The sequence below is a fragment of the Phodopus roborovskii genome, unplaced genomic scaffold (assembly GCF_943737965.1).
Source record: "Phodopus roborovskii unplaced genomic scaffold, PHOROB, whole genome shotgun sequence".
Classification (NCBI taxonomy): domain Eukaryota; kingdom Metazoa; phylum Chordata; class Mammalia; order Rodentia; family Cricetidae; genus Phodopus; species Phodopus roborovskii.
The window spans coordinates 50,217,235-50,361,413 of NW_026126433.1; the positions used below are offsets into that span (position 1 = coordinate 50,217,235).

The 144,179-nt window shown below is 40.3% G+C and overlaps 3 protein-coding genes across 7 annotated transcripts; 1 reads left to right on the forward strand and 2 right to left on the reverse strand.

Annotated features, from left to right (window-relative positions):
* Positions 1–217: 217 nt before the first annotated feature.
* Nvl (nuclear VCP like) lies at positions 218–38,763 on the reverse strand. Of its 3 annotated transcripts, none has more exons than XM_051186456.1 (23): positions 38,616–38,763; positions 37,471–37,544; positions 36,302–36,354; positions 36,121–36,217; positions 34,791–34,848; positions 33,462–33,734; positions 31,414–31,546; positions 31,145–31,221; positions 30,266–30,400; positions 27,671–27,772; positions 23,286–23,403; positions 20,756–20,900; positions 18,348–18,597; positions 16,494–16,712; positions 15,748–15,852; positions 13,928–13,990; positions 10,013–10,132; positions 7,336–7,435; positions 6,172–6,278; positions 5,891–5,967; positions 4,115–4,206; positions 2,850–2,920; positions 218–752 (listed from the first exon to the last, which is right to left on the reverse strand). In XM_051186456.1, the coding sequence occupies exons 1-23, from the start codon at positions 38,670–38,672 to the stop codon at positions 708–710; spliced, it is 2,571 nt and encodes an 856-aa protein (XP_051042413.1). In that variant the 5' UTR covers positions 38,673–38,763; the 3' UTR covers positions 218–707. The 3 variants fall into 3 exon arrangements, with proteins under 3 accessions (XP_051042413.1, XP_051042414.1, XP_051042415.1); XM_051186457.1 differs by having other exon boundaries at positions 36,302–36,349; positions 38,616–38,691; XM_051186458.1 differs by lacking the exons at positions 36,121–36,217; positions 36,302–36,354; positions 37,471–37,544; positions 38,616–38,763 and having other exon boundaries at positions 33,462–33,688.
* Positions 38,764–48,095: 9,332 nt separating this feature from the next.
* Positions 48,096–60,984, forward strand: Cnih4 (cornichon family AMPA receptor auxiliary protein 4). Its single transcript, XM_051186459.1, has 5 exons — positions 48,096–48,254; positions 50,867–50,935; positions 53,510–53,622; positions 57,799–57,939; positions 60,786–60,984. The coding sequence occupies exons 1-5, from the start codon at positions 48,186–48,188 to the stop codon at positions 60,811–60,813; spliced, it is 420 nt and encodes a 139-aa protein (XP_051042416.1). The 5' UTR covers positions 48,096–48,185; the 3' UTR covers positions 60,814–60,984.
* Positions 60,985–67,477: 6,493 nt separating this feature from the next.
* Positions 67,478–108,808, reverse strand: Wdr26 (WD repeat domain 26). Of its 3 annotated transcripts, XR_007834643.1 has the most exons (15): positions 107,922–108,390; positions 106,044–106,143; positions 105,839–105,943; positions 100,361–100,497; positions 98,510–98,607; positions 97,241–97,397; positions 91,608–91,746; positions 84,583–84,723; positions 80,808–80,927; positions 78,906–79,051; positions 78,357–78,435; positions 77,269–77,398; positions 75,588–75,773; positions 70,578–72,048; positions 67,478–68,805 (listed from the first exon to the last, which is right to left on the reverse strand). XR_007834643.1 is itself a non-coding variant. In XM_051186472.1 (14 exons), the coding sequence occupies exons 1-14, from the start codon at positions 108,275–108,277 to the stop codon at positions 72,023–72,025; spliced, it is 1,920 nt and encodes a 639-aa protein (XP_051042429.1). In that variant the 5' UTR covers positions 108,278–108,808; the 3' UTR covers positions 67,478–72,022. The 3 variants fall into 3 exon arrangements, 2 of the variants coding, with proteins under 2 accessions (XP_051042429.1, XP_051042428.1); XM_051186472.1 differs by having other exon boundaries at positions 67,478–72,048; positions 107,922–108,808; XM_051186471.1 differs by having other exon boundaries at positions 67,478–72,048; positions 105,887–105,943; positions 107,922–108,389.
* Between the last annotated feature and the right edge of the window lie 35,371 nt (positions 108,809–144,179).

Sequence of the window (144,179 nt, forward strand, 5' to 3'; positions counted from 1 at the left end):
TCCAAAAAGCTGGATATGGGGGCACACACCTTTAATCCCAGCACCCGGGAGGCAGAAGCAGGTGGATCTTTGGGAGTCTGAGGCCAGCCTATGTTAAATAGTAAGTTCCAGGCCAGTCAGGGATACATAGAAACTGTCTCCAAAACAAAAACAAAAACCCAACAACAAAAACTTTTGGAAACTATAAGGGAACTAGAAGACTTAACACACTGGAATAGCTAATTCTAGACCACATCTTTTTATTTTAAATGACATCAGAACAGCTGAAAAAGATGGACTGGAACTTGATAATTAAGTAGTAACAATGTGTTGGCGTTTTTGATGGTTGGTTATGTAAAAACTATTCTGGTTTACAGGAAACCATACATCTGGGGTGATAGGATATAAGGTGACCATTTCTCAGGGAAACAATTTTTTGTAACTTTAATGTATGGTCAAGACAGTTCAAAATAAACTTTTATTTGAATATTTGAATAAGGCTTTACTTTATCAGTCCTTTTTTTCCTTTTTCTTAAAGAGGAGGTATGGAGCTTTCCTACAAAGCTGACCAGACAGGAGACATCTTCTTCAGTTGTGCCTCAATAATTTGAAAATAAAACGCTTACAATGAGGTCATCTGCATCTGGCTGAAAGTAGACCCTTCAGAGCAAGTGTGATTCTTGGTGGGTTCCATCTGCTAGACACCTCCATGCCAGGTAAGGTAGATGTTACTGACTGAGGGATCTCTGCAGAGCTTCATACATCATTTGATCCTGTGAGGATAGAAAATACCACATAGTGTTGACCAATCAGTTATGGGATGGGAGTTGTAACTGGCAAGCTCTTATAGTGAAGCCTTAACCCCTAGGACCTTAGAGTGTGGTTGTCCCTGGAGACAGGGTTTCTACAGATGTGATTGAGGTAGTGAAGGTGGACCTTGGTCCTAACAGAGGGCACAGACAGAAGGACATGTGAAGGCAGGACAAAAACCTTACAATGTGAGGACAGAACTCTGACAAGACAACATCTGGATCCAGAACAGTGAGAAAACACAATCTCTACTGTTTAAGGTGCCCATCTGTGGCCCTTGGTTACAGCAGCCCTGGGGGTTGGACCTAATGACTCTGCCTTGCTCCTTCCTGCATCTGGAGTCTGCACATGCTCCTTTAGAGGATACGCTACGATTTCCATCAATGTCCAGGGAAGTTAGCAAACCAGGTCAAGAGATGTCTGCACCTGTAAAACTACCCCGAATCCGGATAGAAACAGGAAACAAAAGTAAAGGGTTCTAAAGTGTCCTAACATTCCAAGAAACTGTCAGAATAACTCCCAATGTGACAGCTCCACTGTTTCCGTTACAATACATGAGAGTTCTAGCATCTCACATCCTCACTTCCCGCTGTGGTCAATCTTTCAGAGTTCTGTCAATCCAGCAGAGTATGTAGTGAAAGATCACTGTTGCCATGGTGACCTTTTCAGTGTTAGATGACAATGACATTCCCACCCATTTATCCCAAAGAAAAACTTAAAATGTGTTCTGGTTTATTTATTTCTAGCTATTTAGACTCTATCCTAGGACCAGCAAGATGGTTCAGAAGAAGAAAGCATTTACTGCAAGCTCCAACAACCTGAGTTCAATCCTTAGACTCGACATTACAGAAAGAGAGAACTCTCAAGCCATCCTCTAATTTTTGCTTAAATGCTGTGGTACAGCTACAGCCCCCACCCCATCAATGTAAAAAAATAAAAGAGAAGTCTATTTTGAAAAGCCAATTGTGATAGCTAGGTGTGATGGCTCATGCCTTACAATCTCAACACTCCAGAGAATCATCATGAACTCAAGGCAGCCTGGGCTAGAGTAAAACCCTGTCTCAAAAAACAAAGGCAGACTGAAAATGTAGCTCATTTGGCAGATTGGTTGCCTGGTATACACAAAGCCTTGGTTCCAACTCTACCACCATATAAAGCCAAGTGTGGTAGCATATGTCTATGTCATCACTGTGAGGTAGAGACAGGAGGTTCAGAAATTCAAAGCTATCCTCAGCTAGACAGTAAGTCTGAGATCAGCCTGGGCTGTCTCAAACAAAGAACACACAAAACCAAAACAAACAACATCAAAAACCCTGAGTAAACAAAGCAAGCTAATTGCACTAAATTTTTCTTTTGGATAGATAAAATGGTCATTAAGTGTTAAAAATATGTAATACTTAGTCCAGGAAGATGACTCAGTGGATGAAGGCAGTTGCTGCTAAGCCTGGTGACCTGAGTTGTAATGCCTAGACCCCACGTGGTGGGAACAAACTGGCTCCATCATGTAGGCATGAGTTCATGGGCAGATGCACACACACAAAATAAATGTGAAAAACAAAATATATAAAACTTTACAGAGGGAAAAAAAGAATTTCTGTTTCCTTCTCCTTCCTATAAACAATGTTTGCATATACATTTTTCTTCTGGAAATATAGGCAAAACTACAATTAATTATTTGACCCTTTAACATGAATAGCATATAGAAACACATACCTATACTTAGCATATTATAGACACAATTCCTATGCTTTTTATTTAGTAATAAATTTGGGAGATGTTTTATGGTCTTTCAAGTGGTTATACCATTTTGTATGAACATTTAAAGTTTTGGCTTATTATTATGTGTGCTAGTGAAGAGGAATCTTATGGCACACGTTTCCTGTCACTTGGAAGACAGAAGCAAGAGGCTCAGGAGATTGCGGCTAGCTTAGGCTATATAAAAATACTATCTCTCAATTAAAAAAAAATAAATAAAATAAAATAAACTAACAAAATTTCTGGGTTCCTTTCACTGATGTAATTTCCCATCGCTTTTCTAGACACTGATGAATGTTTCTCACCTTTACTGATATAGATGGTTTTACTTTCCTGAAAGCTTCTTCAAAATGCTTATGGCTGACTTTGAGCTCACCTGTGGAGGAAATGTATAAAAAAACACCTCAATATAGTCCAGCAACTTGAAAGACAGGAAAATTGAGATGGGTGATCATATGGAACCTATTGAAGTGCATTTACATACAAGCATCTCCAACCCTGCCTTACTGAGAATCTCTCCATTCATTTGGGGAAACAGGACTGTTGGAGTTATTCTGTTTCTCAGGAATGCTGGGATGGAAGAAAAATAGTTCAGGCAAGCTGTGCATGATGCACACACAGAAATGACTAAAGTGGTCTCAGATAGAATTAATAAGAGAGTATAAGAAGAGATGGACAATAGAACTAGAAATAACCAGGAACCTGTATTACTATAATACAAATTCACACTACTGAGTAACAAAGGCTAGAAGTTCTCAAAGAAAAGAATGTGAAGGATAAATATATCTGGGTTGTACTTTTAAGGCGAGGTGATAAAATAGCCAAATACATATATACAAATAACAGGGGACCAGGGGACCAGTACATACTTGAAGTTCCAATGAGACTACATCTCTACAGTACAAAGCACCTCAGATAACCTACACAAAGTAAAGGCTACTTCTGTACTTGGCAGAGCTGGAATACAGGTCAAAAGTGAATCTTTTCTGGTCACACATACCCCATCAAAAATACTACTACGTGAAGTAAACAACAAACATGTTGAAAAGGCCCCATATCATCCATAAAGAAATACATGTCTTTGACATTCTGGCTTTTGTAATATTGGGAGAAGAATCCTGAGCCTTGCAGTGTTAAGAAAAATCTCCATCACTGAGTGATAAAAGTGGCCATCTGATTTTATATTTCAAAGGAAAAATCATGATATATGGAAAAGTATATATTTCTTAATCTTTCAATTTAGGTTGAATTTCAACAGGCAAGCAGAGTTTACCTTAGCAAAAGAATTATGATCTTCCAAACTGTTAAGTAGCAAACTCATGATAATGGCAGTGACAGAAAACATTTGCCTTCATCTAATCACTTGTGTATACTAAAAAAATACAATGCTGCTTATTACAGAGATACTAAATAACAAATATTGTGTCAACAAGAATTTACATAATATTCCACAACAGTTTCTAAAGGTCTCACCAAACAGTCAACTTTATTACACATTGTTTTAAAAATTCTAGAAAACAGTCTCTTCCAGAACAATACAGATCTGGGACAGATCCCAATGGCCTCATACCTGCTCCAACTGTACTACTCTTCTGTCCTGTTATTTCTTGTCTCAGGGCACAGAGAGAAGCTTCTCGTACCAAAGCAGAGAGGTCTGCACCCCTGGAAAAAAAGAAGTGTCCTTATGTATTCTTAGGAATTCTAAAAGCCAAGAAGGATGTTCAATTATAATAGACTTAATGAGGAAAAAGAGCAATGAATGAAGGTGGGACAAACTCCGAGCTTTCAGCTTTCACTCAAAAGAACATTAACCTTCAGAAAAAAGGGATTTGTGGAAGGTGTGTTACAATGAGAAATAAAAATGTCCTTCTTCTTAGCCACAGATACTAGTGTAGATACAAACCATCTATCCAGAGGCTAGGGTATGATGACGTGAGTTCAATTCCTGGAAACCACATTTAAAAAAAAAAAAGGGGAAAGGAAAGGAAAAAGAAAAGAAAAAGAAGCCCAGTCAAACACAGACAGGCAGATCCTTGGAGTTCACTGATGAGTCAACCTAGTCTAACAGGCAGGAGCTCTAGGATTTAAAATAAGAAGAAGATCAAAACCAAAACCCATTCTGTCTCAAAAAACAGGGTTGCTTCTGAAGCACAACACCTAAGCACCTAAAGTGGTTTGTCCTCTGATCTCCACAGGCACCTGCACACATCTGGATGAATATGTGGGAGCATGCGCACGCGCGTGCGCGCGCACACACACACACAAACACATCCCACATACAAAACTGAATGGACAGACTCACACTCCAAAGTTTCATTGTGTAATTATTGCAAGTAATAAACATTATTACTTGGAATAAGTAATAATAGGCTTGGCCAGCATAGTCCTGAAAGGTTAGTGAAGCAACAGTGTTGACTGGGGCTTTCCTATACTCAGCTTTATCACAATCCACAAAGGTTTTTAAAGAAAGAATATGAATTTTGGAACTAAGACCTCATTTCCAGGTATTCAATAATCAAGTGTCTATGTTACCATTCAAGACCAACTCTTGAGCCAGATGTTGGTAGTGGTGGCACACGCCTTTAACCCCAACACTCGGAAAGCAGAGGCAGGTGAATCTCTGAGTTTGAGGCTGTCCTGATCTACAGAGAGAGCTCAGAACAGGCCCCAAAGCTACAGAGAAACCCTGTCTTTGGGAGGGGGAAACTATCTCTTGGAAGTAAGTTTGCTCTGCTGAATAACAGCTCTGAAGCCCTCAACAATGAAAATACTGACACACTTACCTTACTGTTTTGTGGCAAATCCAGTATTATTTGGCTTTGCTCTTGAGGCAAATACCAAGTACCAAAGGTGTTAAGGACAAACAGGGCTTTAAAATAACAGAGTGGCTGGAGGGAGGGTCTCAGCTGAACCCTAACAAGAATACACAAAAGCTCAAGGCAGAAGCAGTCATGCTGCTGTTGCAGTCTCCATGTGTACATGTATGCAGGGAACAGGCAGCCCAGCAGACTAACCTCTGCTGTGCAAATGTCCCAAAGGAATATACTATCCAGTGAGAAATACAGCTTTACATATGTTAAAAGTAGAATTAATAGTGAAGGATGACAAAGTGGTCAGGGAAGCTTGAGTGCTAATAGCAACGTCTATGTCAGGAATTCAGCATCCAAATGGGTGGGCAGGCTGTCCTCTGAGAAGGAAGCAAGAACCAGTCAGGAACTAGGTAAGGTGCTACACAGAAAACCTTACTAGCTTTTCCAACAACCTAAGAAATGGGCATATTTTCCTTTCCTGCTGATGAAGAAACTATACTCCAGAGGGTTAAGAGACCAGAGACTTCAATACTCACGTATAGCAATTACAACGAAGGTCATTGGCAATTGCTTCCAAATTTACATCTTCATCCAGTGGTGGCTTGGTGCCATTCTGAATAAGAAAGAAATGCTTGTTTTGTTTGAGGCATTCACCCACATGAAGAGGCTCACAACTTTGAGTTACCCCAGTCCCAAGCATCTGATTCCTTCTGACATTGTTGGGCAACAGCTTGCATGTAGTGCATATAAATTCATGCAGATACACATACACATAAAACAAGACAAAAATATCTTTAAAGTAATTTCTTTTACTTACTTTTGTGATAGTCTTTAATATGGCAACACGGTCTGCTGGGGGTGGCAAACCTACAAAGAGTGTTTTGTCCAGCCGGCCTGGGCGAAGAATGGCAGGGTCAATGATATCTGGAGAAGAGAGAAAAACAGAAATAAATTAAATGGAACAGTTTTTTTTTTTTTTTTTTTAATGTAATTAGTAAAAGACAGTTCCTTTAGAAAAAAAGCTGAAAATTGTGGTCAATTTGATATTATTAATGTCAAATGCTCTGGGGCTGGGACAATGCTTAATTGGTTAAGTGTTTACTATGCAAGAATTAGGACCTAAGTTCGAATCCCCAGAAATCACACAAGAATCAAAGTAAGGCAGCAACTGCCTTTAATATCAGCACTGGGAAGGCAGAGGTAAGAGGAGGCATAATGAGTTTCTAGTTTAGTGAGAAATCCTATCTCAAAAAACAAGGTGAAGACTAAGGAAGATACCCTATGTTGTCCTCCACATATATGCATGTACACCCACATACAGATTTCATATCCCCCCCCCCCACACAAATCAAAGGCTACTATTTACCAAAATACATCCAACTATCTCATGTTTCTTTGTGTTCCTGGATCTTAGTAGCTACTGCACAGTGCTAAGCTTCTTACTGTTGCTAACTATAAAATTTCCTGCCTTCTCCACCTCCGAACATCTCTCCAGTCCTAGCTTTCTTATGCAGCCTTTATCCACCTGCCTAGGGAAGTTGCCACTCATGTCAATTAACAATCAAGACAATCTCTTACAGACATGGCCAAAGAGTAATCTCATCTGAGCAACTAATTAATCAAGTAAAGTTCCCTCTACCCAGGTGACTCTAGGTTGTGTTCAGCTGGCAATAGAAACAACCAGCACAAAACTCAATATAGAAAAAACAATTTCAGAAGAGTCAGAAAATGCTTTTTTTTTTAATTTAAAGAGATTTATTATTATTTTATATATATAGTGTTTTGCCTGCAAATGTGCATAACACATCTGCAGTAGATCCCTGGGACTGGAGTTACACACAGCCGTGTGCTGTCCTGTGGGTGAGTGTTCTGAACTGTGGAGCCATCTCTTCAGCCCCAAAGATTTTACTGCAGCATACACAAAAGCTGTTTAAAGTTTTATTTCTCTTTATGAACTCATTTTTGTAGTGTTCTTTCTCACCTGGCCTATTAGTGGCAGCCAAAATAAAAACTTGCTGACGTGATTCCAAACCATCCATCTCCGTAAGCAGCTGATTCACCACACGAACACTAGCACCTGTCTACAAAACAAACAAAATCTAGTTCCATCACCTTCAACATAAAGAAAGCAGTCTCCTTCCTCCACATTCCCCTCTGTACATTTACTAACTTGAATGAAAGCTTTTATTGAAGAAAGATTACAGTGACTGAACAGTAGCATGAATCCAGAAGTGTCAGGTACTCAGAGGCAAAGGCAAGAGGATCACATAAATCTAGGACTATGAGGTCACTGTGAGCAACAAAGAGACTAATTTTAGAAATGTAATATAAAGAGAGAAGGAGGAATAAAGTGTGGATGGGAGGAGGAAGTGATGAAGGAAATAAGGAAGAAGGCAGGCAGATGGGGCACCAATGACTACTTAAAGAGTCACTCACTATGCATAGATACTGTGCAAAACACAGTGTCAGTGGATTCCCAGCAGAGCTGATAGTATGTAGTTGGAGTGAAAAAACTGAAGCTATGAAGAGGTTAACGAAGAGGTTAATTGTCTACAGTCCTAGTTCTACTTAAGAGAAAAGATGAAACTCACACCTGAACTTCCATTTAGGCATATCCAAACTCAGCTTCTAAGCTATAGGTTTCTGCCTATGTTGTGTCCCACATCTTTCAATGAAATAGATGCAGGAATATTGAGTACATTAACATTTCTAGCTTTTTCTTGAAGCAAAAGGTATGAAGTGTGGCTATTCAGGGCAACACCCAAGAGAATGGTTCAGGAAGTAAGTATAGGTTTACAGAGATATGGAAACATGGCAATAGAATACATAAACAGTGAAGGAAATGAGAAAGTGGTAGTATGGATCTTTAATTATTAATTGCTTTTCTTCAACGTAGACACAGCAATGTGCTTAAACCCAATGATTCTTTTAAAAGAATGCATTTATAGAGACGTATTACTTTCTGGTGACATTGTACTAATAATTAAGACATTAATAGACTCATAATCTAGACTCAATAACACCAAGGATTACTAAATTTTAGCCAGGTGGTGGTGCCTTTAATCCTAGCACTCAAGAGGCAAACTCTGTGAGTTTGAGGTCAGCCTGAGCTACATAGCTGTCTGAATTAGAGTTCCAACACCCACATAAAAAGCTGAGTGTGGGACTTGCTAACCGTGACCTAGCTCCAGGTGCAGTAAGAGACCACATGTCAAAAGGAGTGTGTGAAAGAGTGATGAAGCAGGACACATGACATCCTCCTCTGGCCTCTGAACACAAATACACATACATAGGCATGCACACCTGCATACAAGCAGCATACATCACACACATATATCACACACGTACACATCCATTCAAAAACAAAATTTAAAAATTATCCTCCTTAGCCAAGGGAAAAACTACAGAGAATCAATAAAGGATGATAGACTATAATAATAAGCTAAAATTACAATACTCTACAACAAAAAAAAGAGTAAGTAATAAGTCTGAAGAACAGATGTTAGGCTGAACTAGAAAAGGGACTAATTTTACTCCTTATAAAAAGCTCTACTCAAGAAACATTCCAGGGGGTGCTGGAGAGATGGCTCAGAGGTTAAGAGCCCTGGCTGTTCTTCCAGAGGTTCTGAGTTCAATTCCCAGCAACCACATGGTGGCTCACAACCATCTGTAATGAAATCTGGTGCCCTCTTCTGGCCTGCAGGCAAACATGCAGAGAGAACGCTGTGTACACAATAAATAAACCTTAAAAAAAAAAAAAAAAAACAAAACATTCCAGGGAGCCTGGACAGATAGCTCAGCTTTTCTGGAGGACCTGAGTTCAATTCCTAGCACCCACACAACTCTGTTAATTCCAGTTCCATGAGATCTCATATTTTCACACCAATGCACATAAAATGAAGATAAATTATTTAAAAAAAAAAAAAAAAAGAAAGAAAGAAAAAGAAACATTTCAGGAGTAAAAAGGTCAAAGCATGTCTGATACTATCAAGTAAGTTATTGATGACAAAAGACAAATTTACCAAAAATGGTCAACCTTCCCAGAAATCAAGAACATGTACACAAAATGTTTTGTTAATCAAACTGATAATAAATAAATAAATAAATAAATAAAGGGTTCAGCCTATTCTTAGGTTGAAAAGGTACAGAAAATGGTCAATTTAACACATTGTTCTTGGTTATTATATAACTGACATATTCTTTGAAATATGTTGTAGTACTTAACTATATTTCAGTATCTAAGTCTAACGTATATACATCTTCAGTCATGATTCGTATTTCCCAAATTCTAGCCCACATTATTTGTATGTGTGCACAAACATAACAGATACAAATGTCTGAGAAAGTTCTATTTGTAAAAGAAACACCTAGAAGAAATATAAATGCCTTAAACAAGGCATTATCAAGTAAGTAAATCCTGCTATAGCTGGATTGTGGAATAGTATACAACAGGTAAAAGTAAAGTCATCAAGATAACATATCCATACTCATACATGAAGCAGAAGTGTAAACTTCTTATATAAACTTATTATAGAAAGAATTTTAAACTGACACATGGAGCATGCAGTGTTAGTACCAGCAACTTGTAGGGAGAGTAATTAGGTGAAAGTAATAATATGACTTATATGAATTTTTACATAAAACACTTCGATACTTACTTCACGGTCTGATCTTCGAGGACATAAAGCATCCACTTCATCAAAAAATATCACACAGGGTGCTGAGTTCTTGGCCCGTTGAAAAACCTGTCGCACGGCACGTTCACTTTCTCCAACATACTAAACACGTGCAGAAAGTAGATGAAATGGGGAGATGGTTCAATTGTGGGGCTGAGTACCAAGTGACAGTAAGAGTAGGTTTACGTCATGTAGATGTTGTGTATTTATATATCTAGGAATATTAAACAACAATTAAAGAAAAAGATGCCATGGATTTTTAAGAGAAAGCAAGCAGAGGAAGAGGCACATGGGAGTGGTTGGATAGTGGAAAGGGATCAAATGTAATTATATTTTAATTAAAAAAAAAATTTTTTTTTTTTTGGTTTATTTTGTTTGTTTTTTGAGACAGGGTTTCTCTGTATTGCTCTGGAGCTTATCCTGGAACCAGCTCTGTAGACCAGGCTGGTCTTGACTCACAGAAATCCACTGCCTCTGCCTCCTGAGTGCTGGGATTAAAGGAGTGTGCCACCAATGCCCTCCTAAAAATTTTAAGTCGAGTCCTAAAAAGTACTAGATTAAACCATATGCAATTGCTAGTATTAAATCATTTTGACATATAAAAATAGGCAGTTGTCCTAGACATGGTGGCATTCCCCTATAATCTCAGTATTTGGGAAGGTGAGACAGGGTGGTCACCAGTTTCAAATCAGCCTGGACTATAAAGCAAAGCCCTCTCTTAAAGACAGCTTCGGGGCAGAGGAAGCACACACCTTTAATACCAGCACTGTTGAGGCAGAGGCAGCTGGGTCTCTGTGACTTCAAGGCCAGCATGGTCTACAAAGCCAGAGCTACACAGAAAGAAACCCTATCTCAAAAAAACAAAACAAAACAAACTAACAAAAAGACATATGTAATCAAATCAGCTGTCTTTATTTATAAAATGAAGACTATATAGAATATAAAATGTCTAGTTAAAAAAGAAATCCCAAAATTCTATTGTAGTCTAAAACCAATTTCCTATTTCTAATATAGTAAAATACCCAGGATAATTGTTACTTATCCAATAGTATTTTGAAAAAACACAAATCAAATTAATGTCAACTCCCATCTATAAACAAATATTCTTATTAAAATAAGAAAAAAATTTATATAGCAACCGTAGAGTCGGGTGAACACACTAGGCATCTCATAAATTCACAATGGCTTACTCCATGTTAAAAATCTAAATTTAAATATAAACATTAAGTTCAGCCAAGGAAACATAGCAATACATAAGTAGTACTGAATAAAAAGACAATTTACATATAAGGAAAAGGGTTACTTTTTAGCTGAACATAAAAAATTCTCTGAGAGGGCTGAGAGTATAGTTCAAGTAGTACCACATTTGCCCATCATTACAAAAAAGAACAGGAGTTTCCATAATGAACACTAAGATCCAGCAGGTTTGGGATGGGGAGATGAACAACTTGCTGTGCAAGCACAGCATCTGAGGGACCCACATGAAAAGATCAGCATGGCAGCTAGAATTTATAATCCCAACACTAGAAGGGTGGGTCAAGGAGGGTCCTTGGGGTTTGCTGATTAGCCAATCTGGACCAACAGGAAAGTTACAGTCCATTCAGAAACCCTGTCTCAATAAAACAAGGTAGACAAAAACTGAGGAACAACATCCAAGGTGTACTCTAGCTTCTCCACACATCTAGACATCTGTGTACCCCTACACTCTACTGTTTTGTAGATATTTAATTTTCTCATTTATTTTCTGTATGGAGGGAGGCAGCATGTCACAGCATGCATATGGAGGTCAGAGGACAACTTGTGGGAATTCGTTCTTCCATCCTATGGGTTCTAAGAACTGAACTCAGATCTTCAGGATTAATTAACCTTGGCTGATTTTACCTGAGTCAATTTTTGCGGGCCCCAGATGGATATTTTTAAAGAAAAGTTATCAGGGCTAGGGAGATAAAATGTCAAGACAAGAATGGAGACTTGAGAGTCCTGGTAGCCGAGGCCTGCACAAGAAGTATGGAGCAGAGTCACCACCTGACTACAGTCAAGCAAATCTACCAGTGACCAGGACTCAAGAGTGTCTTTAGTCCTCTCACTGCTCCTTTGTTGGGAGTAAAGGACCCCAGGCAGCTGACTAGAACAAACACTGAAGAAGATCAAAGTACATTCTAAGAAAGAGACTGAGGACAAGGTTAAGGAGGAACTGCAGAAAGCTTCAAATGTATTGTTCTCTCCTTCAAACTAGGTGACAATGAAAAATTCGAGTACATACTCTACAACTTCTTATATTCCTCAACTATTTCATACTAATTTAAAAAATTTGTCTTCAAAGTATTTTACTTTTGCTTTAATTTAATGTATCTATTAGCATCTATTCTGAGCATAGCACCTAAATCCTAGCTTAGTACAATATAAAGGCTCTTGAGTATTTGGCTATAACCTGTTCCAACTCCACTGCCTACCAATCTACTTCCTTCAAGGCTCATTTATAATACACCCCTCCCTTTAAAAAGGATTAACCAACTAAATAAGAAAGCTACACGAGCATATAAAAAGCCTTAGAAAAGTCAGATACACCAGGAGAGAGAGAGAGAGAAGAGCTGAGCATTTCTATCCCTAACACTGGAAAACTATGAAAAGACTGGGGTAGCTAATGAGAGAGAGCAGACAGCTTGCTCAGATCTGATCCTTTGACCCTTGGCACCCAAAGAGCTTTGTTTGAACACATAGCATGAATATAATGTTAGTCTTCATTGTCAACTTGACTGGATTTGGAATCATCTAGGAGTTTGAGGAGAGCATACCTTTGAAGATGTCTGAGGGTTTTTCCAGAGAAAACTGAGTGGAGAAGCTCCACAAGAAAGAGCAGCACCATCTCATGGTGCAGAATCTAGACTGTTTCTACCATGCTGTCTACATCACAACAATGAGAATAAACCTTTCCTCATGCTTTTTCTGTTACTTTGTCAGGTCTAGAGCCACACCGCCCAGAACATACCTATTTCATTTGTTAGTCTGTCAGAATGACAAGAAAACAAACTAACACAATCGATTTTTTCTTGTTTTGCTTAAATAGGTCACAAAGACTGAATAACCTTTTTAACTATACATATGGATGGCAGGAAATAAGAAATTCAGTGTCTTAAGTTTGATATATGTGCAGAAGACACAGCATTTCAGTAATTTCTTTGTTCTAAAGTACTTTTAATTTATATATAGCTCACCAAGCCACACAACATGAATTCAAACCTCAATCTTACTCCAACTGACAAACCTGTCAGTTACAAAACTTCTCTACACTAAGCATTCCTTAACTGAATTGCACCACAAAGGAGAAATAACTCAGAGCTGGGAGAAAGCTCAGTTAATAAGTACTTCCACACACACATGAGAACTGAAGTTCAATTCCTAGCACCCACTAAAAAAGTTGGGCACTATGGAGGCAGAGAAGGCACATTTCTGGGGTTCATAGGCTAGTAGTATAGTCTCCTAAGGCCCATGTCCAATAAGAAACCTTGCCTCAAAACACAAGGTGGACAGCTCCACCCATGGCCTCCATATATGTTCATGTACATGTAGACACACACACATACACACTTTACAAGGATGTTCAAGAATAAATATATTTGAATATATATTGTCTGATAGATAGCACAAATACATTTCAAAGTTAATACCTAGTAATCTTTTCCATTTTTAAAGGTGCAGAAACTCAAGTTCATATATTAATACTTATTCAAGAAAGCATTTACAAACCCTATGTTACAGCAAGCTCAATCTTCCATCTCTACAACAGCGACTGTAAAAATGTCACTACTATCCAAAGAGCTGAGCACACTGAGTCCTATAATCCAACTCATCTTGGTTTATCTTAATTAAAATAATGGCTGCTGCCACACAACTTACCATATTTAATAATTCAGGACCTTTGACAGATATGAAATTCAGTCCAGACTCATTTGCCACAGCCTAGCCAGAAGAAACAAAAAAGATACAAATAAGAGAAATAGGAAAAAAAACCCTTTTGTACTTACTGAATTGTCAAATATTGAAAGAAACTTTAAGCCAGATGTGGCAGCATGTACACACCATTAATCCCAGCGATCAGGAGGCAGAGGCAGGCAACACCATCGTGAGTTGAAGGCCAATCTGGTCTATACAATGAGTTCCAGGTCAGCTATTTTAAATGGCCACTGCAAATTTCAGGTGTAAGATAAAACCTTTAGAAAGCCACCTTGATACACTTTAAAAACATGCATTTTGTTCACTGAAAAATGATTTAGGACTATATTCTAATAGAATTAACAGTGAACACAAGAGTATGTAATGTAATGGGATTTCTGAGTCAAGGTCTCACGAGGCCTTTGCTGGCCTCAAAGTCACTATGCAACAGAAGATAACCTTAAACTCCTGATCCTCTGCATCTAACGCTCAAGTACAGGGATTACTGGCATGTACAACCATATCCATAATCATAAACTACAAAATATCTCTATGGCAAAATACAATACAGGCATTAAAAACCTTTTAAATTTCATTCAAGTTTACTTATGTCTACATATGCATGTGTGTGGTGTGCACATGCTTTACAGCACTCTTTTGAACTCAGAAGACAACTCTGAGAAGACAGTCCTTTCCTTCAACAATGTGGGTCCTGGGATTTAGCCTAGGCTATCAGGTTTGATGACAAGTGCCTTAACCCGCTTGCTGGCCATCTCTTCAGCCCCAAGTATACAGGGGCTGGGTAGATGGCTCATTGGTTAAAAGCACTGGCTGCTTTTCCAGAGGACCTGGGATTCCCACCACCCACAAAGCAGTGGGTGTAACCCTCTGTAACTCCAGTTTCAGGGTTTCTGATGCTTTCTCTTGACATCTCTGACCCCAGGCATACATACAATACAGATGATATTTTAAAAAACAATCTAGAGAGATAGTGGAATACTTGAGAATGTAAGCCACCAGAGGCACATTCTGGAAAGATTTATCTTGTTCCCAGTCTCTTCCTGGCTTTTCCTCTCTGTTTCCTAGCTGCTATGAGGTAAGCTACTTTGCTGTGTTACCCTTCTTCCATGATGTTCTGTCACTACAGGCATAGAAACATGGAGCCGCCAAAAACTATGAGCCAAAATACGATGCATCACCTTTAAGTTGTTTAGGCATTTGATAACATCAACAAAAGCTCATAAACAAATTATCTTGCAATTATTATATCTTGATATGTATAAAATAAAAATACCTGGGACCCACTACAAAATAAAACATTTTTCCTCTTCTGGTAATTTGTATTTCCTATTACAGAAAGTTTTTTTTTAATATTGTTAAGAATATAGTGAAAATACTCAAGTTATAATAATTAAACAAAAGCAAGAAATAAGATCAACTACAAACTAAAGTTATATAATAATACTTGGACAGTACAAAGATTAGAATGGTCCCTGAGCAAAAATGACTAGTGATTTCTTAAAATGTTCCATAACCTTTTTCCATAACCTGTTTCCATAACCTTGTGCCATGATGGTGGCACAACCAATTAAAACCATTTTGTTCTAAAGAAGGAGGAACAATAATAGAAAATTTTATTGGAAAAAAGCCCAAAAAACAAAAAGTTTTGCTAAAATACATTTCAAACAGAAAGTATACAAAGGGTTTATTTCATGATATTTTAAGTCTTTATTATCCTACTGAAGACAAGAAGCACAATGCATGCAATTGAACTTATACCATACCTTTGCTAGCAGAGTTTTCCCACATCCAGGAGGACCAGCTAGTAGGATGCCAGCTGGAGCCACCAAACCAAGGGTTCTGAACTGGTCTGGGTTTCGTACTGGTGCCTAGAAGAAACAATGCCAATAGCAATCCATGATAGGTGTCTTACATTGCATGTTCAAATGTATCTCATCCATATACTCACTAAACCCTGACCATGAGGCCTTAAAATGGGAGTGCCTGGCTGACCCTTGTTTCAGATATCAGGTACAAGGGGACAAACAGGAAAGGATCTCTCTTTTTTTCTTTCTTGAAACAGAGTCACACTGTGTAGTCCTGGTTTGTTTTTCTTAAACTCACTATAGCCAAACATAACCAAAATAATGCGTATGACATCAAGAGAATGACATCTCATTGTTGGGACAGTTAGACTTAAAAAAGATGACAACCAAGACTGAATTTCCTATTATAATATTTGAATTATAATTCAGTAAAGCTATATTTTTAAAAGATGTATTTGGGGGCAACAGAGATGGCTCAATGGTTAAGAGTACTTATCACTCTTGTAGAGAACCTAAATTAATTTCCCAGGACCCACAAAAGGTAGATCTCTGTGAGTTCAAGGCCAGCCTGGTCTACACAGCGAGTATCAGGACAGGCTCCAAAACAATAGAGAGAAACCCTGTCTCAAAAACAAAACAAAACAAAACAAAAAAAATCTTAACTCATGACCAATGTCAATGACACAGACAGCTGACATACCTACCAATATTGCCATTATGAGCTCTTCTCTAATATCTTCTAGGGCACCAATATCAGCCCATGTCACATTAGGGACAGTTACAAAGCCTTCTCTTTTGGCAGAAGGCTGGACTTCCGCTAGAGCAACAATGAAATCTTTTAATTCAATGCATAGTCCTTGCATCTGTTCCTCTGAGAGGGGATCCTGGTCTCTTAGCAACCTCAATAGCCTTTGCAAGTCATCCTTTAAAACAACAGTTAAAAGGAAAAAGTATGAATAACAAAGTTACATGTAATTTAAATAATTATGCCAAGATTCCCTAAGTTATAGTCAATTTAATGAACTTCTATGTATTGTGATAATTCCTCCCTCCTTTACCCAAGATATATTCATTTCATTCTAAGTAGATCCTGTATTTAGTTAAATAAAGATAAATCCATTATAATCAAGACATATAAATATAATTTCTAAGCCAATATTAGTGGTCCATGCCACTCAAAATCATCCTCAGCTAATATATAAGTTTGGAGGCCAGCATAGTTAGAGAGGGGAGAGAGAAGACAGATTGATTTGATATTAAAGATGTTTCTAAATCTTCAACTATGGTTAGATAATGCAAACATAGTCAGTTGGCCAATAACCATTTTATCAATTCCATTTCATTTCTAAATATTCATAAAGTATCTGACTTAAGAAAAGTTAAGTTACTCTGGCGACAATATAAATTCATTATAAGGCTCTCTAATGCCTTATCAATCAAATACACAGTAGGAACCTTTCCTAGTCCCATAAATCTTGAACTGCAAATTTCTTGCTTTGTGAAGAGCATTAAGGAACAGAAACAAACCTCCATCTTCACGCCCCATTCCCGAGACAAGGTTTCTCTGTGTAGCCATGGAACTTGATCTGTAGACCAGGCTGGCCTTGAAATAATAGATATCTACCTGCCTCTACCTCCCAAGTGCTGGGATTAAATTTGTGCACCACCACTGCTTGACAAATTTTTAAAATTAATTAATTCATGTGGATAGGTGTTCTGTGCTTACATGTGAGTGTATGTACCATGTGTTATGTTTGGTGCCTGAAGAGGCCAGTAGAGGGTATTGGATCTTCAGGGACTAAAGTTATGGCTAGTTGAGAGTTGCCATATGAGTTCTGGGATTTGAACCCAGATCCTCTGAAAGAGCTCTTTAACAGTGAGCCATCTCTTTAGTCTGTTTTATCTCTTTATTCATTCTATAACCAACATTTACACATATTTATGATGCTGATATATTTACCATGTGCTTTGTACTAGGAAAGGTAATACTAGTAACTAAGATAAATTTAAAAATACCTGTGTTTGACTCAGCCAAATTATTAAAGTAGGTAAGATTATGTAGCAAACTGCTGCCTTTAAAATCACCACACTGGGGCTGAAGAGATGGCTTAACACTGACTACTATTCCTAGACTCAAGTTCAATTGTTCCCTGTACCCACATGGCAACTCACAACTGTCTGTAACTCCAGTCCCAGGGGAGCAGAAGCTCTCTTCTGATTTCCATGGACAACAGGCACACACACTTGCATACATACACATGGCGGTAAAACACTCATACACATTAACTGGAAATTGAGAAATTTAAGTATTTTTAGCATTTTTGCATACTTTTACAGATTAGAAAACCTGCCTTTATGCAGGGCAGTGGTGATGAACACCTTTAATTCCAGTACTTGGGAAGCAGAGCCAGACAGATCTCTGTGAGTCGTAGGACAGCCAGGGCTATTACACAGAGCAACCCATGGGAGTTGTGGGGGAGGGACAGAGGGAGACATGGGGTGGGGGTGAGGGTAGGAGGGGTGGAGGGGAGAGCGAGAGAGCACACGTGTGCTTGTACCTGTGTTTCAGAAGTGGGCTCAGCCCCCAGCCTCTCCTCCTGGGTTCCTTTAGGGGGCAGACCTTCCATCTCAGGACTCTTCTGGTGCTGTTGCTGTTGCTTCATCAAGACCCTATTGACTGCACACATGGCTGCCTCTCGGCAAAGTGCCATCAGATCAGCACCAACAAAGCCCGGCGTTAGGTGTGCTAAGTGGCAAAAATTAAAAGTTTCTGGAAGTCTCAGTTTTCGGCACAAAGTTCGAAGTATTCTGTAAAATGACAGTTTAAAAAAATTAGACTCATAGTCTAATAGTAAAAGTAAATTCCTAACTATATTTATTTGAAAGCTCATACTACATTAACCCCTACTGAAGGTATTATAATGAATAAAAGATGAAACAAATTATTCACTCAATAAATGCCTAGACACTACTACATGCCCAACTTTATTCCAGAAAAGCTTATGCTAAATATGGGAACTATGTGATGTGTTATAAGAAATATAAGTACAGCTATTTTTTTAATCCACTTTTAAGTGTGTTTCAATACTGTAGAGGAAATAGTTTATGGGGATACCAGGATTACAGATATTGTCCTGGCTAATTCTGATCCCTCAGCTCAAAAGATCTTCTGGCTCAGTTCTCTGAGTAGAAGAGACAGCAGTGTAGGTACACAACAGCTCTCTATTCATGTATGTTAGAAACTTATAAAACAAAACTTGGGATTTGGGGGTACATGAAGAGTTGGCTCAGTGGTTTAAAGCCCTTCCTGCCCTTGCAGAGGACCTGGGTTTGATTGCCAGCATCCACTAGCAACTCAAAACTGTCTGTAACTCTACTTTTCAGGAGCTCTGATACCCTCTTCCAATCCATGGGCACCAGGCATGCATGTGGTGCATAGACATACACACAGGTAAAAATACTTATTTATATATATTAAATAAATCTTTAAAAGAAAAGATTTTTAAGGAAAGATAAACTAACATGTTACCTTAAAACTTCATTTCTAGGGCTTAGGCAAAGTTCAGTGAAAAAGAAAGCACTCGTGTAGTATGGTACAAGACTCTTGAGTACAAACCCCAGCACAGCACTAAAATTTTTTTCTGTGTCAAGACACTGTGCTAGGTTACAGTAATTCACTCGTCACAAGTCTTAAAGATAAAGAATTATTACTATTTTACACACAAAGAAAGCTACCTTTTTAATCATCACTCCTATGTAAAGCTAAAGCTTGGCATGAGAACACTAAGAAGCAGAACTGGGATTACTTCCTGAGATTACAGATGTGGCCCACTGCATTAAATCACAGCTGTGAAATTACAGGTGAGGACCACTGCATTGAATCATAGCTGTGAGATTACAGGTGTGGGCCACTTCGCTGAGCTGCTCTACACATCATAAATAAATATGAGTAACACGAATTATTATTTTGCTGGAGACATAAAAGTGTTAGCAAACAAACTGACAATAAGCTGTCTGAAGAATACATATGAACATAAGCATTATCTATACAAATAACTATGAAGTCAACATCTTAGAAACTGTTGAATAGTAATTATTTTTAGAAGAATGAACTGACATCTAACACTGGGAAGAAGGAAAGGGGCAAAGACCTATGGCTGAACCTACTACACACAGTGCTTTCTGACCACAATCTCTACCTTCCCCTCTTCCCTTCCCTCTAAGACAATGGTTTCCTTTCATTATTTATTACTAGCTAAAAACTACTAAAAGTAGCTAGTGATTATTTTAATATCGCAACTACCACAAAAACATTATAAATGTGATAGTTTACAGCATTAATTCACTATATTTCTACTTTACAACCTCTTCTTAAGACATTATGGCTATCAGTTTTATTTTTGGCTCTTTGCTTTTTCCCCACCAGTCATTAGGTATTGTTCATCAGCATCTTTTTTAATGAGACCCACAGACTCAGGCAGACAAGTTCAATGGTACTCAGATTTAACTAGTATTTGGATCAGATGGCATCACACTACTCCACAAGTACAGACCCTGTCCCTTAGCTGGAGACCCAACTAAAACACATACTCCATTGATAGTATCAGACAAATAGCAATCAACAAACACAATGACTACTGAACAACCTAAAATAATGTCCTATTGATGACTGAGTTGTTCTGTTAAGCACTGCTTTTATTTCCTTTCTCAATCAGTTTTAGAGAGAGAAAACAGGAAGAGAGACTGGAAATATAGCTCATTGGTAGGTTGCTTGCCAACACATTTGAAGCCCTTAGTTCAATTCCCAAATCCAGGGGGAAAACTAGAACAATGAGAAAGACAAGAGATAGAGTACATTAGAGTTGAACAAATACTACATAGTATTTCTTTCTTACTATTTATTTTTAAAACCCTTTGCTAAGCTCACATAGTGGTATATAAACAACATCATTCTATAAGAATATACCTTTCTCTGGAAGCCTCATCTGGGATACCCAGGCATATTTCTCGGTCAAACCTTCCTGCACGTCTTAGAGCAGGATCCAACGAGTCTGGGCGGTTAGTAGCTCCAACAACTAGCACTCGAGCTGTAGCTGCCACATTATTCAGATCTAGTGAAAACCAGACATGAAAGAGAACAAACCATCTGACATTTGAGGACAACAGTGTTTACAAAAACCATTAAAAGGTTAGAGAATTTGTGTACTTTGATATATACTTTAAACCAATTTTTGTCTAATACAGTAAATGTGTGAAGAAGCTAAAGACTGACTTTCTTACACAATTCGCAGTCTAGTGAGGAATATGAAGTGTATAATTAAGGAAACATGGTGTAAGACATGTTTCAAGAAGTTTGGTAACAATCAGGATAAGCCCAGCACTGTAAAGAGCAAGGGAGGGGATGATGGAGGCTTCATAGAAACAAACCCTGCAGGAATGCCAGACAGCAAGCATCGTTTCATAAGCAGAGCCATGTTCTACAGAGAACAGCAGCATGAGCGAAGCACACAGGTGCACATGCAAGGTACACCCAGACATTGTGAGCGGTCCAGCAAGGGGATGAGGAAGTCAGCAATGCTGTCTCACGAGGATGGTGTAGGACCAGATAGTGGCTTAAATTTTATCTTTCACAAATATTCTATCAGCTTTATCTTTTGTAAGTATTCTGTCAGCTGAACCAGAATTAAATAGGAGAGAGTCTGGTTTATCCTGGTATTCAAATGCTAAATACATTATAAATAATGGTTCTAGTATTCGATAAGCAAGAATCTCTGAAAAGCTTTTCTCAGAATGTAGGCCTCAAAAACATGGCATAAAAAAAAAGATGAAAATGAAGCAGCATAGGGTACTGGGGGTGTAATTCAATGGTAGAGAGCTTGCAGAGCACATGCCGAGACCCAGGTTCAATCCCTGGCATTGCACAAAAAAAAGGTAAACTACACCAAGTAATTTACAATTTGGCACCATAAGAAACTCGTAATAATGGAGTGGTGGTGGCACATGCGTTTAATTCCAGTACTTGGGGGACAGAGACAGGTGAATCTCTGTGCGTTTGAGGCCAGCCTGTTCTACAGAACAAGTTCCAGAACAGGCTCCAAAGTTACACAGAAACCTTATCTTGAAAACCCCCCCCCCAAAAAAAAAAACCAAAAAACTATGTTATATAATATTTTAAATTAACTTTCCTTTTGTATATTTTGTTTTGAGACAGGGTCTCACTATGGAAGACCAGGCTGGGCCTGAAATTCACTACATAACCTAGCCCAGCCTACAACTTATGCAATTATCCTTGTCCCAGCTTTCTATGTGCTTGGATAATAGATTACAGGAATATGACACCAAAACATGCACTATTTCTTTTCTTATTTTTGCTTGTTTGTTTTCGTGACATAACCCTGGCTGCACTGTTGAATTCACTATACAGCCCATGTTGGCCTCAAACTCTATATCGAAACATTGGTAGACATGCTTAAATCTGCAGATTTAAGTAAACTTAAGACTATTATTAATAGTTAAAAAAAAAAAAGCAGTGAACATAGGGTTAGAGAGATGACTCAGCAGTTAAGAGTGCATACTGTTCTTCAGAGACCCCAGTTTGGTTTCAAATGCTTAGGCCTGGGGGCTCAAAATGATCTGTAAGTGTAAGAGATCATATAGCCTCCTCAGGCAATGCAAACCCCCCCACATACTTAAAATAATGTTTTGTGGGAGGGGGATAAAAACGGGGATTTACTTTGTACCTCTAGATGTCCTAAGATTCATTATGTAGACCAGGTTGACCTTGAACTCACAGAGATTGGCCTACCTCTGACTCCTGAGTTGTTGGGGTTAAAGGCACCCACCACCATACTAGGTCAAAAGTAACAGTATTTCTCTAAGACATTAATATAAATGCATTAAAAAGCTAAAATGTTATATTTTAACATTTCTCTCTCAATGATATCCTTAAGGAACAACAGTAGGTACCCTGAAATTGTAGATAGACAGCAAAAGCAAAACAGTATTAGTATATACATATTTAATTACTACAGAGTTGGGGAGACAGTTTAGGTTCAAAAGTGTTTGGTACATAAGCATGAGGTCCTGAGTTCAATTCCCAGAACACACATTAAAAAAAAAAAAGAGGCACCTACTATGGCACATTTGTAATCCCAGTGCTGAGGAGGTGGGGACAGGCATATCCCTGGGGCTCACAGGCTGGCCAGCCTATCCTATTTGTCAGGCACCAAGCCAATTCAACTAATGATGGCTCCTAAATAATATCATCTGGACTCTCTTGTCATATACACTTGTATATACTCCTGGCACACACATGCGCACCCACAGATATGCATAGACACACATAGTGCAAAACAATTTGAAACAACTGGCAAATCTTTTACAAAAAAGACCCTATTTTGTGAGATTCACTATTTAAATGGTCACACACACTCATATGACTTGCACTATTTTAAGAAACATATTATCTTAAAACAAATTCATTATTTTAAACTGACCATCCATGCAGGTTAGAAGCTGGGCAACAATTCTTCGTTCCATATCTTTTGAAGCAACTTCTCTTTTGGGGGTAATAGCATCAATTTCATCAATGAAAACAATACAGGGTGCATTTGACTAGAAATAAAAATACCATAAAGATATGACTATACAATAAATTCTCTATATTAGTGCATAATGTTTATGTATTCTTTAGAAATGTAAAGCTCAAGGATCAGTCAGCAAAGAATAAAAATGGAGAAGGCAGTTCACAAAAATGCTTCTGCTTTCTATGTCCCAAGAGAACCAAGATGCTTAAAAAAACAGAATGCACCATGGTTTCTGAAGTATCTTCTGACATTCTTCTGTAAGTTAAAGATATCTGTATGCTACAGAATATAAACAGTATAGTTAAAAGCTTTAAACGAAGCGTAGTGGCACATGTTAACAATTCTGGCACTTGGAAAGATCAAGAACTTCTAGTTCCAAGCCAAGCTGGCTAAATGAGATCCCATTTCACAAAACCAAAGTAAAAACAAATTTCAAACTAGAAAATCCAACTTTGTTCTAATGATAGAGGAATTTTTCTCAAACATAAACGTCAGAATTTGGCTGGATGGTGTTGTAGCACTCAAAGGAAGATCTCTGTGAGTTTGAGGTCAGCCTAGTATACAAATCGAGTTCTAGGACAGCCAGTGTTATACAGAGAAACAAAATCCAAATTTTTCAATCAGCTTATAAGCAGGCCTTAAGCAGCACCACAGGTGGTTTTTTTTTTTCTATAAAATTTACCATTTTAACTACTTGTAAGTATAATTCAGTGGCATTAACATGTTTACACTGTGTGTAATCATTACCATGCACCTTCACAAATTTTCCATTATTTTATACTGAAACTATAAATGGCTTTTATGTGAGAGATTGAGACAGAAAGACAGACAGACAGACAGAGTTAGTTCTGAGGTGTTAAGCATCAACCCCCCCACTACACACATACAAGATAAACACTCCACCACTGAGCTATACCCTCAGCCCCAGAGGCTTTTTTTGGCAAAGACTACACTGAATAAGGGAAGATAATGAAGTTTCAATATTCCAGTTAACACGTGATCAGCTCTTTGTGGGGTTTTTCTGTTGTTTTTGTCTCAGGTTTTTAAAATTCATGTTATTTAAAAAAAAAAAATTAAAGTGTCTTGTCTGTATGCATGTATATATCCCACGTGGGCGCTGGTATATCAAAGGCAAGAAGATGGTGGAGGATGCCCTGGAACTGGAGCTACAGATGGTAAAACCATCATGTGGGTGCTACGCTCCAAATGCTGGTCCAGAGCTGTTACACGGAGAAACTGTCTCAAAAATCAAAACAGGAAATTAAATATACCAGACCCTCAAGTTTAGACAGAATGCATATATTTAAAAAAAAATAAGTAAACACCAGACACTTATTATAATCAAATCACTGAGGCATAAAGTAGTGAATTGTGTTTGCCAGGGACTGGGGGAGGGTGGGAGAGGGACTTCCTGTGTATCAGCTACAGAGTTTCAAGTTCTAGAGGTAGGTAATGATGACTGTTATACAAATGTTAAGTATAGGGTTGTCTCTGTGAGTAAGGAAGACTATTTGCCATGAAGAAGAACCAGAGTTCCCAGGGAATTACATGGTAGAGAGAACTGGTTCCCCTAAGTTGTTCCCCAACTTCTACACACCTTAGCACATGTTTGTAACACCCCATCCCTATAAATAAATGTAACGGGAACTTTAAAGAAAAAACTGAAATGCTTATTAATGCCACTTAGTGATACATTTTAAAATGATAAAAGGGGCAAAACAGTGGTTAATGCTGGTCATCCCAGCACTGACTAAGGCAGGAGGATTGCTATGAGTTTGAGGGCAGCCTGGAACATAAACTGAGACTCTAACTCAACAATGACAAAGAGGCTAACAGAGTAAATTTTATAAAACATCAATTTTAAGACACACACACACACACACACACACACACACACAGAGTAATAAGGATTAGGTGAAAAACAAAAACTGAGGCTTACAACCTCAATCATACGTAAGTCACTCCAGTCAAAATAGAGACATTTATTGTGCCAAAAGTCACACAAGATCACCTCAAAATGACTTCCCTACTGGCTCTCTTCCCCAATCTTTCTCATGACAATGTTTGCAAAGATCAGTTATAAAAGTAAAAGTTCACAGCATAGGTCTCAAGAAAGTAAGCCTGTTATTTTTTGTCAGTGACCTGGAAAACTAAATGGGAAAGAATAAATGATGATAATCAGAACTTAGCCTAAGGAGGGCATTGATTTTAGAAAAGAACTACCTTGCTTGACAAGATTCCGTTACTCACTTGGATTAGAGAAGTGACAGAGAACTTATTCAGCACCTGCACCAACATTTTACTTGCTCAGTACTAGTTTACAGAGAGACTCAACAGAGAATGAATGGCCTAAACATGCCATTTACCTTTGTATCCATACCTGCCATTGTGTTTACCATAGGCATAAAATTTTCCATGGTGGTCTGAATGAGAATGCCCCCCCCACCCATATACAATGGGCTCATTTGAATACTTGGCTCCCAGTTGATGAATTGTTTTGGAAAGATTAGGAGGCGTGGCCTTGTTGGAAGAGGTGTGTCACAAGTAGTGAACTTTGAAGTAACAAAAGCCTCAATCATTGAGTAAGCCTTGCCTGCCTCATGCTTGTAGATGTAAGCTCTCAACTCCTGTGCGAACACCATGCCTGTCTATCTGCTGCCATACTTCCTGCCATGATGGTCATGGATTGACTCTCACTCTGAGACTGCAAACCCCAAATAAACTATTTCTTCTATAAGTTGCATTGGCCATGGTGTCTTGTCACAGCAATAGAACAGTAACGAAGACAAATAACTATGTGTATCATTTATACACATTTTAGAAAATGTACACCACTGTCATTTTCACACTTTCTCTGGATCTTCCTTGTATTCTGCATGCCATTTCACTGTCAGTCTGCACAACAATTCCCAGCAGCTAGCCTCTGCTTTTTCCCCAGCCTAAAAACATTTCTCTTTCTGGGCATGGTGACACAGCACAGCAAGGCAGGCTCTGTTAAGTTTCAAGTCAGCCTGATCTGCATAGTGTGTTCTAGGCTAGCTAGGGCTATACAGTGAGATGCTTCCAAAAACTAATGAATTTTTCTTATGATTTATATTATTATTTATTACAAACATTACTTATTATTATTGCCATTAAAATACATTTCTCTCCTAATTTCGCATCAGCTTCTAGTAGTTACAATGGTTATGTTTATGAGACATTATATATTTTAAAATTAAATCCAGTGTGGTAGAACACAACTGTTATTTGAACACCTGGGTGGGAGCAGGAGTTCAAAGTCATCCACAGTTACAAGAAGTCTGAGTCAGACTGGGTTACTTAAGACTCTGTCTGAAAGGATTAGGAAGGGAAGGACACATAACATAAAAAATTTTTCATCACTTTTTAGTTTTAGTCACAGTGGTGATTCATGTCTGCCCATATACACATGTCATGATTTACAGGACTCCTGCTCAACTAGACACAATGTTAAAGGTTTTATAAGAAGTCTTTCAACAGGGCATGGTGGTGATAGCTTAAGCACAGCATTTGGGAGGCTGAGGTGGTAAAGTTGCTTGGCCAAGAATTAAAGGCCAGGCTAGACAACATGGCAACACACCATGTGAAAGAATATGAATCTTCTGATTTAAACACTCAGAAACTCCATCAGAGTTAGGTATTGTCATCATCCCATGTTACTATCAGGATCAGGGTAGAATGGATAGGTCTCTTCTTCAACATGCTATGTGATGAAACCGAATTAGTCTTCAATTTTTGGATGAGAGTAGAGACATTTAAACACCATACAAAGTTGAAGATATATCTTCAACTGGCTCCAAATATCCTCTTATAAATTTTAGTAAAAGAAATTGTAGTTAGGTATATTGCTGTCTCTGGCAAGTGAAATTCCTTTTCACACCTCTAATCACATAAACAACATTTATCCTTGAGTTTTGAAGTGCTTATATAATCCTAAGTATGATAATTCTCATGTGTTTGTAAGTTGTTTAGTCAAACATAAGTTGGAGAAACAAAGTGAATGAAGTATCATAAGGACAAGATGTTTTGAACATTTGACTCCCAGGTGCAACAGCCCAAAATCCATTATCTTTATGTCTGACTCCCTATGAAACAGATGATTACTTACTAAGAATCTGTATCATCAAATCCTCTAAAAATTTCTACCACTGAACATCTTTACAAAAGGAAAGTAGTGAATGGGATTAAAAAAAAAAAAATACTAGCATCAGAAAAATCCAATCTCTAAGAACACTTGCAGCATGTGACGTGGGCATAGGCAACAGGTGACTCACCACAGCTTGGTCAAACAATTCTCTGAGCTTTTGCTCAGACTCTCCAGAAACTCCTGACACAATCTCTGGTGCAGCCACTTTCAGAATTGGCAAATCAAGTTCCTGTGTACAAATACAGAAAAGAAGACCAAAGACTAAACACAATTTAACTTCCCTGCATTTTTCTTAGGTAATCTGCCCCATCAAGATTAGTTTTCTGTTGTTGTTTTCTGCCACGAGTGCCCCCAGGTCCTCTGGAACTGGGATTATGGATAATTCTGAGCTGCCATGTGGATGCTGAGAATTTACCCAGGTCCTCTGGAAGAACAGTTAAAATGGCTCTTAACCCCTGAGCCATCTCTTTAGTCCCTTAGGTTTTTTTTTTTTTAATAAGGTTTAAAAAAAATGTTTATTATTTTTGTGTGTCCAGGCATGTATGTATGTGTGCAGGCATATGTGTGCAGACATGTGTGTGCCAATGTGCACACGTGGAGGTCAGAGGACCACTTGTAAAGGTTGATGCTCTCCTTCCACCTGTTTCTGGTTTCAGCACAGGGTCATCAGATGTGGTGGAAAGCACCTTCACCTCTGGAACCATCTTTGGGGCCTCTACAATTCCCCAAGGAATTTCATCTTTGTGTGTGGGCACAATGACAAACACTACTCTAAAGTTTAGAGCACCCATGTGGCAGCTCACAACTATCTGTCTGTAACTCCAATCCAGGGGATCCACACCCTCTTCTGACTTCCATGAACGCCAGACATGCACACGGTGCACAGACATACATACAGGCAAAACACTCACAAATATAATCCAATAAATAAATCTAAACAAACAAACAAAAAGTCACCTAGGCAGTGGTGGCACACACCTATAGTCCCAGCACTCAGGAGGTAGAATTTGAGGCCAGCCTGGTTTAGAGTCCTCGGACAGCCAGGGCTACACAGAGACACCTTGTCTCAAAAAAATGAAGTATATGGATTTAACTACCAATAAGTGTAGATTATACCACTAAAGCTTTGAGTTCAAGGCTACCTGGGCTAAGAAAGTGAGACCCTATCTTTTTAAAAGAAACCTTGGGATTTACCCAAACACATAAATAAATGCAAACACTATGTTCCAAGGTCTGCTATGCAGTGCCCATGAAATAAATTTACTTATTTGGTTTTTTGAGACAGGGTTTCTATGTGTAATTTTGGAGCCTGTCCTGGAACTAGCTCTGTAGACCAGACTGGGCTCAAACTCACAGTGTTGCCTCCAGAGTGCTGAGATTAAAAGCATGCGCCATGACCACCCAGCTAAAATAAATTTAATTTTAAAAAGACAAACCAAGTTCCCTTTAAAAAGTGAGAGCTTGCTCTATTAATAATTAGAATAACATGCTATTCTGCTAGCTGAAGCTCCTTAGATTACTTTGCATTTTACTATGAAGTTTCTGAAAAATTTGATAGGACAAAATTAGGATTGCTAGCTTTTTATTTTGCAAAATAAATGTATTTTTGTGGGTACAGAGGTAGATGTAGTTGATACAAGGAAGAACTATACAAAGTTTAAAGCCTTGCAATCCTACCTTAGTCCCACAAATACTGAAATTTCAGGTGTGTATTACCATGCCTAAGTGATCTTTTCAAACTATTTTAGAAGGCATTTTAACAATGAAAATTTTAAATAAATTTAACTCCAAGAAAAAAATAATACTTTTTCATATTTTGGTGCTTTAGAAAAGGTTTGTTTATTATGTATTCAGTGTTCTGCCTGCATGTATACCTGTACTACAGAGGAGGGCACCAGATCTCATTGTACATGGCTATGGACCACCATGTAGTTGCTGAAAATTGAACTCAGGATCTCTGGAAGAGCAACCTATGCTCTTAACCTCTGAGCCATCTCTCTCCAGCCCCTTTAAGAACTAACATAAAGGGAAAAGAAGTAACTAAAATATAAACTAAATGTTTGGAAAGAGTTTTTACAGTTACGCCATTTTGCTTCCCATCCAATTTTTGTCATAGCACAATAATTATATTCATTAAGAAAACAGCAAAAGGGATGGTGGTGGCAGACACCTTTAATCTCAGCACTTGGGAAGCAGAGGCAGACAAAGTTCTCTATATGAGTTAGAGACCACCTTGGTCTACAGAGAGAATTCCAAGACAGTAAGGGCTGTTAACACAGAGAAGACTTGCCTCAAATGAACAAGCAAAAAACCCAGCAAAAGTAGCATCATAAAAAAAAGGTAAATAAAATAAAGCTGGGACTGGTGCTGGTTCAATCTGTAAAGTGCTTACAGCATGAAAACCTGAGTTTAGAACTACAACACTGATGTAAGAGCCAGGCAGTGGAGCTCCACATCTGATGTAATCCAGCATGATCCCTGGAGTTTGCTGGCCAGCCAACCTAGCCAAATTAAGTATGATCAAGTTCAATGAGAAACCCTATCTTAAAACAACAACAAAAAGACAATGAGGAAGCAGATATGAGAGGAAGAAAGAGGAAGAGGAGGAGGAAGGGAAATTTCTAATGATCAAATTTGCTTCCTAAAAAGACACCAGGTCTAATTGGAACTGACCAAAGAGAAAAATAAACAGTAACAACAAAAAATCAAAATCCAGCCTTACCCCAGCAATTGCATGTGCAAGTAATGTCTTCCCACAGCCTGGTGGCCCATGCAATAAAACTCCACGAGGTGGCACGACACCAAGGTGGTGGTATACTTCTGGGTGACGCATGTGTATAAGCATCTTGCAGACTTCCTGTCAAGGAGTAAGCATAAAAGTTATTTTCTTTACCTCAGGTCAAAAAGAGTCAAAGTATACTGTAATGTCTTATTGTTTTGGAACACCAGACAGAATATAGGCGTTAGACTTTAACTTGAGATTGAATCCCAGCTTTGGTATATTGTGTAAATCACTTCAATTATACCTCCATGTTTCTATTGCCTAAGCTGTAAAAATATCTACCTCATAAAACAATGAAAAGTAACTAACAGAGTGACTGTATTAGAGGGGGTACTAAAAACCAGTAGCCATTACATTAACACTGTCATAACAGTCTAACTTATAAAGTATGCACTTTATACACACTAGAACTAAAAACATGAAAAACAGGAAGTTTTTCTCGTGGCACCCTCAAGGATCAGGTTTGCCTATCTCACCTTTCCAGTCTTCTTTTGTATACTCATTTCACACTAAAAACCAAAGATGTAGTGCTGGAGAGATGACCCAGTGGTTAAGAGCACTGGCTGCTCTTGTAGACCTGGGTTTGTTTTCTAGCACCACACAGTGAGTGGCTCACAATTGTCTGTAACACCAGTTGCAGGGAATCTGGCACTCCCTTCTAGCCTCTGAGGGGACCAGGCATGCAAACGGAGCACAGACATACATGCAAGCACCTATATACATAAAATTTTTTAATTTAAATGAAAAACAGGCTTTGTTTGTATAAATGTTTAACAATATACCCATTTCATGCAACAACATTTCTCAAGTGGCACTAACTTTTAACGTTGCATCATTGCCTCCAACATCTTCAAACTTTACACTGGAAATCTGCAACTCTATACTCCTTGCTTTAGCTGGTAAAAAGCAAAAGAGGTGGACAGATTAGTGATTCCATACAAACATATACTTAAAGCTCCATTAGGTAAAAAAATGTTTTCAACTAGGTATTTTCACACACAAATACTTTTGAAGCAAAGCAACTCAAACCAGTAAGCCCTCCCTCAAAGCAGACACACCACGGCCATCTACTACTACCCACAGCTCACCTTTCTTCTGCAGAATAGCTTCTACTTCTCCATCTACTTCTTGAAGATCCTCTGTCTTTCTTTTGTTTCCTTTGCCCTTTGGCCTACCTTTCCTTTTCTTATCACTTTCCAGAAGAGAAGAATCTTTTAAATACTGGGGAGAAAATACAAATTTATGTATGTTGTACTTCAAATTACAATGCTAACAGATGGTTTTTCAAAGGCAGTAACACACACACACATTTGTGCTGTAGCACTCCTAATTATTGCCAATCTCTTTGCTCAAGGATGCTGTCATCTTTCAGAAACCTAAAAGCACAGCTTAAATCTTAACATTTGATAACTTTCTTTCCAGGCTCTGCCAGTTGACCAATTAAACTTAATCTTGTCTGAAAGACTTAATGCAGATAAATATCAGGTTCTTAACCAATTATAATAATGTTCTTCATAGATGAATATTTACAGCTTAAAGCAAAGATATTTGGGGAAAGGCCCATTAGTAACATAAAAGGAAAACTTACACCCCCAAGACTTTTGGGATGAAACTGGAAGGACCAAAAGTTAAGAGCATTCTTAGATATACAGCAATTTTAAGATTGGACTAGGCTACACACACACACACACACACACACACAGAGCTGTGTGTAATAACGTGGTCAATAATGCCTGTGCTGGGGAGTCAAAGATAAGCAGATCCCTGGAGCTTGCTGGCCAGCCAGCTAGAGGAATCAGAAAGCCCCAGATTTAGTGAGAGACTTTGAGATCACCACTGCCACCCTGACCCACGTGAGTGAGTGAGTGAGTGAGTGAGTGAGTGAGTGAGTGAGTGTATGTGTGTGCATGTGGTATTTGTATTTTAGAAAGGGATTCTCTAGGTAGCCCCAGCTGCCCTAGAACTCATCCACAAACCAGGATGGCTTGAACTGAGGCATGCATCACCACTGCCTAGCTAACTTTTCCTTCTCAAAAAAGAGGTAGACAGCAACTGAGGAGGACATTTGATATTAATCTCTGGTATATAACCCCATGCATGCATCTACACACATATGCACGCAGGTAGGCACACAGGTACAAAAGTGAGAAAGACTTAGAAAATAGCAGGTACATCACAATTTAACTATCCACGGTGTGAAAGGTTCTCTAAAAAGATTACAAAAGAAAGGGCTGCAAAGAAGTCTGGAGAAAGTGTTCTAGCTAGAAAGCTCAGGTGCTAAGATCCCAAGTGAGAGGGACCTTAGTGCTCTAGAAACAGCAAGAACTTGCTGTCACTGAGGAACAGCAGGGAAGTGGGAAGACAAACAATGACATCAAGAAACAGCAGGGTAAACAAATCATACAGGATGTGTGGCTTTTGATTTGAGACTGAATGAAGGCACTAAAGGATTATAAATAGTAGGATGGTATTGTGGTTTGGGTATGAAGTATCCCATAGTTCATTGTTAAAAATCTGGTCCCTGGGTGAAGACGGGATCATGAGGGTACTAGCTTCATCAATGAACTGATCCATTTGAGTTCACAGCCGAACAGTTATTAGGTGTAACCAAACTGGAAGGAAGGGGTCACTAGAGAATGGTGGATGTCACTGACACAAATTCTGAATTGTGTCCCCTTCTGCACTGCTTCCTGGTTCAATGAGGTGAGTAGCTCAGCTCTGCTAAGCTCTCCTCTCCATGCTGTTACACCTCACCTCAGAACTAGAAGCAATGCTAACTCAGCTGAATAGGTCCTGCTTCCTTGAAACTATTTCTCAGCATTTCTCACAGTAATTAAGTCTGACACAAATGGCAGTGACCCAACTTCATGAAAAGATTCTCTCTACATGAAAAATAGTATAGAATAACAAGACACAAATTACACCTGGAAATCTATTCAATGGCTAAAGCAGTAAAGATTGTGGACTAGGATAATGACAGAAGCAGGAAAAAAAATTATGGAGTTTTCTGTATATTTCAAAGTATTTCTGATCTTTTTTTTTTCCCCAAAATTAACATGAAAGTATTTGCTTGATACTACATTCAATGAAAAGGTTGTGATATACTCCAACACATGGAATTAAACTCTAAAAATACCTGTATCTCAGAGTCTGGCTGCTTATAACTGCTTTGGTCATTGGACAGGTCCAAGCGAAGACTTTCTTTCTTTCCACCTGGGGTTTTGTCAATAAACCATCCTCCCTCAGATGCACTGGCAGGGGTCTTCAATGGCATGGAGCCTGTTTTAGAAGCCAGCAATGGTGTTGAAGTGGTGGATTCTCTCTGTTCCAACTTTGGAGTGTTTGAAATTGAGTCAGAGTTTCCTTTCCGATACAAAGATAGCAGGGAACTGTTCATGTGATTTGCTGACTGGCAGAAACATGATTTTAGTCTAAGTTACTCATGCAGTACTAAAGCTCCAGTACCTAACTAAAAAACTTTGTTTATTTTACTTTAAACAACTTCTTTCACAACATTTATAGTCAGAATACACAGGCATTAGCTAGTTCCCAAACAAGCTTTTACTATCCAAAACTATTATAAACACTCTAGGATAACAGAGAACCAGGGCAATTCATAATTGATGGGTAAATAAAACCAAGAAGTATGAAGCAGACTTGCAATTAATGAGTCATCAACTCAATGCTGGGTCAAATATAATGGAGTACTATAATCACTTTGATAATAAATTCAAAGCCTCATTTACCAAAGAGGGAAAAACTAAGAAGCAACCGATAAGTAATAACTTGGCACACTGTTACTGTATCTTTTTAGTTAGGTCTGTCATCAGTAATGCTATCTCCCTGACAGAAAGTATGGCCACTTATGTAGCCCTGGCTAGCCTGGAACATGCTATGTAGAACAGGCTGGCCTTGTACTCAAACATCTGCCTACATGGGCCTCCCAAGTGCTGAGATTAAAGGTGACACAGACCTGCTGACTTTCTTTTTTTTATTATTACTTCCCTTAATATTCTAATCTACCTTTAATTATCCCTCCTTTTTCTTTATATAACTAATCATACAAACATAAGTACTGGAAGGATGATTAAAGCATTGATGGTTTTTATAGGAAGCATTCAATTATGTACAGATAAATATGGACAAGGTACTTCATTCTATTTTTGACTTTTCTTCTAAGAGAAGTTCAAAATGAGTAAGGAAAAAAAATGGGGCTGGGGTGAAGGCTCAGCAGTTAATAGCACTGGCTACTCTTGCAAAGCAGCCAGGTCCAGTTCCCAGGACCTACATGGTGGCTCACAACTCCAGTTTAGGTATCCAACACCCTCTTATGACCTCAGGCATCAGACATGCATATGGTGCACATATATACATGCAGGTAAAACAGCCATATACATGAATGAAAAGAAATGAATCTTAAAAGAAAGAAAGAAATCAAAGTAGGTTCTTTGAATGTTTAGCTTACCTGAGGATCTGGATAATCTTCCATGTTTGAATCATCATCAGAATAGCTTTCAGTGTACCTAAGGATTTAAAGAAAGAGAAATAGTTAAAAAGTTTTAAAGCCTTTCTCTGATAAGCTAAAAAAAAAAAAAAAAATTACTATTCCAAATAAGTCAATATATTCAGGCAAGACATGATGAGTCCAAGGGCTGGCTGAGGGAGTGGGGTGGGGGATGATGTCATACACCTTTAATCCCAGCACTGAAGAGGCAGAGGCAGGTGGATTTCTTGTGAGTTCCAGGCCAGCCTGGTCTACATAGTGAGTTCAGGACAGCAAGGTTGACAACAGAGAAACCCTTTCTCGGGAAGACAAAAAAAACCCAACAACAACAAAAAAAGAGTCTAAAGGAGAGGGGCAGAGATGGCTCAGCAGTTAAGAGCACTTGCTACTCTTCCAGAAGACCAAGTTTGGCTTCTAATACAATGACCTCTAATTCCAGCTCACAAGGGATATGATGCCTTCTTCTGGCTCCCAGACACACGTACATATGGCATCCACTAACACAGGAACACTTACTTATATAAATAATTTAAAATAAAAGAAGACAAAACTCATGTCAGTGTATCACTCAACCGTCACCAGAGAAGTTTCTTTGTATAGTAGTAGATGAGAATGAACACAGAGACCTACAACTGGACCACGTGCAGGCTTTGGAGCACTTAGTTTTAAATGAGATATCTTCACCAAAACCCTCCCCTCAAGGCTCAGGGAACAATGCAGAAGAGGAGGCAGAAAGATTGCAAGAGGCAGATGGGGTGGATGACTCCAAGTACACAGTCTTCCAGAAACAACAGGACTGACACACCTATGAGCTCACAGAAGACACTATAGCATCATGCACAACACCTGCATTGGTTCAAACTGGACAAAATCCCACCACTGAAAAGGGAAGTGGGCATGAGAACTGAATTCCAATTGAAAGCTACTATGAAAGGAAGTGTCACTGGTGAGATTAACCACACTCCAAAGAAAGCTCCACATTTGGGAGGAATTAGTTGGCTAACAAAACAAACTCAAAGTTTCTTTGTGGTCTTTTTGGTTCTGGCATTTATTTATTTATTTATATCTTACTAGTTTTGGTTTTTTGGTTTGTTTGGTTTTTTTTTGGTTTTGTTTTTTTTGCTTGAGAGGGAGGGAAAAAACCCACAAAGTTGGGTGGGTAGGGATGTGGGGAGAATCTAGGAGGAACTGGGGGAAAGGAAAAACACAATCAAAATATATTGTATTAAATTTTTTAAATTAGCCAGGTGGTGGCTTTTAATCCCAGCATTTGGAACTTTGTAATACTTACTCATCTTCTTCATCTTGTCTTGCTCTTTTTGCCAGATGTTCATCTTCTAATTCTTTAAGATCCTTAAGTTCTTTCTCACTACTAATTATGCTAAATACTGCAACAAATAAGATAAAATGTCATGAATTAAAACAATTATTTGCATAAATGTGTAATTCTGCTCAAATAGTAAAAGACTCACCTTTTTCTACCTGAATCCTAAAAGCATTTCTTTTTCTTCGGCCATAATCTACACTGGGAAGAAAATGGTTTTTTTAGCATAGTTTTCACAAATATTTTCCACTAAACTTGCAATGTTATATTGGTAAACTATCATGTGTCACTCAGGGAACAAAATGGGGCCCCTTGTTTCAAATTCAAGTGCTGTGAAATAATTCTTTTTACAGTGTAAAAATTTGTCAATGGGATTGGTTTAATACAGAGCTGACTGGCTGGTAGCCAGACAGGAAGTATAAGTGGTACAACTAAACTAAGGATGCTGGGAAGAGGGGCGGAGTCAGGAGAGTCACAGAGGGAGCAAGAAATGGTGTAGGACAATCCACGTGGCAAGATAGATTAATAAAAATGGGTTAATTTAAGTTGTAAGAGTTAATTAGTAATAAGCCTGAGCTAGTGGCAGAGCATTTACTATTAATATTAAGCTTACACGAAATGTAATTTTTAAAAAATTTCAGTAAGGTAAATGGGGCTAGGCTGACAGCACAGTAGATAAAGTTCTTGCTGTCCAAGTATTAGAACCAGAGTCAGAATCTCCAAGATACACACAAAGGTATGTACAGGGAGGTAAAGCAGAGACAGGAATCCCAGAAAATGGCAGGCCAGGTAGCCTGAAGTATAAAAGCAAGAGACCTTGGAGCTAGAGAGGTGGCTCAACAGTTAATAGCATTGTCTGCTCTTCCACAGGATCCAGGTTCAATTTCCAGCATCCACATGGCAGCTCACAACTATCTGTAACTCCAGTTCCAGGGGATCTGACACCACATACCTGGTGCTTGAAACCACATAGGTGGTACAGTCTGAGAGCTGAGGAAGAACATGGTTGATGGTTTTAATTTTCTGCAGAAATGGGAGTAATAGAGCAATATCTCTATCTCCTGATCTCCTGGCCAATGGAAGAGATAATAAAAGAAAGGAGACATTTCCTGCAGTAAAAGGAATAAACACTGAATATAGTGATTATAGATGTTTGTATAACTGATTTGGGAGTCAGGCTTATGAATTGGTAAGATAATACCAGCAGCCATTGACATCAATTGAAAAATTAAGCAAGATGGAATATTTAAAATGGGGAGGGGAGAAGTAAAAAAAAAAAAAAAAAAAAGGCAAGGATTCAGAAGTAAATTTCTGTACCTGTACATTCTTTGCAAGTCAGATGCTAAGACAGCGGTGTCCACATATTTGCCACATCTATTACTGGTGAGGTACTAAAAGAGAAAATATGACAAATGTTTACTTAAGAGATTTCAAACAGTAAATTAAGAGGTTGAGTTATTCAAACACATACTTTTATGTAAATTCTTTAGGAATAAAGTATACCACAAAATACAAAAGCATATCACAAACAAAATTGCCACATTTGTAATTGGACTTTTTGTTGTTTGTTTTTGTTTTTCAAGACAAGGTTTCTCTGTGTAGCCCTGCCTGTCCTGGAACTCAGAGATCTACCTACCTGCCTCTTGAGTGCTGGTATTAAAGGTGTGTGCCACCACTGCCCGGTTTGGAAAATTTAATTAAATACTTAGCCCCTACAAATCAGTATCTTTGAGGTAGTGAGGGCTTACTACACATCCCATGTTCTGAAACACACACGAATGTAGCAGCAAATGTTTGACATCTGTCACTCACAAAGCTATCCGGAAGTTGAATATGAAGAATTAAAGATAGCCTGGTGGTGGTGGTGGTGCAGAGACAAGCAGATCTCAGGGTTCAAGGCCAGCCTGGATTGGACTACAGAGGAGTTCCAGGGCAGCCAAAGCCACACAGAGAAACCCTGTCTAGAAAACAAACAACAACAACAACAAAATGAAAACAAATACAAACGCCTTTTGGGGCGTGGTGGCAGAGCCTTTAACCTAGTATTGGAAAAGCAGAGGCAGGTAGACATTAGGGTTAGCCTGGTGCACCTACATAGCGAATTCCAGGCCAGGCAGGGCTAAGCACGCTGCACGACGCTATCTCAATGAAACCCAACGATAATAAAACCTCTCCCTCCCTTTAACTCGTGCTGCTGACTGCATCACTGAAGGCTTCCACTCACAGTGCTCCCCAGTTAGGAAAAGACGACCCTGGCAAAGCACCCCCGAGGGCCCTGGAAGAAAACCCCTGTCCTGGATTGAGGAGATCGTAATCCTGCCCTCGACGGGGAGAGCAGGCCGGTTTTGGCCTCCACGGTGGAAACATCCACAGATCATGCCCGAGCTCAGCCGCGACCTGAGTCGCCAGGCCGGGAGGCCGCGGGGAAAATGGAGACGCAGTGTCCCGAGATACACACGCACCTGAACGACCCGCTGCTTCAGCTTCCCGTCTACGAACACCGCAGGCCTGGGCTTCATGCTGCCGGTGCCAGCCCCGGGTACCTCAAGTTACCAGGAAAGCCTACGGCAGGCGCCTTCCCCGCCGCACCGGAAGCGCTGCGCACGCGTGCGCTCGCGGCATCGGAAGCGCCCCCACTTCCCCCGCCTCCGCACCGAAGCTCTGGGAATGAATAGGAAGGACTTCTCTGCTAAGGAGAAAGAGAAGCTCTGGAAGTGCGCTCGAGTTTCTAATCCGGTTCTTTTTCAGGACTGTCCAACGAGGCCTAAGCGGCAAGGCCCGCTCTGAAAACATTCAACTTTATCGGTTCCCTACTGAGCAAACGGACAAGCACGCCAGCCTCTGCGGCTGCGCAGACTCTCACAAGCAAGTAGTAAACTTGATGTTAAGTCAGGCATAGCGGCACAAGCTTGTAATTTCAATACTCGAGAAGTTTCTGAGAGTTCAAAGGCAGCAGGGCCAAGTAGCAAGACGCTATCTCAAAACAAAAATGTTTGGGTTTGTCACATTCCGGCTGGAAACCGCAACATGTTCGTGGTGTGTGTGTGTGTGTGTGTGTGTGTGTGTGTGTGTGTGTGTGTCTGTGTGTCTCTGTGTGTCTGTCTGTCTGTCTGTGTGTCTGTGTGTTTTGTTTTGAGATGGCGGTCTCTGTGATAGTGTGACAGTTTAGAACTCAGTCTGCAGCCTGAGGCGTTTTGTCCTTAAGAGACATCTTTTCAGGCAAAATCAAGATTCGTGACTTTGTTGCAGGAAAGAATTTCAGGAAGAACTAATATGAAGCAGAATTGGAGTTTAATGAAAGATTCCTATAACAGTCTTAAGCTCGTGGATAATAGATACTTAGGAGAAGAACAAGATAAAACTCTTGAGTGTGGGTTTCTTGGCCTTTTCAGGGAGAGTTGAGCATAAGAGTTTTTGCAGTGGGTATATGTAGGAGCCTCTGAGTTGTTATTGGTGCTAGTTTTGGGGTAAATGGTTACAATACGTTTTAAATGGTTGTTAGGAAAGTTGGATTTATGAAGGGCATGAGGGAGAAGTGCTGAGACTACAGAATGGGTTGTCAGTTACTTTTCTATTATAAAACACGACCAAGGCAATTTATAGAAGGGTTTATTTGGGCAGGGCGGTGCTGGCCCATTCCTTTAATCCCAGCACTCGGGTTGCAGAGGCAGGCGGATCTCTGTGAGTTCGAGACCAGCCTGGTCTACAAAAGCTACTTCCAGGACAGCCTCCAAAACCACAGAGAAACGCTGTCTCGAAAAACCAAGAAAAAAAAGGGGGGGGGGTTATTTGATGGTGGAGCCGAGGGTAGCAGGCAGTCAGCTGTTGGGGCAATAGCTGAGTGCACACATCTCTAACCATAAACAGAGAGCCAAGAGCTAACTCAAATTGGTAGGGCTCTTTTGAAACCTCAAAGTGTACCCCCAGTGACACACTTCAGTAAGGCCACATAGCCCTCCCCAAACAACCACCAACTGGAGACAAGTATTCAAATGCCCAAGGCTGTGAGGAACATCTATTCAAACCACATTTACTACGCCTGGCAGTCTTTATTTTTCAGTTCTGCATACCAAACCCGTAAACCTCATACATGATAGTCAGTCATTCCACCAATTGAGCTGCATCAAATGAACTATATTCCTAACTCCAAATCTCATTCTTCTTAATAATAGAAAAATATTCCTTTGTATACGTATATATTTTAATCCATTCATGTCTTGGTGGTTTTCTATGTTGGTTCTATGTTGGTTCCATAACTTGACTGTTGGGAATAGTGTTGTAATAAAATAAAGGTGTATGTAGGTATCTCTTTCATGTACTGACAGTAATTCATTTGGTGTATACCAAGGAGTGGGTCAACTAGACCATAGGATATAGTTCTATTTTTAGGAATCTTCCTACTGTCTTCCATAGGATCTGTAGTAGTTTATATTCCCATAAATAGTACATAAGGGTTCATTTCTCTCCAAATTCTTGCCAGCATTTGTTGCTAATTATTTGTAATAGCCTTCCTGACTAGAGTAAAATGGAATCTCAGCCAAGAAATGCTTCAGGTTATTCCTTCTGTATGCTATAAATATGTATTGGTCTTATTGATTAATTAAAAAAAGCTGTTTGGCTTACAGAGCAAGGCAGGATAAAGTTTGTCAGGAGACAGACTGGGAGGAAGAAGGGCAGATTTGGGGAGACACCAGCCAGCCCCAAGGGAAGCAAGATGCTAGGACAGGTAAAGCCACTAGCCTCATAGTTAATACATACATTCATAGAAATGGGTTAATTTAAATGTAACAGCTAGTTAATAAGCCTGAGCTGTCAGTCAAGCATTTGTAATTAATATAAGCCTATGAGTGATTATTTGGGAACTGGTCGGTGGGAGAGAAATGTCTACAAAGAAGTTATTTGCATTTCCCTGTGTCACACTGCTTTCAATAGCAGGTATATAATTTTACATTGCCAACAACATGTATAAGAATTTCAATTACTCAAGGGGAAAACCTGGGCTCATTTTGTAATCCCAGCATTCAGGAGACTAAGCTAACAGGATTGCTGCAAGTTTTAGGCTAGCCTATGCCACTTAATAAGTTCCAGGCCATTCCTGACTATACTGTGAGACCCAGCCACAACAACAATCTTGAATAACAAGTATTTAATGTCTTTATCAACATGTAATTTTCTGTCTTTTTGATAATAGCCATTTTAATAGATGCATCACTTCATTATAGATTTGATTTACATTTTTTAGTGGTGAGTAATATTGAAAGTACTCATATGCTTATTGGCCATTTGTATAACCTTGTGGAGATGTCCCTAAGTTCTTTCTCCATTGACTTTTTTTTTTTTTTTTTTTTTTTTTTTGTCCTTTTTTTTTGTTTGTTTGTTTTGTTGTTGGGGTTTTTTTTTTTCTTTTTCTTTCTTTCTTTCTTTTTTTTTTTTTTTTTTTTGAGACAGGGTTACTCTGTATAACAGCCCTTGCTGTCCTGGAATTTGCTTTGTAGACCAGGCTAGCCTCAAACTCACAGAGATCCAACTGCCTCCCAAGTGCTGGGATTAACGGGATATGTTACTGTGCTCTGCTTTCATTGGCATTTGTTAATTCAGTTTGCTGGGTAATTGCTGTGTTGCACTTTAGGAATTTTTGTATGTTTGAGATATTAATCTTTGATGAAATATAAGATCCAAAAATATTGTCTCTCCAAAAATACTGACTTTTGCTTTGTTGAAGTGCCTTTGGTGTTGGTTTTTGAGATAGGGTCTCTCTATTGTGTTGCTCTAGCTGTACTAGAACTCCTATGTAGACCAAGCTGGCCTCAGACTCACAGAGATGCTGAGATTAAAGGCATGACCTGCTATATCCCACTCTTTTTCCTTTTTCTTTCCTTTTCTGTGTTTTTCTTTTTGCTGTTGTTTTCAGAGGGCACCTTGCTACTTGGCCCAGTTGTCTCTGAACTCTAAGCTTCCTTGCCTCAGCTTTCTGAATATTGGAATTATAAGCTTGTGCCACTGTGTCTGGCTTAGCAACACACACACACACACACACACACACACACACACACACACACACACCTGTTCATTTGTTTAATGCATGTATGTATGAGTGTAGATGTTCAAGCACTGTGGTATGCATATGGAGGTCAGAGGATAACTAAAAGGACTAGACTCTCTCACCACGTAGCTTCCAGGGTCATATAAGGGGTCCTGTGGTAATAAGACCCACTGCAAAACAAACACACAAATGACACAACAGAAAGAAAAGTATGTAGTGTTCTGCCTGCATGCCAGAAGAGGATACCAGATCTCATTATAAATGACTGAGTCATGGTGTGGTTGATGGGAATTGAACTCAGCACCTCTGGAAAGACAGCTGGTGCTCTTAGCCTCTGAACCATCTTTCTAGCCCTCCTTGTTTTCTTTTTAGTTGTTGAAAACTGCACATTTTGATATCGTGTAGCAATTCCTTTCATCTGTTTCATTGTTGCTACTTGTAGTTGTCATTTGTTAGTTACTCTTCTGAACCAATTTCTGAAGCAGGTTTTTTTTTTTTTTTTGGCCATGAGCTGTCTCTCTCTCTCTCCCTCTCCCCCTCCCCCTCCCCCTCTCCCTCTCCCTCTCTCTCTCTTTCTCTCTCTCTCTCTCCCTCCCTCCCCCTCCCTGCCTTCCTCCCTCCCTCATTTCTCTGGCCTTCTCCCAGTTTCAGTCTGTTTCTCTCTCCCCCATCTCTCTCCTTCTTTTTCTCTTTTTGAGCCAAGGTTTTATAATGTATCCCTGGCTGGCTGGCATGATTGCACAGAGATCCACCTGCCTCTAATCTTGAATGCTGTGTGTCAGCACACCTGGTCTCAGGTGTTTTTCTTCTTGGGGAAAAAAAAAAAAAAAGAAAATTTAGGTTTAGTTATTCTTTGTGTATGAGCAATACTTCATTGAGACAATGTATAGCTATGTGGCCCTGGCTGGCCTAGAATTCACTCTGTAGACCAGAATGGTTTTGAATTTATAGAAAAGCACCTGCCTATTCCTCCCGAGTGCTAGAATTAAAGGCATGCACCACCATACTTGGCCTGCTGACTTTTTATATTGATCATTTCCTTCTCATAAATTTTGATTTCCCATAGTTTTGACATTACAGCCATGCTTTCAGTTTTTAGGTGGAATAAGAGACAAAATTCATCATAATGAGAAATGGTAATTTAATAATTGTGGTTGATTATGGTGTGGGATTTTACATTTTCTCGGGATAAAAAGGGATATAAAGAATACAGAATAGGTCCAGTGTGGTGATGAATGTAACCCCAGAACTCAGGAGGCAGAAGCAGGCCCTGAGTTCTATGTCAGTCAGGGCTACACAGTGAGATCCTGTTTCAAACAAAGAATAAAGAAACTTCAGGGTTTTCTGTCCCATCTTGGGGAATGTATGTGAGATGAGGTGTATGTGGGTTGTTTCTGTTTAATTTTTAAAAAGGACTTTATTTTACTTGTTATTTGTGTAAGTATGTGTGTGTATGTAGAGTGTGTTGGATCGGGTGGTTGTGTACCTCCTGACATAGGCCCAAACTATGGGCCTCTGCAAGAATGAGTGGTCTTTGACACTGGGCTATCTCTCCAGCCAGCCAGTTCAGTTACTAAATACATTTATTTATTTGTGTGTGTACTGTATGTGTCTGTATGTCCAGTGGCACACATGCAGAGTCAGAGGACCTCTGGAGATGTTGGTTCTCTCCTTCCATCATGTAACTTCTGAGGACTGATCTCAGATGAGTTCAAGCTTATGGGTAAGTGCCTTTACCCAGTTAGTCATCTTGCCAGCTCAGGCAGGTCTTATTTTGTTTATTTTTATTTTTAAAATTAATTTTTATTTCGTGTATATGGTATTTTGCCATATATATGCCAGCTCATAAATAATGACACAGAAACTTATTAATAATTATGAAGAGTTAGCCTTAGCTTATGTTTTTTTCCCCAACTAGCCCTTATAACTTAAATTAACCTGTTTTTATTAATCCACGTTTTACTACGTGGCTTGGGGTTACCTCTCTTCTGTACCATATGTCTGACTTGTTCTACATCTTCTTGGCATTTCTTTCATGCACTTAGATTCATTCCGAGTTCTTTTTGCTCAGAAGTCCTGCCTATTCCCTACCACCTAGCTATTGGCCATTCAGCTGTTTATTAAACCAATCAGAAGGCACCTTGAAAGAACATATTTACAGTGTAAGCAAACATCCCACATTATAGTTACAGTTTTCTTTAGTTATTCTAGAAAGTAAATTAGGTATAAACCTCTGGACTCACCAAGAGTGGATAGGCAAGAATTTGCCAAATACAAATGGACTGGACATTGTGAATATAATTGTTTGTATTGTATAGTTTTATTATGTTAGAGTTAAAACCTTTCCTTTTTAATTAGACAAAAGGCAACTTCTGGGACTGGAGAGATGGCTCAGAAGTTAAGAGTACTGGCTGCTCTTCCAGGTGTTCTGAGTTCAATTCCCAGCAACAGCACGGTGGCTCACAGCCATCTATAATCAGATGTGTGTGCAGGGATACATACAGGCAAAACACTGCATACATAATAAATAAATAAACCTTAAAAAGGAGGGGGGGCGCCTTCTGATTGGCTTAATAAAGAGTTGAGACAGACTTTGAAGACTCCCCATGGAAGGCCTCACCATCCCTGGGGAGCAGAAAGGGGATGGGCTGGGGTTTGGTGGGGGTGCTAGGGAAGGATGGGAGGGTGAGGGAACTGGGATTGACATGTAAAACAACCTTGTTTCAAATTTAAATTTTAAAAAAGGGGAAAAAATAAAGAGCTGAATTATTAGCTAGGTGGGAGAGTATGGGCAGGACTTCTGGGCAAAGAGGAACTCTAGGTTAGAATCTAGTTGCACAAGAGACACCATTGAGACAAGAAACAAATCGCACAATACAGAGGAGAGGTAACCAAGCCATATGACAGAAAATAGTTTAATAGAAACAGATTAATTTAAGTTATCAGAGCTAGTTGGGAAAAGGCCTAAGCTAAGGCCAAGCTTTCATAATTAATATAGTCTCCGTGTTGTTATTTGTGAACTGACAACCCAAAGAAAAGTCCAACTACAGCCTGAATGTATGTGTGTGAACCATGCATGCATTGTTCCCAAATGCCAGAAGTAATCAAACCCCCTGGAACTGGACTTACCAGACACTTGTTAGCCACCATGTGGGAGCTGGCAATTCAACTCTGGTCCTCTAGAAGAACAGAAAATGTACTTAAGCACTGAGGTATCTTTTCAGCCCCCGAGTTTGTTTGTTTGGGTGTTTTTTGTTTTGTTGTTTTGTTTTGTTTTTTTTTTTTTTCAAAACAGGGTTTCTCTGTGTAACCACCCTGGCTGTTTTGGAACTCTCTGTAGACCAGGCTGGCTTCATAGACACAGAGATCTGCCTGTCTCTGCTTCCCAAATGCTGGGACTACAGGTGTGTGCCACTACCACCTAGCTCCCAGGTTTATTTTTAATTTCATCTCTTCTGATAATCATTTGTAACCAATTTGTTAAGCACTAGCTATTTACTGTGGAGGTGCTAGGAATACAAAAACCGACAAAATATGCTGCCTTTTATCATACTTCGTGGAATGATTGGCTAAGCATGCTTATTTGACTGCCTTTGACTTTTTTTTTTTTGTTTGTTTGTTTGTATTGTGTTTTGTTTTTTGAGACAGGGTTTCTCTGTATTGCTTTGGAACCTGTCCTGGAACTAGCTCTGTAGATCAGGCTGGCCTGGAACTCACAGAGATTCGCCTGCCTCTACCTCCTGAGTGCTGGGACTAAAGGCATGCACCCAACAATGCCCGCTTTGCCTTTGACTTCTTAAAACTTTTCTTTCTTTAATTTTTTTTTAAAGAGTGTGGGTGTTTTGCCTGCAAATATGTATGGGCACCATATGCATGTAGTACCTTCAGAGACCAGAAAAAGGCATTGGATCCCCTGGAACTGGAGTTACAGATGGTTGTGAGCCTCCATGTGGGTGCTGGAAATGGAACTCAGGTCCTTTGGAAGAGCAGCCAGCGCTCTTAAACACTGAGGCATCGCTCCAGGGCTCCCCCCCCCCCCCCCCCGTTTGTTTTGTTTTGTTTTTCTTCTTAAACAGAACAAGCATATACTGTCATGGGCCTTTGTGATCCCTTGCAACCTTCCAACACTTACTGTTTTCATTTCTGTGTGAGTTCCTCAGCTTGGTCTCTGCTGGTGTTCAGGTGTTTCACCATGCCCTTCAAAGTGCTTAGAACTACTTTTAATTGATATAGTTTACTTCCTGCCTTCCCCACAGACACACTTTCCATGCAAGGTACAGGCTTATTCACTTGTATCTCTAAGACTTAGGACAGTGCTTCACATACAGTAACTGACTTACACAGACAGTTGATTAGATAAAGGCATGTACAAGGTACAGTGGGAACATAGTAATAATCTGGTACATAAATCTTAACTGTACTTCTAACTTTAACCTATGAACCATTAATGAATCTTTACATTTATGATGTCAGGCAAATCCTAGTTTGTTTTGCCTTCATTATAATTCTCTTATGTAGTCTCTCTCTTAAATGATCTTCTTACTTTGTTTTCCTTTTACACATTTTAATGCACCAAAGAGCCCTAACAGTATATATATATATATATATATATATATATATATATATATTTAACTTTTAAGATTTCTTTATTATGTACACACACACACACACACACACACACACACACACACACCAGAAGAAGGCACCAGATCTCATTCTCATGATAAATGGTTGTGAGTCCCCACATGGTTCCTGGGACTAGAACTCAGGACCTCTGGAAGAGCAACCAAGTGCTCTTAACCTCTGAGTCATCTCTCCAACTCAGACAGTATATTTTTAAATGTAAATCTGATCAAGGTAATTTTTCTCTTAAAACTCTCTGGTAGTTTCTCAGAATAAAAGTTATATAGGCTGAGAAGATGGCAGAAAGTAAAGGAGCTTGCTGCCAAGCTGACAAAATGAGTTCAGTCCCAAGATCCTGCATGGTAGAGGGACTGAACTAACTCCTACATCTGCATATATTCATATGTACACTAAATAAATGCAAAACATTACAAAAAGTTAATATCTGCCTCCAAGGCCCATGTGACCTTGCCCTGATTGCCTTTGACTTCTTGGTTTTTTTGATTTTGTTTTTGTTTTTGTTTTTTTAAGATTCATTTATTATGTCAGGCAGTGATAGCACAAGCCTTTAGTCCCAGCACTCTGGAGGAAGCACTTGGGAGGCAGAGGCAGGATGAGTAAGTGAATGACTGCTGTGATTGGCTTCTAAAGGCTTGTCACTCGAAGTTCTTTTTTAGTATTTAGTTGCTACCTTATTGCCTTATCACCCACAAGAGTACTTGTTTGCTCTGTTCATTACTGTACAACAGCTCTTGATCTACAACAGAAATGTAGTCAGAGCTATTTACTAAGAGAATGAATGGTTGAATAAAACACAGATTCCGTAAAGATCTCAAAATCCAGAGAGGAGAAAGCTTGCAGTAACCAACAATAGGCAAGCAACTGGGCAAGCTCTTGAGCCAGGAGTGGTAAGGTTGGATTTGTGTTTGAGATGAAAAGTTATGGAATGCAAGTGAGTAGAGAGCAAATACTAAAGCAGCCCTGTATGGAGGCGCATGCCTCGTCTTCCAACACTGGGGAGACCCAAGTTAGAGGCCAGCCTGGGCTACAGAGTGAGATCTTACCACCAAAAAAAAAAAAAAAATCCCCTCCACACACACCATCACCAACAACAATGGTAGACAAGGAAGGATGGATATAAAGGGAAAGAAAAATTTCGTACACAGTGAGTAACTCCTTTTAAATTAACAGCAGTCTCACTAAGGTTGAGGCCAGCAGCCTCTTGCACTCACCGGGCACTAGTGAACTCCATTTCCCATCATGCATCGCGCCGGGAGGAGACTTTCCTGGACCACAACTCCCGGCATGCCGCCTGTCCCGGCGGCGCGGCCCGGAGCTGGTTTGACGGGCGGAGCGGCGGCGGAGGATGGAGGCGGTGGTGTTCCTCTTCTCGCTCCTCGACTGTTGTGCGCTCATCTTCCTCTCTGTCTACTTTGTATCCTTGCTGGAGGCGGATCGGGGCCGCCTCTAATCCCTAGGGCTGCCGCCAGGGCAATGAGCGGAGGGTGGGCCCGGCAAGTGCTGCCAGGTGTGGGGTGAGGGGGCGGCGGCGCGGGCCTGGGTCGCGAGCGGAGGAGCCGCGCTGTGCCTTTGGCGGGCCTGAGCCAGCTTCCCCTGACCGTCTCTCCTCCGCCTGCCCTCGCCCACCGGTGCCCCCGGGAGAGCGAGGCGATCCGGGGCGGGTGCTGGCAAGCGGAAGGTTTTGCCGCCTTCTCTCGTCCCCGGCAGCACCCTTGCCCCTTTGTCCTCGCGGGTGTCTGCGCTTCTGGGGAGTCCCCACACCCAGGAGATGACTCACTCCAAGAACCAGCGATGTGCTTCCTTCACATGCGGTTCTTTAAAGGTTTCTTTTCTTTCTTCTTCTTCTTTTTTTTTTTTTTTTTTTAAGGAGTTACTTCAGAAGCATCCACGAAGTGTTTTTGATTGCCTTCAGCAGTGGGAGATCTGTAAATTTAGTAACTACTTGTGACTTAGTCCCTAGTTTCTAAACTTAAAAAAAAAAAATCTTATTCGTGTTAAAATTCAATATTTTCCAGACCTGCAAATGGTGTTCAGCAACCTAGCACTGTAGTTGTGTGGCTCAGCTCTCCAGTTCTTGGGAGAGAATAGTCTTTATTGTACCAGGGTTGCACAGTCCAGTTTTAGGTGATTAAAGACGACTAGAAAAGTGCATTAGGACCTTTGCATGTTACTCCTTTTCCTTAGAAAACACATCCCCTTTTCTGCTCAAATTTAACCTTTTGTTTGGCACTGTGCAACTTTAGGGTAGCTGCACAGAGTATATTTTCCACGTGGTTGTGAACTGACTGTTTTAATAGAAAGGGACAACATTTGGAATGAGGAATTCTTGCTCATCACTCTCTGCCTGCTTCGATTTTCTTTAGGATTGGGGATGTTTGTTTCCTAGATACACATAATGAGAACTTGTGTTAAACATCCATCAGTGACTGCCCTATTGCAATTATTTAGTGTCAGTTTTTACTTTGATGACTTATAATGAAAAGAGCCCTGTGTTTTATTACCTTTGAGGAACTGACTAAAAGGGTAACATCTCTTGCCTACGTTCTGGTGACCAGTGTTTAGCTTGTGATATAAGGAACCAGAGTTGTTTGGCAGCCTAAAATGCAGTGCGTTTTTATTATTAATTTTGCAGTTTGGAAGACTAGATTTGATCATCTAAAATAGTTTTGGTCTACCAGCTCATGTATGCATTGACTGGAATGTTTAACATTGGTTACACATTCAGGGTACATTTTTGGTGAAGACTTAACACATTACTGTGTTGTAGGATAGGTGCAGTAAATAGCTTTCAGAGAAAAGTTGGAAAGTGGTCAGAATAGACTTCATGCAGACTATAGGAGGAGTGTGTGGAATCTGAGTAGCAAAGAAACCTACAGGGGAAAGAGAACAGATATTTGCAGTCACTGGCAAGAGCAAGGTGCAGGGGCAGGCATGTTCATTTCTGGGTGATGGTTACAGAGCACCAGGAATACTTGATTGCTTTAGGCTGTAGCAAGAGATCAAGTTGGAAGGAAGAATTAGATAAAAGAGGAAGACAGTAGTGAGTCACTGCAAACTTTTGATGTAAAGTGGCTTTAGGTCAAGGGTACACAATATTTGTTAGAAATAAGTTGCAGGGGTATAGCTCAGTGGTAGAGCACTTCCATAGAATGGATAAAGCACATCCACCAAGAGAGTAGGGGAGATGCATTCATCTGGTTACTGCAGTTTACAATGTATCCTATTTGTGAAAAATGTTAAGACTGTGAAAGTAGCATGCCTTTTACCACAGGAGTAACCATGTGAGATAATGCATCTTGACTGACTAGGTTTTATCATTCTACAATGTATATATTATTTGAAACATGTTATGTATGCTAAATACAGGCAATTTTGTCACTTTAAAAGCTCAAAATATAGAGGTTTATTAGGAAGATGAATCTGTCCAGTAGATTGAAAATAGAAGTTTGGAAGATAAACCAATTGGGAAGAGAATCTACTAAATTTGAACTATAGTGTTACTTGTGGTATTGGCATTGTCTGGTTATGAATTTGTGGGGATGTGATGAGTTAGGCGATACTTAGTTGAGACATTTTACTTTTTATTAAATTTCTCTCTCTTTTTTTATACTTGTTTGTTTTTGTTTTTGTTTTTGAGTGTGTGAAATGTATGCCATCCTGACCTTAAAATTCAAATTCACTGTGTATGTAGCTGAGTGTTGGAATTGCTTTCTGTAGCATAAACAATACTTGGTTGTTAAACAGGAAGTATGGCTCATGACAGATGGCTCATTAGGTAAAGTGCAGGGACCTAGTTCTGATCCCCAGCACTGGGGAAAGTGGAAACAGAAAGGTCCCAGGGGATTGTTGGCGAGCCAGTCTAGTCAAATAGCAAGTTTCAGATTTAGTCAGAGATCCTATTTAAAAAAAGAAAGTGGAGAGAAATAGAAGATTGCCAACATCAGCCTCTGGTGCACATAAGTGCACATACATATACCTTACAAACACCACTATTATGTATATGTAATTCCTTACATTGACCATCAGATCATTACATTGTCTGATTTAGAATGTGATTACATAAACGCTAGATCATGTTGCTCAAAATTAAACAAGGTAAGACATTTCTTTGCTCATTTTTGATTGAAGCCAATTTTCATACTGTTTTGGTATAGGTAATCAACATTTACATTTTTTTTTTTTTTTTTTCATTTTGGGATCCTGGGTATTCGTTGTAATGTTGTAGCTACAGTTGCTGTTTTCCAGTAATTTAGATCATGCTAGATCTGATTTTAAATATTGTTTCTTCACTGTGCATGTCCCTGGTCTTGTCTACATGAGGCTAATTGTTCTTGCTTTCTGTATCCATACTGCCACCTCCCACTCATGGAAAAAATGTTCAGCCTGTCTGTTGTTGAGTGAAAAAAGATCTTTCTTGTGTGGATTGTGGAAAAAAAATGGACTCCATTTAATTTCATTTTAAGGCCATTTTATATTTAGTATAATAAGAACTTTATATTGGCACAAATCCTCTGAGTTGGGGAGTTTAATCTAGATACAGGGAAACCATTTGTCCCTGATTCATTTTATGAGATGGACAGACAAAGAAGCTTTCTGGATAAAATTTCATGTAAAAATATATTGAGGGGCACATTTTGCTTGACTTGAAAAACAGTACTCTTACTCCATATCTTGGGGTGGGGGGAAACCCAAGAGTTTTAAAGGAGTTGGTTGTTAGTTATGCCCTTAGTGAAAACACCTGCTTCCTTATCTTTGTTGTCGTTTCCATGCCTGGCTTGTTGTACCATCTTTTTTTCTTTTCAGTGTTAAATTGATGTTCCTGTATTTGTGTCCTTATGATCTACTCTTGTAAAAATATAAGTCTTCATTGCTGAGCCTTGGAGTAGACAGAGATAATATTTCCCTTGCATTCCCATCCCTTACCCCTGTAGTGGTGCACACCTTTAATCACAGCACTCAGGAGGCAAGGGCAGGCAGATCTCTGAGTTTGAGGTCAGCTTGGGCTGCAGATCATGTTCAAGGATAGCCAAACCTACACAGAGAAACCTTGTCTCGAAAACAAATAAGAAAGGAAGAGAGAGAGAGAGAGGGAGGTAATTGTCACATTTCTTTATTTCCTTAGTTTTCTGTTTACCTATTACTGTGTTTTCAGACACATCGGTAAGCCCTTCCATATAATCTTCTACATACTAAAATGCCAGGCATGGTAGTCAGAGCCTATAATCCTAATATTTAGGAGGCTGAGGCCAGAACTTTATCATGATTTTGAGGCCAGCCTGGGCTTCATAGCAAGACCCCTTCCATTTTCTGCCCCCCAAATGAATTAGTAAAAGATTAAAAGGATGTATAGGATGTATAGGGCATAGGGCATCTCTTTTTCAGGCCTGCATGTCTTGCTGTCCTCTAGTTGTCTGTTCTAAGGCTGTTTCATAGTTCTCATTAGGTTGTAGATCCCCTGATTCTTGATTCTTGTGTCTTCCTTCTTGGCTACAACTTCATTTTGGGGGAGTAGCTTCTTGAGGTACAGCCAATATGTGGGATTGGAGTTTTGGAAATGTCTATTTTTGAACTTACCTGTATCTTTGATTCTATATCTGAGTATAGGGTTATAATCTGGCAAGTATTTTTTCCTTGTGACTTTTAAGGACATTGTTTAGTAATCTTGTGTTATTCTTTGCTATTTAAGTCAATATCCTTTTATTTTTAGTTATGTTTATGTGTGTGTCTATATGTGCAAGTGAGTACAGGGTGCCTGCATTGGCTAGAGATGTCTGTTCCCTGGGGTTTGACTTATAGAGGGTTGTTACCTACCTGATGTGAGTACTGGGAACTGAAGTTCAGTCCTCTGAACGATCTCTCCAGTCCTATTTTTTAATTTTTTAAGAATAATTTCTTTTTATGTTTTTATTTATGTGTCAATGTGAATCCATGTGATATGTGTGCAGGTGCCAAGGAGGTCAGAAGAGGCATGGGATCCCCTCAGAGTTACAGACAATTGGGGGCCACCTCATATGGGTGAGGGAAACAAACCCAGGCCCTCCAAGAGCAGCCAGTGCATTAACCACCGAACCTCTCTAGCTTTCTATTTTAAAATTTCTATTTTTATTTTGTTGTTTTGAGGCACATTATTACTAGGTAGCCCTGGCTGGCCTTGAACTTGCAATGATTCCCCTGCCTTCCTAGTGCTGGGATTGCAGGCACTTATCATTGCACCTGGCCATTTATTTTATCTTTCTTAATGGCATTTGTTTCCTGAGGATAATGGAGATGGGGAAATTGTCTTAGAGGGGGAAGGGGAAATATTAGAAGATGGCCATTCTAACTGGGCAGGCATGCATATGGCTATGAACCACATTAATTTAGAGCTAGAGGCTTTATCATATTGCATAGATGCAGGAATAGAAAATAAGTAGTACTCTGGTCTTTCCCTAGGATTCAGATCTGTTAGCAAAAGAGTCTAAGACTTTGCTTAGAGTGAAAGAAAACTGAGATTTAAGTGCTTCTTCTTTAAGCTGTTACCAGATGTATTTGCCTAGGTTTAGAAGTCATATCTGGGGTTTCTGAGCCTAAAATAACAATTCTTTGTACTTTGAGCAGTTTGACCTAAGTGTCATGTTCAGTCAGGAAAGATGGGACGGGGAGATGTAATGCTTTGTTCTTCACTTTCAGTGGGTAATACCGGAGTTGATTGGCCATACCATTGTCACTGTGTTAATGCTTGTTTCGATGCACTGGTTCATCTTCCTTCTCAACTTACCTGTTGCCACTTGGAATATATATAGGTAAGTATAGTTTGCTTACTGTTTTGTGACAATACTTAAAAAAAAAACATTAACAGCGGGGTGTGACCGTACATGTCGATAATCCCAGTGCTTGGTAGTAAGTGATCCCAGCATTTGGGAGCTGGAATTAGGAGGATCAGGAGTTTGAGTCCAGCTTTGGCCAGTTAGTGAAATTGGACAGATAGTAGTTTGCATGTATCAGCCTTGTAATGCAGCACAAAAATCACCTGTATGAGAGTAATCTACTGCCGAGTGGTGGTGACAGCACCACGGCCTTTAGTCCCAGCACTGGGAAGCAGAGGCAAAGGCAGGCCAATCTTTATTTCTCTCTATAATACTGGAAATGCATCAAAGAAAATTACATTTTAATGCCTTCAAATTAGGCAGCTTGTGTTTTGGTGTGGGATTTTGTTTGTTTGTTTGTTTATTCATTTTTCAGTGAGATTAAATAACTAAATTTTTGATTTAAAAAAAAATTAGATGGTTCCGTGTGTTAGGAGTACTCATTGCTCTATGATAGATCCTAGCATCTAGTAAATAGCCCAGCAGCCTGAATTCCTACACAGAGAGAGACACACACACATGCAAGTAAATAATTTTTTTTTAATTTAGAAAGTATATTAATCACTTTTCTCATTTGCTATAACAAAAATGCCTTATAGAAACAGCTTAAAAGAAAGATTAATTACTTTTAGCTTACCATCTCCCATCACTTACCATATCAGAGCTTTCAGTTAAAGGTTGCTTGGTCCCAAGCCCTTGTCCAGGAGGAACTTCTTCACTCCATGGCAGCCGGAAGCAGGAAAAAAAGAAAAATAGGGAGGATCTAAGGCAAGATACATTCCCAAGTATGTGTACCCAGTGACATACTTGTATGTAGGCCACCTGCTGCCTTTCATCACTTCCCAATAATGCCTTCATATTATGAGAACATCAAGGGCTTCATTCATTGATTAGGTCACAGTTCTCATCATCTACTTGCTCTTGGAAACTTTATCTTTTGTATTGACAAAATCATCCTTCTATGGGCAGATATTGGGGTGTGGTGGCAAGAGTCTTTAATCCCAGCACTCTGGAGGCCTAGGCAGTCAGATCTCTCTGAGCTTGAGGCTAGCCTGGAATACAGAGTAAGTTCTGGGATATCCAGGGCTACACAGAAAAAGCCTGTCTTTGAAAAAACAAAACAACAACAACAAAAACAACAACAACAAAATTAATCATCCCAGGGAATTTGTTCAGAAATAACCCAGGGGAAACACTCATAGTCAAGCTGTTATAGTTTGTTATCTAGTGAAAAGTTGTGTAATAATATTTATTTTCTTGGGTGTGTGTGTGTATATGTATATCATTTGTGTCGGTGCCTATGGAGGCTAGAAGAAGGTATTAGATCCCAGGGAACTGGAGTTACAGATGGGTTTGAGTTGCCTTGTAGTGTTGGGAACCAAACCTGGGTCCTATGCAAGGGTAGCTAGCCAGTGAGTCAATGCTTTTAACCACTGAGCAATTTCTTCTGTTAGTAGATTGGCTTATTGTTAAATATGTTATAAAATAGTGTTAGAATAAATATGAATTGTGTGTGGTGGCATTCACATTTAATCTTGTTACTTGGGATGCAGAGGCAGGCAGATCTCTGTGAGTTTGAAGCCAGCCTGGTGTACAGAGCTAGTTCCAGCACATTCAGGACTTCACAGAGAAACCCTGTCTCCATAAGATCAAACTGAAGGCAGACATGCCTGTAGGACATTTTCTTAATTAGTGATTGATTGGGGAGGGTGGACACACCTCTGGACTGGTGGTGGTCCTTAATTCTATAAGAAAGCAAGCTGAGCCAGGTGGTGGTGGTGTACACCTTTGGTCTCAGCACTTGGTAGGGAAAGTCTTGTCTACAGAGTAAGTTCCAGGACAGCCAAGACTATTATATATAGAAATCTTGCCTTGGAAAACCAAAAGAAAAAAAAAAAAAAAAAAAAGAAAGAAAGAAAGAAAGACAGAAAGAAAGCTGAACAAGCCAGTAAGCAGCACCTTACATGGCCTCTGCTTTAGCTTCTACCTCCAGGTTCCTGCCCAGTTTGAGTTCCTTTCCTGACTTCCTTCTTTGATGAACTGTGATGTGGAAGTTTAAGTTAAATAAACCCTTTCCTCACCAAGTTAGTGATGGTTGTGGTGTTTCGTCACAACAATAGCAGTCCTAACTAAGATGGCCATGTTGATGTAAAACCAGCCAGCACAGTAGATGAAGGATGTCCTTCATCTCCTAAGTGCTGAGATAACAGGTATACATTAGCATGCTCACTATATGCTTTGCTGGGAACCAGACCCAGTGCTTTGAACATGCTAAGCGAGTGCTCTACCACCTGAATTCTATCCACAGCCCTATCTACTTTATCTCTACATTTACAGATTCTGGAAAGACGAATATACAAATGATGCATGGTCTTTTCTAACTCGCCTCTTAGCATGTCAGAGTTTATTTGTAACAGTATAAGCACTCAAAGCACTCAATTACTTTTTCTCCCCAATCTGGGATTAAAGGTGTGCCCACCACAACTAGCTGAACTCAGGGTTTTGTGTATGGTGGGGAAAAGCTGTTCCACTTAGTCACTTCTCCAGCCCACATTTTATGTTTTTAAAGAACTTTGGGTTGATTTTTTTCATAAGCAGCATGACTAGAGAAGTATTCACTAGTGTTGAATAGAGAAGCATCAGGTTATTGAGAATTCAGTTCAGAGAATGGAGAAGAGCTTATATTGTTGGAACAGTGGGATGAAAAAGAGGCAGCTTATACAGGGTAGTAGAAAGATCAAATGACAGGATTTCAGTGGGTTGGCTTGCAAGGTGAGAGAGACAAGAACTGGGGAAGAAGAAAGCCTTAAGTATCACCAAGGAACTTAGGTAGCAGAATTCTTAGCTGTAATCTTTTTGAGACTGTGTAGAGGTATTATTTGGATATTCAAGTAAAAATTCCTTCTATTCAGGTATGGATAGGCCAGTAGGATTTAGTCGTGAGTTTCAGACTCATGAAGCTCAGAGAGGCTTTTACATTTCACAGAAATGACATTGAGAAACTGTATGTGGCAAGAATGAGGCAATCAGGAAGCCTGGACATGCAAGCAGGAGGAGGCTAGTTATGGTGCTGGGTTCAGACATGTGTGTTACACTTATGGCACAGTCTGGATGTGAATCCTTCTCAATTTACATAAGCAAGTTTCTGAGAGCTAGGTGTGGCAATCCATACCCGGAGTCTCAGTACTTAAGAAGCTGGGAAAGAATGACCCTTAAGTTCAAGGCTAGACTGGACGAACTAGTGAGTTAGAGGCTAGCTGGAGCTCCAGGGTGGGGCCCTGAATCAAATACCAACAAAAGGGGCTAAGGAAATGACTCAGTGGTCAAAGTGCAAGCTTGACTACTGCAGTTCAGATCCCAGGTGAGCATGTTGGCCTGGGCCTGCAGGTGACCCTGACTTTGAGGTGTATGCAGGTGGTCTGGAGCAAGCTGGCTATCTAAACTAACTCAATCAGGGAGTTCTGAATTCACTCAAGAAACCCTACTTTGGGGCTGGAGAGATGGCTCAGCAGTTAAGAGCACTGGCTACTCTTCCAGAGGACCCGGGTTCAATTTCTAGTACCCACTTGGCAGCTCACAACTGTTTGGCAGTTCCAGAGGATCTGACACTTTCACGCCAATGCACATAAAATAAATTAAAAAGAAAAAGAAGAAACCCTACTTTGTTTTAAAAAAAAAAAAAAAAAAGGAGAGCAATTGAAGAAAATGCCTGATGTCAACCTTTGCCCCTCCCCTTCACTCACACAAGCACACATACACGAACACCACAGACACAAAAAGACCTAAGACATTTCTGAGAACTGTGTACCATTAGCTTGGATTTGGAACCTCTTTAACTTGTATGTAATGAGAAAGAGCTAAAGAGAGACAGAAGATGTGTTAAAGGTTCTCAGTATTTACTAGGTATCACTACTACCTTTGTATAGTGGGTAGAAAATTAAATGAAAAGTTAGCAGTAGCTTCCAAAGGAAAACCAGAGGGAGCCCAAGATGTCATCATACTGCTCTATTTTGTCTGAATGTGAGGCTGCAAGGTCCACATTTGTAGGTTGATTATGGTTTTTCAGTATTCATTCTGAGATGATTTCCTTCTAATGTGTGTATCTTTTATCAGGTTCATTATGGTGCCAAGTGGTAACATGGGAGTGTTTGATCCAACAGAAATACACAATCGGGGTCAGCTAAAGTCACACATGAAAGAAGCCATGATCAAGCTTGGTTTCTACCTGCTGTGTTTCTTCATGTATCTCTACAGGTGAGTGTAGAGGCTGCTCCAGCACACTGACGCTGTGCCTGCTTTGCTTGGGTTCATGAGGTATCATTGTACTGTAGGATTTTGTACTGGCATTGTAAGACGTTTGGGAGTTATGTGAATTTGTTGTGTCTGTGTAGATTTTTTTTTAATGTATGTCATTAATTAGTGTTCTGTCTAACCTATAATAGAGTTTTCTATAATTCCTAAGTTATTCCTTAGCTGTTGAGGCTGTTCACAAGCTCTAAAACTGTCATTGCTATTAATTTTCTGTATTAGAATCTAGCTGAGAATTTTCACTATTCCATTTCAAAAAGCTAGAAGATATAAATATATAGATTAGAAACTCTTGTTCTGTCAAGCATAGTGGGATAGGCTTTTCATTTCAGCACTCAGACGGCAAAGGTAGGCAGATCTCTGAGTTGGCCTACATAGTGAGTTCAGTCAAGCCAGGACAACGTGGTAGTAAGACCCTGTCTCAAAAAAAAAAAAAAAAAAAAAAAAAAAAAAAGAAAGAGACAAAATAAAAGAAAAAGGGAGTTGGAGAGATGCCTCAGTGGTTAAGAGCATTGGCTCTTCCAGAGGACCCAGGTTCAAGTCCCAGCACCCTCATGGTAGCTAATTTCCATTTCTAGCTTCAGTTCCAGGGCATTTGATGCCCTCTTCTCACCTCTGTTGGGTACCAGGCATGTGCATGATGCATAAGCACAGATGCAGACAAAAAGACTCATAAGTAAAAAATTTTAATGTGTTTGTTTGTTTTGTTTTGTTTAAGACTGGGTCTTGCTATGTAGCCCTGGCTATCCTGGAACTTACTATGAGGTCCAGTCAGACTTGGGACTTAGAACAGTCCTCTTGTCTCAGTCTCCCTGGTGTTAGTATTCTGGATGTGAGCCACCACTCGTGAAAGATAATGGTTCTGGTTTTCAGTTATTGTACTTTCATATATAGTGTGCTTCGCCTGCATTTGTGCCTGGTGTCTCTGGAGCCCAGAAGAAGGCTTCAGATCCCCTAGAACTTGAGTTACAGTTACAAGCTGCCATACAGGTGCTGGGAACTGAAACTGGGTCCTTTGCAAGAGCAATGAGTCCATGTCTCCAGGCCAAGACACTGGTTTCTAAAAATCATTTTAGCCAGGAATAGTGTTGCACATCTGTAATCACTTGAGACAAGAGAATCACAAATTTAAGACCACCGAGGACTACTTAGTAAGTTCCATGGTTCCCAAAGTTACAGCAAGGTCCTATCTCAAAAACAAGAAAATAAGACCTGGGTGGCAGTGATGCATGTCTTTAATCCCAGAAAAGCACTCAGGAGTCAGAGGAAGATGCATCTCTGAGTTCAAGGCTAGCCTGTTCTACACAGCGAGTTCCAGAACAGCCAGAACTGTTACACAGAGGAAACCCTGTATTGAAAAGAGAAGTAAGCTGGTCAGTGGCAGCACAGGCCTTTAATCCCAGCACTTGGGAGGCAGAGGCAGGTGGATCTCTGTGAGTTCAAGGCCAGCCTAGTCTACAAGCCTGGTTTACAGAGAGAGTTCCAGAACAGGCTCCAAAGCAATACAGAGAAACCCTGTCTCAAGAAAACAAAAAACAAAACAAAACAAAACAAAAATACTATCGACTACCTTTGATCAGTCCACTGAGTAAGTTTAATATGCCTAACTATTGGTTAGTAACACTGAGGCTATTTCTGTGCATTGCAGTAATTTTGGTCTGTTGATCACAAGCAAGGTTGGTCCCCACCATTGAAGGAAAAGATGGAAAGGAATATATATATATATATATTTTTTTTTTTTTTCCTTTTGGTTTGTCGAGATAGGGTTTCTCTGTATTACTTTGTAGCCTGTCCTGGAACTAGCTGTATAGAGCAGGCTGGCCTCAAACTTACAGAGATCCGCCTGCCTCTGCCTCCTGAGTGCTTATATTTCATTAATTAACTGAGGTGATTTTCTTGAGTATTTTTCACCTCAAGTGACAAGAAGGAGCAGCATAGACCCCTATGGTAAAAGCATTCAGCTTGGCAGATACAGCCTAGAGTAGTATATAGAGTGAAAGAGGGGATGCCTAGGGCTTGCTGTCCTCATAGCACACTGACCAATACCAGCTTGCAAGTCAGACTACATAGAAGAATGATGGGCTGTGGGACAACTGCATTGAGCTGAGGCCAGCTTCCCAAAGGAAGTGCTTCAGAGGCTAGTTATGAGTAGGAATTAGTGGGTTAGTAGCAGAATACTAGAATACTGCATAAGGCAAAGATCTGGATAGGGAATTGCTGTGTGTTTTTGTTGTTGTTGTTGCTTTTTGTGTAGCTCTGGCTTTCCTGGAATTTGCTCTGTAAACTAGGCTGGCCTTTAACTGCCCTGCCTCTTGAGTGCTGGGATTAAAGGCTTGTGTCCAGCCATATTTTATTTTTAAAATGTTTATAGTTATTTTTAGTTTGTGTGTGAGTGCTCATTTGTGTGGATTTATGCATGTGAGTTCAGGTGCCCTTGGAGGCCAGAGGCATTGGGTCCACTGGAACTAGAGTTAGGAGTAGCTGTGGTGAGCCACCTGACACTGGTCCTCTGGAGAGCAGTAAGTGTTCTTAACTGCTGAGCTATCTCTCTAGCCCCTAGTTACTTTTTAATGACAACACCAAATTCGTTTTAGATTTTATTCTCTCCCTCTCATCTCCATTTGTTTATTGTTTTAGTGAAAACATTACAGACTTTTATATGTATATTTCTATTAGGTTTAAGTGACTGCAATGGATATTTCTTGATGACCATGGGTTTGCAGGTCTGAATGGACCAGATTCCAGGAGAGTCCTGAGGAAACATTACTAATTGCAGTTTCTTCTTTCCACAGTATGATTCTAGCTTTAATTAATGACTGAAGCTGGAGAAGTTGGGTTTTAAGCCAACCTACACTACACTGCACAATTGAGGAGCCAGAGACCTCTTAAACCACCCTTAAAACCGTGACCATAGCAGTATATATTTTGGTCGTTGAACAAAAAAACTATTTTTGCTGTATTTTTACCACATAAAGTATTTAAAAAAATGAATTGAGTTTTTGTAGATTTCTGATTCTCCACCCCAACATGTGAAGATGTTTTGTGTCCTCTGTGGCTGTTTGGTAGAGGTAGGAATGTGTACCAGGTCAGCATGCCAAAGAAATAAAGGACACTCCCAGAAGATCCCTTACAGATGAGCTGGGTTGACTTGAAGTCTGAAAAGCCAGAGCAGAGAGCAGTACCACTAATCTGAACAAAAGAAAGTTAATGATCCCTCCTGCCTTTATTGTGGCATCTTCATGTTAATGTGGCTTAAGGATTTGAGGGACTTTTCAGCTAAGTCAACAGAAAATGACATTTTAAAATATATTTATTTCTTTGCAGTATTTGAAACCTTATAAGCCATGTGCCCAGGTACAATGTAATTCCTGTTTACAGAAAGGAAAAATAAATTTTAAAATTGAGATTTTTGTCGAGCTTTCATTTTAAAGCTTTTATCACCATAATTCCACCCCCCCACCCCCCCCCACACACACACAATCACCTTTGCTTTTGCCAGGCCTTGTTTTTGCTTAATAATAGTCCCATTTACATTTCAGCTCTTTAGTAATATGTTTTATGGATTTGGAGAGGAGACTTGGTAGGAGACACTCAGAATCAGGAAATGAGTCAGTCATTGTTAGTGAAACAGCCTGTGAATACTCACGTGGTGCAGAATTAATTGCATTGATCACAGTGTGGATTGGGAAACTCAGCACAAGCCATTGCATGTACATAGCAAACCTAATCACTCTAAACTCTTGCTCTAGATGAAGGCAGTGAGCCCCTAGTCTGTGTTTATCACATCTTGCTGTGTAATGTGAATCCGGCAATTCTTCCTCAGTCCTATTTGCACTTTAATGTTGGTGTCTTAAACATTGATATTTAAGAAAACATGACTTCACTTTGGCATGCTGGATTGTTGTGGCAAAACAGTGTGTGGTTCCCCAAAAGATTAAATGTTTAAATGCTGCATGTCTTATTGAATGAGAATTGGTAGAAGCAAGAGACTGGGGAAGCTAGATTCCCTGTCAGAATGGGGGCAGTGATCTGTCCACAGGAAAAAGGGATTTGGCATGGTATGCAAAGTAAACTCCCCAGGACTCTGAAATCACACAAATTCTCCCAACCTAATCTTGTGTTTCTGCCTGGGAAAGAGCTAAGAAGCTGTAACAGAGGATTTATCCTTTTCATACCTTTTCTCTCTGTGACACTGCTTAACACCCCATCCCTCCTTCCATTGCCTCAGTGTTACTCAGGCTTTTCAAGGACCTGCTGGAGGATTCGCAGAACTGAGACAAGCTAGCATATGTGAAGTGGCTCCAAGGTAGTGGAGGACTTTGGGCTAAAATGTTTTATCTTCTCCAAGTATATTCAACCCAAACCCAATGTAGCTAAGCATCTTTGGGCTATCGCTTGTCCATCAGGCATAAGCTGCTGAGGCCAGGTAAATGAGAAAGCAGCCTAGACTAACAACCAAACTTCAGTCTGAAATAATAGAGTTACAAACAAAACCCCTTTCTTTCTCATTGCTTGTGCATATCAAAGCCAGGAAAGGGGTTGGCAGTCATTCTTCTGGACTTTTTGGAGGGAGGGGATGCTTCTATAAATGCTGTAAAGGAGAAAACAAGCACAGGCCCTAAGTGGCTACAGCGGTGCTATACAGTGATGAGAGCATTGCAGGGAACCTGCAAGGTCATCTGTTCTTGCATTTTCATCTCAAAGATGGAGACAGGCCTAGGGATTGCTGGAGGTCTCAAAAGTGTGACCATCTGAAATCCAGTTAGTTCAGTGTCCTCCTATGCCCTCTGTAAAGGCTCTAGTGTTGAGGGCCTGGCCAGTGCAGACTACCATGCTTGCCACCCAAGAGGAGGATGTAGCCAGGACACAGAGACTTCCCTCTGACATGGTCTTCTGTGGGAAGTACTCACCACTTCTGTATGTTGTCACTTGTGTGCAATAGGTCTCTTCCTAGATTGTGCGCTCCTGGAGAGCAGAGTCCACTCTGATCATGACTGTTTTGTCTTCCTTTGTCTCCTGGCGCCTAATACAGTGCCTTGTACACACAAACAATAAATGGCTAAACTGATTGTGTTGTTCTATTGCTCTTACATTGGGAAGTCTGATTGATGTCCTTTAATTCAGAGAAGCAGTAATGGAACAACAGGGTCAAAGCCCAAAGCCCACCACTCTCTCTTTTTCTTCAAGTATTCTTTTTTTTTAAATATATAAATATTTTTATTTTCAGCAGGCAGAGGCAGGCGGGACTCTGTGAGTGTGAGGCCAACCTGGCCTACAGAGTGAGTGCCAGGAGAGCCAGGAGAGGCTCCAAAGCTAAACAAAAACCCTGTCTTCGGAAAACAAACAAACAAACAAAAAATTAAGTGTATTGATTGTTTTGCTTGTATGCATGTCTGTGTGAAGGTATCAGCCCCTGCAACTGAAGTTACAGACAGTTGTGAGCTGCTGCAATAAAGCTGCTGAGAATTGGACTGGTTCTCCCCAGTGCTCTTAGCCACCAGCCCAATGATGTAGCACACTCTACAAGTACTGTAAGATCTTACAAGTAACATTTTATCAGAATTTAAAGGATTGTCACATACTAAGTATAATTCTCTCCAATATCTAGATAAGCTTGTTTTAATAATGCAGAAGTAGCTGGGCAGTGGCTATTCACGCCTCTAATCCCATCACCTGGAGTCAGAGGCAGACAGATCTCTGAGTTCGAGGCCAGCCTGGTCGACAGAGCAAGTTCCAGGACAGCCAGAACTACACAGAGAAATGTGGTCTTGAACAGTAAATAATGATGATAACAGAAATAGGCTGAATTGGGGTGTGGCTCATTGTTAGTGAAATTTCCTGGCACAGCAAGGCTATCTCCAGTAGAGAATTTGAAACTGTTTGCCATGTAGGTTCAGCAATCTGAGATTGTCTTTTGTTTTTTTCCCAGAGTGTCTCTGTGGCTTTGGAGTCTGTCCTGAAACTCCTCTGTAGACCAGGCTGGCCTTGAACTCACAGAGATCTGCCTACCTTTGCCTCCTGGCTGATTTTGTCTTTTAAGTTTTTTTTTTTTTTTTTTTTTTTTTTTATGGATAGTGTTTGGCCTGTTTGCATGTCTGAACACCAGAAGTGTGCAGTGCTCCTAGAAGCCAGAAGAGGACATCAGCTCTTCTGGAGCTGGAGTTACAGATGGTTATTAGCTAACAAGTGAGTAGTGAAAATCAAACCCATGTCCTCTGGAAGAACAGCCAGTGCTCTTAACTGCAGTCATCTCTCCAGCCTATTTATTTTTAAAGACAGGAGCTCCTGTGTCCTGAGCTGGTCTAGAACTTAGTTATCAACCAAGCTACATCCCAAGTTTTGTCCTTTAAACCAAACATCATTTTGTCATGTTTCTAATATTTTTGATGTAGTAAAATTAGTTAGCAAGACTATTCAAAAACTGGCAATTCCTGAGGATTTTCAGTGAAGCCTTTGGATTTTGGCCACTTTTCTCAAATGTCTTAAAAGGAAGGCTACCTTTTACTAATACCTTGGTCATTCAAAGCCTCAACTGTAGTTACCACAGTAAGCCACAGCACCTACTTTGCGTGATACTCATGTTGCTCCTTAGATCTTTTCAGTTCAGAAAGACAGCTTTCAGTTGCTACCCTGTGAGGCTGCAAAGAGGGTGTGATAGGTGGGTGATCACAACTTTCTGAAGCACAGAGGTTTGACTGTGGCTTTTCCTCTGTTGTCAGTCTGCTCTGCTACATCCACTAAACATTAGAACCTGGTCAAAATGTGTGCTGGCCTAAAAGCCAGTGGTGGATGGAAGTAGCACTGCATCGAGGCCTGCTTGAATTACCCTGCCAGGCGTGTCTCAAGCCTCATGCTAAGTTCCTGTTTTCTAAAAGAACCCCTCTAAGTCAGATTGGAAGGTCGTGGTTGAGTCTTTGTTTTTGGAGTGGTAGGGAGTGAACCCAGGCCTTGCACGTTAGGTAAGCGTTCTACCATGGAGTTATATACACCAGCCCTGCAGTGTAGTATACTAAGATTGAGTTACTATTCCATGGTTCTCCTGACATCTCTTCCTCACAGCTTACTCTCCATGATCTGTGATGTCAACTTAAGGGACTTCAGCTCATCTGAGATCCATCACCCCCTAAGCCATTTACTATTGGCTGGCACTTGAACAAAGTAGTTTTGTCCATTCCCAAAGCTTGCTTCAGACTGACCTTTTCAAAGAAAGAGATCATGAATCCAACTGTGGAAAAATCTCCCTGTAAACCCTGACAACTCTGGACCTGATCATTCCAGAGTAACTAGGTAGAGTCTTATTTAATCGAGGGCAACACATTAGCTGGTGTGATTGCTGATGGCAGAGACCCGTGGCAAGTAGCAAATCTGTATAGATTTTCTAAATTAAAAGATTTCTGGGGTAAGAGGATGTGGATTTCAGTGGACAACTTTATGGATTCAGTTGTCACCTTCCATCTTGTTGAGGCGGAGTGTCTCATTTCTGCCATTGCCCAGTTTACTCCAGGATAGCTGGCCTATTACCTTCCAGGTGATTCTTGTCTCTGCTCCCCAATCCTGCTAGGATTACAGATCTCCATATCCAGTTCATGAGATTTCTGAGGATTGAACTCAGGCTTATAAGGAAGTGCTTTTTTTTTTTTTTAACCTGCTGAGCCATTACCTCTGCCCAGAAGTTTCTTTTAGTGCTAGAAATTAAGATCAGCTTTACAAATTATAGGCCAGTGCTTAAGTCACTGAGCTCCATCTCTAGCTTCTATAGATGGCATTTTCTACCATTGTAACAATCAATGCATTGTACCAGTAACCTTCCTCCTAACTCTGAAGCAAGTTCAACTTCACATGTCAAGGTTTAGAATCTTAAAGCACACACAGATAGGATCCCAACATTCTACATAAAACTATCAATTTTTTTGGGAGGGAGGGGTGTCTTGTATGTAGCCTAGGCCAGGTTCAAATACACAGACCTCATTCCTCTTCCTCCTGAGTAGCAACTAGTTAGACTATTTGCCATTTCTTTGTATTAAACAATCCATGAGGATTCAAACTTCCCCAGGGCTCAAAAGATCTGCAGTTGGCTTGTTAACATAATGATCTAAACAAGGTCTATACATTTGGACAATGTCTATAAAGCTTTTATTTCACTGCAAAAGTTAGACGAGGGACTGCAATGTTGTGAGCTGCCATGTGGATGCTGAGAATTGAACCAGGATCCTCTGGAAAAGCAGCCTCTCTACTCCTGGAACTTACTATGATGACTAGGGTGGCCTTGAATTCTGCTTTATCCCCTTCATTTTCTTTTTTCCTCGAGACAGGCTATGCCGGCCTGCCTCTGCCTCCCAAGTAAGTGCTAAGACTAAAGGCGTGTGCCACCACTGCCCGGCCTTGTTAAGCTTTCAATCACTCTTCAAAACATTTTGTCATGAATTCTCAGTTCAATATCTGGTAGGATACTATTAGTTGCTTCCACTGATGAGTGGCCTGGCTTTGACAATACTAAGTAACTTGCCTGAAGAGTTTAGAAAATTCAAGTGTTTATATGGCTACTTCCTGAAATCTCAAGTGCCATTTAATTTTAATGACACTAACAAATTTTGATTTTTCCAAAGTGGCCACCTACAGACTAAGGGAAGACTATGATATGACTACAAACATTAGCTTATAAGTATATAAGCTGGGAATTACCATCTGCCTTATAAATCTACTGTACTTGCATTATCAAGTGGCTTATTTTAGGGCTTGAATATACTACGCACTGAGTGTATTGGTGTTTATCAGTACCACTCAGTCCCTCAAACACTTGCTCCACTTCTAATTTGTGATGTTATCACTGGGGTGTAATACAGCTTGGTCTTGTGATGGTCAAACACCAATCACTGGATTGGTAGCAGGTGGACACCATGTAATTATGTGAGATATTAACAACAAAAATTAGTTCTCTGGGACTGGAAAGATGGGTCAGCATGATTGCTTGCTGAGTCATAGCATCAGTGACGGGTGCTTCACTATAACTCCATCTCCGTGGATTCCACACCCTTCCCAACTTCAGAGCGAGGATGAAGATGTGTCTGTGTGTACATGCACACAAACACGTTTTCTCCTCTATATTTTATTATTTCTTTGGGGGAGGTATGTTGTTGCAGGAGTGGTTCTCTCTTCATGTAGGTCCTAGTAATCAAAGTTGGTTCATTATATTTGGCAACAACCACCTTTATCTACTGAGTTATCTTGATGGGTTTTCCCTCTAATGAGAGATCTGAAATTGGTTTGGAAATCTGAAATCTTAACCCATCCCTACCCAAGTTGAGTCTCACATGTACTTCTATTAAGTACAGGCTTGGAATCTAACATTATCCATGGCTGGCTACACAATGGCCTCCTTCAAGGACACCAAGGATTGTTTCCTTAGACTTCATTTACAAACCCTACATCAAGGTATGGCAACCAGTTCAGCAAACTAGTTGTTTGAGATGTCATACAACAAGAATTAATTACTTGTTCTGTTTATTGAATTGAGATAAGGGAATACAAAGGACCGGGCAAGTGCTGTGCACTGACATGGAAAAGGTGTAATTAAAATAAAATTTAAAAATCCCAGTAAAGCAAACCCAAGTTACTATAATTTCAATCAAACAAAAAAATTAAACGACATTTAATATACCACACATTTATAAAATAAATGTCAACCGAAAAGTGTCTTGTAAATAATTAGTAGAACAAGTGAAAATAAATATGAGACCTGAAGTTTTTATACTCTAATGAAATAATAGAACAAAGAAATTTAAACTACTAAATATAATCTGAAAGGCAGTTAAAAAAGCAAACCTCAAAGTTTAAGAACACGATCCTCTGGAAACATCTACCAGTTCATAGTTAATTGTTACTCCACACCAACAGCTGTGAGCTACAGTGCCTTATCACTCTCTACAACTCAGAAATCTCCAGAGCAACACCCAAGTTCTTTATGTGATCTCTACAGCTTGGTTTGTAAGCACATACATGCTTTTGCAATCTACTCCCCTCAAGACACAAACACAAACACACACACAAACACACACACCTTTCTCTCTCACTCTTACTTTCAAGGGGCCAATAACATTTTCCCCCCTCTGAGGCTAAAAAAAGTTAATGACTTAATTCTAGCATATTGATCCTGATAATGTAACTGTCTAAGTCAAAGGTGGGACACAATTTCATTCTTATAAAAATAGACAAGTATTAACCAAGTCTTATACTCAAGAGAGGGCACTTTACACGTGCACAAGACTTCAGTAAAAATGACAACCTAGAAGTTGTTTCTAGGATATTTTATGAATTAAGGTCTTTCTTTCTCAAAACACACAAAATTTTATATGATTAACTTTATTAAACCCAGGCTATCTGGATAGGGGATGAGTTTTTACAGCTTGTTTTTGCAATTCTAGGGCAGCTACTGTAACAATAGCTCAACACTGCCAAGTTTAGATTAAATTCACCCTGTTTTTAGAAAGTGTCTAAGTGTAAATGCAGATTCGCCTATTTTAAGTTAGCAGTTTTAAGTGAAACCAGGTATGGTTTTGGAAATGAAGGTAATGCTTTGGCCAGCAAACAAAGGGAGAGAGAGCTGCTGAAGTCAGAGACATTAAAGTAAAATTACTAAGTAAAAATGTATTTTAAAAAATGGGACACAAAGGATATTAAGACAAATTATCTTCTTTCCTCCCCATTCTTCTGCTGTAAAGTAAATGACATGGATATGTTCCCTTTCAAGAGATGTGCGACACATTTACCCACTGGGAGGCAGAGGGTCAGTTCTTGTTTGCAGGAACCAAAGTCCTAAAAAAGATTTCAAGGTGGGGAGGGGTGGGAAAGAAGAATTTTCTATTAATGCCACAGAATGCCAGTGGAGGCAGAGCACTCCTACTCAATCATCTTACCAAATTACTGCTTGTGTTTTCTTAGACTAAGGAAATAGTGACAAGATTGCTCTTGGTTCGTGTAGCAGGTTATTTTCATCACTTACAGTCAGAGAATTCCGTTTTTGTTCTCCCACCCAATAAAATGGGCTAATATATGGGGGCATCTGCAAGTAAAATGTCCTGTTCTCAACTACTTACCTGGATTACTAGAATATTTATCTAGCCATTAAGAGTTATGAAATACAGCTGGCATGAATACTAAAATACAAAAATCAAATCTGAAGCTTTGTCCCCCAACTAACTCCCACTCTAATTCTTTTTCTCATCACCCACACACCAACCTCAGTGATCCCCCAATCCAACACTTTACCACTAATAATCAGTAATTATTTAGAGGAAAAAAGACATTTAATTTCATTCTTGCTCTAGCCCTTAATCAATGCATTAACAACAACAAAAACATTTTTAAGCACATGGAGTTGAGCCTACTAACCTGATTTTTGGAGTCAAAAATTCTCCACTACTTTGATCTATGTGCAAAAAGTATTGGTACTTTTCAGTTTATACATTGGTTAGTATCTTGTGGCTGGCTTGACAGAATTTTCCCTCTTAAGCCTTTATGTAGTTTTATCACATTATCAGAAATTTTCAGTTAATAGCTATGGGTTAGTAAGATCCTGCCATCAGGTTCTTCCAGCGTAAGCTAGGTCTCTTCACCTTCTTTCCCACCTTTCTAACACTCGCTTCATTGTACATATAGGAAACAGACGCTTACAGCAAATTGGTACAATGAAGTACCAGTATATACAGGAAGCTGCTAGTTAGGACAGATCTGGAAACCAAACTCACCTAGCTGTTATGAACATCACCTTTGCATAGTTGTTACTCCACTTTAACAAGGAGTTATGGTCTTGTAAAATGTCCCTCACTTTCAGTCCACATTTTTTACTCCTAAGTGTTTTTAACTGTACTTCAGAAGCACTGTGAAAACTCAGGGGTAGGTGTGGCTTGGTATACTAATAGAATTTGAATTGTCAGACTACCCTGAATAGGCAGGAATCTCAAGGAAAATTACATATGTACTATATAGTACAATGTAACCACATTTGTAAACAGCTGTGGAGTCCTATGCCCACATTTTGTTAATGATTGTTACTATAGAGACTGGGGTCTATATATTAATGGCTTCAGGGTATATCACTCAAAATATGGTTTTAACTGCACTGAGGTAAAGAGGAGTTGCCACTTAATTATATACAGTTACGAATGAAAATTTTTATTCAAGCTTAAAGTAATTTTAGTCAAGAAATGAAGTACCAGATAAAGGGTAACATATTTTAACTTAGAAGTATCAAAACAGGAATTCTCTGATTTTCTAAAGTGGTGGTCTCTGCAAAATGAAGCTTAAAGGAATCTTTTACATACCAATTTGATAAAATAATTGCTGACTACGATCTGTTATTTCCTTAGTATGGGTTTTGGGAGAATAAACACTATTTTAAGGCCCAATGTGTTTTCCTCTTCTCCCTTTTCCTGACTTTACCCTCCCTGCTGCCCCTCTTTATGACCCCTACAATCCAAGCCTCTCTTCTCCTAGGGCCCTGAAGGGTATCATGGTGAGAATGCTACGGACTTGGCTTGGCCTCAAGGCTAACTCGGTACAGGGTTTTTTCTTCATAAGGATCTTACTTTGAGAGTAATTCCACTTCTCTTTCCAAAGGTTGTGGTCACCCTGATTATCCTCTACTGAAAAACAGGGAATTTCAAGGGAGACTGTTAGATCCACAACATCAGACATTAGATGTAGTCTTCAAATGAGAAGTCTTTTTTTCCATAAAGGAAACCATCCCTTAAACTAAAAAGGGGGAGGAGGGAAAGACTGTCCACAGCACCAGTTTGAATGAGGTTCAGTATGGCAACATCTGAGAAGCTGAGAAGGAATCTTCTTTAAATTCCAGTGTCCCTATATGTTGGGCATTAAGGGCAATCAGGAGAAATGACTGAGGTTTTAATCCCACTTTACATGTTTGTAACCCGCTGAGTTCTAAGTCTCAACTACACTATAAATTCCCGAAATGAGTCTATCTTCCCATCTCTAGTTTTACTAGGTCAAACCAAGTCCATAAGAACCTGGAGCAAGCTTTCTTGAAAACCTACACTGATGGCTGATTTTTCATGTTGGTGTATTTATAAAATTCTCCGTTTGAATCTTGAATTTCTTCAACATCAGATACTGATGTCCCTTCGGGAATAAAATAAAAAGGGGGAACCTTCAAAGTATCTCTCTGGCTTTCCTGTGCCATGTCCTTCTGAGCACTGTTTCTGACCGTGCCATGTCTTGGGTGGTACTCCAGAAGAGCTCAGTTACACTGCATCTCTGAGTCACAGAGGAAACTGTTTTTAAGCTGGTTTAGATTCCAAATGTATACAAATGAAGTCACTTTAATCCTATAAATACTTCTTAATTTATTATTAAAAAATTGTGCTGTTAACCCTTTTACGGGGCAACAAGCTATGTGAAAAGTACAAAACTTTTTGTCAAATGTAATATTGAGAGTGCTTTTGACATAGTTCACTGGTTTATCATCTGATCAGTATATACTGCGCAACGGGCAAGGCTAGAATCCATGAACCAAGCTGCAAAGATCTCAAGCTAAATAAGGCGGAAAGATTTGGAGAAACAAAAAGAAATTCTTTCCTGTCCAATGTATACTCTTCAGACTAATGAACTCTTTCTATCAAGCCTTCTAAACTGTTAAATAAAGTTTCCAAACAAGCATTTGAACTTCATTACACAGAAGAGCAACAAGAATGGTATCCCACCAGACAAAAGGCAGGAGGGAAAAATATATATACTGAGTTCAATGGGTAAGCCTGAATGTAGCACAGTTCTTCACAACCGATGGGGAATAATTCAACATGGTGTCCAACAACGTTCTAACGACGTGCTTCATCGACTGGTTACTATGAAGCAAGATGTAAATGTTTGGCCCCAATCGGGCTTCAGAAATGGTTCTTTTTTCATGACGAGCATGTCTGTCCAGCTATCAATCATGTTTGTTTGCACCGAATCCCAAGCCATTAAAATACGACTAATTTTAAGTTAAAGAGAAGTCGTCTGCTCCAATTCGCCATCAACTATCCATGCTACTGCATTCCTCTGAATGAAGATGAAAATATGTATAGAGAGAAAAAGGAAAAGAGGAGAGAAAAGGGAAAAACAAGTTAGAAAGTTTCAAAATCTGCATCAGGTCACAACAGCAGAGTAAGTAACAATAAAAAATTCTTGGTATTTTCATAGTCCTTAATGTATCTCTTTCAGTTTTTACTTTATATTTTATAATGTAACCTCAGGATTATTTTGAATAATGTAGGAAAAGGAATGAATAATAATGTTAGAATTTCCCAATTGTATGTTTCTCTTGGGGCAGGGTCAGTGTAACAGGGTCTCACTGTGAAGCTTTGGCTGCCCTTGAATTCAGAGATCTACCTGCCTCTGCCTCCAGAGTGCTAGGATTGATGGCATGGATAACCATGCCTGACAGACAGAATTCCCCATTTTTTTAAAAATTAACTTCGTAATAGATAATTAGAATAAGAAAACCTTTGGTAGTTTACAACAAAAAAAAGAGGAAAGAAAATTCTGGTAGCACAAGGCCGAGTTGCACACTGTATGTACTCAATCCACTCAGCTACTGAAGCTCGAGGTCTACTGTATCACCCAGCTCCACTTGGGTGCAGTGTATATGACCTTTATTAAGATATAGTTCACATACAATAAAAATACACTAATTTAAAATACTTAATAATTTTAGTATATTGACAGTTTGTACAGTATCAGTACCAACTTTTATCATAGTTTAGCAGTCACACACATCCTCATTTAAAAAAAAAAAAAACAACTACTCTGGTCTCTGTGGATTCGTTTATTTTTATACTACTTCAATGTAAAATGCAATCACAGCATATAGTATGTCTGTATGGTTTTGTTTTTGTTTCATTTAGCAGTTTTCAAGGTCCGTGCATCTTTATAACGCATGTATAAATACTTCATCCTATTCCATTTTATACCCCCCATAACATATAAACAAAAATCAGAAAGTAACTAAGGTAAATCAATCTTGTAACTCATTACAAAAAATCAACTTCTCTTTTAAAATTTGTTAAGCCAGGAACTAGAGTGATGGCTCAGCAGTTAAAAAAGACAAAAACAAAAACAATGACTGTCCTTACATAGGACCCTGGTTCAATTCCCAGAACACACATGTTGAGTTTTAAAAAGCAGTTTCTAACTCCAATCCCAGGGAATCAGATGGCCTCTTCTGGTCTCTGTGGGCACCACACATGTGGTACAGATTCACATTTAGTAAAAACAGTCATAACACATAAAGATAAATTCATTTTAAGAACTTGTTGGGCAAATAAGATGGCATCATGGGTAAAAGCACTTGCTGCTAAGCTCGAAGACCTGAGTTCAATCACTAGAACTCACATGCGGGAAGGAAACCAACTCCTGCAAGCTGTCCACTGACTTCAACATAGCACATGTACCCACCACCCTCCCAACACACAATGTACAAACCTTTCACACACATAAAGTTTTGAGTTAAGTATAGTACCTTATGCTACAGTCTTTGAATGTTACCTTTAACCCACTTACACTTTTAAATTCCTACTCTAAACAGCTACAATTTATTTAGAAAAATGTTTTCACTGTATGTGTGGGAAGACTCCGAAGGATAGTCTCGAAAAGCAGTTCTCTAATTTGTTGGTATAGCATAATGGATGTTGCTGAATTGGGCCTGATCTGGCAACTGAGCCAATATCTGGCACACCTACTGAAGTGAATCACATTAAACCAAAGTCACAAAGTACAAAGTACAACTCTTATCCCACTGTGGTCAACACAGCACCTCTTAGGAAATTGAAGATTCTATGTAGTCCGTTCCTGTATCTTTAATCACATTCTGAATGACTAATAAAATATACAAGTACAGATAATTACAGATGTAGATCTCCAAAGATCAATTATATCTTAGAAAGTGGGCCTTAAAACTAGACAGGGCAATTAAAAGTAAAGATTTCTGGCCTTGGTTGACTTCCTAGGAATATCAGGTAGTGATCCAACAGAAAGGGGCCTCCAAAATCCCACACAACTGTACTCAGTACATCTCATTTTTTTTTTTTTTTTTAAAGTCTCCTCTCTCGTGTTTTATTCTGTTCTTTTTGAGATAGGGTTTCTCTGTGTAGCCCTGGAATTTGTTCTGTAGACCACGATGGTCTTGAACTCAAGAGATTTGTGTGCCTCTGCCTCCTGAGTTCCAGGATTAATTAAAGGCGTACACTACTACCACCTGGACTCATCTCTGTGTTTTGAAAAATAATAAAAAAAGCTACCTTCCCTCCAATGAAAATCATAACTTCAAACTGTTAAACATTTTTTTTGGTTTTACTAAATCATTTAGGTGGGAGGTTGGAAAAAAGATGGTGTTAGCAGTTGAAAGCACTTGTTGCTCTTGTGGAGGACTGACATTCTATTCCCAACATGCACATCAGGTAACATGGGCACACACACGGGAAAAACAAAACAAAAATACTAACCATTTAGGTGAACATACTGAACAAAACAACCTGTAAGTTATTTCCTTCTAAACGATGTCTTTTGTTCTCTTTGAGGGAAAAAAATTTTTTTTACATATTTTCCCCCCCTTTTTGGTTTTTCAAGATAGGGTTTCCCTGTATTATATTACTTTGGAGCCTGTCCTAGAACTTCCTCTATAGGCCAGGCTGGCCTCAAACTCACAGAGATCCGCCTGCCTCTGCCTCCCAAGTGCTGGGATTAAGGGCACGCACCACCAATGCCCAGCTTTACATAAAATCAAGAATTTGTTCTCATCTGTTAGCTTTATGACAACAAGTTAGTGAAAGCTACCATATAAAATGAAAATAAAAATGTCTTACAAGACCATGAACACATCCTGGCAGCAAATATACTCTGAGCATGGTACTTGGCACATAGTTCCTATCTTTCCCTCACCATCAGACATAGTTAACATTAGTATGCTACACAGTGCTAACATTATTAGGAAAACCCCAAAATGATAATCATTAAAACAAAAGTTCCTCAAATTTTATACATCAATTATTCCTCATGTATATAAAATGTTTTGTGTACTATCACATTTACATAGCACGATGAAGCAACATTTCAATAAAATTTGAATGTGCACTGAAGTGCATGCCTGCATTTACAAGATATGTGGAGGTCAGAGGACAGCCTTAGGTGTCCTTAGTCCATGTCTTCACTGAGACAAAACCTTTCCTCTGCTCCACATGCTGACAGCTTCTGGGGATTCTCCTATGTGTCCACCTCCCATGTTCCATAAAAGCAAAATGATTAGATTCACACTATACAGCAGCATTAACATGGGTTTGGAATCTAAACTCAAGTCCTCAGGCTTATGGGGCAAGCGCTTACCACACACCCATCTCTGAACCCCCCAAATTTTAAAGTTTTACTACAGCTAACTTAACGTAAACAAAGTAGCACATTCTAATTTATTTTCTTCATTGTTTCTCCAAAACAATAAATAAATCATTTCTTAAATTCTTTCTATATAGTGACATAGGTGAAATTAAAAAAGTCACATTCCACATTTAAGTTGCTATTTAAAAGTACAAGGACCGTGTAAGCCTTACCTTCAATATTCTGGTGGTCTATAAAAGGTGCTGGTCCCCATATTCTAACAGTACCATCATCTGAGGCACTGGCCATCATAGATGGAATCTGTGGGTTCCAGCTAACACAATTTACTGTGCGAGTGTGCCCTGTCAGCTCTGCAATTGGCAGTTCACTTCGTTTGTGCCAGATGTAAACCTTGTGATCTAAACGTAGAGAAATTCAGAGAAATGTTAGAGCTGTGTTACTAACCAAATCACTGACCATCAATTACCGTTTACTACACACCAAACACGACTCCTCAATATTATAACTTGGAGGAAAAAAATTAAAAATAGTTTAATAAATTAATTTTGTGAAAAATCCATATTAATACATTTCTCCCCCCTGCTTGAGTTAACAAAAGTCACAAAAACATCCACTTCCATCAGTCTGGCAAATCAGTTGCCTATGTAGAGACAGTCTATAGCCCAGTCTCAAACTTACTATATGTAGCAGAGGATGAACTTCCGCTCCTCTCTGGACCTAGTGCTGTGATTATAGGCATGAGCCACCATGCATAATTTATGTGAGGGACTGAACCCAGGACTGCGTGAATGCTGTCAAGCACAACATAAACCAAGCCATATCCCCAGTTCCTAGTTCTCCTATATATTGTCACTATAATGAATAAGCTTTAATACTGATTAAAAACTTTTTAAGGAGAAGGTTCTTACATTAGCATTTATATACTTAGGGTATTTGGTGGGCTTCTGAAATACGGTACTTGCAAATGAATATAAAAAGATTGTTGTGGTCATCTTGGGAAATTGCTATATACAGTTTGTTTCTGTGTAACTTGAATAACAAAAAACTAAGCACATGTTTATCTAAATATGCAGGTGTTTTTAATCTAAAAACCAAGTTTAGTAGAAGGGACAGGTGTGTTAATTTGAGCTTTTCTGAAACCATAACAACTACCAGACATAAAAGTGGTGCTTAGACATACATACTATGTTTATAAAAAAAGTATCAACCTGAGTTTTTTCCCATAGCCTTAGTAGAACTAAAGTTTCTGTTAAATAAAATACAGGTAAATCCTAATAATTAGCCCCAAGTTTGGTTTTTGGAGACAGGTTCTCTCTACATAGTTCTCTAGCTGTCCTGGAACTCACTATGTAGACTAGACTGGTCTCGAACTCACGAGAGATCCACTTGTCTCTGCCTCCACCTCCCGAGTGTTAGGCTTTATTAAAGGTATGAGCCACTCTGACCAGCAAGCCTGACTTTTACCAACCTTTGAAAGCTATCAGTCCTTTGAAGAAAAAAAAAAAAAAAAAAGTCATATAAAGATACAATGATTTAACTAAATTTTGACTTGATTCAAACATCAAACACAATTCTAAAACATGGTTAGGACAGGTTCCACTGATCTGTAACAGTTAAGAAGGGCTCAGCTACAAAACGCTAATAGTTCGAGGTCCTGGGTTTCATCACCAACCACACAAAAGAAAATGAACAAGCAATCAAAACCAAAACAAAACCTCAAGGATTCAAGCCATTCTCCAAAAATGGTAACATTAAGAATATACTGTATAATCTACTAAAAAGTTTAATGTCATAGTTTACACTCGCTGAGAAACAAGCTATCCTGATAAACTGGGAAAATTAGACCTTTGAATTCACCTCTCCGGGTGAATCAACAGCGACAGAAAACTTTACCTTCACTGCCACTGGCGATGAAGTCTTCATTGTGGCCTCCAAAGCATGAATGAATTGTATAAAACCCTTGTGTGACACCTTGGTATTTTCTTACTAAAACTCTGTCTTGCAAGTCCCATAAATGAACTCCCTGTAGACAAAAAGGAAAAAAAAGAGAGAAAGGTTTTTGTTGCTTTTGAGACAGGGTTGGTTCTGCCTCCCCTGACCTTTTTTTTTTTTTTTTTTTTTTTTTAAAAAGACAATTTCACTGTATGCTCCATGCTTGACTGGAACTGATAAATCTGTCCAAGTTCTTTTTCTTTTCTTATTTTGGAGACAGGGTTTCTCTGTGTAACCCCAGCTGTCCTAGATCTTGGTCTGTAGACCAGACTGGCCTCGAACTCAGGAGATCCATCTGCCTTTGTTTCCCCATTGCTGGGATTAAAAGTGTTCACCACTATGCCCCACCTTCCCAAGTTTTTAAGATACAGACATGAACAACATTACTAAGTTTAGTAGTTTTTTTTGTTTTGTTTTATTTTTTAAAAGACTATCTAGCCCAGGGGATTTTACTTCTTAATGCTCCAACCCTTTAATACAGTTCTTCACCTTGTGGTGACCCCTCTAACCATAAAACTATTTCCATTGCTACTTTGTAAGTGTAATTTTGCTATTGTTATGAATCGTAATATAAATATCAGATATGCAGGATATCTAATAAGTGACCCCTTGGGAAGGATCATTCATCCCCAAAGGGGTCTTGACACACAACTTGAGAACCAATGGCTCTTAAGTTCAGAGAGATGGCCATTTCTGCCTATCGAGCACTAGGATTAAAGGTGTGGGCTATTACACCCAGTCTGAATAGAATTATTCAGTAATTCGTGAATATTCCTTTGTCCAGTGGAGCATTTTTATTCCTATTTGTGCAAAACACCAGTATTTCAATAAACTTATAGCTTGATTCCTACACATTTAAGCACTAAACACATATTTAACAGCTAGACTAAAAACAACAAAAGTACATTTTCACTAAGCTGATTTTTTCTGAACGTTGTTTTTAAAAAAAAAGGAAAAACAAACAAACAAACCCCCAAAAAACAACATACCTGAGTTGCTACATTTAACAAAGCTAATCGGCCATTTTTTGAAATAGTGAATGACATAATAGGATGATCTTCTTGTACTCTGAAATTAGAAATAAATTGTCAGGAACAACCAAGTCAAGAACTTCAAATTATGAGAGACTATAAACTATTCCAGCTTAAATGACATTTTCCTATCACATGTGTCCATCAGAATGAGTTAACAAGTACCCCCAAACACCAATTCAAATCACCAATCAAAACAAAACAACAACAACAACAAAAACCAAAACTGATTTTCTGGAAAAGCCCAACTATATACTTATTTTTAGTATAAATTACACCATTTCCTTTTTTCTTTTTTTTTTTTTTTTTTTTTTTTTTTGGAGGGAGATTTTTCAAGACAGAGTTTCTCTTGGTAGCCTTGGTTGTCCTGGAATGCTTTTAGTAGACCACACTGGCCTGGAACTCACAAATTAGCTGGCCTCTGCTTCCCATACTGGGATTAAAGGGCCCACATCCCCTTACCCTGATAAATGAGACCATTTCTATTAGAAACAAAATAATAATTACATGTTCCTATCTGTAAGGTCCTCAAAGTTGTAGCCCCGAATTCTCTGGTGTGTGTCAGAAGCCAGAACAGTCTTCCCGTCACTCAAGCACCATAGGCATTGCACTCTCACCCCCTCCCAGGAGTCCAAAAGATTTCCATCCAGGTCCTAAGCAGAGAAACAAAACAAAACAAAACCACTCAAAAAACAAACCTAATGTAAATGCTTGGCAATGCCTTATGAAAATGGCTTTGATTTTCCCTGAAACGGATCTAGCCAAACTATTCTACAAGTATTTTAGAGTTTGACTACAGTCCTGTAAACATTGTACTCAGACATGCAAAGCTGTGATATGAAAAAAAGAACTAAGAATTAATACCTTATAACCCGCTGTAAGCAACAATGAGTTTCATAAGCTTCATTTTACCACAAAGTGGCAACTTATGATAGCTATCCAGAAGATACTGGATAGACAGTGAGCTGCCCTGGAAATATTTTAAATGACCTACTGGGAGACATGAAGCCTGTTGCATAGCCTATTAAATTCTGCTTTATTCCATAAAAGTCAACTACAGACAGTTTATCTAAATAAACACCTAATTGAAGTGATTTGATGAGGAAAAAAATCCAAAATCACCTACTAGAACCATGTAAGACAGTGACATGTGTGAACCTAGATAAAGCATAAGCACACTATATTTGTATGTCATAGGACAATTTATCTCGGTTTAATCAAATAACTTACAATTGCCAGGTGTGGTGGTAGGAGCCTTTAATCTTGGCATTACACAGGCATACACAGGAGGATCTTTGTTCTACACAGGGAGTGCTACGATAGCCGGGGCTACATGGTAATCATGCCTCAAAACACATCAAAATCTCAACCAACACAGCAGCTATTAGCCATAAGATCCTTTAAATGGCTGAAAATTTCTGTCATCATCCATTACTTTTTTTTATAAGGATTTACTTTTTAAAGTTATATGTGAGGATAGGTACCCGTTTAATTACCTGTAGAAGCCAGAAGAGGGCATCAGATCCTCTGACAGCAGTGAGAAGTGATTGTGAATCACAGGGAACCCAACTTGGATCCTGCATGCTCAACTGCTGAGCTAACCCTTCAGCCCCAGCATTTTTTATTTTTATCCCACAGATCTTTCAACTCAATCTATTCATGAAATTCAACATTCTCATGGGTTTGTTGTTGTTCCACACAGGGTCTTCTATATCCCAGGCTGACTAAGCAACCAAGTAGGACCTTGACTTAAGATCCAATTGTCTCTACCTCCCAAGTGCTAGAATGACACTGGGGGCCACCATGCCATGTGAGCTGAACTACACCCTGCCCTCTATGGTACTGTTTATTGTTTTTGTTTCTGAAGGGGTGGGGGTGTGTGGAGGGGTGGGGGAAGGGGTGGTGTCTCACTTTGTATTCCAGGCTAGTATCTAACTAATTATAACCTAGTGCCAATTTTACCACCTGAGCCTCCCAAGTGCATGAGCCACTATGGCTGGCTGGCAATTCAGAGATGAATCTGCCTCTGCCTCTCAAATGCTAGGATAACAGCCACCATGCCCACCCAATTTTACATTTTTCACGAATACCTAAAATGGTTTTTAAAATGTGAAAGAGAAGTAACACAACAAAAATTCTATTAAATACTCATTTAAGAGGATGATAAATAGTTTTCATATAGTATGTGTCAAGTGATCTTCATTTTGCTTATCTATCTATTTTTGAGATGGATCTTACTCTGTAGAGATCTGCCTGCCTCTACCATTCAAATGCTGTTATTCAAAGCAAGCCTGTCCCTCTATGCCCAGCAAGTGTAAATTTTAAAAATTATTAAACAAACAAACAGCTCAATTTCCTTTTAAATAGGCATACTCTGGCAGGCAAGGGGGCACTCAACTCAATACTTACACACTGGTAGAACTGCCCTCGCTGACCTCCAGTCACAAAGCGCTTCCCATCTGGGTTCCAGGCTACACTGGTCAGACTGTCTTCATGAGATTGACTCATTTTCGTTCTTAATTCTCCTGTCTATAAGGAAATAAAACTGTGGATAAAACATTCAAGATCCCTAAGGGGTATATGTAGAAGAAGAAAAAGACTGGAAGGGAAGGGAGGGGAAGAAGGTGAAGAAGAAAGGAAGGAGGAGAGAGGAGGACCAGAAGGATGGAAGGTGACTGGGGTATCTTGCTAGTGCACCATTCCTAATCAGAGAAACAGTTATTGTAACTGGCCTCACCAGAAACAAGACTACAGCACTGAAAGAAAAATTAAAAGTACAAATATGATAAACTTTAATTTCATAAATTTCTCATCTTAAAAGAATTATATTAATAAACTAACATGTAATTTTTCACAATCAAGACCAAAGCTACAAACCTAAATCTTGAGTTTCCATCTCAGTCCAAGATTCTTTATGAATTTTATCCTAAAACTATATAGTTAATGCAATTAGCATTTCTTTAAGAACATGATTAATAGGTAGTAAAACTATGCCTTAAAACCCACTAAGGGCAATTTTAATTATGCTAAATATCATATTCAAATGTTCATAGCAAGGAAGATGGGAAGACTTTTCCCCCCAATATGTAACTTTATTTCAGTTAAAAGCAGAAGAAAAAGAATCTCTGTACTGTTGAGCATAGCGTTTACAGTGCTTCCAACTAATCATGCTTGTTTAGTGCTTAAACCTCAGACATTCTCCTTGTTACAAGTTCTAAGTTATTCAACTTAGGAGACATTACACATACCATTTAATCTAGTCTTGTTCCATTTTGTTCAAGGATTAGAAACAGGATCTGAGAGGTAATAGCTGCCCTTGGTATAATAAAAAGTACATGGGCATAATTTTCCTGTGAGAAATGGGTAATCAAAAGTAAAAATAAAAGAGTGAAAACAAAGGGAATGATTAGGACCTGGGGCCAAGTAATCAAGGCACAAGAGGCACAAAATAGAAAACTAGATGTCTCCCTTATATGAGAGGAACAAAAAACAGGACAACAACAACAAAAAAATCCCCATTTCAACATCTAAATCCTTCCCCAAACTCTTCACTATTCTCAGCTACTTAATTACTATTTTAGTCACTTGATTTGAATAGTTACAAGTTTAAATGCAAATACAAAAGCACCCAAATCTTGGGTCTTTGCTTTTAACAAATATGTTAACACCGTAAGTTCTGAGGTAGCAATGTTTTCATTCTATTCTGCACATAACATTTGAGTATATGAGGCCATTAGATTAGAAACCTATCTAAAAACAGAAATAGTCTTCGGACTTCTTTAAAAACAACCCTTCTAGAAAAACCCTTATCAAGTAGTGCACAGTAACAGCTATGCATGGCATGGTTTAACTGCTTAGAAATTAAAATCTGACTCATGTAAAGACCACACAAGTGCTAGTCATTGTGTCCCTAGTAAGGCTACATATGCCAACTTAGGAAGCAGAAAAAGAAACTAAGAAAGGAGTCTTTTGGTTCAGACTCACTTTAATCTGTTTTATTCTTTCTTTATTCTGTGCTTTGCCATCTTCCTAAACTCAGTCACAAATACAGCAATAGTTAACTGCTAGCTTGATACAAATAGCATGAACAACATTTTTGGAACAAAATGAGATATGGGTTAGGTATTAAAAGAATAATAGGGGCTGGAGAGCAGGTAAGAGCACTGGTTGGTTGCTCTTGAGTAGGATTTGGTTCATAGCACCCTTACGGTAATTCATTACTATCATTAACTCTAGTTTTAGGGGACCTGATGTTCTTCTACCTCACAGGCACCAGTCACAACATGATGCACATACATACATACAAGCAAAGAACTTATATAAAAGATAATGTTATTTTTGAGGATACATGCATGAATATTTAAGGATTATACATATCTGCAATTTTCAAATACTTTGGATCTGATGTTTAAGTATTTATGTCTGTATATTTATGTACATATGTACACATAAAATATGACCAACCTAACAACTATCAAATGTAGGGTAGTGGGGACATATGTGATCATTTTACCATTCTTTCTATGCTTTTTTGGAAACATACTGGTCTCTAACTTGCTACATTGTTGAGAATGCCTTTGAACACTTTTCTCTATCTTTCTCCCAAATAACAGGATTACAGACATGCACTATAACATGCAGCTATATCATTTTTTCAACTTTTCTGCTACCTAAATTGGGCTACTAACTAGATAGGTCGTCTGGGCCCCAACCTCACAACGGTATTTTCTGCCTCATCCTCTCAATGGATGATGGATTTTATAGGCATCAGACACTGTATCTGGCTTCACTTTTTTTTTTTTTTAAGATTTTTTTATTTCCTGGAGCTATAGTTACAGGCATTTGTACGACGCTTGACTCTGGTGCTAAAAACCAAACTCTGGTGTTCTGAAAGAGCAGCATGTGCTCTTTACTACTGAACTATCCCTTCAGCCTAACAAATTTTTAATATTTAAAAACTCTCTTCAAAAGTTTGGGTAAAGTTGGGCATGGTAGAACAAGCCTTTGGTCCTAACGCTCATGAGGCAGAGGCAGGCAAATCTGAGTTCTAGGACAGCTAGGGCAGTTACACAGAGAAATCCTGTCTTGAAAAAACAAACCAAAAAGTTGGAGTAAAAAAGGAAATAAATGAGCATATTAAACAGCATTAGGATTATGTATTCCACTTTCGGGTATGTCTTAGTATTCATTCTGCTTGTGCCACTCATACTACCACTTGATTTATCTTTGCAGGACATCATCACCACCACCATCACCATTGGTTGCAGCCCCATCTTTATTTTTATTATTATAATTACTGGATGTAATCCCAGCTGTCCTGGAGCATGTTGTAGACCAGGGTGGCCTTCTGAGTGCTGGAACCAAAAGTGTGTACCACCACACCCTTGCTTGCAGTACTAATTTTACTCTTGTAGCAACAGTTACTGGAGTGATTAAAAATCCCATCCTAGTAAATTTTACTTTTATATGCAAACCATAGATTATCACTCCTTTACTGAGAGTTTAAACATGGGGATTCAAAACTATGTAAAATGGAGTAAACCTAAGACAGGATCATAAAGTCTAAGTCTTCAGTTAGAAATAGTAAAATAAGTAAAAGTATCTTCTGAGAACATTCTTTAGTTGCGTTATACTAGCAGACTACTAAATGTATGTTAAGAGATGGTATACTTACCATCAAAATGTGCACTGGTATCTTACCACTTGAAAGGTTAAGCTTGACACACAATGATGAAAAACAAACAAACAAAAAAAAAAAACTACATTTTTTTTTTCTGACTAAGCAGTATAAATTCCATTGAAGAAGGCAAAACATGCTGGAAATGCTTGCTGACCATCCTTTTAATAAACGCTACTATCCAGAACAAATTAAATTTTACAAATCTTAATGCCTGGGTCCTAAACAAGTGAAACACTGTAACTTGTAAGAGAGATGTTACAGTAAATGGTTGTTGTATAAACTGAAAATAAAATTGTTCTTTTCCCCCCCTTTCTGAGATTCTCTGTGTAGTCCTGGCTGCCCGAAATTTGCTCTGTAGACCAAGCTGGCCTTGATCTCAGAGATCCGCCTGCCTCTGCCTCCCAAGTGCTGGGATTAAAGCACCACTACCTGGCTAAGAACAAAGTTTTAACAAATATGTGTTAAGATTGTGCTGGACTGAAACCAAGGATAGAACTCGCTCACTTGTACATTCCAAAGCCAAAGCTCAGAGCAGTCATCTGGGCCACAAGCAACAAGATAGTTGTCATCTGGACTCCATGCAATATAAGAAACACCATACGCATGTCCTTCTAATGTTTTAAGCAGCTTTAGCAGGTGTGTATCCTAAAAAACAAAACAGACCACTTGGTTAACCCCCATTCCTAAATGTATCGTTTTATAGCACAAGAACTTAAGGATACCGATGTATACTGACATTCTCATGTATTCTGGGAAATTCCTGTGCCAATCCAGTTTAATTAAGCTGAGGCAGCTTGTTTCACAAAGACTCCCTCTCACCTATCAATTACCTACTATACAGAGGATAATACACACTAGATAGAAACATCAGATTGTCACAAGACCTGCCCTTAGGAAACTGGAAAGTAGACATGCACGTCAAAAGTTACGTCATTTTATATAAAGATTTGAATAACTTCACGGACACATACATAACAGCATAAAATAAATCCTCTTAGAGTATATAGTTCAACATTTTAGGTATATTTAGACTTGTCAAACAACCTATAAAATGTTATAAGATTAGCTAATTTTATGTTTCTATTACCCCCCTCAAGAAATGCCATTATCTATTAGTAATCATTTCTCTCCATGAAGTTCCCAGAAACCACGGCTTTGTTTTTATTGATTTGTCTATTCCATTTTACAAACATATTTTGTCTATTTGATTTCTTTATTGAATATTAAGAATAAAATGACTAAGAATATGTATGTGCTTTTCTATGGACATGATTTTGTTTCTCTTAAATATATACACAGCAGAAGAATTCCTTCCTAGTTCTTTTGCTGTATATTATTTTGAAAAACTGCCCAGCTTTTCCAAGAGACTGCATCATATATTATGTTTCCACTAACAAACCAGCATCAATCCTACTTATGAATATTCATCAAATCCTCATCAAGTTCTTATCATTAATAATGTGATATAAACACAATATTATTAATAACAATATACTCCACGGAAGCAATCTACAGGAAGATTAAAAAAATCTGTCTGTAACAGTGGAAAGAATTAACATTTGGGCTTCCTGACTCAAAGGTTTATGCTCTGAAGAATGAACTATACAGTGCAAATGTGTAAACGACAAGACTGTAAGAGCTGGCATGCTTACTTCACAGTGACAGTCTGATGTCATCTCCAGAAGGTGAAGGCACACCAATCTGAAGAATTTCTAGTAAAATAGTGTTAGGGTGAAGTGGAAGCAAGAATGCTGAACATGAACCAAAAGGAGGACAAGAAACATGTAATAAGCTAACCTAGTAGTTAAAAAAAGAAAAGAAACCCACATGTCAGAACTAAGGGGATGAAGACATTTTAGAGAGAAAAACACAAGCATAAAGTTAAAATTCCAGCTAGCATGTATGATGGCCTAGGTCCAATCTCCAGCACTTAGCATTGAGATAAAGGACAAATAACAGATTTCTGGTTTAAGGGAAGTGAAACGGAGAAAATAAAAAAAAAAAAAATGTTTTAAATATTGGACTAGAGATCCTATTGAGCCTAACCAAAATAAAATATTTTTATTTATGTGTTTTTGTGTATGGAGGGGGGCATTGGGGTGTGTGCCTGCAGAAGTCAGAAGAAGCTGGGTTCCCTGGAACTGGAGTTACATGTACTTTGGAGTGGCCTAAATGGCCTGATATTAGTGCTGGGAAAAGAACTGGGGTCCTTTGGAAAAACAGGAAGTGCTCTTAATTACTTGGTCATCTCTTTAGCACTTTGGGCCTAATTTTAAGCCTGGGCTAGAGAGTCCACTAGTGATGACCTAGTAGTCTGTAACAGGCCTCAATCTCTGATAAAGTGGAGCCTTTCTGCTTCTGTTTACTATGTTGTTTACTCCTTCAACTAAGCTCTTGTTTCATACAGTATAGCATGTATGACCTTGAGAAAAATGAAACACCAATAAAACTACTGATTCTTCTTTGAGGTGCTAAGAGGCATCAAGGATCTGTATCAAATCAATAATAAAGGCTAGAGATCAAAGACTAGCTTAACATTGACAAAGAACAAAATCCAGACAAAACAATACCCTAGATGAACAAAAGATTTCAGTACTTGGGAGGTCAGGTGTAGAATACCACATGTTCAACACTAGGCTGGGCTACACAGCAAGATCCTGTCTCAAAAAGCGAGGGGGGGGGCATGGGGAGAGGGCACAGGTGGCATGGGTAGAGGGAGAGAGGAAATAGGAGGGGAAGAAAGAACAAAAGAGGGAGAAAAAGAAACCAGTTGTTTTATAGACACTGCTCTTCCACAAGACCCCATCTGATTCCCAGCACCAATGTGATAGTTCACAACCACTAGTTGGGTCCCAGTTCCATGGGCTCCAAACACCCTCTTCTGGCCTTCATAGGTACCAGGTGTACAGACACACATGCTGGCAAATACACATTAAAAACAACAACAAAACCTTAAATTCTTTTTTTCTACATATTAATCCCAACATTGGGGAGACAGAAGGATCAAGAATTCTAAGGCAGCTTCAAATCCAGTGTCAACAAAACAAGTAACAAAAAATTAAAGGTATAAAAAAAAAATACATATTCAAGAAAGAGTATGAGCAGATAGGCATGGGTGGCACACACTTTAATCCCAGCACTTGGGTGGTAGAGGCAGGTGGATCTCTGTGAGGCCAGTCTACAAAGTGAGTTCCAGGACATCTAGGGCTATTAGAGAAACCTTTTCTCAAAACAAAACCAAACAAAAAAACAAAGAGCATAGTCAACTTTTCTAAACAATATTTGACATAATAAGAGTTCACCAGTCTCAGGAAAGTTTTTGTAGTATAGACATCTAAAAGTCATTCTTCACATTTCAGATTGGATTTAAATATTAATCCTGCATTCCTTAATTAATATGGCCAAGAAAAAAAATCCTTTACAATGAACATCTATTACATTCTGGGAAACACTGGCACACAAGTCTGAACACCTCAGCAAAAGATCCAAAACACTCGCTTCTTTAGCTCACCTCCTGATCTTCCAAACACATTTCTCTTCTCCCAAGTGGCCCTGGGTCATAACTAACCAGTTTTACCTAATAGTTCTCTATTTTTCAAGCTAAAATCTTTCCTTACTTCCCTTAGCTTTCTAGATGTAACAAGATCTCTTCCGAGCTCCCACAGAGTCCACTATAGACTCACTGGAGTTTATTATCATATGCTTAGTTTCCTGGATTGAAAAAAATTAACACACAGTAGGTATTTAATACTGGCTAATTACAGTGGGAATCACACACAGCTGCTAGAAAACAAACTTAACAAAATCACTTAGAATGCAAGGCCATGTGTTGATTCCAAATTCTTTTTCTAGTGTTGTGACTCCTTGTCATTAATAAAAATAAGCCTATTTGTATTTTAATGAAGGAGGTCAAGCCATACTCCTTTTCTACCAGTGTCCTTTTCTCAATCCATTTGCACAATATACCATCATAAAGCTCTAATAAAGCCCCACTTATACGGCTCTTTTATACCCTCATAACACTTCAATTGAATATAAATGCAATAATGTTATTTTGCTGCATTCTATCATCCTTTCAAACCTGTATAATCCTCTGGTGGAGTTCTTAATCTGACATCTACAACAAAGGGTCCATAGATAGAAGCAGGGTCTTGGAACCCAGAAGATTAAAGGTACTGCTCTAATTAACAACTGCCTGAAATTCGTTATTTCCTTCCCTCTTTTGTTTTGTTCAAACAAACAACAACAAAAAAACACAGGGTTTCTAGATGGCCTTGAACTCACAGAGATCTACCTGCCTCCTCCCTCCCCTGCTGGGGTAAAAGGTGTACACCCACCAACACTTGAATTCCTTCCATTTTGAATGTAGGCAAGTAACAAAACAGCACTTCACTTATTAGCATATGGTGGTGATGAATTATTAAAAATATCTCTTATAATCTAAGATTTCCATAGGACTCTATTGCATACTCAGCTCATTTGTTTAACCTACTTTTACTAGAACAATGTAACCAAGCGTGGTAGCTTAAGCTTTTAAACCTCTTGAGGCAGAGGCAGGTGGATCTGAGTTTGAGGCCAGCCAGGACTACCCAGAGACCTGTATCAAAAACAACAAAAAGAGAGCAATGTAAACAACCAAACTTACTTGCCTTGGATTTCCCACGTAATCAACTTTAACAAGCTAAGCTAACATTTTAAGCTCAAGTGTTATGTGCTCTTCCATGCCAGTCCCAAAGTAACTCGTGTCTGTATGCTATGATAATCATTTACTGGAAATAGGGTGAAGAAGCCTCATAAAATATCTACCATAAATGTTGATTACAATATACAGACATTACTACTTGATAGGCTTTGTTATCTGGGTCAGTTGGAGTCAGTGGCTTCATTCCTTGTATAAATAACTTGGTTAAAAGATTTCTGTAATGTCTTCTTGCCTATTCCTTTTCCATGTGATGCCTTTGCAAGGGCAAATTTACAAAACAGCATTAAAGCAAGCAGATTCAGACTCACAAAACAGACACAAGGGGGAAAGATAAGTAGAGAATTAAAATCGGGTATCGTTGTTGGTGAAATTACTCCAAGGAAAAGTGCTTATTGTTTCTTTTCCTTAATGGATTCTGTGGTGGTGGTTTGAAAGAAAATGGCCCCCAAAGGGAGTAACAATTAGAAGGTGTGGCCTTGTATGTTTATGTATGGGCACAGGTTTTGAGGTCCTATTCTCAAGCAATGCCCAGTGTGGACACAGACTCCTAGTGCTGCCTGCTGATCCAGATGGTAAGACTCTTCTTCTCCAGCACCATGTCTGCCTGCACCCTGCCATGTTCCACCACGATGATAGTGAACTCTAAGTCGCCCCAACTGAATGTGGTCACGGTGTTTCTTCACAGCAATAGAAAGAAACCCTGACTAAGACAGATGCCAATGAATTATCTGTGACTTAATCCATCACTAATGCATTTAAACTGATATGTAGAAATATTAAGTTTAGTATATTAAGTAACAGTAAATTCAGTATTATGTCTCAATATAGAGATATCTTACATTATCTTACAGATATCTTACATTATAATTTAATTTTACTAATTCAGAATTCTGGTAGTTAAAGTGAGTTCCAGGACAGGTAGGACCACATAGAGAAACCCCTTCTCAGGGGAAAAACAAACAAACAAAAGAATGCTGGTAGTTACTATCTGCTACTAAAATTATTTAGGGTTAATAAAGAAATAATATCATATATTGTACCTTTTCATTCTAAGTTGAAAGCCCACACACATTTCAATATAATTTGGTTTCTTAAGTAATTAGTACATAATTTATAATTTTATATATGGTATTATATGTGTTTACATACATGTGTACATGTACACACACAGAGACCAGCTATGTGTTTTGGTTTGTGTATCTAAAAGTATTATTTTAAGATGACCAGTAAGTTTGTCAAATTGCTAAATAGGTATTGTGGTACAAAAAAGGTAAGACTGCCTTTTTTATATGTAATTTATTTATTTTTATTTTCTGTGCATTGGTGTTTTGCCGGCATGTATGTCTGTGTGAGGGTGTTGGATTCTGAAGTTGTGAGCTGCCTTGTAGATGCTGGGAATTGAACCCAGGGACTCTAGAAGAGCAGTCAGAGCTCTTAACTAAGTCACCTCTCCGGCCGCAAAGACCTCCTACTGCCAATTACAACATATCACAGGAAGGTATTCAAGAAGTATTTATTTGTCTTTAATTTGTATTTTTCCTTTTATGGTACCTTTAAATTCTTTGTTATGTATTGTGCATGCATGATTCTTGTGTGGGGGCTCACATGCCACAGCCTGCATATCAGGACAACTTTATGGAGTCATTACTTTCTTTCCACCTTTATGTAGGTCCCAGGGAATAAAACCAGGTCTCCAGGCTGACAAAGCATGTACTTTTTTCAGCCCCTGAGCCATCATATTGGCTCCTAAGACTACTCTGTTGTTATGTTACTCAAAATAAATTGGGGAGCCAACATATTTTTCTAGAGGCAAAAGCTGTGTTTTTAGCTCTAAAGCAAGTTTTATTTACTTTACATCTAGGTGAATGGTTCCTAAAACAAGTGAAGCTCCTTAGCCTATTTGGAATCATGCATGCTCATTGACTAGTAGACAAATGTTCATTGATTAAAAGAAATGAACAGGCCTATTTCTACATATCTGTAGGTTATCTAGTGATAAAGACAACTCAGATTAGAGAAAACTCAGCCCTTAAAATCCAAAACCACGAATTACACTTGACATTTAACACTTTATCCCAGTTTCCTCATTTCAACACAAGAGATTTAGCACCTCAGAATCACTCAGAGAATTAAAGAATGCAAAATGACTTAGCACAATCTCTAGCACAAACACTGAATAACTAGGATAAAACAGAAAAAAGTGATCACAGTCAGGTCAGGTATAGTGATACAATTTATCTGTCCAGTGTTTAGGAAGGCTGGCTGTGGCAGAAGAGACTTGAGTTCCAGACCAAACCTGGGAAACCAAATGAGAACATGCCTCAAAAAAAAAAAAAAAAACCACCAAACACAAACAACACAACTCCCCCCCCCCCCCCCACAAATCAAGTGACAAACATGTCCAAAAGGCACCTGGAGAAGACTACTACTTACTTATACTTATGTACATTAAAAATAGGTAAGCAGCTGGGGGGGGGGGGTGGCGGTGGTGCACACTTTTAATCCCAGCACTGGATAGATAGATGCAGGCAGATCTCTGAGTTCAAGGCCAGCTTAGTCTACAAAGTTCTAGGACAGCCAGAGCTACAGAGAAATGCTGTCCTGAAAAACTAAAAGCCAGCAACTTAAGACTCACAAGTAAAAGGACCTGGGTTTGAATGCTAGTACCATCTACATGCTGATCACAATCGTCTAGCTCTGGATCAGATGCACTCAGTAGTCCTGTGCAGGAGAGTCACACATGTGATGCACACACATAGAATAAGTAAATCTAAAGGAATCCTTACCCCTTTCTTTGCAAGCTAAGGACTCATCCAGGAATACATACCGGATCAACTTGCCATACGATGACTGTAGTATCCTTTGATCCTGTTGCTAGCTTAGTGCCATCATTAGAGAATTTACAGAACCACACTTCATTACAATGCTCTGTGAGTATCTGCTGAGTATAACAGGGGAACTGCCTCCTAAAACAAACAAACCCACATACAATTACTCTTTCAAAGCATTTTTAGCAACAATGAGAAAGACATTTAACAACTGGTAGAACACCTTTAGGAGTTCTCAAGTAGAAATATGAATGCATTTACAATTCTCAAGAGTCAAATTTATTTTGGTGTGTTGAAAAATAAAAACACTATGATATCAGATACTTTTTGTTCAAGTCAACTTTAGTTAACATATTATCTGTTAAAGTACCTCACACTAACCTATTGTGCCACAAAATCTGTAATATAAAATCTACTTCAACCTAAAGTTTACTTTTTTGCTGCCTTCTGAAGGCTACCTGGTCTGATTAAGGCAATTCATATAAGTAATTATTACTCAGGAATTATATCTATCCACTTTATAAACAAAAGGCATTAGCTGGTTGTTTTACAAAGAGTAGGAAATAATACAACATCTTCAAGCACATAAAATCAGCTATTAATCAGCCTTGGCATGACCAAAAAAAGAGGGGTCCAGTGAGATGGCTCAAAGGTAAAAATGCTTGCTGACCAGCTGACAATCCATCCTATAACCCAAACAGTGGAGAGGACTCCTGAAGATGCCGTCTACCTCCACACATCCATTGTGATACATATGTACACACTCATTAATAAATAATGAGAATTAGTAAAATAGCTCAAGGGGTAAAAGTGCCTACTGTCAAGCCTGACAACCTAAGTTCAATTCCTAGGACAAACATGATAGAAGGAGTAAAACAACTCCCGCAAAGAATATGTCATGAGTGTTTTGCCTATATATGTATGTACACTGGATGAGTGTGGGGTGTTAGATTCCCTGGAACTGGAGTTACGGACAGTTGTGAGCTACCATGGGAGTGCTGGGAAACAAATTTAGGCTCTCTGCTAAAGTACCAAGTGCTCTCTTAACCACTGGGCCATCCCCCCCCCCCACCCCATTTTCAGAGTGGTTCTTACTACTGTAGCCTAGGCTAACCTGAAACTCATCTTTCTGCCTGAGCCTTCCAAGAACTGGATTAATAGACAGGTAAGATGTTGCCCAAGTCACACTTTTAAACTTATCTTCAAAAGACTTCAACAGTCTTCTCGACTTTTTTTTCCCCAACCAATAAGAGCCCAGGACGGCTGAGTGAGGCTACAGTCCTAATTCTGGTAGAAAGACCAATTGAGCTCAGAAGTTTGAGACCAGCATGGACAATACAGCAAGAACCTGCCTTAAAACAAACTGTGCACCAACATCAGCACGTACATGGGGAAGAGTACACAGGCTGTCAACTCACCAGCCTAAAGGCTGCATTAGCTTTAGATCACTTAACTAAAAACTACTTTAATATTAAACTGTATTTTACTCTGAAACAAAATAACACATAACTGTATTCTAATTCTTCTTATGTACATGGGCGTTCTGTCCACATTTGTGTCTTTATACCACTTGTATGCAGTGTGTCCACACAGGCCAGAAGAAGGGAGCTGGATCCCTGGGACTGGGGTTAACCATGTGGGTGCTGGGAACCAAATCTGGGTCCTCCAGAACAACTCCTAACTGCTGAGCCATTTGCCCCAGCCTCCAGAGTACTCATTCTTGAAACTAGTTTGACAAGAAAAATTTTAACACCCCTATTTTTCATAAAAGTCAATTATCTTACCAGACTGAACTAAAATTTGAACCTATAATTGACTGAATTATCTTTCCAAATGGCAACTTTAATATTTTTCAAAGACTAATGTCAATAAAAACTTCATATGCTTGTAGTTTATCACAGTAGAAAGATTCATTTAGATTAGCAAACAACCTTTAAGTAAGGATTGACTTAAAATTATAGAGTATAAATCATTTAATCTATTGACAGCTGTCAGTCACTTTAAAACTGTCATTTAGCCTTTTACTAAGACTAAGGTGGGGCTGGAGAGATGGCTCCATGGTTAAAAGCACTTGCTGCTCTTTGGAAGACCGGAATTTGGTTCCTACCACCCACATAGCAGTTATCAAGTGCTCCAGGAGAGCCGGTGCCCTCCTCTGGGTTCTGTGGGAAACAGGCACACATGCAGTACATGAAGCAGAACATTCATACACATAAAGTAAAACCTAAAAAAAATTAAAAAATACAGAGTGATAGTAATGTACGAATTTATTAACAGCCCTTTTCAGATACGTGGTTGATGTCTTTGTTTTCATATAAATTTCAAACTTAAGATGGTATTAAAACCAGTAATGTATACAAGAAAACAGTAAATGTAGCATTTGACCAAACTCAAACTTCAAATTGTGTCTACAAATATTTTATAAAAATCCTGTACTAAAAAAATTAGTACTTATAAAAAAGCCACACATGAAAACATACTTCCATTAGTAATCGGTATAAAAAGCCCAGAAAATTCTTTCTTTAAAAAAAAACCAAAAAAAAAAAACAAAAAAAAAAACTGTTCTTTACTGGTCACATTTAACCAAATATATGTGCACATTAGCTGATAAAAATTGTGTACAACCAAATAAAAACACTTCAGTGTTTATAGGGGTTTTCAAAATCACAATTCAGCTATTCATAATCAATTTTCTATTCCCCAGAAAGAATAGATAGTATGTTTACATTTAGTTTCATAAAATATCTTTCTAGCTCTAGTACTAAAATCTAGTTTCTAGAAGAAAATAAAGCAGCTGGTTAAAAATTATCAACTTTTCTTTTGAAGACCTCTAGCTAAACTTAAGGCTCTACTTTCCAGTCTGGCAATGAAGGGACAACTTACTGAGATAATGCCTGGTGTTACTCTCTTAGACTCCTTAAAAATCTACCTCTAGAATGGACAGCTGGAGATGACTCCTGGTTTCTGGCTTGGAGAAATGGGTGGGTAGATCCTCCCTGAGATAGAGAATGCAGGGATGGGAAGATGGCTTGGCAGCCAAAGTTCTTGTATGTTCAGATGCCCCAAACCCCATGTAAATGCCAGGTGGACATGGTAACTCCACCCTCTTGAGAGTGGAGACAGGGAACCCTGGAGCAAACTGGCTAGAGACTTGCTGGGATTGGTGGGCTCCAGGTTCAGCAAGAGATCCTGTCTTAAAAGAATACAGTGGAAGAACTGAGGAAGATTTCCAAGATCAACCTTGGGCTTCCACACAGATGCACCTACAAGCACCTACATGCACAGATGTACCTACATGTGAAAACATATACATTCAAGCACATATATCATACATGTGAAAAACAAAAAATAATAAAAAGGATAGAACTCAAGCCAGACTTAGCAGGTCTGAGCAAGAGGCAGAGAAATCTCTTAGGGTCTGCTGTGTTTACCTAGAGCAATAGCCACCTGTACTCAGATCTAAGCTCAGGAGAGGAAAACTGTGGCTCTGACCTATTTCCAGAAGGCACTTGATTCATGGAAGTGTAGCCTATGGGAGAAATGGGAGAAAGATGAGGCAGAAGCAACCCTGAACAGACTATTAAAGGGAGAGATGGAGAAGAGGGACCCTGGGAGGGGTCAGAATGTCAATCCACAGTCTGGAATATAAAAGAAAGCCATACCACTATAGAAAGCTCAAGATAAACTAGAAAACAGCTGCAAATTAAACAGACAAAAAGATTGTTCTTCACCAACCGCAGCAGTGACACTATAGGAATCTGATGACAAAAAACAAGGACGCAGACCAAAAATCGCACAGCAGAAAATTATTTGAGAAGCCACCTTTGAAGGAGGGTTGTAGTAAACAGAAGGCACAAGACATTTTAAATTTATTTTTACATGTATGGGTATTTTGCCTGTAAGTATGCCTGTGTACCATGTGTGTGCATGGTTTTTAATCATAAAGAGGACTTGAGGAACAATTACTTTAGAAAAGGAAAAATCTTTCAGTCCTGGTAAAATTTCAGAGTTGTTTTTGCATGGACTGAGGTGAAGGATGAAGAGATAGACTGTACAGGGGGTAAAAAACCCTCTTCCCATGGGCCTCTGTTTCTGCACAGGAAGGAAAGGCTCTTACTTTCTGATACCATCAGATGTACTTGTTAATTCTCAGTGTCCATAGCAGAAATGAATTTATGAGCCACAAAGAGACCTTGGTCACAAGTGCCTTAATTTTAACAACCTCCTAAAGGAGCTATGAAACAAGGGACCGGTGCCTTTTAATCTATTCCCACACACACACCAAATTTGAACAAAAAGCTTTAAAAATTCCCCCAAACGTGTCAAAGAACAGTGCTAGGGAGTGAGTGGTGCTAATCATGTCCTAGCACAACAGTGACTCACACCAAATCATGGTCTAGTACTTCAAGATGGGCATCACTTCTAAGGCCAATAGCTCTTACAAGTGCAGTGAATGATGTCACAACTACATACACAGCAGATTATAGGGCTGGGGACATAGCTCAGTGACAGAACTTTTGACTAGCATTTGAAGACTTGTGTTCTATTTTTAGCACCAAAGAAATAAAAACAACAACAACAAAAAAAGTAAAGCACCTGGTTTAAACACCTCAGGGGCCTGAAGAGATGGCTTGGTTGATTAGAGCACTGGCTGCTCTTCCAGAGGTACTGAGTTCAATTCCCAGCACCCACATGGTGGCTCACAACCATCTATAATCGGATCTAATGCCCTCTTCTGGCAGGCAGGCATACATGCAGAGCACTCATACATACAATATAAATAAAATTTAAAAATAAATAATAAACTCTCAATATTATTTTAAATTAGTATCTAGATGTGTGCATAGTATTTATGGTCACTCGAAAGTTCCTCATTGATTAACGTATACACTTCTGTCTTCTATTACTACAATGTGTTACCCTTATTAACTCTTCAGTTACTGTCAGAAGGAAAGAAGTATATACTACAGCAGCCTGCTTATGGTGTATGACTGGTCAGAACCAAATCACAACTTTCCTGGTGTTTGAAAGGGCTCACAATTCCTATCTTGGTATTTTAAATTTAAAGTTATGATTTAATTTTAGAGAGCATCTTTAAAATTGCAGGGAAATTCTTACTAAACAATACTCAATACCAAAAGACAAGCCTGATTTTTCCAACTTCAATTATCTGCATGGTTTGGTTAAAAAACAAAACAAAACAAACAAACAAAAAACACAAAGTTAATGTCTATTATTCTAACCATTTTTTGAAGCTGTTCTTTAAAAAAAAAAAAAAAAAAAGTCTTTCAATGCTTTTCATATTCAGAGAATAACTTGGTACATAGTTAAACTGTTGAACATAGAAAATGACTAACCAAACCCACAGTAAGAACACAAAAAATTGGCTTTTGGGCTTTAGCTGCCAACTGTGGCTTACTATATAAACAAAGGCTTGTATAGTACAAACAAATTTCCTATTTTTTCTACTGTTTCAATTTTAGTAGTCTTAGGTTTTACTGTGAATAAACAGTAAACCAAATATGAACTGTTATACAGCTAACCAAAGAAACACTACAAAATGTTCAAATAAAATTCACGATTCCATCTGTAAAATGCTAACATATTTGAAAATAAGAAATTTTCCTCTTACCTACTACAAACATGATCTATGAGTAGAGACACAGAGTCTAGGTTATTGTCAAGTTTGGTATTGTGATAGAGGCACCGGTCCCTTTGTAGCTCCACCGCCTGCCGCAGGAGAGTCTGTAAACGCCGTGGGGGGAGCATCACTGATGGTGGTAAATAGGCTTTAATAAAAGATATTTTAAGAAGAGAAATAAAGATAATAATAAACCGTAAACTTGTGTTTAAGACATTTACTCCTCTTCTGTTGTACCTTTTACCTCAGTACTGTTTCCTTTACATAGACAAGCTCTAGGGAGATGACATAAAGCAAGTATTTTCAAAAGCTACAGCAATATCACCACTCCTGTGGGTGGAGTTTCTGAGGGGAGTAACACCACATACAGAAACACACAAAGTAAAAAGAAGATGGATAGAAAATCTAATGATGATTATGTATCAGTAGACAATCAGTATAAAATAAATCTTCAGTTAACAAAGAATAAGCCAAGCTGGGCAGTGGTGGCACACACCTTTAATCCCAGCACACCAGAGGCAGAGGCAGGTGGATCTCAGAGAGTATGAGGGCAGCCTGGTCTACAGACTGAGTTCCAGGACAGCCAGGGCCATTACACACGGAAGCCCTGCCTCAAAAAATTAAAAAGTGTAAGCCAAAACACTGAGGCTACTAATGCCAAGGGTATTGTGGAAATTCAGAGAATAAATGTAAATACAAACTTTTCCTAATACTTTTATGCTTTACACTTCTCCCAGGCATATGGAGTATGTGTTTTCTGATTCCACCCTCTGCAACATGATATAACAGCATGGTTTAAATAGAAAGGAGGTATTTTACATAAAGATAAAAATGGTAAAAGTGAAATCCCTCCCCAACACAACTTCAAAGTGATCAAACACAACTGGGAGAAGCATAAAACAATTTACCTAAAGAAATCCAGTTCCCATTAAACAAAGAACAAAAACTGTAAAATGCATATAACTTGAAGCTGTGGTTTACATTTTTTTTTTTTTCTCTAACCATCATACTTTTCATTCAAAAAAGACCTTAGGAGCATGACTGAAATATACAAACAGAAGAGTGCCCAGTTCAGCACCTCCACACTGACTCACTGTCACATCTGATGAGTGTGAGACTCTTTGATGTAAAGGCCTTGTTAATGGACCCCTTCCACAAAAACTCTCAAAGTGTGTCTAAGCACAAGCTTCCTATTTATCTATATTACCTACTTCCAATCTAAGAGGAAATAAAAGTCAAAAAAAAAAAAATGACTCTTACTCTGAAGCTTGTCTAGTAGTTTGGACCGGGAAGCTGCTCCCTTGCCTTCCCATTCAGCTTTTGCTCGTAGGTCTTCCGCATGGCTACACATTAGATACCTGTAACAGAGTAACAAATCTCAAACACTTTTCTTTGGAATATAATTGAAAACAGTTGATTGCATTTTCACAATCCAGTTCTTGCTTACACAAATTAAGAAAAACATTTTTAAGAGTGAATTCAATTTATTAATACAATCTAGTGCTTCATAAATTAAAAAGGCAATAGAATATTCCCTAAATACACAATATTGTAATTAAGAGTACTCCCTTCTACTGTTATATAATTGTAGCTTACATATATAATTGTGTCACGTTACATTCCAAATCCTTAGCACACACTTTACTGAATGCCCATAACTACCCTGTACGAAGCCAACACTATTATTCTAATTACATAAATGAAGAAATGGACACAGAACACTTAGGCAGTAGCTGTGAGAGGAGGGAGGCAATGGAGCACAGCAACCCGGGGTTCTACTGCACACCCGTTCTTCCCGGCTCAGTTCACTTCACAGCTTCTCTAGTGATGTGAATACTAAAATCACAAGTCAAAACAAGACAGGGACTGAGAAATGTTTTAGTAGATAAAAATGTTTTCTTGGCATGAGGACCCGAGTTCAAGTACCCAGCAACCACGCACTTTGTACAGATAGTGGTATAAATGCTGACGTTCCTGTACTCTGGGGAATATATAACCACCTCCTCAAGGGAGTGTACCTCCAACCTGGCTTTTCTCAGAGAAACAAGATTGAACAAAAGAAGTACAGGCCCTGGTAGCACATGTTTTAATGCCAGCACTTGAGAGGCAGAGGCAGGCTGATCTCAGTGAGTTGGAGGTTAGCCTGGTCTACAGAGCAAGTTCCAGGACAGCCAGGACTACACAGAGAAACCCTGACTTGAAAAACCCAAAAACCAAAGAAATTAACAACAACAAAGAAGTACAGACCTTATTCAACTGAGAGGTGAGATCTGGCAGCAACTGCCCCAAATGCGCTGCTAAATATGCCTTTCTTGTCACTTATATAAAGGACAATCAGGCAACACGGGTGAACTAAAAGTACTCACTCTGCTCTCTGTTGCACAGGTAAGGCAGTGACCCCTCTCAGACAGGAGGATCAATGCCCCCTCTTTTCCTCAACTGAAAAAAAGTATCACAGAATCTAAACAGCAGAGCACCTGGCCTTCTTGCTATTTAGTGTGGATGTAGCATTTTGATTAATGAAAAAAAAAACATTTTAGAAAGTGTAATTATACTTAACAAGCCTCGGAAGAAACTGGATTATTAGGAAAAATTTATCTCTAAAATAACTATGGGGAGCCAGGGAGAGGGCTCTGTGGGTCAAGGCTCTTGGCCAGAAGGAGAACTGACTCACACAAGTTGTGCTCTGACATCTACATGTGCATGTACACAACACACAGACAAGTGGGAAATGCTGGATGTGGTGGTGCATGTGTTTAATCCTAGCACTTGGGAGGCAGAAGCAGTTCTATCTCCAGGTTCAAGGTCAGCCTGGTCTACAGACTGACTTCCAAGTTACACAGAAAAACCCTGTCCAAATAAATAAATAAATAAATAAATAAATAAATAAAGAAAGCCCCCCAAAGTCATAGGTTCAATCTCAGTATAGCTAAATAGCTTGTACACACGTTCATAAGTAAATTTATCCAGAACTAAAGAATTTAGCAACATCCAGGTATTTTCTATCTCAGAAAGAAGTTAATGAAATATAACTCTGACCAACAGTAAACTTCTGTCTATAAAGATTTTAGCCCCTTCTTGAATCTGTACTGTATGAACCCTCTTCCTTACCCACTGAGAACATGAATGCGTTCTGTATTGTATCTCAGCGGCGTGAGTTCACAGCGTAGGACTTGAAGGGCCTCCAGGACCTTGCCATCCTCCAGGTACTCCAGGTACTTCTGCTGTAGCAGCAAAAACTTCATCCTCTGACACGACAGAAAGCAGCAGTCAGGGAAAAAAGCTGACGGGAGTTTCAGAAAATGTTTGTGCCTAAACAGAACAGTAGAAACCATTCTACTATGCCTTTTGAAAATAATTTTATAAAGCTTCAAGATGACTCAAAATATTTTTCTTTTATGAGTCATAGTAGGTTAAATGACTGCTCAAGTCTACATAGTAATAAAACCCTTTGAAAATCTGCAGTAAGGATCATTAGTGACTAAGGCATTATCAATGTAAGAAGAGAAAACAAACAAAAAGTAAACTCCACTCTTCCATTTCCTTAAAATTTCATTTACCAACATTGAAAACTATTCCAAGAATGCCCAAGTTTGCTTTTCAAATTTCCTGACTATCTTAATAGGGCAGTAAGAAGTCTTATGCAGCAAGCTTTGAAAACACTGGTGGGAAAAAGCTCAGTTAATGGAAGTTACTTCAAAGTCTGTGACGTAGAAAGTATAGCTCAGTTGTATAGGGCTTGTACAGTATGCAGAGATCTTGATTTGATTCTAGCACCACAAAAATAACAATGGGGGAAAACAACAACAACAACAAAAACCCCAAACAAAACAGAAAAAGCCACAATGTGGAAGAAAAACTAAGGTGACTAGAAAGTAGAATTAAAGTCATTAGGTATTAGTATTAAGTATCAGATTTTGGCTTACTTAAAGTAAAAACTGGCTTTCTAACAGATGCACACTACAGGTTAATATGCAAAAGTTTGGAGAAACTGTAACTAAACTAGGAGAGCACAAGCTCTCTCTGCAGTTAGAGTCTCTGACAGAAGGTTAGATTTAAGATACTTTAGAAGATTCAGTATCTACTATGTCTGTATATTTCGTAATGTGTTTAGCAACGAAGCTCAGATAAATATTATTTATTATTTGCCCATAAAGATAAAGCATTTTCAGTTATGATAAATGTTTGGTTTCAATATTTTTAATGTCACATTATCATCTTACTCTAAACTTAATGAGGATCACAACCCTAGCAGTTTTCCACTAGACAAGAGCAGTAGCGATCAACTATTCTATCTGGAATGTCTTCTACACTTGCATCTTAACTGAGGACCACTGTTTGGAGGACCATTTTCACATTTGTTACTTGTGTTTCAGCAAGCATGACAGAAAATGTTCATCACATTTAGAAGCTCCATGAACTGTGAAAAAGCAAAGTTCACTTAAAAAAAAAAAGTTGTTACGAAATGGTGTACAGAAATTACCATGTAACAACAGAATTCAGAGTGTAATAAACTTCTTTGTATTCTATATTTAAGTAGTACCTATAAGATATGAACTATTTACTTACTCTATTGTGTCTCAAATACAATAGTTTACTTAGACCAAGCAACTATTTAAACCTATCTGTTGTGAGACCTGTTACTTCTGTTTGGTAATCTAATCTTAAAGCTTTAGGTAAGACAAATAAACAAAAAACCCTTTTCAAACTGAGACATACTCCTATAACTATGAAAATTGCACTTACCGATTTTACATAAGGTTAGACTAATCAGTTTCAGAAACAGACTAATTAGCAAAGTACTTTAAAAAAGTATGTAGTGTATGTATCCTTAAGTTTAAAAAAAAAAATTTCAAGTAAAAACTACTTTGAAGTTCACCAGGTGACAAAGTCCCCAAATTAAATTTAAAAATCTTAAAAAGGGAGAGGGGCAACATATGTGAAGTTACTAAGCTATTGTCCCCAACCTCTGAGAAAAAAATTTAATTTTACAAAATAAAACTTCTATGTTATCAATACTCTGTTGAAGGTTTCTTTAATTGAGTGTATTTTAAAATCAAACTTAAGCAATGCCATATGCAATTGGTCAGCATGGATTTCATTTCTTCACTAAAATTTCTCAGCAACTGGGAATTTGGAAATCATTTTTTCCTTTTAATTCCTGGCAAATCTTTGTTCATTTACTATTACTCAGAAGGCCCTATACCCTCTCCTTCCAGGGTGTAGAGGGACAGTGCCTATTGTTACTTCCCCCTTACTTCCTCATCAAGACCATGGCAGAATGTTACTGCATTCTATAGGTAAAGATGGGGCAAGATAAAAAAGGCAGGCTAAACCTTTGAGCAAAGCCAACACAAACACACACTCCTGTATATAGAGGGAATGCTATAAAAGCAACAGAAGAACATTTTTATGAGTCATCTTATCCAAATTAAGACAATGAACACCCTCAAAGCTTGGCCTAACACACTGCAACTAATACGCTGCTAAACAAACAGCTTGAGAGCTTGAGAAAAAAATGTTTATCCATCTGAAAATCAGCTCAAATATCTGAGACACAGTAGCAAAATGGAGATGTATTTTACCTTCCTAAATTTAAACCTCAAAATTAATATAATACTAGTGATGTCCACCCCTGAGGAAGTTAAAAAAAATCAGGCAATACTGAGGCTTTGCTTTTAAAGATCAGAGGCTTCTCAAAGAAGCCAGGGGCTAAGCAGAGTAATGAGGGAATATTAGACCTCCACCAGACTGATTCAGGAGGCTGATGGTATCTCAATGACTTTGTGCCCAGCAATATTCTCTTCTTTTAAAATCTAATAAAAACCTGAAATTGAAATTTCTTCTTGGACTCCACACACACACACCTTTCCCAATCTCTGAATCACTGTTCTTCCCCCACATTATCAGACTGAATGTTAATACTGCAGAAAAACTAGGTTGCTAGTGTGTCTCCACGCATGGAGGGAGACCTACTGATTTGTGATGGTTTTAACTCTAAAATAATGTTATAAGCAATTCTTGCCAGTTAAACCCTAATTCAAGGAAAGGAGAAATAAATTACAGTTATGCTAAGGATCTCAAAGCTCTTATTTGACTTTGAGTTAATTTTTGTGTTAAGTCCATATTTGCTCCTTTTGTTAAAATTATTTCTATTACACTGAAAAACAAAAGAATGAGACTTTCTGTCCTTGGTCTCAAATGCCCATCCAGATGCTCGGGCATGGCATTATCAACTCAAACCAAAAACTGTTGATTCATGCCTTTAGCATTCAAAACCCACAACACCTGCTAGTCTGTGTATCATTTGACTGGAACCTATTTTAAAGTGTGGGGGACAGAGGAAAAGTGAGGGGAGTAAACTAGATCAATAAGAACATTCAAATGTAAAAAGTAAAAGTTCTGTCTTAAGGCCAGGGATGCAGCTAAGTAGCAGGGCACCTGCTAACCCAGACAAGGAAGGCTGTGGCTTCAGTCCCATCACCGGGAATAATGATATGCAGGCTGAGACTGGACTGTCACCAAGTATCTGGGTTGATAATTAAGTCATTATGTTAAAAACCCACATAGCTGTCTTCTAAGATACTATTACAAATTTCAACTTAAATGATCATCTAGCAATGAAATTGGGAAGGAATAAATTATATTACAAAGGTGAAGAAAGGCTTAAAAAAATGCTGAACTCAATCTTTTAAAGCAATTGATTCATCAATGCTTATGGGAGACAAAAGTTGGACCCCTTTCTTTGTATAAATACCTAAACAGTTTGATGGTGTGAGGCTCAGCCAGAGATTTAATCTTCATCTTTTATTAGATCCTAGAATGTTCTACAGACTCAACAGGCTGTAAAAAGAAAGGATTCCTCCTTATTATCTATAACTACCTTTCTCCAATTTACATGTTGCTTCTATTGAAGTTTCTAATGAGTCATAATGTAAATCCAAGCAGAAGTCTCAAATTACTACAAGTAAATTTTAAGTGACTCCATTAAGTTTTTTGCTATTAGAGTACAGATACAATTTGGATAAACTTAAAAAATAAAAAAATAAAAACATACTCTAAGAAATCACAAAGTACTCTGCAAATAAATTTCTTTATACCCACCAAAAACCCCAATTCTTATCTTAGCCATTTTATTTTGTTTTAGCTCATTCAACCAAAAATTTCTGGAAAACTGCTCAATTAAAATATACTCAAGTGCATGCCTTTAATCCCAGCACTTGGGAGGCAGAGGCAGGAGGGTCTCTGTGAGATCAAGGCCAGTCTGGTCTACAGAGTCAGTTCCAAGACAGCCAGAGCTGTGTACAGAGAAACCCTGTTTCAAAAAATAAAAACAAGACAAAACAAACAAAAAACCCACCTCAGGTTTTAAACCCCAGACATACCAATTGAGGACATCCTCTAGTCCCTGAAAAAAAATTTAATCCCTTCAAATATGTATGCTTTAGCTCACTTTTATTTTTATTCTATGGAATTGTTTACGTTAAATCATTTGACTTTATACTCATTTGAATTTTTTAATAATTTGGAATTATTTAAAGAACACAACCATGAATTTAACTACACATGTCATACTTCTTTAGACCTTTAATTTTCCTGAAGCCCACTTTCTAAGATATTATTGTACAGAATTATATAAAGAATTTTAAACTGTTTTGTAATAAGATTTTTTTAAAAGGGAAAAAAAATCCCACAATTCCATTAAGTTTAAAGACAAAGGTAAAAAAAGGTTAATGTTTGACCCAATTAAAAAAATAAAAAGAACCAAAATGCTAATAGCCACTCACCAATATTTAACCAACAGCTGGCTTCTCTACTCCACTTCTTACTCCCCTCCCCCACCAGACTGAAACTGCTTTTGACAATAAATGAATCAGCTACAAGTTTATAAGCCAGCAGCTGATTCTTCCATGTTCTCCAAACACTAGTGCTTAAAAAACAATATATCCCTTCCTAAAGAATTAAAACCTATCAGCATAAAATACAAAACAAAACCCATAAAGGTTAATGAAGGAGATTAACAGGGTAAACTACTAAGCTGATCTTGACGTTTAGCAAGGACCCAATGGTCAAACCTGCACCTAAATCCCTCAAAGTGACACATATTATACAAATTTGAACACTTGGCAATTCATATAAGTTGAATGAAAGAAAATGATGGGTACACCAACAGTAATAATTGGCTTGACTATGTAATTCCAATTATCAAAAAATTAATGTACCAGTTTCTTCAGGCTGTACAGTATACACATACCCAAACATATTTTCTCTTCAACAAACACACTCAGTATTTTGAGTAATATAAAAGTATAATTTAGCCTTAAGCTAACAATATAAGACTCCTATTAACAGCACTAAACGCAGTAAGATGTTCAAGTTTTTATAGTGCTTACATTACAATTTCAAATGACACATTTACTAAGTATGACATAAAACATTTAAAGTTCATAGCTTACAACCATAAACAACTCATCCATATTTATAAATTATATAAAATTTACTTTCAAGCCTCTTAAGATCAGATGCCTATAAGTTATCAATAACCTAAAATAAGCATAAGTGTGAAACTAAGAACAAAAGTGTATTTACCACAATTATTCCCAACAACGTTTGAGAGATTTCAAGTGCGCCTCTTACCACAATAGCATGAGGAGAATGCACTAAAGGCTTTAGTTCATTCAGGTCATTTTCTGCCTGCAAAAGTTGGCATAAAAGAAAAACAAAAACGTCACAATATTTCCACCAAATACCTAATTTCAGCAGCAGTCATATAGCTCTGTATGCCCTACTTTACCTTATCCCAGTCTCCTTCCATGACATGATTTCGGAATTTGGTAGCAGAAGGATGTTCTAAACGACATCCTGACTCTTGCATGAGGAGATCAACAGTCTGGCTGCAGGAGAGATACAGTGTAAAAAAGAACTGACCAACTTTAGGGATTTCCTCTTCCTAATACTCTAGTTTTTACAACTTCATGAAGAAGAAGAAAGAGCTTTGAAACACTTGGTTAAATAAACCATTTAAAATGCCACCTACACTTAAAAAATTTTTCTTGAAACCATAATTAAGTTGTCCCTACTTCTGCCATTTAATTTTTCAGAAGTTTAAAAGAGTATACAATTTCTAAAAATGTGCCCTAACCAATTGGTCAAGTAAAAACTAGGATCTAGAAACTATGGCACGGCATTTCTGAAGATAAAACACAAGATGACAGATGGCCTGTGTTAGGTAGAGCTTTCCTTCCAGATATTTTGCTTGTATGTAAATTCTGCTAGGTCAATCTTTAAAATTAAAACAAATCCAGCATCAAAAACCATTTCCTTTCTCTTCATACTAAAAATAGCCAATTTACTATGGTGTAGATTCCAAACAGTCACGAGTTATTTCCGCCTGCTGCTGTCAGCTTGATGCTTTCCTCAGTAATATGTTGTTAGCATTCACAAAATTTATTTCATGCTTACCATTTTCCTTTAGGAACTAACGTGAAATCTTCCCAGATTTTTCTTTGGGAGCCTAACTCATCAAATGTGCTTTCATTTACCAGATAATTTGGTATCTAAAACCTTCATCAAGCAGTCATATATTTGTATTCATGACTTTACTTAGGCGTTTCTTTAGTGCTCCTTATTTTTCAGTTCAACAGTGCAATGCCCAGCTCAAGAAACAAAATACTTCTGTCACTCGTGCTGTTCTCATTTCCCAACACACACACACACACACACACACACACACACACACACACACACACACACACACACCTACAACAACAAACCCGGACACTTAAGCCTAAGAGTTTATTTTAAATCTGAGGCTGGGAATTTGTTGCATGTTTACTTCAGTCAACGCCTTCTGGCTCTGACACCTTCATTCAGCTCCAGGACACTCCCACCAACCCTACTTCAACTCCCTTAGTTTTTTTTTTTTTGTTTGTTTGTTTTTTTGTTTTTTCTTTTGTGTGGGTACAAAATCGTGAATTTTGGTTAAACCCACTGTCTACCTCCACCCTAAGTTAAAGGCCACCCAAGCTGTATTTGAAAACAAATGATTCACCAGACCAGACATCACTTTTTTCAGAGGCAATCTTCTTGATTTTCAAGTGGGATTTCATCAGCGCTAGGCCTTTAGTACACACACAGCCTCTGCATGACTTTAACTCCGCATCTTTCTTCACCATTCCCATCAGATTTACTCGAAAGCCTCTTTCCAAATTACCCCAGCCCCTTAGTTCCCATAAACACTTGTAAGCCACTGTCCTTCCTGATTGGTAGTTTGCCTGGGCTGTTGTCGGTCAGGGGTGGGGGTGGGGAGGTGTCCCACAAAGATGCCTCTGAGACACACTTGAAAAACAAATCCTCCAAGGTTCATTATTTCCACCGCTCTGATCCACCCCTCCCCCAGCACAAACACCCTCGGTGTCCGCCTCCTCGGACGGACAATCCAGCTCTGGAGGTGCGTGGGGAGGGGTCGCTCTGGGCTTCCACTACCCCTCCCCAGCCTAGACGGTCCAGCTGGTCTCACGACATCAGGCCGATTCGTTTCCCCCGACCTCCCTTCCGCTCCTCCCGGAGCTGTCTGTCCGCGGCCTCCCGTGCACAGGGCCCCGGGGTCCCCCACTACCCTGCCGGCGGCTCGGCCGGCCCGGCCCTCACCAGTTGTAGGATGGACACTTACTTGAGCCCTAGGCCATTGAGGTGCTGTCCTATGAGCCTAATGACATCCTCATCGGACTGCGAGAGCCGCTTCTTCTTCTTCAGACTGCTGCCCAGCTCGGGGGTGGCCAGGGCGGCGGCGGCGGTGGCGGAGGCCGCGGCGGCCCCGCCGGGAACCCCGTTATTGACACTCAGGCTGTTGCTATTGTTGCCAGCGGCGGAGGGGGCGGCGGGCAGGAGCCCGTTGGCGTGGGCCAGGTCCCCCGCGGACGCCGCCGAGGGGGACGACTCCCCGTTCTGCGCCGACAGACAGGCGAGCTCCGGGGTCTGGCCCTGGCCCCCGCCGCCCCCGCCTCCTCCCGCCCCGTTGGCCTGCATGCTGCTGCCGCTGACCAGGCTGTGGCCGCTGCTCCGCTGGGGGGCGGCGGGGGCGGCCGGAGGCAGTCCCACCACCACTACCACGGAGGAGGAGGCGGCGGCCGGCGAGGGCGAGGGCGGGGGGGGGAGGCCTGCTCGGCCGGCCGAGGCCCCGGGCTCTCCTGCTCCCTCCGCCGCCGAGGCTCGGGGCTTCTTCCGCGGGGGCGGGGAGGCTCCGCCGGCGTCCGAGTCGGAGGAGGAGGAAGCGGAGGCCAGAGTTTCCTCGCCGAGAGAGGCCGTGGTGGGAGGCCGGCGGGGCGCGGCGGGGGTCGGCGGGGCGGGAGGAGGGGGAGAAGGAGGACCGGGCCCTTCCCCCCCCCTCCGGAGGCGCTCGCGGCGCGGCCCGGGGGCTCGCGGGCACTGGGGGGGCGCGGGCCCGAAGCTGGAGCCCCGGCGGCGGCGGCGGAGGCGGCGGCGGAGGCAGCAGCCGCCTCGGTGCTCGGTCCGCGCCGCTCCGCTCCCTGGTGTGTTGATTCTTCCCCCAGCTGCTGCCTAATGGAGTCCGGGCGCTGGCGTCACAGGAAATGCCTATACTGCCCTCCTCGCTCACTTCCGGCAGCAGGTATGGAACCTATAGGGGGCTGTCAGCCAGCACGTGTGTGCCCGGCAGCCGGGGTGAGGCCGTGGGGTGCAGGCGAGGGCCGCCGGGGGTCGGGCCCCGGGTGGGGTGTGACCCAGCACGAGCCGGCCGTGCCGTGCGAGGGCCGCCCCGCTGCCCCGGCCTGGCGTGCGAGCTCGGCCCGCGATGAGTTCGCAGTCAACCCCCGAGGCCCTGCGGGCTGGGAGGTAAGAGTTCGTGTCCCCGCTGTGCACCCGGAGTGACCCAGAAAGGAGCGACCAGCTGGCGTGGAGGGGACCGCAGACGCACTGGCACGGGCCAGGGTGTGGCCGGCCGGCGGCCTGGTTTTGCAGCTGCAACTTCGAGCACAAGGGTGTGCTAGGCCCCTGTCCACTGGCTTCAGGCTCTGCACCCAGGATTAACCACGGCCTCATTTTAGGGTGGAAGCACTTGAACTATACACACAGTTGTTGTATTCGCGTCACCTAAGGACTGGGGAGATGCTGAGCAGAGAAGACCGTGCTCCACCCTGAGAAGGAGAAGTCGGCTGTCACTACCTGCCTGGTGGGGCAAGAAGTTACAAAGGCTGAGGGTGTGGAGAGGAATGGACGCACTTTGCTGTGGAGTTTTACTGTTTCTGTGTCGCTTTTCTTTTAAGTGTTCAATCAGATGCCTTGGTCCTGGTTCCTGCTGCCTATACAGGGAGGCAAATCCTGGCTTGCCATTTTCAAGTGACTGGTGTTTCACTGTCACAAAGTTGTACGCGGCTTTCTTGAATGGAGAAATACAGCAGCAGAGAACTGAGATGAATATTGTTCAGTGGTGAATGGTCCTCTGGACCCCCTCATCAGTTACAGGTGTATGGTTAGTAGCACGTAGACCTGGTATGTACAGATGTTTTCTCAGAAGTTTAGGAAATCCCTTTGGGAGGGGGGAAAAACAGCCTCAAGCAATACATCTTATCCCTAAAACAATACTGACAGCTCAGTAATTTTGAGGTCTTTGGAGGCAGCCCTTTTCAATTTAGAAGTGCAATAAAAATTATCCTATGATTTGTCAAGAATCCTGAGCTCTATTCATCCTTCAACAGGGAAGAGAGGCAGGAAGATCAGAGCAGAGTCTTAACAGTGTTTCTCAAGGTTTAACTATGCTGTCAGGTGTCAGCCATAGTAATCATAAGGTGACTCACATATGGGGTTCGTATTCACCTGAGGTTCATAGGACACAGACAGTATATCCAGCAGAGCCAGAATTACTAGATAGTTAATGCCTCCACAGATCCCTGTACAGTAACTTTAGAAATCTTCATTATCATAAAGGTTGCTATTTTTTAGGCAAAATTTACTTTTTGCAAAATGGTTTATAGCAATGTAGTAGGTACCCAGTAACCTTGAAGATGGATCAAGTCTGTAGCTTTTATAATGAAAAGAACCATTTAATTACAGGCCAGGCTCAATAACAAAACAAAACACGAAGGATGAAAGGAACACTAAATAGGGTTTCATTGGCACCCAAGCTCAGTAGGTATATCTCAGCCTTTCTTCCATTTGGGTAACCAAGACTGCTCCTAAAAAAGACTCTGAATTTTTAAAGTCTATATACATGTATGGATTTTTATTTGTAGTAAAACAGATAATGGGAACCCTGTTGTCTGAACTCCAGGTCTTTTTAGAGACAGGTTTCCACTCTGCTTGTCCATGGGTAATTTTGAAATACTATCCTGCACATTCAGAAACCTTTAGTAATATCTTGTTACCCACAGAGTATAAGAATCTATAATTGTCTTGCTTTCAGTAGATGGATCTGGTCTTATCTCAGTCTTTCTTTTTGGCTAGCTCTCTTCTTAAAAGCTTCTTGTTTTTATTTTATTTTTAGTTAACTCATAAATTATGTGCCACATATTGTACACTGTGCATATAATTTATGGATAGGATTTATCTCTTACCATCTTAGTGGACCCTTTATTACTGTCACTGAATGTCCTGGGCTTGTTTCTGTTGAAGACCTTCTGTCTTCTCTGCCAGTCTGACTGTATGGAGTTGCTCTGTCAAGACTCAGGCCCTTTTGGACCCCCTTAGAGGAGCCACTTCTGACTTCCAGCCTTTACTATGAGTATAGTTTACTGGGTCTCCCCAATACTGAAGACTACATGTGATCTCATTCACTGACACTCCTTGAGGTCACTAAGAGGACCTTTTTGAGACCTCTTGTCTCTTTTTCTCTCCTCCTACAAAAGACTAAGCTGGGTCTAGGATTCAGTCCAAATTGTCTCTCAGGAAAAAGTTGTGTATATATTTAGGTGCTTGATTACTTTCTGCACTATTGTATGGGACCCTATATAAAAGCCTATGGTAGGTACCAAATGAAAGGTAACTCCTTATCTTGTCTGTCTGGCAGCGGTAAGGAAGCAAGGACTTCATTTATGCTGAGCTGTATTCTATCCCTGAACTTTGCCCCCAGCACCCGGAAAGCAAAGGTTTTGGGATGTGTCACCCTGTCAGGGACGCTGCAGAATCTGGGACAGAGTAGGTTATTGAAGTAATTGACACTGAGGCCTTTCCAGGCTTTCAGGTTGTTGTGTATATTTGAGACTACCAGCAAATATACGAGTGCCTCGAGGGCAGAATATGTGTGTGTTGTTGACCTTAATGTGGTGCTTTTCAAACTATGGGTCATAACCCGTTTGTGAAATTGATGTGATGAGCTGTAATTAGTGTTTTTTTTTATTATTTTTTAAATAAAGTAGAAAATTATACAAGCATAATATTCAAGTAAGTCGCCTGAAGGTGGGGTGGTTATAAAGTAAATGCATTTCTTTTCTCAGAAAGGTTTCAGGGTTGGAGAGATGGCTCAGCTAACACTTGTTGCTCTTGCAGAAGACCCAAGTTTAATTCCCAATACCTGTACATCTGTAACCCTAATTCCAGGGGATCCAACAGTCTTGCATGTGATACACATACATGCATGCTTGCAAAAACATTCGTGCACATTTAAAGGAAAAATGAGTGAATCTTAAAAATATTTTTTTGTTAGGAGCTTGAAAAACAAGTCTTGATTCCCAGCACTTAATAGGCAGAGACAGGAGGCACTGTGTGAGTTTGAGTCAGCTTGATCTACATAATGAGTTCTAGGACAGCCAGAACCCTGTTTCAAATAACCAAGAAAAACAACAACAAAAACCCCATCTGTGTCAGTCCTAATTGCCTAGAAAACAACCTAGGAAATAGAAATGACAAGTGACTGATATATTCCAAGGCAACATTTCTCATTCTTAAAACTAAAATAGCCGGGTATTGGTGGTACACACCTTTACTCCCAGCACTTGGGAGGTCAAGGCAAATGGCTCTCTGTGAGTTCAAGACCAGCCTAGTCTACAGAGCTAGTTTCAGGACAAGCTCCAAAGCAATACAGAGAAACCCTGTCTCCGGAAAACCAAAATAAATAAGTTATCAAACTTGAAAGTTGAGATGTTTATAATAAAACAAAAAATAAATTTTCACAGGTGTTGGTAAAACTGGTAATAATTATGTTTCTGTCAAGATTTAAATTTAGGAGCTGATGAGATTGGAGAAGTTGTTAGCATACAGAAGAAGCCCAGTCTAGCCTAGAGCTCCTGTCTCTTACCTTATCTTCTGGAGTGTAAGGATTCCAAGCATGCACCAGCACACACAACTCTTACTGAAGGAAATGAACTAAGGAACAACTACGTTTTCCCCTATCACACAGCTATGGGGGATTGCTTGAAGTAGTTTTATAATTGCTATACCAACCATGTAGTAGCATCACATTTTAAACACTAACCTCTGGGCACAGGGACACTCGCTGAAGTATAGTGTTCTGTGAAAGGCAGAGGAAATCACCAGGGCTGCTGAGAATACAGAACCAGGTACCATGTAACATAAAGAAGGAATGATATAGACCTGTATAATAGGAATTTTCTTAGGAAATGAGTAAGTATATAGTCATACATTTCTGATAGAACAGAAATGTGTAGACAGTGGCTTTCTATAGAGGAATCGAATGAAACTTTCCTTACTGTTCAAATTTTCTAACTGTCAATATATTTTAAAGTGCCAACAAAGTTGTATTATGAAGATGATAGATAAACTTTATTTATTTATTAATTTATTTTTATTAATGTTATGCTTTAAAAACACTAGTCTTCCCAGTAATTGAGAGGTATAGACAGATGGGTCTATGTGAGTTTGAGGTCAGCCTGGTCTACAGAGTGAATTCTAGGACATCAAAGGCTACACAAACCCTGTTTCAAAAAAAAAACCCCAAAACCAACAACTAGTGTTTTTAAAAGAATACTCAAAAACCATCAAAATATCAATCCTAATAAAAACACAACAGATAGAACAGTGCTGTGTGTATTCTGTATTTGTTTTCAGGAATCTCCTCGCCATTACCTGACTTTCCTATACTGTCAGGCTACTGTCTCCCACATACACACTGTCCTAGACACACTCCACTATACCTGTCAGTCAGTCACACACACCCACACACACACCCACACACACACCCACACACACACCACCACATATGGCTAGATACATTTTGGGGATAAAGAGAAGAAAGACATTCCTATTACTAACTTTGAAAAGTAGATACATAATAAATAGCCCTGGGAACCCCTGCATAGATTCTTAGACAACAGGCCCTTTAGACTGCCTCATTCATTGTTCAAATGTGTCCTTCTCTCTGGCATCATCGTAATTCATAAGTAATTATGGGACATTTATAACTATTAAATTCTGGTTTATACATATATATACATATGTATATATATATAAACATATATATATAGAGAGAGTCCATATATAGATACTAGACTGATAGATATTTAAAATTGAAAACTTTTGAAGTAGGCAGTTGTTTATAAAGTTTTAAAAATAATTGATGGGGCATGTGGGGAATCCTTTAATCCCAGCACTCAGGAGGCAAAGGCAGGAGGATCTCTGTGAGTCAGAGTCCAGCTTGGTCTACATCATTCTAGACTACCCAGGGCTACTTAGTGGAACGTGTCTCAAATATTCAAAGGGTATCTAGACTTTATATTTAATTATTTTTATTTTAAAGTTGCTATAGGGGCTGGGGAGATGGCTTAGCAGTTCAGAGCCCTCGTTCTTACAGAGGAATCCATGTGCTGGTTCACAACATCTGTAACTACAGTTCCTGGGTACATGACCTCTGAGGGTACCAGACAAACATACATTCATACACATGAAATAATTTTTTCTTTGGTTTATCAAGACAGGATTTCTCTGTAGCTTTGGAGCCTGTCCTGAAATTCCCTTTGTAGACCAGACTGACTCAAACTCACCAGTAATAAGTAAATTTTTTCAAAGTGTAAAATGATTGCTGGAGCTGTAGGTCAGTGGTAGAGCATGTGTAAGGCCTTGAGTTCAATCCTGGCACCAAATAAAATATTACAGTTGTGCTCTTTAATAATATTAAACATGCTGGGCAGTAGTGGCACACACCTTTAATCCCAGCACTCAGGAGGCAGAGGCAGGTGGACCTCTGAGTTCAAGGTCAGCCTGGTCTACAGAATAAGTTCCAGGACAGCCAGGGCTACACAGTGAAACCCTGTCTCAAAAACATAAAAACAAAAACAAAAACAAAAACAAAAAAAAAAAAAAAAAAGAAAAGAAAATACAGGCAAATATGAAATAGAATAGCCCAAATTAAAAGAAACAAACAAATTGTTTTTTGAGAGGCCATCAAGCTGTTTGTGATATGTCTATAATCCTAGATGGGACCAGAGGTTCAGAGTCATCCTCAGCTGCATAGTGAGTGTGAACCCACCTAGACTATGTAAGACATAGTTCTAAGTGGTTTACTTTGTATTGTCCTATTTTTAATCTCCCTGGATCATTTTTTTTTTAAAGAGAAGAGAGAGGTCATAATGCATGCCAGTGATTGGCACTTCTTGAGGCTAGTGTAAGAAACCCATGGCTAGAATGGACAAGGGGCTTGCAGATTCTATTTAACACTGATGATAGTTGCTTCTTTGGAACACAGACTTGCTTTGTGCATTTCTGAAAGGAAGAATGGCCAGTTTCCTGATACCTCTTTGATCCCTTATCTCATAATGTCTGCTTCTAATGTTAGGTTATTGTCAAATAACTATGGCATTGAAATAAATGTGTGGGTAGACTTTATCCAGAATTGGAACAATGCTGTTATTGTTTCCTGGTGTCCACTGGTCCTGCTCTTTTTTAGCACTGTATTTTGTTTATTTTGTGTATGATGGGGCAGTTGTACTTGTGTGGATGTCAAAGACAACCTCAGGAAGTCAGAGCTTGCCTGTCATATTGGTGCTGGGGATGGAACTCAGGTCCCCAGACATGACAGCAAGTGCCTTTGTCCCTTGAACCAGCCCCTACTTCCATTTTAGCCTTTCTTTCCTGTGATGAAAGATACCCACACTACAGAGCTTCCATATCATTAAATAATACTAAATGCTAACACCATTGGCCAGCCATTGTTCTAAGCAGCTTAAATATATTGTCCTATTTTGCTTTTCCCATCAGCCTAATGAAATACAACTGGCCCCATTTTACAGGTGATAAACTGAATCCCAGGAAATGTGAGATCACACAGTTTGGGTATGGCAGAGCCGGGTACTCAACCCTATGCTATACCACTTTTCAGAGGTCGCTGTTGGTAGGGTATGAAAGGAACTCATTGTTTAATTCCTTCAAGTTTAAAAGAAAACAAGAATGGAGCGGTCCTATAAATTATTATTATTATTATCATTTAGTTTTTCAAGAGGGTTTCTCTGTATTTCTTTGGAGCCTGTCTTGGAACTAGCTCCTCAGACTCACAGAGATCTGCCTGCCTTTGTCTCCTGAGGGCTGGGACTAAAGGCATGAGCCGCCAATGCCCGGCTCCTATAAATTAATTTTTGTGCCTGGCCATTTTTCTGTAAATGAAGCCTTGACATTTCCCCTTTGATATCCATACCATTTCACCAGACTGATTAGTAGTAAATAATTGGACCACTAAGGGACACTACAAATATCTTCTTCCTTCAAAAGCTGCCATGGGGTGCCTGAAGCACCTTTTTAAGATGCAGCTCCCTTCTCCAAGGAATCCTGATTGGATGCAGATGTTCTGCCTGTTAGAGATTATACATGAAGCCAGGTGTGACCTGTAGACTCAACCAACTAACTCTGAACTCTACACCAGAAAGCGGCAAATGAGAGCAGGAAGGAATTTTCTTTCCCATTTAAGTAGGAAAGCTCTTGCTGCTGAAGTCTTCCCGAGAAACACTAATCGAGAGGCCCCTACCAAGGCTATTTTGTGTTAGCACCTGTCTCCAGACCACGTTGTTTGGGCCTAAGATTCTAGAGTTGCAAGCTAAACCAGACTAGATTCACTAGTCTGGTTTTTTCATTTGTTTGCTTTTTGTTTTTTTCGAGACAGTTTTTCTGTGTAACAGTCCTGACTAGCTGTCCTGGAAATTGCTTTTTAGACCAGGCTGGCCTCAAACTCATAGGGATCCACCTGCCTCTGCCTCCTGAGTACTGGGATTAAAGGTGTGCACCACAACCACCACCACCACCACCCCAGCTCATACTTGTTAGCACCCTTGGTTAGGTCAGCTTGCAGAGGAGGTCACAGACACTTGTCTGAGATGGAACTACTTGGCATAAGCTTGATGTGTTGTGGGGATGTGTAGGCGATGTCAGCTCTGGGAGCTGTGGGAGCTGCTGTTGGGGAGGAGGGATAGCCAGGCTGCTCAGAGCTCTTAGAATGGTGCAAACCCCAAAGAAGGTAGCTGTCTTAGTTTGGTTCGCTATGCTATGATAAAAACCATGACTAGAAGCAGCTTGAGGAGGAGAGGATTTATTTCATCTTACAGCTCACAGTCCATTATTAAGGGAAGGCTGGGCAGGAACCTGGAGGCAGGAACTGAAGCAGGGGGATGGAGGATGCTGCTTACTGATTTGCTCCCTCCTTGCTTACTCAGTTTGCTTCCTTACATATCTCAGGACCACAGAAGGCTGGGCATTTCCACATTAAACATCAAACAAAAAAAACACACCTAGTTAGCTGGATGGTGGTGGCACATGCCTTTAATCCCAGCACTAGGAGGCAGAAGCAGGTTCATCTCTGAGTTGAGGCCAGTCTGGTCTACAGAGCCAGATCTAGGACAGGCTCTAAAGCTACACAGAGAAACCCTGTCTCAAAACAAACAAACAAACACACCTAGTAAGCTTGCCTAAATATAGTCCAGTCTGATGGGGGCCTTTTCTCAATTGAGCTGTGTCAAGTCAACAAAAGAAACAAAGCGTAAGCAGCCCAGGGTAAATGGTTTTTCTGTCCTGTCTGGATGCACTCTCTAAGTGTAGGCACTGTGCCACCTGTTGTGTGGTCAGGGTACAGCTTCATTTATGTTTTCTTCTATTTCAGACATTGAAAATGGGTGGTGGTAAAGATGCCTTCAAAAATATTTATTTTTAGTTTAGGCATATAAGTGCTGAAAATATGTATGTGCACTGTGTGTGTGTGTGTGTGTGTGTGTGTGTGTGTGTGTGTGTGTGGTAACCCACATAGGCCAGAAGACATGGTCAGATTCCATAGAACTGAAGTTACAAATAGTTGTTAGTTGCCTTGTGGGTACTGGGAACCAAATCCTGGTCCTGTACAAGATCAGCTGGTGTTCTTAATTGCTGAGCACTCTCCAGTACTCCCAAATACCCACCCACCCCTCCCCTCCCCTCTCCTCTCCTCTCCTCTCTCTCTCTCTCTCTCTCTCTCTCTCTCTCTCTCTCTCTCCCTCTCTCTCTCTCTCTCCCTCCCTCTCTCTCTCTCTCTCTCTCTCTCTCTCTCTCTCTCTCTCTCTTTTCCAAGACAGGGCTTCTCTGTGTAGTAGCACTGGTTGTCCTAGAACCCACTCTGTAGACCATGCTGGCCTCTAACTCATAGCCTACCTCTGCCTCCAGAGTGCAAAGAATAAAGATTTGTAGTATTACCATCTGGGTTGTTTTTGTTTTTTCTTTTGAGATAAGATAACACTATATAACCCTGGCTGGTCTGCAACTTGCTATGTAGACCAGCCTGGTTTCAAACTTACATTCATGGAGCTATACCTGCTTCTGCTACCCCACTGCTGGGTTAAAGAATCTTGTACATGCTAGGGAAGTATTCTATCACTAAAATCTATTCCTCAGCATGCTTTACTTTTTAAGACAGGGTCTCTCCAGTGTGCACAGGCACGGGCCTTAAATTCACTCTGTAATTTGAGTCAAGCCTCAAACTTGAGATCTTTCTGCTTCAGCCTCCTCAGTAGCCTGATGTTGTAGTGTAGCATGCTGGAAGCTGTGGGTAAAAATCCCAGTACTGCCATAAACAAAAAAGGAAACCACTGCCATAGTACCATTATGGCACCTAAACAGTTAATAGCCCCTTAATTATCTTCAAATGTGCTGTTAGTGTTCAGAATTTCCCCAAAGGCCATAATTCTTTTAAACATTTGGATTGTATGAAGCAAGATCCAAACAAGGCCCACACATCACATTTCTTTGAAGTAGTAAGTCTCTCTCTTTTTTAGTAATGATTTTAATTAAAGTACCATATATAGAGAGGAGTATATAAATCCTTAAGTGTACAACTTGGCTTTTTTTTGTCTTCAAGTGAATATGTATGTAGCCATCACCCAGTCTGTGAAATAGAACATTACCCAGATGCTAGTAGTAAAGGGTTGTAATTTTAGTGGGCATCTCTCTTAGGACTGGTGTTGACTACTACGTACACATATGTTTATTTTGCTCTTAGCATATTCTCATTTTCTCTTGTGAAATCTTTTTTATTTTTTTTAACTGCCTACCCCCACTTTTTCTTTTTCCTATTTTTATTTTTTTGAAACAGGATTTCCCTACATATTCCTGGCTAGCTGGAAAGGTAGTCTATGCCATGGACTCAAAGAGAAGAGACCCTGTGCCCCTGCCTCCCAAGTGCTGGGATTAAAGGTGTGTCACCATGCCCAGTCCTTACTCCTTTTAAAACTGCTACCTTACTGATTTTTATCAAGTTATGGAATTTTTGAAAATGTTCTTATTTTATGTGTATGAGTGCTTGTTTTCATGAACGTAAGTGCACCACATATATGCTTGGTATCCACAAAGGGCAGAAGAGGTGTTGGATCCCTAGACTGAAGTTACAGACAGCTGCTGTGACAGTACTGGGAATTGAACCCAGGTCATCTAGAAGAGCAGCACATGCTCTTAATGTATGGCCTATCTCTCTAACGCCTGATTTGTGTAATTTTTTTTAGAGTAAGGTATTATGTAGCCCATGCTGATCTTGAACTTGCAGTATAGCTGAGGATGACATTTAATTCCTGATCCTCCAGCCTCCACTTCTTAAATACTAGGAGGATAGTGCTGGGACTACAGATGTGAGCCACCACTTCTGGTTTTGTATAGTGCTGGGATGGAACCCAGGACTTACCGCATGCTAGATGAGATTGAACTGCATCCCAAGCCCTGACTTGTGGAATTCTTTGTATATTCTGGGTTTTGAGTCCTTTTGTAGATTTCTTCTCCCACAGTGTGATTTGCTTTCACTTTTAATGGTCTCTTGATGAATTGTCCGTTCCCCCCTCTCCTGCCCCCTTTGTTTTTTTGAGACAGGGTTTCTCTGTGTAGCCCTATATGTCCTGGAATAGATCAGACTGGCCTCAAACTTACAGAGATTGCCTGCCTCTTCCCTCCGAGTGCTGGGTTAGGGTTAAAGGCATTTGCCACCACTGCCTGGTTTAAAAGACATCCTATGTCCCCAAGGACATTTAAATAGTCTATTATATTATCCTCTATGTTCAGTGTTCTGTCCTTTTGTTGCTGCCACCATTGTGGACTAATTTTTTGGTAGGCGTAAGGTAAGAACCCTGATGTCTGGTGGTGGCACACACCTTTAGTCCCAGCACTCAGGAGGCAGAGGCAGGTGGATTTCTGTGACTTCAAGGCCAGCCTGGTCTACAGAGCCAGTTCCAGGACAGGCTCCAAAGCTGCACAGAGAAACCCTGTCTTGAAAAACAAAAAAAAACAAAAACAAAACAAAACAAAAAGCTGAGAACCCCTTTCTGTTGCTTTTCCACATGGGTGCCCAGCCGAACAGACTTTTTTTTTTTTTTAAAAGAAAAAAAAAACCTTATTCCCCCATGCATTTCACTGTGATAAACAAAAGAACAGCAGGTGCTTGAACAGGTTTCTAAGCATCTTTATTTCACAGATGTACTTGTATATCTCGGCAGTTGCTAACAAAACCTGTGCTCTGCCACCCTGACTGAGTGCCTGTCGTTGCTTGGAACCTGGTATGGGGTTTCACTGGTTTTCTTTTAAGATTGCCTTGGCTATTCTTAGCCTTTTGTGTTTGATATTAAATATAAAATCATCTTGTTAATCATCACAAAAACATGCTTAGATTTTATTGCAGTTGCAATAAACCTGTAGGGTAAACCGGTTTATCATGTTGAATCTTTATTTAAGAACATAGAAGGCCCACCTGGTAGTGGTGCACACCCATAATCCCAGCACTCAGGAGGCAGAAGCAGGCAGATCTCTGAGTTGGAGAGTTCGAGGTCAGCCTGATCTACAGAGCCAGTTCCAGGACAGCCAGGGCTACACAGAGTAAACCCGTCTCAACCCCCTTCTCCCCAAAAAGAACATGGGATATTTCTCTGCTTTTATAGTTCACCTTCTCCTCTTGTTTTTCTTCCTTCTTATTTTTTTGACTGAGTAGTACTATATGGCTGTGCTACCAGATGCTGGGATATCGGTGTGTGTCCCATGGATATCTATCTTTTCTTTTACCTATTATTGTTTGTATAGGGGAGGGGCGTATGTATGCTAAGGTGTGCATGTGAAGCTCAGAGGGCAACTTGTATGACTGGATTCTCCTCTTCCACCTTTCTGTGGGCTCTGAGGCAAGCACATTCACCTACTGGACCATCTCACCAGTCTTATCTCTACTCTCTTCCTTAATGATGCTTTGTGGTTTTCTATATAGAAATCTCCCATCTTTTATCAGAGTTGAGTAGTATCACATTGCATTTTCAGTCGTCGTGTCCGCCACTCCCCCCCCCCCCCACCTTGCCGCCGTCTTAGTGCTGAGCTATGGACAGGTACTTCATCATCAAGGATAAATGAAAAGCCTGTATCAGTACTGTTCTTCAGTCTTGGATCTGGTGTGCTTCAACAGTTTATAATTGTTTTTCCACTGCCAAACTTCAGTACAGCTGATGCCCGGTACTTTTCAGAATCTCAGCATTCAATTTGCCCTTCGACAAGATTGAAAAGAGAGACTCTGGGGTCTGCTGAGGATGAAGGAAGCACTGATGGCTCAGGTGCATCCCGAGGGAGCTGGATGAGCCCACTTGACCCTGTAGCACAGCTCTAAGAAAGGGAGGACCGCTTGGTGCCTGCCACTCTTGCTCGTCTTCTAGCCTAGGTCTTCTGGAAGTGAGTGTCATGAGAAGGATTAGAAGTGCAGCAGGTGAGAGGTCAGCTGTTTCATTGGCGAATTCAGAACACACAGTACGGTATAAGCTGTGGTGCTTCATTATCCCCTTGGCATCGTATTTCAGAAGGAAAAAAGGACATTGGCTCTTGTTTCATGATGAACTCCTGAGCTTTGGTACTTAGGACGGGACCCACCAGAGGCATCCCAGGGCCATCAGGTACCAAGGCAGTAGCATAGTAGCTTATATTTATTGAGTGTTTGCTATGTCAGGTGCTTTTTTTTTTTTTAGCTACTTTATAAATATTAGTACTTTTAATCATCACAGTTACCCACATACCCACAAAAGGTAGGCCAGTTAACAATGTTCTTTAAAAACATTATGAGAATGTGTCTGTGTGAGCATATGCCACATATGTTGGGGTGCCCAAAAGAGGCTGTTGGGTTCCTGGGACTGAAGTTCTAGGCTTCTGTGAGCTGCCTGCATGGGTCCTGGGAACTGAGCTCAGATCTTCTGCAAAGGCAGCAAGAACTCTTAACTGAGTCATCTGTCCACCATCACCCTTCCTCCCCCCTCCTCTTCTTCATTTTTTAAATGAGGGCAAAAATTGCATATTAGAAAGGCTAATGACCTGCCCCCAAATCACATGACTCATAAATGGCAACACCAGCATTTGAACCCAAGGTAGCAGGTCCAGTGCCCACGGTATTCAGATGAGATGACTTGCAGGTAGTAGCTGCAGATGAAGCCACAGGACTTAGAAGAATATGAGGGTCCCTGCAGTGTGCCTGTCCAGACAGTCTACTACACTTGCTTAGTTAGTTAGCACCCGTGAGGTATCCCATGAGGACTGCCAGGAATATCCTGCAGTGGGCTGAGGCTGTAAGAAGGGCAAGAGTGACTTTAGCCACTAAGGTCAAGAGAAATGAAGCATGATTGAGGTAACCCTAGCTTTATCTTTAGATCAAGTTGATGGGTGGGGGAAGTAGAACATGCTTTGATTTATCAATTTTATCACCTTAAAATTTCCTTGAAGTAACTGGAAGCCTGACTTCTGGCCTTTTGTTTCTCTGAGGCTGCAAGCACATCTATATTTAGATCAATAGTCACGCTTCTGTGGTGATGGACCGGTGTGTTCCTCCAGAAATGGCTGTGAGCTGAAACCGCATGTGTGTCCTTAGCAGAGGAGTCATCAGTATTGTAGATCTGACATCTACTCCAGAGGGACTGCTGTACAAACGTACTCCATAAACAGATAATAGTTGGCCACCCGATCTGGGAAGCCAGAGCGCTGATCCACAATCAGGACAGACTCAGAGCTGCGTAGTGTTTTATTTGGAAGAAAACATCAGAATTTCCCCACAGTACCAGCCAGACACTGGAAGTTTCTTCAAGTCCAGCTCCTTCACTCCGGTGTCTCGTGTGTCACCAAGCTCTATTACTTTACCTCCTCAGCTTTCAAATCCCACTCTTTTTTTTCCTGTCATCACTGCCATTAATATTTTGTATTCTTGATGTATTTTTGCTCTTCTGGATTAGACAACAGCCTTCTAATTAGTTGACTTCACTACTACCAAGATCATCACAATAAGCCATAAAGACATCATGTTACTTGGAGCTAGCTCTTCGGGTCATTCTTTGTTCATACGGGCCACAATTCAGTGCCCACAGACGTGTAAGCTGGTTCACACCTCTCTTTTGTGGCCCTCTGCCCCTACACCAGCCATATCAGATCTCCTGGGGATCCATGCTTTCAAAGTTAGTACTTCTGTCATGATTTTCCTCACATGCTGATTCCTAACTCTCTGTGGAGACTGTTCTGAGTCATCTTGGGGAGAAGGTTTCATACCCTTTGGAAGCAATTCTCTTGCCTTACCAAGGTCTGTCTGTCCTGGTAGGCTATGTGGCCTTTGAGGAAGACCCTGCTCCAAATGACAGTCTTAGTCCACTGTGGGGACCTTATAGGCATTTGCCAAGTGGATTCTTCTGTCTACCCAGCGCCTCTATCCATTTTGTTAACCAGTGTTTAAAGCACTTGCTGTATATCTAAGGCACTATTCTAGATCCTGGAAATACACTGTGAACAAGATGCAGAATCTGAATGCCTATGGAGCTTATATTTGTATAAGCTCCTATCAGTTTAAATTATTGTTTTAGATTCTATCTTCTAAGGAAGACTCAAGACAAAGATAAAAGAAACAGAAAATCCATCAGTGTATGGTATCGGGTACTAACCCAAGAGTTAAAGGTTGGCCCCCATGATAGATGATGCTCCATGTTGGATAGTTGGGAGAGGCTCTCTGAGAGGTACCCTGAAGGCTGAGATCTTCCTTAAGGACTCTCAAGGAGAGCCTGGTAAAGAGCATTCCAGGCAGAAGGGGAAGACTAAGAGGCTTTAGAACAAGCACCCCAGCTACCAGAAGGCAGGTAGGAACAGCACAGTGAAGAAAATGCCTCCAGGGCATTGAGAACAGAACACATGGAGGGTTGCAGCAGGTTTGGGGACCAGAGGTCATCATTCTTTATAACACTGGATTGTTGCTGGCGGCTGCTCATGGCAAAAGAAAAAGTCCCTGTTCCTGACCGATGCACAAAAACTCCTGATAATGTAGGTTCCACATGCCCTCTTCTTCATGTCACTTAGAGCCAATTGTCATGTCAAAAGGCCGGTGTGAGCTGGGCGCTGGTGGTGCATGCCTTTAGTCCCAGCACTTAGGAGGCAGAGGCAGAGGCAGAGGCAGGCAGACCAGCATGGTCTACAGAGCTAGTTCCAGGACAGGTTCCAAAACAATACAGAGAAACCCTGTCTTGAAACCCCCAACCCCCTGCCCCCCAAAAAAGGCCCATGTGAAGAAGGTACCTGGCGATAACTCACACAAATTGCCATCATTCCTTGGGCCTTTATTTTTGCCTAAGATACATGATTAATATAACCACAAGGAAGAGAATACTTTCTTCTGCTCCTTGTAACTGCTAGAGTGAGAAGTTTCCAGTTTAATATTTTTATTTCCTTCCTATGCTCTTTGTAAAATAAGTTATCTCCATCCAAGTCACTTGTGTGCAGGTTACACCATGTACTTATGTACACATACATGGGCTTTGTCAGAGTCTCAAATAACACAAGCCTCTCTTAGTGTAATTGACTTCTGTCAGAAGTCACAGAATGACCATGACAAAGGACAACACTCATCACAGGTGGGCTGGCATGAGTTGCCAAACAGGAGGCCCAGCTGGGGGAGAGCTATTGGTCAGATTTTCTGTGACTCAGAACATTCCTTTGAAACCTTGGAATTGGCCTTAAAATGCCAAGAGAGTCTGTCACATAGAAGGAACTTTCTACTCAGTGATGGTGGTCCCTGACAGGTGGTGGGTATCCTCCAGAGATGTACTCTGACGAAAGCATGTGTATTCTTGCCCTATTAACCAAGTGTTAGCCACACCCAGGCCCCATCTCTAGTGCATACAGAACCCTGCACTGATGCAGGAGCCAGTTTTTGTTTTGTTTTTCCTTCTACCGTGTTCTGAGATTTACTTGTGGGAACTGACCTCCTAAAGAGGTTGTGCGGGCAAACACTGTAGCTATTAAGGACCAGAAGGAATTTTGAACTTCTAACTTTTGAGACATGGCTCCTGAGGGACAGAACAATGAGGTGTCTTGCTTAGGGGAAGTGTGGGCTGGTGTCAGAGCTGGATCTACCAGTCTTGGGTTCTTGGTTTCCAGGATGGTAGGTTTTGTCTCTACTCATACTGCTCCAGCCAGTAAAGACGAATGGGTAACCTGAGGAGAACAGTCAAGCCAGAGTCCACAGGTAAACATTTAGAGTGAGCGCACACGTGAGTCTGGATTTCTGACAGGTGTGGTGGTTCACACCTAGGGGTGGATAAGGGAGGATAAAGAGTTCTAGGGCTGGGTGGTGGTGGCACACACCTTTAGTGCAAGCTCGGGTGGCAGAGGCAGGAGAATCTCTCTGAGTCCTAAACAGCCTACAGAATGAGTGAGGGAGAGTTCTAGGTTATTCTTGGCTATATAGTGAGCTTAGGACCAACTTAGGCTATTTGAGACCTCTCAAATTAAAAAAAAAAAAAAAAAAAAGAATTTGAATTTCTGGTTTTACTCTTCAAAGACTGGAATGGAATACACATTTCTGCAAGATAAATGACTGATGTAAATAGCCACTTCTGCCGCTAACAGGTGATGCCTGCTCCTGCTCACGGTTCCCACTGCTCTCTGCTGCCTTCCAGACCGAAGATGACGGTCAACTCTCATATTTGCCGTTAAACTTGCACTTCTGTATTTCTGATAGCCAGAGTAGGAAGAAAATGGTTTCTTCTTATTGTATCTATTAAACGTGGACTATAGTTCAAGAAGAAATGAACATTTTAGAGAGCACAGTATTGGGGGGGGGGGCAGAAGAATACATTGACGTGAATACATCTGTCCAGCACCTGGAGGTGCTGAAGGTCACTACTGTCATTAAATACATCACCACGATCTGGAGAGGATCTGAGCCTGTTTGTTTATTTATTTATTTTTACTACAAGGCCTTTGACAGGTTTGTAAAGTGGGTTTTTATAGCATGAGAGGAATAAGAGGAATGGAAGAAAGAAAAAAATGGACTCTTCTCTTGTCTCTCACCCCAGGCTATTAAGACCTTCCATCTGTTTGTTTGATTATTAATTTATTTATTTTGGAGACAGGGTTTCTCTGTGTAATGGTATGCCCAGATCTCGGAGTCCCCTAGAATCCAACAAGGAGACCAACTCCTGTATGTAAAAGCAAAGAGCCTTTATTCAAGTTTAAATTTGGACTCTCATTGGCATGATCAGTTAGAGTGGGGTTTTTAGCATAGCAGAGGTTGGGGTGGGGGGTTTCTAAGGTTTAGGACCCCTGATTGGCTGTCATTTGTCTAGGGGTGTCTTGGTGAAAAGAAATAGGTGTGTTCTAGGTTGAGGGACATCTTGTGATCCTGTCTACAATGGTTGGAATGTTAGGTATTTTTCCCCTTGGATGGTCCATGCCTGGGTGGTGCCTGGGTGGTTCCAGTTTGTGGTCTTTTTTCCTGGAGTCAGGTGTTGCCTTAGGGTCATGGAAGCAGTATAGCCAAGACAGGCTGGCCTCGAACTCATAGAGATCCACCTGAGACTGTGATTAAAGGTGTGCACCTAGCTTGAGATCAGTCTGTTTAGATCCTGGGTAAAATTGTGTAAAAGATGGTGCAGCGAGAATTTCTTAATTCTGATAGGATTGTCTGGAACTGTTGTGATCCAGCCAAAAACCACAGAGAATATGTCAGAAGGAAATGCACTATACTACACTGAGATGCAAAGGGCACCTGAAGTGTCCCACTAACATGACTCCTTGAGTAAAAGATGTCTTGCTCTGCCCACCCACATCAGAACAGTGCTATTTATGGGCCTGTATTATTGGTAAGACCCCTACCAGCCACCCCCCTCTGCTTCTATCTATCTTTCAACTCCTCCAACTTACATTTCTTTCGAAAAGTCAGGAGGCTCTGTAAGGTTAAAAATAATTCAGCTGTATTGTATTGAATGTAATTGAAATGTCATGAGCCTCCCAGAGAGCAAGAGAACCCATTCTCTCCAATTTCCATTGGTGCAGTCAGTTTGCTTTTCTCGCCACCGCGGGCAGGACAGGAAAGCTTGAGCTGAGACCTGCTGAGGAATGCTTCCTTTGGCTTTGTTTTACATGTCAACAGGCACAGCTATTTGTCACCACCTCAGGAGCTCTTTGACTGTAGATGAGGAAAGCCACCTGCCCATGTGGGAGGGACGCTCGTGACCAGAGCCTGCCTGAACATTTAGCCTGACCTTGTGTGCCAGCCTGGCGTCTGATGCAGGAAGTGCTGCATGTTTTGTATGTTCACCTCGGCAATTCCTGGGCAATTTCCTGACTCACTCTCTAGAAGGGACACGCCCCATGGTTCTGACTAGGAAACTTTGGAGGTGTGATGCTGGCCTGTGCCTGGCTGACTGTGGGCTTGGAGGCGGGGCCATTTAAGGAAGGATTAGCAGAGGATGGAGCTGTTGTCATTAGGATGCCACACGTAGCAAACTCGACATGTCCACCTACCTCTTGGATGACTCACAGGCCCAAAGCTTGATTAACTTGGTGGGTGGGTGAGCGAGTTTTTGATTCAGTGGGGTGGAGCTGAATCCCTTCCTGTCCCCTCTCAGCCCCCACAGCTCCTTTCCCAATAATTTCAGGTCCTTGTGGACCTGTGAAGTCTCTGTTGGCACTTGTGACTGAAAGCAAGGCTTTTAAGATGTCTGGATGCTCTTTGGCTGGTTCAGTATTATCCAGGGGTCACTAAAGAGTTGAACCGGGCCAGCAAGGGGGACAGCTGGATTGGCTCTGTCTCCCTCTCCTGATGGGGCACATTCCTGGTACCATCATCAGGGCTGGAGTGTGGGTGATATTACAAGAGGTTCTTTCTCCCACACCTCATGCATCACCACATGTGATAGGATAATGGGGGGGTGCCCTAGTTGCCATTCCTTTGTAGGCCACATCAAAGCAACAGCTATTATCCCGAATGTTAAGTTAATGTCCATCCCAATGTAGGCATTGTTTTATCCCCTTTATATTATTACATGAAGCACTGGCTTATACATTATATATGGGACATCAAACATCCTGTGTAATCTTATTTGAGTGTGAATAGAACCTATGTTTTAATAATATCCAGCATTTTTACTATTATGTATGGCATCACAGATGTGTCATTTTAAATTATGTATATAGCTTTTAAAGTATGTAGTGACTAAAATAATTATAGTTGCTTCATGTAGCCTATATAGAATATGCCTGTTAGGCAGATATGGTCATTCAACTCACATAAAAAGGTCACCTTAACTTGAATATCGGAAAGCATGGAAGTCTCATCTCAGGTAGAACTAGAATGATCATTGCCAAGGAAGGACACCTGTCCCTTCTGCAGGCATATGGTGTTGTTCTGCCTCCGTATGTAGTATGACTGAATTCTATGTGATCCTTTTCATCATCTAAGGTCCAGAAGCAGGGTGTGGTCCAAGGAACCCCCTAGGCAAATGCTCAGAGACAGCACATAAACATTTGCCTGCCTCTTCAAGACATTTCTGCTGTTGCCCTGGGGCCCACTGTGCCCTCCTAGGATGAGGTCTGTCATGCTGGAACTCCTCTGTAACTGTGCCCTGCCCCCCTTTGGATCTGGCAGTCAGGAGGGTGCAGGAGAAAGCTTGCTCCCAGGAGTCACTCTGTTCCCCACGTGCTGTAAGCTGTATAGAGCTGGGTACCCAGGGGTGGGAGGCCAGCTAGGATCAGCAAGGGAGAACAGCATTATAACTCCCTTGGGACAGCAGCTCGAGTTTGAATGGGATGCCCCATGCTGCCTGTGGGGGTTGGGCACTTTTCAGCCAGCTTCTGGAGATGGCAGCCTGGGCCTGGACAGGAAACTTGTGCTGAGTCAACTAGGAAGTGGCAAGAGCTGCTGTTGTACTTACACTGCTCTCTGTCTACCCAGAACTGGATGTCCCTTCTGAAACAGGAGGGCTGTGGCTGAGTCCCCACCTAGGACAGCAGAGGTGTTGTGACTGCAGAAAGCAGGCTTACAGTGACAGGAGGACTGAGCCCGACCACGTTTGTATGTCTCACGTAGATTTGACAGTTTTGAGCAGCTTCTCTAGCGACCAGGGAGACCAGGGGATGAGTGCATGGCCTGACAACCCAGTGTTTTCCTGAGCTTCCCTTTCTTAGACCACCCCTAGGCCTGTGGGTGAGACTCTGGGCCAAAGGGCCAAAGCAGCCCCAGGGAGGAGTCACCCATATTTTCCGTGGACGCCTTCCCTCTTGTAACTTTCCAGTAGTAGGGATTCCGACTGGCAGCTCTGACCCCTGGTGGTCATTTCCAAAACTGCACTCTGGAAGAATTGTCCACTTTTATTGTTTTTACCTGTTTTAGTTTTCTGCTTCCCATTTCAATATAAATAAGGTGCATCTTATACATTATTAGTCATTATTGTTACTAACTGAATCATTTATAAGTAGTATTCTTGCAAATGCAATCAACAGGATACACATTTGTAGAAGATTCTGGAAAGATATACCAGAAACCCTGTGGTGATCCCCAGGGAGTATTGCTGTGTGAAGGAGAGTGATTTACTTTGCTTCATATCAGTACTTCTCTCTAAAATGTATTTTATTTTATTTTCCAGTTTTTTGAAATTTCCTTTCAGATTTATTATTTCATGCATGTGGGTGTTTTGTCTGAATATATGTATATGCACCATGTGCATGCCTGGTAACCATAGAAGGGAGAGGAAGGCATCAGATCCCCTGAAACAGGAGTTACAGATGGTTGTGAGTGATTATACTAGGAATTGACCCTGGTCCTCTGCTAGGGCAGCAGTACTCAACTACTGAGCCATCTCTCCAGCCTCCCATCCCCCGTTTTTTTTTTTTTTTTTTTTTGGGAGACAAAGTCTCTCTACATAGCCCTGGCTATCCTAGAACTCATAGTATAGACCAGTCATTGACAGAGGTCCACCTGCCTCTGCTTCCTGAGTGTTGGGATAAAAGGTATATACCAACATGCCCTGCTAACACGTATTTTACACAAAAGGCGACGTGCTCCTCCAGTAATTAGAATTCAGTGATGAATCTGGACAGGCTCAAAGCCCAGGGCTGTCCCTTCCAGGTCCCCAGATTTTGTGTTCAGGAGACTCTGAGTGTTAAGGGAATGAGGTGTGGCTGGATTCGCTCTGGTGTCTTTTGCTAACAGCAGCAGAAGAGTTCAGAGCTGAGCAGGACAAAGCAGCTTTGTTGAATAGATTCACTATCACCCTTCATGACAGCCTACCTTTAGCAATTTGTGGACCCGTTAACACTTTTTAAGAATATGAATAGGCTGGGGATTTAGCTCAGTGGTAGAGAGCTTGCCTAGCAAGAAGAAGGCCCTGGGTTTGGTCTTCAGCTCTGGAGTGGGGTTGGAGTGGGGATATATTTTGGAAAACAAAACAAAAGAATATGACCATAGTCAAGAAGCAGCCTTCCTTCTGTTTCTGCCCCATAGACTAGAAACACTGTGTGGCTTTGTGCGTTCACAGCCTCATGGCAGCATGCTTTCGGAGAAGGTGAGGGCATTTGAGACTGTGCATCAGTGCAGGCCCCCAGGGCCAGCTTCTCCACAGTCTTGAGGCTGCCCACAGCATGGCAGAGACGTTCTTTCCTCAGCAGCCCTTCAGGGAAAGAGAAGCCTTAGCATTCAAAGATGAGGTTCTCATACTGGAGCTGTGCTGTTTCAGAGCCCACCTGCTCTGCGCTGTCCTGTCTCAGGCTCGGGCCCTTCTGATGGAGTGGTGCTCTGCTCCCTCCTTTCCTGAAGCCTGTCTGTGTCTCCCAAGGTGATCTCACACCCCTCTTAGCTATTCCATCCCCCACCCCCAAGGTGACCAGGCACCTCCCTTAGCTGCTCACTGCCCCACCCCACTCCTCAAGTCTCTACTACCACTCAGAGCAGAACTTCAGCGGCCATCATGCGACCTTGAAGATGGAAGTCACAAGCCAAAGACAGAAGGCAGAAACCCAGATAACTTCAAAGAGCCAACTAAATAGCGCCAGGCTCCCGCTCTTTGTAAAGTGAAGAGAATAAATTCTTGTATGTAAACGACTAGATTTTCAATTGCAGGCAGCCAAACCTGATTATAATAGATAATGTGGTAGCCAAGGGTTTTCCTGTTCTCATCTACACTTGCAAAAGAGCAGAAATAACATGACTTATGACTTCAGTCTCTGGTGGGGCCTCCCCTTTGGCAGAGCTCTGTAAACACTGTAAAATTGGTCTGTCTGTGCTAGCTTTCTTACAGTTATTGAATCTGAAGTCTTTCTCAGGGTAGGGGTGGGGTGAAGCTGGACTCTCCTAAGAACATGACGTCTGGTAGCTGTTTAAACATGGGGACAGGATGAGGAGGGGTGATAAGGATTCAGAACAGGGCGACTGGCTGCCCCGACTGCCTCTGTGAAGTGCTCATTTGGAGTCTGCAAAGCCCTGGCTCAGAGCTCAGAGGAAGCAGGCGGGACCATGCTCTTGGTTCAGCTGTCTAAGCACAGCCTGGCAAGAGGAGGTGAAGTCAGAACCTCTAACTTACATCTTTCTTGAATGTGGAGCCATCCTTTAAAAGTAGCTTTGTTGGGGGTATAACTGGCAGATAACAAACTAAAAGTAGATAATCTGACATGTTTTTCCTTATGTATATGAAGAGTATCACTACAGCCAATAACCATTGTTGTTCATAACCATTAGTCCTAAAAGATTTCCTAAGCCTCTTGTAATCCATCGCCCTTCTGTTGGCAACTAATAAGCAGGTTGCCCTCTACGACTATGAATTAGGTTGCTTTTCTTTTGTCATTTTTTTTGAGATTATAAGTACATCATTTCCCCCTTCCTTCCCTCCCTTCAAGCCCTCCAATATCCCCCACCTTGCCCTCCTTCAAATTTATGTCCTTTCTTTATTTGTAGTTACATACCGTGTGTGTTCCTAAATACAACCTGCTCAGTCTAATGTTTACTTGTATGTTGTGTTTTCAGGGTCGTTATAGTATCATACAGAATAGTTCAATGCCCTGAATTTCCATTATATATTATGGAATATCTTTGTTTGTTTGCTTTTGAGAGAGGGTCTCACTGTAGTCCTGCTGGCCTGAAGCTACCCTTGTAGACCCAGGCTGGTCTCCAAATCACAGAGATCTGCCTGCTTCAATCCCGAGTGCTGGGATTAATGGGTGTGCCACCACGCTAGGTCTGCCCTTAACTTTTAGAGAAAGTTCTTAGCTGTTTTTAAAGTAGCTGTGCTGTTTTGTATCCCTGCCAGATGCCTGAGAGAGCCCAGCTCCCCTACATCCTTCTTTATTGCTTGCTTGCTTTTTGAGGCACTGGGGATCAGCCCCAGGACTTGTGTATGTTAAGTAAATACTCTGCCACTGAACTACCCTGCCAGCTCTCTGCTCTATTATTTAAAAATATTTGGGATAGTGAGACTTTTTAAGTTAGTGGTATGATATGATTTTGTTGCAGTCTGATTTTTCTTATTTGCCACCTGAACATCTTCTTTGATGAAGTGTCTGACATATATGGTAAAAAGGGTTTTGTTTAAAATCCTTAATCTGTTTTTACATACAAGTCCTTTCTCAGGTATTTGCTGCGTAAAGATTTTCTCCTAGCTTGTCTGTTATCATGATTCTGTTAGCACTATCTTCCCCCCCCCTTTCTGTTGTTTGTTGGTTTTAGTTGTTTTTGAGACGATTCTTGCTATATAGCACAAGCTTGTCTCAGTCTCCCAGATGTGGGATGTATTGCCATGCATGGCTTGTTTTAAATTTGATGGCTTGCTTTATAAATAAACACACACACACACACACACACACACACACACACACAAAGAGCATGGGTGTACCACAGTCCACAGTGCATGTGTGGAGGCCAGAGGACAACATTCTTTCTACCATGTGAATTCTTGGGGGGAACAAGCTCAGGTCAGCAGGGGCTCCTTTACCAGCTAAGCCATCCTCTTGTCTCTCCCCACCTTTTCTGGATCATGGTAATAACTTCACACATACCAGGCAAGCCCTGAATTCAAAGATATGCCCAAATCCTATTTCTCTATCCTATCCTATTCTTTTTTTAAAATTTATTTATTTATTGTATACGCAGTGTTTTGCCGGCATATAAGCATGTATGTCAGAAGTGGGGCACCAGAGTTCATTACAGATGGTTGTGAGCCACCATGTGGTTGCTGGGAATTGAACTCAGGACCTCTGGAAGAGCAGCCAGTGCACCTAACCTCTGAGCCATCTCTCCAGCCCTCTATCCTATTCTTTTAATCTATTTTTTTTCTAAGCACTGTTTTGATTCCTTTAGCTTTTTAATAAATCTGGAAGTCGGGCAGTGATGTTTTTCAAGGCTGTTGTGGCTACTCTGTAAATCCCTTGCATTATCATGTACATATTAAAACTGCTTGTCAGTTTCTGTACAGAAACCCCACCAGAAGCCTGGTATGGTGTCACAGGCCTTTAATCCCAGCACTTGGAAGGAGAATTGAAAATTCAAGTGCAAAGTCAGCCTGAACCACACATAGAGGCTTTGCTTTAAAACAAAAAGAGCAAGGGGCTGGAGAGATGGCTCAGCAGTTAAGAACACTGGCTGCTCTTCCTTAAGATCTAGGTTAATTCCTAGCATCCACATGGCAACTCATACCTGTCCATAACCCTAAGATCTGACACCCACACACACAGATATACATGCAGGCAAAACACCAATGCAAATGAAATAAAATAAATGTAAAACAAAACAAATAAGCAAAACAAAAAGAGCAAACCAACCAACTGAAAAAACATTCTGTAAGACTTAGGGCCTCCAGACATGGTCAGCTGACCTTGATGCTTTGAACAAAGGAGCACATCATGGCACAAGTGCATGATGGGACAAATCCACTCACTTCATGGCCAGAAATAAAGAGAGGAAGATGGAGGGCTCCCAGTCCCCTTCAAGGGCACTCTCAGTCACTTAAAAACTTCTCACCAGGCCTCACTTCTTAACGTTTCTGTCATCTCAACAGTGCATGCTGGGAGCCAGTCCTCCCATCCAGTCCTCCTATACATGAGCTTTTGGGAGGGCATCCAGGAGGCCTTGAGCAGAGTCCTCTTTCTCCCTCTCCCTCCCTTCTAAAGTGTTTCATGTATCCATTTTATGTCACTTATCGGACTGTTAGCGGCAATGCCTTGTTTTGTTATTTTAGTGGCTATTTCAGGGCACGCAGTCTCAAACTTGTCTCATCACAGCCTGCCTTCAAGTGATAGTACACCTTGTATATTATATCCTCAGAGGGATGCACCCTCATTTCCCCTTAAGTTTGTTGCAGTTGTCACATAGTTACTTATACATTTGTTATAACTCTATGTTGTCATTTTTCTAGGTAGAAAAATAGTGACCTTTCCATATATATTTTGAAATAAGGGTGTTTATGTCTACAAAAAGCCTTGCTGGAATTTTCTTTTTTATGTTTATCTGTTTTTTTTTTTTTTTTTTTTTTTTTTTTTTTTTTAGAGAGGGTGAGTTTGAGACTGAGTCTGTCTATGTAGCTCAGGCAGGCCTCAACTTGCAATTCTCCAGTCTCGGCCTCTGAATGCTGGAGTTTGCAGGCCTCCATTGCCGTGCTGGGCTCCACTGTCTGCCCTAAAGCAATGCTCTTTCTCTTTGCTCCCTGTGTCTTCTGCTCTAGAAATGATTGTTCAGGTATCAGCCCTTTCCCATCTTAGGTGGATTCCTATTCTTCTTTCTTCCTCCTTTATCCTTTCTTTTAGAACTTTAATTATGGAAAATTTGAGGCATGCACCAAGCCAACTGGTACAATGCACTCTTCTGTATCTTCCAGCAATTAGGAACTTGTGAAACTGCATTTTTCTAATGCTTCTACAGAAGAATTATGTAGAGGGGAACACACAACCCTTCCCATGTTGGGTATATGAGAATTGATGTTCCTTTGAGGCCATTTATTATCTATGTTAAGATTCATTCAATATGAAAATTTAAGAGTCTCCAGGGATTTCCAGTAGTCACCACAAGCTTTCAAATTCTCTCTTCATGTTTTATGTATAGTCTTTAAGTGTAGCCTTTAGCTTTCACTCTGCGTTGTTTAGTCTTTGGTTGATCTGAACACCCTGCAATACTCACTAAGGTTTATGCTTTCTCCATGCAGTTCCTATATTATACACAAACACAGAAATTTATCTATCATCTGCCTGTCTGTCTGTCTATCTGTTTATCTATCTACATAACTACTTATCCTCTATATATCTATCTACCTATCATCTATCTACTATCTATATTATCTACCTACTTATCATCTATCTATCTGTTTATCTGTCATCATTGGCTATCATCTATATCACTTGTCTATCATCTATATATCATCTATCATCCACCTATCTTCCATTTATCTATCATCTATCTTCCATCTATCAATCATCTATCTATGACCTACCATACTCTTTATATCTCAGCTATGCCTAGTGACTAAAAGCAAGCTAGTCTAAGTCAGTGAGCAGCAGCTGACAGAGCACAGCTCCACCGCTTACTAGCTGATGTAGTTGCTCAACCTCACATCCAGTGTCATTATCTGTAAACTGAGCAATACCTACTTCCAGATCAGAGACACACAGATGAAGTGAGTGATGGAGCCCAGTGCAAAGTAGTAACTCAGTAAGTGACAGCCTGAGGATTCTAGGGATGAAAAGCTGTCATGAGGTGGACAGCAGAGTGCTACCTCCAGATGGATGGGTTACACATGCACTAGAGAGACTGAAGCCACCTAAAGAGCCTATAACAGATTCAAAGCCAAGCTCATAAATGCCACTTCCTGGATGCTGAGGCTCCTGTATACATACCCAAATCTAATTTCTGCTTATATCTTTATGATTCAGTTTTATTTTATAACAGAAACAGACATTCCCAGCAGCTTACTTCTAGGAGGTTGGCAAAATTTATGGTCCAGGCATCGAGTCTCAATCTCTGTGCCTGGGTCCAACTGCTTACACTAAGAGGAGTCTTTCAGATCAGTGCATCCTGTGTGGGTGTTCTGTGGAGTTTATCTGTAGACTTGTGTGTTTTCAGGATCATAGCATTTTATGGACAGTTTGGAAACTGACAGAGTGAATGACTCAAGGTTTACACAGACAAAGTAATGTTAGGAGTTTCTCTCTATGTGAATGTCTCTGTCTCTTTAGATTCCTGTTTTCTCTCTCTGCCCACCCCACCTCTCACAGACATCTGTATATCCTAAACTTTCTTCCTTTGTCATATTCCATCATATTTTGATGACTTATAAAGAAGTCATTTGTGGCTCAGCATTGATGCAGGGGGAAGGTCTTGGTTCTTCCTCAACTGATCCAAGTTTTGTTGACTCCCCATGGGAGGCCTTGTCCTTTCTGAGGAGTAGGTTTGGGCAGAGAAGGAGGAAGGGAGGGAGATGGAACTGTGATTGGTATGTAAAATGAATAAGAACATTTTTAAAAGAGAAAAAATATTCAAGGGGAGATAAAAAAGGAAAAAAAAACTCATTTGGGAAGTGAAGGCAGGATGATTAGGAGTTCAAGGTCATCCTTAGCTACATAGCAAGTTCAAGACCAGCTTGAGCTGTATAAGACTCCCCCCGAACCCCCCACACACAGAGAGGACTAGGATGATAGCTCAGGTTCAAGTACTTGTTGCTGAAGCTTGAGGACCTAAGTTCAGATCCCTAAAGCACGTGATTCTGTGATCCCAGCATTCCTATGGTGACGTGGGAAGCAGAAACAGAGACTGCCTGGAAACTCTTGGTCCAGCTAGCCTGGTGCACACATCTATAAACAACAAAAGATCCAGTCCCAAATAAGGTGAAAGGGGAAAACCAACACCTCAGGTTGTTATGGTGGTTGGAATGTAATTGGCCCCCATATGCTCATAGGGAGCAGCACTGTAAGGAGGTGTGGCTTTGTTGGAGTGGATATAACCTTGTCGGAGGAAGTGTGTTACTGTGGAGGTGGGTTTTGAGGTTTCGTATGCGCAGGATACTACCCAGTGTCTCAGTCGACTTCCTGTTGCCTATAAGATGTAGGACTCTCAGCTACCTCTCCAGCACCACATCTGCCTGCACACAGCCATGCTCCCAGCCATGATGACAATGGACTGAACCTCTGAAACTGTAAGCTGCCACCTCAATTAAATGTTTTCCTTTATAAGAGTTGCCTTAGCCAAGGTGTCTCTTCACAGCAATGGAGACCCTAACTAAGACAGTTGTCCTTTGAATTCTGTATTTACACTGTGGCACAGAGGCACCCACAGTTGCAATACACAAAAATGCACACATGCACACAGAGATACACAGTTTTAAAATAAACAAAAAATCTACTAAAATAGTAGCTTATTGACTCTAGATTTCTAGAAGCCATGGCTTTGCCTAAAACGTGAAGGCAATATCAAGCAAAAATAATGAAGCTGGGGCAGGGGACCTGGGTTCAGATCCCCACTGCCTACAAATGAGCCAAGTACAGAGGAATGATCCTATAACCCCAGTGCTGGGAGCGGGTGGGGTGGAGACAGGCAGTCCCTTGGGCATGTTGGGTGATCTCTTGTTTTCACACGCATGCCTAGGGAGAATACGTACACCAGTGCACACACACACCACTTGTGTAAAGTTGTACAGAGAAGGCTCCCCCTTCCACTCTCAATGAACATAGTTGGGTGAAAAAAGAACCATTTCATTTGGAGGACCTCTAAGTGGATGTCCCTGTGACTGTGGCCTGCTAATGTGAGAGCCCTTCTTACTCTGAGCTCAGCAGTTAAAATCACTTGCTGGTCTTTTAGAGGACCAGAGTTGAGTTTCCAGCACTCATATAACAGCTCTCAACCATCTATAACTCCAGCTCCAGGGGATCCAGATGCTCCTTTCTGGATCCTGAGGGTACCTGCACTCATGTACATATATCTACACAGAGGCACAGACATGCAAACATATACATAATTAAAATGAATAATTATGGGTCTTACTGTGTAGCCTTGAACTCACTATATAGATCAAGCTGCCCTCAAACTCAGAGAACTCCTACCTCTGCTTCCTGTGTACTGAGATTAAAGGGGTGTGCTACCAGTCCTATACATAAATGGGATGAGGTTGAATAGGTTCCTGAAACATTGTCAATTTTAAAAAAATTTATTATCTAACATTCATTTTATTAATTAAAAATTGTTATTTGTATTTTATGTCTATGTTTTCCTGCATGTGAGTCTGTGTACTGTGTGCACAAAGCACCCTCAGAGGCCAGACGAAGGCAACGGAAACTCTGAAACTGAAGTTACAGGCAGTTACAAACTGCTTTGTTGATGCTGGGAGCAGTTGATCCACAACGAGGCATCTCTCCAGCCCCAAACCTGCTTTCCTAAAGAAAAAACAATTTAACTTCATGTTTTATTTTTCCTTTCTGTGTGAAATGGTCTCCCCATCCCCTCACCATTGATGAACTGCAGCCCAGTGAGGGGTGAGTTACATTTTCATGGTGGTTTTCCCTTCCAATTACAGTCACGTTCTCTGTCTTGCAGACTTGATTTCATAAATGCTGAGATTTTCTGACTCAATATAACTTGTTTGTGCTTTTGTTTTACTTACCTGACTGTTTTTATTTACACAGTGTATAAAAGAAATGAACACACAAAGAAATCCTTGTTATGGATTAATAAAACCAGAGCCTTCTGGCTTGAGACTTAACTTGAAAGTTTTCTATAGTCATGATGTACTTTTATGTATCAGGCCATCACTGAGTGAATGGAAAGAAACACTCAGTTCCTTCCTGCAAGGTTCTGTCCGCAGTACCCATAATGACACAGTTTGTCTGACACCCTCAAGTTCATCACTTTCCTGACACACTAGGGAATTAATTTTTGTTTTTGGCAGTGTCTTATGTAGCTCAGACTGACCTTGAACTTCTGATCCTCTTGCCTTCACCTCACAAGTTCTGGGATCCTAGATGAGTGCTACCAGGCCCAGCTCAAGGAAATTCTTTATGGTCTATAAAGCTGATGTCCATTAAGCAACAGAGTAGGCCCAAAAAGTGGTCAACAAGATAGAGTTCAATAGGCAAAGGTGCTTGCCATAGAGCTTTATGACTTGAGTTTGATTCCCCCAAACACACGTGATAGCAGAGAGCTGTCTTTTTCAAGTGACCTCTGACCTCCACACCAGTGTGTGTGTGTGTGTGTGTGTGTGTGTGTGACTCACACTGTCTCTGTCTGTGTCTCTCTCTCACACACATATACATACACACAAATAAAGAGCAGCCTTCTGGTGAATGCTGGCTTACAAGAACTGATTCTGTAAGCTGCTTATTAAACATGATCATTAAATATTGCACCTGATAACTTATAATTAGATATATTGGAAACAACAGCAGCATGTCTTCAACACATCTCACTTGGCAAGTGTTGGACAACATTTACTTCCTCTCTGCTCCTGGGGTTTTTGGAAGGGTGGTGTGTCTTTCTGGTGGAAAGACTTCACGGTGGTGTGACACTGCTCGCTCTTTCCACCTCCACAGCCAGCTGTTCCTGTTGGAGTTGGCCACGGAGGAGTATTTACACCACAGAAACTGGGATGGGCTACAAAACAGGGCCTTGTCTTCTTTGGTAGAGCCACTTAAACACTTGCCAGTCATTATCAAGAGATGTTTCCCCCATGGCCTGCAAAGCACAATCCTTGTTCCTTTGTAGTGGCTTGTTATAACCAATTAAGCAAGGTTTGTGTCTTGGTTATTGGTACAAATTTGATTAATCCAGTTGAATAATTACAAAAATGTATATGATTGCAGAAAAGAAAAATAATGTAGTACATAAAAGCACTTGGAGAATTGCTGGGCACAATGGTGCAGGCCTGTAATTCCAGCACTTAGGAGGCAGAGGCAGGAAGGTAATGAGTTCAAGGCCAACCTAAACTACATGGAAAGTCCCAGGCTGGACTATACAATGAGATGGTCTCCTCCTCCCCAAAAGAAATCCCTCTGAATAACATGTAATAGCTGCTTTTGGGCAGTTTGTAGTGAGTCTATTAATGCAGGAAATTAATATCTTGAAAGTCTTTTTCAGTTTCCTAATTTAAAATCTGTCCTAAGAATTTTCATAAGAAGACCTCTCTTGTTCCATTTCTGAGGAGGGATGTTGGGGTGGTGACCATCAAAGCATATTTCATTTCTGTTTGCACAAGTATATCCTGTAAAATTTATAATTAGAGATAAAAGGACTTTCCCCCAGGAAACAACGAGAAATAGAACGCTAGGCACATGTAAACCCATTCTCTTCACTCGCAGAAGTTAACTTTTGTCTCACTAATCTTGGGCTGAGCTTCTTCGGTCCATGAAATTACCTGCTCTGCTAGTAGTTGGTGCCACTCAAGGAGTGTGGTGGGGCACCGGGCCTGGCTGGCAGGACTTGCTGTGGGCAAGGTTTTTGGGTTTTCTTTTACAAAGTTGCTTGTCTTTCGCGTTTACAGTCTTCAGTCAAGCTGGAGGGAAAAGCAGACGTCTATTGATAATTGAACTGAATTGTTTCGGCTAGGTTAATATTCTAATCGGCAGTGGCAGAACGGTGATGGGCCATTTAATTGCTACAGAGCAGAGGCGTACATCAGGGTTTTAGCAGGCACCTGTGGTGGCTTGTGGGTGACCCAGAGCAGCTGAGCTGCAAGCCTCCAATCAGATGGGAAATCTCTCACACAGGAGAACTTGGTGTCTGAGCTCAGCCATGGGGAGCTCTCTGCTCACAGCTCTCTGCTACCGCAAGGCAGGTTTGCAAAAGGCAGACTCTTGTCTCCATCTGTGGGAAGTAGAACATGTTTATAGTTCTACTTTTAACTTGGGGCCGCATGTGAGTTCAGGGTCTCCACAAAACAGGCATGGTCCCTGTGGGGCCCCTTCTCAGCCTCTGGGTGGTCCTAGGCTTTCCCATAATACAGGGTTTTAGTTTAACGACTTCCCTGGAGAGTGAGGGCACTGACCCCGGGCCCTTAATCATCACATAAATCTTGTTTACTTGTTAACAACTGACAAAGGTATTTTAAACCTAGAAATAGAATCTCCCCACTTTTAAATTTTTTTATTTTTTGCATGACTGGGGATTTAACTCAGGCCTCACCCATGTAAAGCAAGTGCTCTGTTATTGAGGTACACTTTTAACTCTTGATTTTTATTTTTAAAGTGAATTAATTTTTTATGCATATGCATCTTTTGTCTGAATGGATATGTATACCATGTGTATGACTGGCTTCCAAGGAGGTCAGAAGAGGGTGTTGGATCGCTTGGAACTAGAGTTACGTATGCTTGTAAGCTGCCATGTGTACGTTGCTAATCAAACCCAAATCAGGTCCTCTGAAAGAGCAACAAATGCTCTCAACCACTGACTCAACTCTCTAGTCCTCCTTAATGTTTTGTTTTGTTTTTTCAAGACAGGGTTTCTCTGTGTATCTCTGGCTGTCCTGGAACTCACTCTGTAGACTAGGCTGGTCTCGAAGAGATCTGCCTGCCTCTGCCTCCTGAGTGCTGAGGTGAAAGGCGTGTGCTACCACTGTCCCGCCATTTATTTATTTATTTATTTATTGGGAGGACAGGTTCTACTTATGCAGCCTTGGCTCTGTAGACTAGTGTGGACTGGAACTCATAGAGATCCATCTGCGTCTGCCTCCTATGATGGATTAAAGACATGTGTCATTATCCCAGGCTCCTTAAATTTTTTTAAAGAATCACTTTACTGAAAGTTATTTAGTTAGCTTTTGTTTATAAATCTGATGTAAGTAATGAAGAGTTTATTAGGTAGGCAGCTGATTTATGTGATCAACATTCTGAGACATTTTTATTTGTTGAATAGATAAAGATTTGTGAGCCACCTATACTGTCAATAATTGTCTTGCCTTCGGCCTTCTGGATGTAGTTGCAGTGCTGTCATTTCTGGACCCAAGACAATAATTGTTCAACTTTTAAAATAGAATTGTTGTTTGAGACAGGGTTTCTCTGTGGCTTTGGAGCCTGTCCTGGAACTAGCGCTGTAAGCCAGGCTGGCCTTGAACTCAGAGATCTGCCTGCCTCTGCCTCCCAAGTGCTGGGACTAAAGACGTGCTCCCCCAATGCTTTCTTAACTGCTGAGCTATTTCTCCAGCTCCATCATTTAATAAAGCTTGGCAAGTAAAATGAGATATTACTTATATTCTATTCCTTTTGTGTAGCTATTGTCACTTTCATTAAATTCTACTCCAAAACTTTATCATCTGTTCATTGTGTTATTTAAAAATTTAATCATGACACACAAAGAAGTGTGATAGAAATTTTTTTTCTCTTCACACCAAGTCATGAGCATTTTTCATGTCTTTGTAGCTCTACTTGTCAATATTTACTTACCGCAGAGCTTCTTTGGGGAGGCCTTCTTCATGCCTTTCAAACAGTGTGCAGTTCCAGGGACACAGCCACTATGTGAGGTGAAGCAGAACCATGAAGAGAGTGAAAGCAAGCCACTCATCCGTTCGTCAGGAAGGGGTGGCAGCATGTGAACACGGACACATGAAAGCATTAGACGCTCTAACCTTTCAGCCAGGTGGGTAGATGGGCAGACGGGCCCTTCACAGTGATTGTAAATTGGGTGTGATTGAGGCCTCTCTCCTCGTCCTTGGCATTAGATGGGATTTGAAGCTCAGGGACATAGGTAGGAGTAGAGTTGGGAGTGTGGGTTGGAGGTGAGGGAAAGAGGGAGGAGGTTCAAGATCGCTGTGCCCTGCAGGTCAGGGAGGCCTGGCCAAGGCCCCCAGCTAACGGTGCTGTGCTTGTCTTCTCGGGGAAGCAGACTCACTTAAGTCCACTGAAAAGATGAAAACAGAAAATGCAGCTCCCTGAATCGTCTGTCTGTCTGTCTGGGTTTTGTTGTGTGTACAGACTATAGGCCAAACTTTGGTGTTCTTTGGGTGCTGTTCACCTTGGGTTTTTTTTTTTTTTTTGTTTGTTTGTTTGTTTGTTTGTTTTTCAAGACAGGGTTTCTCTGTATTGCTTTGGAGGCTGTCCTGGAACTCGCTCTGTAGACCAGGCTGGTCTCAAACTCACAAAGATCCACCTGTCTCTGCAGGTGCCAACAATGCCTGGCTTCACATTTTTTTTTTTTAACTCATGGTCTCTCATTGGCCTGGAGCTCCCCGATTAAACTAGACTAAATGGTATCCAGCCCCAGAGGTCAGTCTTCTTTCCTTGGCCTCCCGAGCACAAGCTGGACCACTATGCTATGGCTTTTTCTTCATTGGTTCCTGGCATCAAACCCAGGTCCTCACGCTTGAGTAGCACAGCCCTTTTCTGAATGAGATATCTTTCAGCCTCTCATCTTGTTCTTCAAGAGACAAACTCTCACTGTGCTTCCCTAGCTAGTCTTGAACCTCTGAGCTTGAGGGGTGCTCCTGCCTTAGCTCTCAAACGGCTGGAACTCAGGGCCCACACCACCGTTCCTGGCTCTTGGACCATTTTCATTTGTCATAGTTACTTTATACTAGAGGACTCTTAGATGGGTCTGTCCTAATCAAAGCTGACCTCATTCTTCATATACTGCAAGACTGTAATGACAAGTAGCCCAGGTCTGGGGCTGGGGAAAAGTGGGTTTGACTAGAGCCCACCAAATTGTTCTGTACTGAGCCCATGCTAATGCGCCTTCTGCATCTTCATTGCACTGACTCTTTCAGAGGTTTTAGAGAGTTCACATTAGCTTTCTGTTGCTGTGACAAATTACCCAAGACAAAGGACTCAAAGGGAAGAAAGGTTTATCCTGGCTTGTGGTTTCAGTGTATTCTGTCCACAGTTGATGGGCCCTGTGTCTTTGAGGCTGTGGAAGGCTGAATATCATGAAAGGAGCACATGTCAGAGTAAAGCTGCCTAAATTGTGGAGGCCAAGAAGAAAGGGGACAGAGGGAGGGAGAGGGTGGACCAGTACCCCCTTTGAAGAACACATCCCCCAGTAACCCAGTAGGGTTATCAAGTAGGAACCAAGCATTCAATACGTGGATCTTTGGGGAACAGTCATAGTTGGAGAATTGATGTCTAGGGAGCAGCTGACTTTTTTCTGCAGTCCCTCCCTAGCTCTATTTCCCCAGTGTTGGGGGCACCACAGAGCTTCTTGTCTGCCCCCAGAGTTTAGACACATACTCAGGCTTACTCACACTTGGGCACACACACATATTCTTGTCTTAGAGGCCTATTAGACATGCTGGATGCTGAGGAGGCTCCTGTGTTTCTTCCT

Excerpts from the sequence above, each read along its gene's own strand:
- Nvl (XM_051186456.1), bottom strand. The coding sequence starts at position 38,672 with ATGAAGCCCAGGCCTGCGGTGTTCGTAGACGGGAAGCTGAAGCAGCGG. Across the intron at positions 37,545-38,615 it reads TGAAGCAGCGGGTCGTTCAG|TACCTCACCAGTAATAGATG; the intron begins GTGCGTGTGTAT and ends TTTCTCTTTTAG. Across the intron at positions 34,849-36,120 it reads AGACAAGATGAAGAAGATGA|GTACACTGAAAGCTATTCTG; the intron begins GTAAGTATTACA and ends TTAAATCCTTAG.
- Cnih4 (XM_051186459.1), top strand. The coding sequence starts at position 48,186 with ATGGAGGCGGTGGTGTTCCTCTTCTCGCTCCTCGACTGTTGTGCGCTC. Across the intron at positions 48,255-50,866 it reads TCTTCCTCTCTGTCTACTTT|ATCATTACATTGTCTGATTT; the intron begins GTATCCTTGCTG and ends ATTGACCATCAG. Across the intron at positions 53,623-57,798 it reads GCCACTTGGAATATATATAG|GTTCATTATGGTGCCAAGTG; the intron begins GTAAGTATAGTT and ends ATCTTTTATCAG.
- Wdr26 (XM_051186472.1), bottom strand. The coding sequence starts at position 108,277 with ATGCAGGCCAACGGGGCGGGAGGAGGCGGGGGCGGCGGGGGCCAGGGC. Across the intron at positions 78,436-78,905 it reads GACCTTACAGATAGGAACAT|AGTACAAGAAGATCATCCTA; the intron begins GTAATTATTATT and ends TTCTAATTTCAG. Across the intron at positions 75,774-77,268 it reads CATCGCCAGTGGCAGTGAAG|ATCACAAGGTTTACATCTGG; the intron begins GTAAAGTTTTCT and ends CTCTACGTTTAG.